At 42.3% G+C, this 106,030-nt stretch overlaps 2 protein-coding genes and 1 long non-coding RNA gene across 8 annotated transcripts in view; 1 reads left to right on the forward strand and 2 right to left on the reverse strand.

Moving 5' to 3' along the window:
* raly (RALY heterogeneous nuclear ribonucleoprotein) overlaps positions 1-24,229 on the forward strand; it is a 74,750-nt gene extending 50,521 nt beyond the window's left edge. For all 4 annotated transcript variants that reach the window (XM_069888176.1, XM_069888175.1, XM_069888177.1 and 1 more), the window contains exons 5-9: positions 292-452; positions 3,443-3,556; positions 7,530-7,693; positions 14,848-14,892; positions 23,815-24,229. In XM_069888176.1, the coding sequence (XP_069744277.1) occupies positions 292-452; positions 3,443-3,556; positions 7,530-7,693; positions 14,848-14,889 (481 nt within the window). In that variant the 3' untranslated portion in view covers positions 14,890-14,892; positions 23,815-24,229. The remainder of the gene's footprint in view (positions 1-291; positions 453-3,442; positions 3,557-7,529; positions 7,694-14,847; positions 14,893-23,814) is intronic.
* A 3,394-nt stretch (positions 24,230-27,623) lies between these two features.
* On the reverse strand, positions 27,624-89,294 carry eif2s2 (eukaryotic translation initiation factor 2, subunit 2 beta). Its single transcript, XM_069884409.1, has 9 exons — positions 89,160-89,294; positions 79,516-79,699; positions 74,221-74,315; positions 65,741-65,876; positions 56,610-56,710; positions 49,280-49,428; positions 38,940-38,996; positions 33,955-34,040; positions 27,624-30,210 (listed from the first exon to the last, which is right to left on the reverse strand). The coding sequence occupies exons 1-9, from the start codon at positions 89,172-89,174 to the stop codon at positions 30,035-30,037; spliced, it is 999 nt and encodes a 332-aa protein (XP_069740510.1). The 5' UTR covers positions 89,175-89,294; the 3' UTR covers positions 27,624-30,034.
* Positions 89,295-104,423: 15,129 nt separating this feature from the next.
* LOC138737466 (uncharacterized) overlaps positions 104,424-106,030 on the reverse strand; it is a 9,504-nt gene continuing 7,897 nt past the window's right edge. For all 3 annotated transcript variants that reach the window (XR_011340946.1, XR_011340945.1, XR_011340944.1), the window contains one exon: positions 104,424-106,030. This exon is cut by the window's right edge and continues 828 nt beyond it. This is a non-coding gene — a long non-coding RNA (uncharacterized lncRNA).

Below are 106,030 nucleotides of genomic sequence, written 5' to 3' on the forward strand. Positions count from 1 at the left end.
TGATTCATCTATGAGGAGGTGGCATAGATCTGATGAGCTGATTGGTGTCCTTGTGTGTAGTCAGTTGATGAGCTGGATGGACTTGCCCTGACTTGGTCTGTGCAGGTTGATGTCCTGCTCTCACTGGGACTATTTCTCCACTCTTTGATGTGGCTCCCTTCTCTGCCCATTTCAGCAGGCACACCCGTTTCCCCTCTACCTGTTTCCCTGGTCCTCTCTGCTGCCATCTCCACGTTGTGGATGTGTTTCAGGTCAGGAGCCATGTGTTAACTCTCCCTCTCTCCCTCGCAGGATGCACGAGTATTCGAGTCGGCCCTCGTTGATTCCCAGAGCCATCCCGGTGAAACGTCCTCGTGTGATTGTCCCTGTGCTCCGTCGGGGAAAGTCTGCAATCCCCCTGAAATTAATGTCACGCTCCACAACTGTGGCCAAAAACACCACAAAATTAAAGTGTGAGTTACTGGAATTACAGCACAGAGTAAGATCTGAACGGCTGGATGCCTTGGTTCAGCGAGAAGTGGGTCAGTGGAAGGATCTCCTGATCTGTATGATCCTGGGCCTGACCAAGGTAGCCATTCAGAGGTTCAGGCAACCTGATCAGCTTCCATCACTGTATTCCCAAGCCCCTGTAATGCCCAGCAGTCCCCTGCTATAGCTCACAGCACAGTGCAGAACCTCAACATTTTAGACCTTCTGGAACCATGAACAAGGTATCTGCTGCATTTGATAATCCCCACACCCAGAGTCTTGTCTGGGTTGGAACTTCTATCCTTGTGTTCAGTAGTGGGTTAAACATTGTTACATTCTTTACAGCATAGTGTAACTTTTTAATATTGAGATTTGTCAGTTCATTGATTACTGCAGCAGGGAATTATTGGATTTCTTTGTTTAGATGTTCTAACTTGCTGTAGTCACACAGGTGCACCCACTACAATAGTATACACTAAACTACACAATGTGCCAATATGGAGCAGGGGATAATGTTAAAGGATAGATAAATATTTGCAATTGCACTTCATGCAAAGAAAAGCAATGTTTCAGTTGTACAGACAGATCTTTCTGATGTATTTTATGGACGCTGAAAGACCGGCTGAGTTCCCCCAGCGTTTAGTGGATCTTTCAGTAGTCCTGGAGTAGTTTACGATCAGTGTATTTCAGGCAAGTTCGAGAGCCTGATAGCTGTTTGGGGGTGGGGAAAAGAAAACTGTTCTTGAACCTAGAGGGGCTGAACTTCAGGCTTCTGTCCCTTCTGCCAAAGGTGGCAGTGAGAAGAGGTGTGACCAGGGCAGTGGGGGTCCTTTATGATGTTGGCTGCCTTCTTGAGGCAGTGCTTGATGTTGATGTCTGCAGTGGATGGGAGATCAGGCCTCCAGATGGACTTGGCTATGTTTATAATTTTCTGCATTCCCATATACTCCAGTTTCCAAACTAGGCTGTGAGGCAGCCAGCCAGTAACTTCTACAGTATACAGTCAGTAGGCTGTGAAGGTTTGATAGAGTACTTGAAGATATCCCAAATCTCCTTAGACTTCTTCGAGAGTTGGTGTGCCTTCTTCCTGGGTCTGTGTCCGAAGGTATGCACCAGTGGTTTTCGACATTATTTCACCCACACTCCATCCATTACTCCCACTGTCCCAGGAAACCTGCCAACATATTAAAGGGCCCACCCCACCTATTTTCATTGGGCAGACATACATGAAGTTGAAAACATGAAACTTCAGACTCAAGAATAGTTTATTTTCTGCCATTATCAGATTTTTAAATGCCAGTGGAAAAGGCCTTACACCTCCAAATGGAGGACAAATTAAGTGGCAGGAAAAGTATTACCCATTAAAAGCAGTGTGTACGGCCATGTTTCTTCTCGTGTGGAGGCGCAATGAGGGGAAAGTGTAATGGTGGCGCACAAAGTGCCAACTAGCACATGCACAAATGAGGGAAATGTGACGGCAGCGCTCCCCCCACCCCTCTCAGAGAGTTTCTGACCCTGCATGTCCTCCATTTTGTTAAGTTTAAAATGGCCACCCTTACTCTGACTCATGAGCCCCTTTTCCACTGGCATCCCAGTTAATTGGCTGTGCAGTGTCCGGGGATAGGGAGCCGTTCGTGCTGTTTCCACTGAGCCACTTCTAACTGGGACAGTGACTGCTTTTCCACTGAACACAACTCATCCCTGGGGATTGGAGTGTTCTACCTTCAATTGAAAACAGGTTACTTTCTGCTCTCCTTTTTCCAGTGGATTAATCTGGGGATGTGAATAGGGGTAGAGGCCATCAATCCCTGGCGTGAAATTATATCATTTGATGCCAGCATATTGACTGTTTTCCACTGGTCCCTGTCCCAGTTAATTCCCTGTTAATTACTGGGACAATGTGCCAGTGAAAAAGGGGCTTGTAACTCACTGTAACACTGCACCCAGCACTCCTTGTCTCACTGTAACACCACACCCTACACTCTGTGACTCACTAGGCCTTTTCAAACTGCCATGTAAAATGGGGTTAACCTGGCAATTTGCACGATTAGTAACCCAGGTACATGGTGATTTGAAAGGGTCCAACCTCAGGTGGTCAGGGAACCAAGTAAAACTTACCCAGGCACCCTGCTCTGGCGATTTGAAAGGAGAAATGGCTGATCCAGTTTCTGTGGTGATATCATCATGTGTGTCACAGGGAAACTCCTGGCTGAAGTGTGGCTGGTGCACTCAGGGTGGGGAATGAGGTCGTTGGTGCGATCGGAAGAGGAGAGTGGTCGCTGCTGCAATCGGTGGGGGGGGGGGAGGGGTGGAGGAGTGGTTGCTGCCACAATTGGTGGGAGAATGGGGAGCAGCAACGTGTCACTGCTGCGAATGCCGCTCTAAATGCCGTTCCAGTTCATGGCAACGGCTCAATGCGGGAGTGCCACTGGAACCGTTCTGGTGGGAGGGAAGAAGTGGGCAAGCAAACGAGTGATGGATGGGGGAGTGGGTTAACTTACTCCTGTGAGTGCATAGTACGTCATCGGTTGGGGGCAGGACCCCCCCCTAAATTGCCGGGGATGGCAAATTCCTGGGAATTTGGACCACAGTGTGAAAGGCCTGGCAAGTCCTGCATTCCCAGGAATTTCACCGGGTTCAAGTAGGGTCACTGCTCGACTAGCAGTGTGAAAAGGCCTACTGTAACACCGCTCCCTGCACTTCTATTTTTATAATTGCACTACTTGCTGAACTTGTTTATGAAACACAAAACAAAGCTTTGCACTACCACAACAATAAACAATTTAATTCAATACTTACTACAGCCTTCTATGACCAAGTGCACTTTCCACCAGTAGTTGAGAAATTCTGGTCTACAATGTCAAAGCTTTGAGAATCATTTGGGAGAAAAGGTTCTTTTGGTGGGGAGGGGAGTTTTCTGCGGGCTGTTGCTTCCTCTTGAGATGTCAATAACCCAATCCCCCTCTCTCTGTAGTAAAATCCAATGAACTGCAACGGATTAAACTTGAACTCACACAGATCAAATCCAACATTGATTCACTTCTCGGGAGGCTGGAGGAGATTGCAAAGGACAAAATTGGTCATCCAGGTGGGTGAATCCATGCACAGCTTCACTTATTACCCTTTGCCCATGAAGTAGACTTGACATCAATGCACCTGCCACAACTAAAACTGCCCAGAAAAAGGACCGTTGGTGGATTGTATTCTATCCGTAAGCCTTTAACTCAAAAGGATTTCCACTTTTTTAGAGATATTCACCTTCAAAGAGATTTCTAAAGCCAAAGACGTGAATGTTCCCAATATTTCCATAAATCACAGAAGTGGGCCATTCAGCCCATCAAATCTCTGCTAAATGTCAGAATATTGTAATTTTCCCACATGATTTCTGCTGCAATTTCTCCCCACAATGGACCTCTGACTGATGCATCACTCTTAACTTTGTCTTGGTAACACTCTACTGTGCACTCTTTGACTTGCATTAACATCATACCCTGCATTTTTAGTTTTATTGTTGCACTATCTGCTGTACTTAAGCATGAGTTGATCTGTCTGGATAACACACAAAATATAGCCATACCTTGACTTTTGCCCAATGGAGTAATGTCTGATTGCTGATACATCCGAGATCATCATAAGGGTTTAATACTATTATTACCTCTGTGTGTATATTTTTATAGGTACTGTACAATATATTTTATCCATGGTATTTAGACATGTTTATGTACAATATAGAGGTTTAGGTAAATATGTATGTATGTCATAGTATCTTGCGTTGTACAGTATATTTCACCTATAATGGTCGACTTGTACCCAAATTGATTTGGATCCCCACTTCCAGAACAACCCCGACGCAAGTCGGTGCATGGCTGTACTGTTTCTCATTGTATCTCAGCACACGTACCACCCAGACTGTACCACCCACCACCACACAGGTGGCAATTTTCAGTGTCCAATCAATTCACTAATCCTCTTGCCCAGAGGACTTGGGTTTAAGGTAATGGGAAATTTTTTTATTCACACAGCGAATGGACTGCTGGAGGAGCTGGTTGAAGCAGGATGATTGTAATGTTTAAGAAACATCTGGACAGGTACATGGACAGGATGGGTTTAGAATGATGCAGGAAGTTGGGACTAGTGTAGGTGGGGCATTTTTTGTCGACATGGGCAAGTTGGAGCGAAGGGCCTGTTTCCTTTTTGTGGGAGGAAACCCACGCGGTCACAGGGAGGACCTGTGGTGATGATTAAAACCAGATCATGGGTCTATGACTTGCAAGGTATATTAATTGCAGCCTCGTGGCTGAAGACTCTGTCAATAAGATTGCGGCTAAACTTTTCCCTCACTTTCTTGCGATTATTCCATATTCAGTGTCTCCCTTAATATCCAAAAGCCAAAGACCCATACGTGGGACTATGTGGGATCTTTTTGCCTGAGCCTTGCAATGGATCTTACAGAGGGGTTTTGATGTTGTTTAAAACTCCTTAGGTAATATTGAGTCTGGAGGATAGAAGTGCTCTCACTCCAAGCAAGTAGGGGCTTCTTGGATGAATTAAAATCAGAAGCTGCAGACACTGGAAGTGTGAAATAAACTCAGAAAAATGCTGGAAAATCTCGGCAGGACAGGGAGCATCTGTGGTGGGAGAAGCAATCAATGTTTTGGGGTTCCAACCCTTTGTCAGATCTGTGAAGGAGAGAGATACAAGTTGGTTTAAGTAGGAGTGAAGATGGGAGGGTGTATGGAACAAAAGGGAATGTCTGAGATAGGATGAGTCAGAATGGCTTAAGGCTGGCAGTTAGTGGCACTGAGGTGCTTGGAACCTGCGACTATTGATGCTGGTTCCTGAGGCAAAGGATAATCTGTTGGCAGCTAGGAGAAACTGGAAGGGACTCTGTGTCAGTTAGCATCCATGGAGAGAAATGGGCATTCATTGTGGGGAGGGGAGATTTTAAACTTAAAAAGGAAGGTGAGGAGAGGGCTGGGGAGGGATTGGGAGGCTATAGGATAATGGACGTGAAGGTAGGTAAAATGGAGAGACAGGTGGGGGAGCAAACCGAAGGGGTGGAGTGTTTGAGAGAAAAGGGAGTATGGAAGAGATGGAAACAGTGGCACAGGAAGAGAGAGGATCACCTGAAAGTGTTCATGCTTTTGGGGTTTTGGCTATCCAGGGAAACAAGACCATAAAACATAGGAGCAGAAATAGGCCATTTGGTCCATTGAGTCTTCCCCATCATTTAATCAGGAGCTGATCCATCTTCCTTTTTAGTCCCACAGCCCAGCCTTCTCCCTATAACCCTTGATGCCCTGGCCTGGCTAATCAAAAATTTATTGCCATCTTCCTTAAATGCACCCAATGACTTGGCCTCGACAACCACCCTCTGGTGAAATAAATTCCTTCACATCTCTGTTCTAAGCTGATGCCATTCAATCCTGAAGTTGTGCCCTCTTGTCCTAGACTCTCTTACCAGGGGAAACAACCTTTCTACATCTACTCTGTCCGTGCCTTTCAACATTCAAAATGTTTCAATGAACTCCCCCTCATTCTCCTAAATTCTAACAAGTAGAAGACAAGAGCCTTCAAATACTCCTCATATGATAACCCTTTCCTTCCTGGAATCATCTTTGTGAACCTCCTCTGATGTATCAGCACATCCTTTCTTAAATGAGGAGCCCAGAAATGCTCACAATATTCCAAGTGATGTGGTGTTCCACAAGTTCATATGTGGCTTCAGACAGACAGGTCAGTGTGGGAATGGCTGACGGGAGTAAAGGTTGGCAGTGGAAGGTCCTGCCATCTTGGTGGATGGTGGACAGACAGGCAATGGGGAGACGGTAACTGGGGGTGCGGGTGGGAATGCTCATTGGAATTAATAAACCTGGGTAAAGATAGCATGGCATGGGTGACCTGGAGTTGGAAATTCACTGTTCTTCCAATAGGGCTGATAGCCACCCACATGGAACATCTGTCTTGGTCCTCTGGTTTGTGTGGTAACTTTCCCAAGGCAGCGAAGACTGAGGAAGAATAGAGCGGTAGGGATAGGAGTAGGAGTCATCTGTCTGGCCTGTGAAGCCTACTCTGCCAGACAATAAGATAATGTTTGACCTGACTGTGGACTTAGCTTGATGTACCCACGCATTTCCCCATAACCTTTAATCCCTCTGCTGTTCAAAACTCTGTCCTAAGTATTTCCAGTCAGGCAGCCTCTACTGCTTCCTAGGGCAGAGAACAGGGAAGTGATTGGAATGCCTATTAAGGTTCTCTGTTAGTGTAACCATGCTTTTGTCATAGATTACAGTACAAATCCGATTATCCAAAATCCTCAGTTATCTGAAAATTTTTTTGAGCCGAACTGACTTCACGGGTTGAAGGAATTTTTGGAAAAATCTTTGAGTAGAATTTCAAGTTTTTGTTGTTGGATTTATCTCATTTTGTTCAGGTTGATTTTTTTTTGGTGAGATTTAAATGCTTTAAACGCCTTCCCTTATTGTTTGTTGTTATGTTACAAGTGATTTGCTGTTGCTACTGGGCTTTTTTTTAAAAAATGATCACTTATCGAAAAATATCATTTATCTGAAATAAGTCAGATCCCAACCATTTCGGATATTCGGAGTTGTACTGTATATTTTTATTTTTTTAATCATTGTTCCTCTGATAATTTCCAGCAAATCGTGCTGCTTAAACCCTGCCTATTTCTTACCCACCATCCCACATACAGACCTCCCTCTCTGCTCTCTCTGGACCTATTCATCTCATTTAGATTGCAAAATGTTTTATTTTTGTCTCCAGCATTCCAAGTTTTGGAGAAAGATTATTGACCTGAAACAGGAGCTCTGATCGTCTCTCCATAGATGCTGCCTGACCTACTGAATGTTTTCCATTGATACAATAATGATGGTTACGGACCAAAAGCAGGCAAATGGGACTAGCCTAGAATGCCAAATTGGTCAACAGGGATGTTGGACCGAAGGAGCTGTTCTCATCAGTTACATGGTGCCTTGAGGTGTGGGCATTGCTGTGCAGGAGACCCATTCCCTCTTTTTATCTGAGTTTGCATCTTTCTTCAGAAGCCAGGAAGAAGAACAATGAGGGAAGGACTGAGTTGTCTCATGGAGATTCTGCTTCAGAAACAGCTGAGACAGCGACAGAGGAGGCATTTGAGGTTTATGAGCCTGATGCCGCCCTAGAATCGGGTGAAGCAGTGGAAGACCATGACTGCGAGGATGAAACGGTAAGCACAGCAAGAGGGTCGACAACGAGAAACGTGCTGGCGGCAGTCGGGGTTGGAGCAGGAAACCTCACTGATGGCTTTGTCCATATTTCCTGTTGTCTTAGAGGGTTCACATTGGTACTTCGAGCCTGTACTGGCCCACAGAACAATCTCCTTCCCCATTCATTTTCCCAGCAACTGATTTTCCCCACATTCTCATTAACTCCCACGTTCATGCACTTCATCCACTAACCTGTGCCCCTCTGGGATATGGGAGGAAACCAATGGACCCAGGGGAAATCTACATGACCACAGGGAGAACTGAAATGAATTGTTTACAGTCATGTATACTGAGATAGAGGGGAAAACTTTCTTTTGCATGCTATCCAAGCAAGACTACCCATACTTAATTCCAGCAGGTACTTCTATTTTTTTAAATTTTAGACATACAGCATGGTAACAGGCCCTTCTGGCCCATGAGCCCATGCCACCCAAATGCACCCACATGACCAATTAACCTACTAACCCCATACATCTTTGAAAGGTGGGAGGGAACCGGAGAATCCAGAGGAAGCCCACGCAGATGCGGGGAGAACGTACATACTAATTACAGACAGTGCTGGATTTGAACACAGGTCACTGGTGCTGTAATATCATTGCACTAATTGCTGTGTTGACCGTGACACTCAACAATAAAATGAGTGCAGGATATAATGTTCCAGTGGGAGGTGCAGATAAAGAGTGCAGAGACATCATTTTTTACCAGTATGAGGAGCCTGTTAACAGCAGGAAAGAAACTGTCCTTGAATCTAAAGGGTCATGTTTTTAAGCCTGAAAAATCCACCCAGACAGTGCCGGATGCCAGGATCAAATCTGGGTCACTGGAGCTGTCAGGCTGATACTGTGCTGGCTGCGCTGGCAGCTGCTGTGCCGCTGCTCCTGGTCTGACTTTGTTTTCGGCACAACATTGGTCACTGTCGGGGGAGAGAGGATTTCAAAACCGAAGCCCTCGTCCCATCTCTGAGATCTGAGGCTCCTGTGCGAGTCAGCACCCCTCGATCGTGATTAGGGTTGGGCTGCTGTTGGGACCCCATGAAGACATGGAGAATCCTTCCCACCAATATTTAAGCTCGTCACCAAAATGAAAGGGCTGATAGAGAAGCACAGGAACCTTGGGCAAACAATGAGAAGCTGAAGGGACTCAGCAGATAATGCAGCACCCATGTAAAGAAATGGCCCCAATAAAGGGTCCCAACCTGCTAAGTCCCTCCAACTTTGGCTAAAGAGCAGATAAAATGGTCATTTGTCTCCGAGTTCTTTGGCAAGAAGGAGGGGTATGTTCCCTATAATACAGCAATGTTTGGAGGCACCTTGTGAAGACACTTGAAATACAAACTGTTTTCTCTTGTCTTTTAGATTATGTAGACCAGCCATTCTCAACGGAGGGAGGGGGGGGTGGGTGGCACAGCACATTTAAGTTTTCTTTACCCCTCTCATCACAATTTTTTTTGTATTTTATATAGTCTGTAGGAAAGAAGTATGGGAGAAACCAAACCTTGATAGTTTCACAGGGAAGGGGGCCCATAAAAGTTGAGCAGAGCCTGAAGGGGGCCATAGCCAAATTAATGTTGAGAATGGCTGTGACACCGATTGGTCGAACCTGATCCACAAAAGGACAGATGGTTGAACACACAAATTCATTGCTTGGTGAAATCCATAAAAAGCTGAGGATGGGGAAACCTTGTCATTTGTTCTCTTTAATGTTGGGGTACCTAACATCACCACCAGAGGGTGCGGAAGGGCTGTTCCACTGTGAAATAAACACTCACTGATATCCTTAACCAGACTAATTACTATTTTAAAACTTAGGCATGCAGCACAGTAACAGGCGCTTTTGGCCCATGAGCCCGTGCCACCCAATTCTCTTACAACCCAGATACTTTTTTTGAAGGGTGGGAGGAAACCAGAGCACCTGGAGGAAACCGATGTAGACACGGGGAGAGCTTACAAAGTCCTTACAGAAAGCTCCAGATTCAAACCCAAGTTGCTGGTGCCGTAACAGCATTGCACTAACCGTGTTTGTTGGAAGTGAGCCTATGGCGTAGGAAGGCTTTTGAAGATCAGTTGTAGAATTTTACTGGTGGACACTTGTCAGTTGCATGTTTAATTTCGTTCTGTTTTGACTAGAGAAACTTGTTATGTACAGCTCCCAATGTCCTCGTGGAACTGACCCTTTTCTGATTCTGAGCCATGTGGAACCCACTCTGGGGCACATTGAGTTCCTTACCCATCCACCAAGATGTCAAAATCAGGAACATGCTTTGGGAATCACCCAGGGGGCATTAACAAAGTGATTGAGACCAGCATCTAGACATCCAGAGAAGCAACTCCTCCTTGGATTCTTCTTCATGCCATTCCACCCTTCCTTCCTCCAGCTCTCCACCCCCTTTCCTTCCTTCCTCCAATCAGAGAGCACCTTTCTCTGCCCTCTCCACCTTCCCCATCACCTCTCCACTCCTTCCCCCTCTCATCTGCATCCACCTAGAGATCGGGTGAACGCAGAGTCAGAAAATCAAGAACAAGAAGGCACATGGTTCAGATGAGGGATGGGGGTGGGGGGGAAATGAGATTTAACAGTGACCTGAGGGGTAACCTTTTTGCACAGAGGATGGTGGGTGTAGGAAACAGGCTGCCGGAGGAAGAGGTTGAAGCGGGTACTATTGCAACACTTAAGAAACATTTGGTTACATGGATAGCTTGAGTTTAGAGGGATATGGGCCAAATGTAGGCAGGTGGGACTAGTGCAGGTGGGGCATTTTTGGTCAGCATGGACAGGGTGGGCCAAAGGACCTGTTTCTATGCCTTGTGATTCGATGACTCCATAATTACCTTTCCTGTCACCCATCCACTCCAGGGACAACTCACAGCAGCCAATTAACCTTGCTGGAATATTTTTATGGTGCAGAGGGAAACTGAAATCCAGTGGTTACAGGGAAAAACAGTATCGACCCAAGGTCAGGATTGAAACCACCCCCCCCCCCCACCTCCACCCAAGGTCAGGATTGAAACCCCCCCCTCCACCCAAGGTCAGGATTGAAATCCCCCCCCTCCACCCAAGGTCAGGATTGAAACCCCCCCCCTCCACCCAAGGTCAGGATTGAAACCCCCCCCCCTCCACCCAAGGTCAGGATTGAAACCCCCCCCCTCCACCCAAGGTCAGGATTGAAAACCCCTCCCCCTACTAAGGTCAGGATTGAAACCCAACCCCCCCGCCACCCCAGGGTCAGGATAGAAACCACAAGTTCCAGCAATCACGAGGCAGCAGCACTGTGCCAGGGATCCCACAGTCTCCTTATTCCCTTCAAGCACCCAGGTAGGACTTTCCTATGTTCAAAGACTTGGTGAGATGTAAGAAAGTATTTATCTGCTCCTGCCTCCACCAGCATTGTTTGATCTTGTACTCCCAGATATATTGTGGACATTGTTAATTACATTTTGCCTCAAGAAATTTTATCTGATGTGAAAATCTTTTCAACTGGGCTCTTTGCGTTCAAACTGTATTGATTCAGAACATTATAAAATGTGGAACTGTCAGTGTTTTGTGCGCATTAATAAGAAACAGACGCTGTAGGGGGATGGGGTGACGGTTGGTTGGTAGTTATAGATTTATCTCAGGTTATCAATCATTTGTTCCATTAAGGCTTCCAACATCTAGATTAAAAATGACTTGTTTGTTTCACTCAACACATTAGATTGAGGGCTGCCCCTGCTGAGAGGAATACTTGGAGTTTTTTTTACTCGAGTTAACATTTTCAAGTTTTCCTTAAAAGGTCAAGGTCGGTCTTTCACTTTTTTTTGCTGAAGGCTTATTTTTGAGAGGGCTGAGAATAGTTTTGTGGGTGTGATTTGATCAACAGAGTTCCCAGGTCTGGATGTGAACTCTCCACAGTACTTGTGCGGACAATGTCCCATCTTCTCACTGAGGACACACTCCTTATGATCTGTGGTTCGACATACATGTTAAAGGAAAGGTTAAGATAGGGTCTGAACTATCATAAGGAAATGGATCAATATAACCTTGCACTCAACATTAGCAAAACCAAGGAACTGATCATAGACTTCAGCAGGAAGTCAGGAGAACATGATCTAGTCCCCTCATTGAGGGGTCAACAGTGGAGAGGGTTAAGAACTTCAAATTCCTGGGTGTCAACATCTACAAGGATTTGTCCTGGAGTCTCCATGTCGATGCAATCACAAAGAAGGCTCACCAGTGGCTTTACTTTTAGGGAGTTTGAGGAGATTTTAATGTCACCAAATACTCTCAAAAACTTTTACAGGTGTACCATGGAGAGCATTCTGGCTGGTTGCACTAATGTCTGGTATGAATGTGCCAACGCTCAGGACAGAAAAAAAAACTCTAGGGGGTTGTTAACTCAGCCAGCGACATCACAGGCACCAGTCATCACTTCATCGAGGACATCTACAAGAGACAGTGCTTTGAGAAAGCAGCCTCTATCCTTAAAGACCCCCACCACTCAGGTAATGTCCTCTTCAATCTGCTACCATTAGTGGGGGGGGGATATACAGGAGCCTGAAGATGAGCACTCAGTGGCACAAGGACAGTTTCTTCCCCTCTGCCAACAGATTCCTGAATGCACAATGACCCACAGGCACTGCCTCACTTTGTCTATTTCTTTTTCTTCCACTATTTTATTGATTTTTGAAATGTGATTTTTAAATAAATGTTTGCACTGCAATACTGCCACAAAATAATAAATTTTATGACATGTTCATGACAATGAATTCTGATTCATCTCATCACCATAAGATATAGGAGTAGAAGTAGGTCATTCAATCCTTTGAGACTGTTCCATCATTAGCTGATCCATTCTCCCACTACAAGACCATAAAATATAGGAGCAGAAGTAGATAGTTATGGAATAACCTGTCTTATTTTTCCCTCTACTATTGGGTGAGGGGTCAGACTGGTTCAGTGAGGAATGCAGAAGGGCATGCACAGTCCTGGTGATGCCTACCTGGTGTAGGTGAGGCTGCACAGTTGTGCAATGGACAGAGCTAGTCACTCCAACAACCAATGGGACTGAACTCTGTAGCTTCACTGTACCCAGTCCTGAGTGGAGGAGGGTCTCCATTCAGTTTCCGGGAAGAGGATGTCCCAAGCACCTCCCCTCCCTCTCTAATGAAAGGATCCCAGCGCACGAGGGGATGCTGCGTCCTGGCTTCCTCCTGAGATCCCTGCCATCACAACTGGTGGATGGTTCTATTGCCACATCGCAGGAAGGAAGTAGTGGCAATAGAGGGAATGCAGAAGAGTTTCCCCAGGATGACATGTGGAGCAGAGAACAGTAGTTATAGAGAAACATCAGCCGAATTTGTATGCACTGGGATCAAGATTGTGAAAGGCTGACCTTAAAGGGATTTATAAGGTTAAAAAGGGCAATGATCGGGTTCAGTTTCAGAGGCTTTTCCCCATGATATGGAAAGTCTAAAACTTGAGGGCATCAAGTTGAAGGTGAGAAGGGATCTGACGGGTAGGATTTTCATACAAGGGTGAAGGGGATATGGAACAAGTGCTAGAGGAAGAGGGTAATGGAGGTGGCTGCAATGACAATGTTTAAAAGGCTTTTGGCCATATACCTGGCTATGAGAGGGGAAATGCAGGTCCAATGCAGGCAAATGGGAGATAGGGATTATGGTTAGCATGGATGAGTAGGGCATATCTGGCTCAGTGACTTGGCCTTCAATTCACAGAACATGATGTCGAGAAACAGCTGAGAGGAATATGGAATCAGTTCACCTCCCAAAGAAGGAAACAGCCACATCTCCAGCCAACTTGTCCAATATGGTTACAGTACTGGGAAATTATCCAAGGATGCCCTGCTGTCAGAGAGCAGGTGAAGTCCCATCTGGCCAGTATCTCCACAATCAATCTGCTCTCAATTGTCAGCGAGGTGTCAACCGTTCTCTCACCAAAAACCTGACCAATCATTCTCCCCATCTGGCCACGGGTTCCAGAATTCACCACAGCCTGGGTGCACATGAGGAACAGAGAGCTGGTTCCTCAGCTGGCCTTTGGAATCAAAGCAACAGGTGTTGCATAAACTGGGGCTGGTAAAGGTGAAGTTAATGGCAATCAAGATGATTTTAGAGTCCTTTAGAGTCGTGTAATAATGTACAAAACTTGTCAACTTTTGCCTACCGTAAAGCTACATGGAGTCAGAATTTATTGTCATGACCATGTCACAAAATTTGTTTTATAGCAGCATTACAGGTGCAAATATTGCTACATTTAAAAGATAAATAAATTAATGCAAAAGAAGAAAAAGTGAGGTAGTGTCTGATTCATTGTCCATTCAGAAATCTGATGGCTGAGGGGAAGAAGCTGTTTTTGTAATGTTGGGTGTTCACCTTCAGGCTCCTGTACCCCGATGGTGGCAGTGTTAAGAGGGGTCTGGGTGGTGGGGGTCCTTCAGGATAGGGACTACTTTCTTATGACACCGCCTCTTGTAGATGCCCTCAATGAAGTGAAGACTGGTGCCCGTGATGTCGCAGGCCAAGTTTTATGGAGTTTTTTTCTTGTCCTGAGCAGTGGGACCAGACAGTGATGCAACTGGACAGAATGCTCTCCATGGTACACCTGAGGAAATTTGCAAGAGATTTTGGTAACATACCAAATCTCTTCAAACTCCTTATGGAGTATAACCAGGGAGGTGACACTGGCATAGTCAAGTACCCCCACCATTAGGAGAACCAAAAGAGAATCCCTTTGGAGACCCGGGGGTTCGTGGGGAGTTTTACCTCGCACAAGTGTCCATTATCTTACACCCGTGAATTCCTCACTCATTAACCTCCTCTGTCTGCAGCAGACAGTTGACGCAGCATGGAGGAACCTGGGGGTGTGGGGGGAGACCAGGCCACAGGTGCACATTCCAGCAGAGAGCACCAAGGTTTGGTTCAAACCCTGGCACCTAGAGCTGTGAGGCCATAGCACAGGCAGAGGGCATCCGACAAAACACCAACTCTTGGTCATTCAGCCCCAAGGCACAACTGCAGGAGTCACTCCAGGCAGGATCTCGCACCCACCACCTCAGCTGCTTTATCAATGACCTAATGACCTTTCATCATCACTTTAATTTATTTCCCTCTCTCTACAGGAGGCCAATCACAGAGCTGAGGCAGAAGCAACGTTACAATAGAAGGTATCTATTCTTTATTTTGTGTAATTTTTTTTTTTCTCCTGTGAATCTCAATCCACCAATGTGGTGTGTGGGGTTGTGGGACCCATCAAGCAACCCTCCTCCCTCCTGATATGTGTAAATAGTACTCTGCATGGTCAGGGAGTTGTGGAGGCCAGCATGGGAACAGGCCCAGATTTCAGATTTATTGTCAGAGTAAATACATGATATCACATATAAACCTGAGATTCTTTTCCCTGCTGGCAAGGTAGAATTACCACTTATCGGTAGTGCATTAAAAAAACTGATTCAATGTACAGATGTAAACAAATAAAGAAATGTAAACAAACTGTGCAAAACAGAGAGGAAAAAAAAATCAAAGAAATGCAAAAGTAAGAATCCTTAAATGATTGAGTTTGTTGTTGAGGAGTCTGATGGTGGAGGGGTAGCAGCTGTTCCTGAATCTGATGGTGCGAGTCTTGTGGCATCTATACCTCTTTCCTGATGGCAGCAGCAAGAACAAGGCATGAGCTGGGTGATGTGGATCCTTGAATATTGCTGCTGCTCTCTGGCAGCAGTGTTCCCTGTAGATGTTCTCGATGGTGGGAAGGGTTTTACCTTTTACATGACTTTTCACTCAGTGGTATTAGTGCCCCATTCCAGACTGTGATGCCGGTCAGCACACTTTCCACCACACATCTGTAGAAATTTGCCAAGGTTTCTGATGTCATGCCAAACCTACACAAACTTCCGAAGAAGTAGGGGCGCTAACCTGCTTTCTTCACGATGCCTTTCTGTGTTGGGTCCAGGAATGATCCTCTAAGATATGATTCCCAAGAACTTAAATTTGCTTTAGTCCCACTTATCTGCATTAGCCCCCAACTTTCCAATCCCCCATCCACATAGGTGTCCAAGTGTTTTGTAAAGGAAAAATACCTTCCTCAACTTGGCAGCTTGCTCCACATCGATCTGATTTTTATTAACGTCTTGTCCGAGGAAAGGTAGGTCTGAAGTTTGCAGATGAGGTGAAGGTTTGAGATGTTATGGATTGTGTAGCAGGTTGTTGTAGGTGACAATGGGATACAGAAAATGCAGAGTTGGGCAGAGAAATGGTGGACAGAGTCTTGTCCACAGACGCTTTCTACAAACCTCCTACTTTCAGTTACCTCAACTTACCTTATAAATGACACTTACCTTATTCTAATATAAATTCTAATATTTCCTTATTCTAATATATCCTAATTTCAAAGTTTCATCTTCCAAAGAGTGAGCTGCAATATCCCAAATTTTGATTTCTTTAATCCAACAAATCAAACTCTGTGGCTGTTACTTTATGTAGTTTTAATTCATTGATAAAATGGATAAACATTTTGCATAGGTTCGCCACAAGACTTTCATAATGGTGAATAACAAGGCATTTATTATATAATGATATAAAAGATGTATAGAGATATAAAATATAAATAAAGATACAAAAGCTTTTAAAGAGATACAAAAATTCAAAGAAAAATTTCTTATACTTATGCTTCCTTCACCTCTTGTAGAATGAAAGAGCAAGCATATTATGGGTGGATATTATGACATATTACATCATAGTCACTATGGTAACACTACAAACAATAGATCTCTTAAGGAGACAGGCACAAAATAAACTAAGAATCAAAAACACAGGATTTTAACCTTTACGCACCTCTTCACACCTTGTTCCCTGAAGGATTCTATTCCTTTCACTCAATTCCTCCACCTCTGTCACAGTTGCTCCCAGGATGAGGTCTTCCATTCCAGATCATCAAGCACCATCCTTCTTCAAAAAATGTGGCTTTCCCTCCAGTACTATCAACTCAGCCCTTGCCTGTATCTTTATTTCTTGCACATCTGCCCTGGCCCCCCTGCTCCAAGATGCAACAAAGACAGGATTCCCCTTATCCTCACCTTCCACCCCACCAACCTCTATATCCAATATGTCATTCTCTGCCATTTTCATCACTTTCTATGTGATCCCATGGCCAGGTATCTTCTGCACCCCTCCTACCAACTGCACCCTTGCCTCCAAAACCTATGTCCACAGAAAATACCTCACTTGCACCCACACCTCCTTACTCACCACCATTTGTGGCCCCAAATGATCCTTGCATGTGAAGCAAAGCTTCACTTGTGAATCTGCAGGGGTCACCTACATGGGAGAGGCTGGGCACAGACTAAGAGATTGCTTTGTTTGAGTACCTTGGCTCAGTCTGTTGAAAAAGTGGGGACCTCCCAGTGACCACCCATTTCAATTCTGCATCACATTCCCACACCAACATGTCTATTCGTAGTCTCATGCACTGCCAAACTAAGGCCACCCTCAAATTGGATGAACATATCTGGACATTCTCCAACCAGATGCCATTAACATTGACTCCTCTGGTTTCAGTTAGGCCCCTCCCTTGTCTCTCTGTCTGCCTCCTTTCCTCCATCTCCTCACTCCCTTCCCTCTCCCTTCAGAAAGTTATCCCCTCTCCTATCACTCCCCAGCTTTTATTTTCTGCCCCTCAGTTTCCATATGACATTGGAGTAAAATAGGTCATTCAGCCCTTTGAGTCCACTCCGCCATTCCATCATGAGCTGATTCATTCTCTCTCTCCGACCCGCTCCCAGCCTTCTCTCCGACCCGCTCCCAGCCTTCTCTCCGACCCGCTCCCAGCCTTCTCTCCGACCCGCTCCCAGCCTTCTCTCCGACCCGCTCCCAGCCTTCTCTCCGACCCGCTCCCAGCCTTCTCTCCGACCCGCTCCCAGCCTTCTCTCCGACCCGCTCCCAGCCTTCTCTCCGACCCGCTCCCAGCCTTCTCTCCGACCCGCTCCCAGCCTTCTCTCCGACCCGCTCCCAGCCTTCTCTCCGACCCGCTCCCAGCCTTCTCTCCGACCCGCTCCCAGCCTTCTCTCCGACCCGCTCCCAGCCTTCTCTCCGACCCGCTCCCAGCCTTCTCTCCGACCCGCTCCCAGCCTTCTCTCCGACCCGCTCCCAGCCTTCTCTCCGACCCGCTCCCAGCCTTCTCTCCGACCCGCTCCCAGCCTTCTCTCCGACCCGCTCCCAGCCTTCTCTCCGACCCGCTCCCAGCCTTCTCTCCGACCCGCTCCCAGCCTTCTCTCCGACCCGCTCCCAGCCTTCTCTCCGACCCGCTCCCAGCCTTCTCTCCGACCCGCTCCCAGCCTTCTCTCCGACCCGCTCCCAGCCTTCTCTCCGACCCGCTCCCAGCCTTCTCTCCGACCCGCTCCCAGCCTTCTCTCCGACCCGCTCCCAGCCTTCTCTCCGACCCGCTCCCAGCCTTCTCTCCGACCCGCTCCCAGCCTTCTCTCCGACCCGCTCCCAGCCTTCTCTCCGACCCGCTCCCAGCCTTCTCTCCGACCCGCTCCCAGCCTTCTCTCCGACCCGCTCCCAGCCTTCTCTCCGACCCGCTCCCAGCCTTCTCTCCGACCCGCTCCCAGCCTTCTCTCCGACCCGCTCCCAGCCTTCTCTCCATTACCTTTGATACCTTTTTTGAATATTTTATTTTTCATTTTCCATAAATAAAAAAAGAAACATCACACATTTCTTCAATATATACAAATATCCACCAAATTATTACAAACATGCGATGTTTCCCTCTCCCTCTCCCTCTCCCATCTCCCCCATAAAGAAAAACACCAGAAAGGAAAAATTGAAACCAACCACTGTTCCAGCATTTTATGATCGGACTGGCCACAACATCAAAAAAACCTAAATGTGTTGTTGGTACTTTCAGTGGACATCTGGAGAAGCAGTGGAGCCACTCATTTATATAATTTCTTTATCAATCCACCTGCTGATATTTTCGTCAGGGTGCGGCTACAATTGTGCACCCATGAGTGTCATATATGGTTGCCATAGTCTGACAAAGGACAGCTGTGCAACTCTATAGTCCACCTACTGATAAGGAGAGGGGAGTCAGACTTCCACGTCATTGCTATACATTTTTTTTACTATGGAAAAATCAACTAATAAGAATTGAATTTTGGAATTTAGATACTTTATAGCTTATGTCCATAAGGTTCCCCAAAATATAAAAAGTTGGGTCTGGTGGGAAGGTTACTCTCATTATCTTGGTTACTATATTAACTAAATCCTGACAAAATGAGCCCAATTTTACACAGGACCAAGTTGCGTGAACAAATGTTCTCACCTCCACCCCACACCTAAAGCACATCTCCGACACCTCTGGTTTCACCTTATGGATCTTTTGTGGTGTGAGGTAGAGCTGATGCAAGAAGTTGTATTATATCTATATCTAGAATTAATCACTGCTGTCACACTGTTTTGACACCAGTCCAACCAGCATCTCTCACTAATTGTAATGCTCAAATCCAACTCCCATGATCTGTGTAACCCATCCCTGGGGCTCTCACGTTGGAACTACAGAGTACATTCTCAAAATAAATTTAGGTGCATGTTGCAGCATTCCCTCTACCTTGTTAGGTGTAGGCGGGATCATGATGGGACCTCACCGATCCCTTAGGAATAATCGTAACTGGAGTTGACGCTCAAAGGTCCCATAAGACAAATTGGTATTTACCTTTTAGCTGCTTGAAGGATATAAGCTGCCTTTCTTTCTTTTTAAAATATTTTTATTGAGTTATAAATGTAAGCATACATAATAAAAAAACAATTACATAATGAATCAATTGTATAAAAGTAAATACATGAGAGTAAAAAGGGTAAATAAGTAAATATGCATAATTACTTATAATTGCTCCATCTAGTAATAAGCATAATGTATGCAATCATGTCAGACCCATATATTAAAATAATAAAGATTTAAGAAAAAAAGAAAAAAAACTAAAAACTAATGGACTAACACTAAACGAATTGAAGAGAAAAAATCAATAATGATGTGGAGTCACTGGTGACCCCCAGAGGACAGACAAAGAATTACCAGAACATATAATAATTATTGATTCTTCCAATTATAAAAAAAATTCTAAGAATGGGCCCCATAATTTCATAAATTGAAACTTCCCATCTTGAATATTAGATCTGATTTTCTCTAAACTTAAATAGGACATTACTTCATTTTACCACTGTGAATGAGTAGGGGGTGAATCTCCTTTCCATTTCAATAAAATAGTTCGTCTGGCTATCAATGTAGTAAAAGCCAAAACTTTTTCCTGAGATGCCAATAAAGGTGATAAAAACCAAGCAGAGCAATTAATGGGCAGGGTTCCAAGTTAATCATGAAAATTGTGGATAGAGTTTGAAAAATCTCTTTCCCAAATCTCTCTAAATTTGGGAATTCCCAGACATAAGAATCAAAGAGGCTTCAAAAATGTTGTATTTCTCACACAAAGCATGAATTTCAACATAAAAACAGTTTTAGGCATGCAAGTTCTGTGCACCACCTTAATGTAATAAGCATTGTCTTGCACAAAATGAGAGTAGGGAACCAATCTTTATCTGAAAATGTTGTATTCAAGTCTTTCCCAATCTCTTTTGATCCTAGCCATTGGGCCTGAATTTAAGTCCAGTAAATTATTGTAAATGCATGCAATTAATCCACTATGAAAATAAAATTGTATATTAAAAAACAGATCAAGAGTTTTAGAATTAGAAATTTGCAGAAAATCAAAAAGCTTGGACTGAACAAAATGCCTAATTTGTAAATATCTTTTTTTAAAAATGCCTATTGAACCTAAGAAATAGGAGCAGGAGTTGGCCAACCGGCCTGTTGAACCTGCTCTACCATCCAATAAAATCATGGCTGATCTGATCTTTGATTCAACTCCACCTACCTGTCCACCTCTACCCCATATCCCTTAATTTCTTTTTTTTATGTAAAAATATATCTAACTGAACCTTAAATATGTTTAATGAAGTAGCCTCAACTGCTTCCCTGGGCAGAGAATTCCATAGATTCACTACTCTCTGGGAAAACAGTTTTTCCTCATCTCCTTTTTAAATCTACTCCCCTGAATCTTGAGGTTTTCTCCCCAAGTTCTGGTCTTACCTACCAGGAAAAACCATTTTCCTGCCTCTATATATTATATATCACTTTCATAATTTTATGTTTCTATAAGATCTCCTCTCATTCTTCTGAATTTGAGTGAGTATAATCCCAGGCAATTTAGTCTCTCTTCGTAGATCAACCTCCTCTTCTCCGGGATCAACCTGGTGAACCTCCTTTGGACTGCCTCCAAGGCCAGTATATCCTTCCTCTAGTATGGAGGCCAGAACTGTACACAGTACTCCTGGTGCAGCCTCACCAGTACCTTGCACAGTTGCAGCATGACCTTTTGCTCTTGAATTCAATTCCTCTAGAGATGGCCAACATTTCATTTGCCTTCTTAATAACCTGTTGTACCTACAACCCAACCTTTTGCAATTCACATAAATACTGTCAAGTCCTTCTACACTACAGCATACTGCAGTCTTTCATCATTTAAATAATAATCTGCTCTTCTATTTTTCCTACCAAAGTGGATGACCTCTCATTTACTAATATTTTACTCCATCTGCCAGACCTTTGCCCACTCACCTAATTTAACTATATCCTTCTGCAGCCTCTCCACGTCCTCTGTACAATTTGTTTTTCCACTCAATTTAGTATCATCCACAAACTTGGCTACACTACACTCTGTCCCCTCTTCCAAATCATCAATGTAAATGGTGAACAGGACCTACTCCTGCAGCCCCCCACTTATCACTGTCTGCCAATCTGAAAAATACCCATTTATCCCAATCCTCTGCCTTCTGAAAGTTAATCAATCCTCAATCCATGCCAATATACTTCCCTGACTCCATTCATGTGTATCTTATTGATAAATCTCTTGAGTGGCACCTTATCAAACACCTTCTGGAAATCCAAATATACAACATCAACCTGTTCCCCTCTATCTACCGCACCAATATCCTCAAAGAACTCCAGCAAATTTGTCAAACAAGACCTGCCCTTTCTGTATCTATGCTGTGTCTGCCTGATGGAACCCCTTCGCTCTAAATGTCTCGCTATTTCATCCTTATTGACAGCTTCAAGTATTTTCCCGAACACATACATTAAGCTAACTGGCTGATAGTTACCCATCTTCTGTCTACATCCCTTTTTAAAAAGTGGTGTTAGATTTGCTGTCTTTCAATCTGCCGGGACCTGCCCATAATTCAGAGAATTTTGGTAAATGACTACCAACTCATTGACTAACTCTCACTATTTCCTTCAGTACCCTGGGATCTATTAGGACCAGGGAATTTGTCCACCTTCAGTCCCATTATTTTGCTTATCATTATCTCTTTTGTAACAATTATTTTATCGAGGCCCTCACCTCCCTATCACCACTCTTTGGCATGCTGGATTTGTCTTCCACCATGAAGACTGACACAAAATATCTGTTCAATGCCTTGCCATTTCCTCATTACTCAATATCAATTTCCCTTTCTAATCTTCCAAGGGACCTATGTTGACTCTAGCCACCCTCTTCTGTTTTATATATTTATTAAAAAATTTTGCTGTTTTTCTACTTTGTGGTAATTTACCTTCATAATCCTTCTTCCCTTTCCTTATTTCTAATTTAGTTGCCCTGTGTTGGCTTTTAAAGTTCTCCCAATCTTTCAGTTTCCCACTACTCTTGGCTACTTTGTAAACAAGCTTTTCATTTTATTCTTTCCTTTATTTCTTTAGTTAACTGAGGCTGACTCTTCCTCTCTTACAGCCTTCATTTTTGACAGGAATATATTTTTGATGAGCACTGTGAAAAATCTCTGAAAGTCCTGGAAAGATTAAATTTGGCTGATAATTATCCAAAAGAGGCAAAATGATTTTGAATAAAAATATCCTTGGAAATTTGAAAACCTTTTCTATGCCATTCCTTGAAACCTGCATCCAACAGAGACAGTTGAAAAAAATGGTTATCTATAATTGGGCTAGCCATTGAAAAACCATTAATTCCAAAGAATTTCCTAAACTGAGCCCAAATTCTCAATATATTTTTCATCAACAGATCATTTGTTAATTTGGAAAAGGAAGATCATAAAAAGGATCCTAATATTCCCAACATAGAGGTTTTTTTTTTTTTTGGTGAACTATAATCAATCTCTGCCTTAAATGCACCCAACAGCTTGGCCTCCACAATGTGTTATGTATGTAAATAAGAACTACATTTCCCAGCATGCAATGCATGCAGTTGGGCAGAAACCAAAAGTGGTATATGATGGGAGTTGTGGATGTTGTTGCGGGAAGTCGGTTGAAGCAGTTCAAGGAAAATAAAGTTGGTTAAACTTTATTTCTTCTTGAAAGACCAAACAAAACACACAGCTGCCCATGGTAGTAAATTCCAGAGTTTCACGACTCTGCATCACTTTAAATGAGCGCTGTTCAATCATGAAGTTGTGGCCTCCAGAATGAGAGACTGAATTCCAGTGTACTCAAGAGCATCGGAGCAGGAGGAATCAATAGTCACGGTTGATCTCTTCTGGGCCAAGTAGGGGGGAGTTCAACTTGGGAAGACACAGTATGGCAGGTGATCTCGTTGGCTGTTTTAAATTTCTAGAGCAACAGAATGACTAATTCAAGCTTAGACCATTGTGGGTTTCTGGAATCGTTGAATCAGGACTAAAGGGAGTGGGTCACAATTGAATGAGGATTTTTAGCAGCAAGTTTCATTGGATAAGGGATTCTGAGAGAAAGTGATCATTGGATGACAAATTCTGGGAGAGTTATCTTTGGACAAGAATTTCTGACGCTAAGTTACCATTGGATGGGGAATTCTGGGAGCAAATTACCTATGGGTGAGAAATTCTGGGAGAGTGATCATTAGAAAGAAATCAGAGCAAGGAGTAATTATTTATGTAACTTGTTTTTTTAGCTGTTTATGTAGAGCTTTTCCCATTGAATCCACCCTTCACACTGTTTAGTGAATGTTTGGCAGATTGCTTCCTGCATCAATTAGCTTCCTTTTTTTTTACAGATTGCGAACCCATGGTTCCCAACAGACAAGTAAAAGAGAGACCACTTGAAACTGTCTGAGGACCGTGTAGTGAATTCAATGAGAAACCACCCAAGGCTATTGCTATTTCAGCTCTGCCAGACCAGGAGGAAGAGGAGACATCTGTAAAACATTTGGGCATTCCTGTGTCACTGCAGCGATGATGGAAACCTGTGTGTGCCTCAGGAACTGCTGCAGGGAACACCACACACGAGGAGCAAAATGTTGGCCAGTTGCCAGCGTGACTCTGGGACACAAGATAGATGTCAGATTGATCATTCATTACTTTTATTCCCTTGACATGTACAAGTGCTGTTGTCAATCTCCATCATACCTGAGAATATTACACATCTGTATTAAATATCTGATGATGGAAATAAAAACCCACTTTCAATGACCTCTTGGTGTCAGGCTGGTGTCACTGTACCAATCCCATGCCCAGGTTCCTGTTGGTATGTTATGGGAGAGCTGCACTCAGCCCTGCATCCTGTTCCTTGCCAATAACCTCCTTGGATGCCACTCAATATTCAGCAACAGGCTGGAAATTTGAGGCCTGGATCCTTCAACTAACATGGAATTTAATGGGGACATGTGAGGTGTTGCACTTTGAGAGGACTAACCAAGGTAGGACATAAACGATAGGGCACTGAGGAGTGCGGTAGTACAGAGGGATCTGGGAGAACAGATACATAAAGTGTTGTGACAGGTGGATAGGGTGGTAAAGAGAGCTTTTGCACTTACCCTTCATAAAGCAGCCTATAGGTGGCGCGATTTATGGTGAAGATGGATAAGGTATTGGTGAGGCCAAAATTATGTGCTGTTTTGGTCTCCTAAGTATAGGAAAGAGATCATTTAAGATAGAAAGAGTGCAGAGATTTACAAGGATGCTGCTGCGACTTGAGGAATAGTTAAACAGGTTAGGACTTTATTCCCTGGAATGTCAAAGAATGAGGGGAGATTTGATAGAGGTATTTAAAATGAGGGTATAGAAGGATGGCATCCGCACGGATGGCAGTCTCTTCAATCTGAGGCGCCTGCAAGCTCACACCAAGACACAAGAGAAACTTGTCCGTGAACTACTCTTTGCAGACGATGCCGCTTTAGTTGCCCATTCAGAGCCAGCTCTTCAGCGCTTGACGTCCTGTTTTGCGGAAACTGCCAAAATGTTTGGCCTGGAAGTCAGCCTGAAGAAAACTGAGGTCCTCCATCAGCCAGCTCCCCACCATGATTACCAGCCCCCCCACATCTCCATCGGGCACACAAAACTCAAAACGGTCAACCAGTTTACCTATCTCGGCTGCACCATTTCATCAGATGCAAGGATCGACAATGAGATAGACAACAGACTCGCCAAGGCAAATAGCGCCTTTGGAAGACTACACAAAAGAGTCTGGAAAAACAACCAACTGAAAAACCTCACAAAGATAAGCGTATACAGAGCCGTTGTCATACCCACACTCCTGTTCGGCTCCGAATCATGGGTCCTCTACCGGCACCACCTACGGCTCCTAGAACGCTTCCACCAGCGTTGTCTCCGCTCCATCCTCAACATCCATTGGAGCGCTTACATCCCTAACGTCGAAGTACTCGAGATGGCAGAGGTCGACAGCATCGAGTCCACGCTGCTGAAGATCCAGCTGCGCTGGATGGGTCACGTCTCCAGAATGGAGGACCATCGCCTTCCCAAGATCGTGTTATATGGCGAGCTCTCCACTGGCCACCGTGACAGAGGTGCACCAAAGAAAAGGTACAAGGATTGCCTAAAGAAATCTCTTGGTGCCTGCCACATTGACCACCGCCAGTGGGCTGATAACGCCTCAAACCGTGCATCTTGGCGCCTCACAGTTTGGCGGGCAGCAACCTCCTTTGAAGAAGACCGCAGAGCCCACCTCACTGACAAAAGGCAAAGGAGGAAAAACCCAACACCCAACCCCAACAAACCAATTTTCCCCTGCAACCGCTGCAATCATGTCTGCCTGTCCCGCATCGGACTTGTCAGCCACAAACGAGCCTGCAGCTGACGTGGACTTTTTACCCCCTCCATAAATCTTCGTCCGCGAAGCCAAGCCAAAGAAGATAGAAGGATGTTGGATGAGATGAATTAGAAGACACTGGTTAAGGGTGAACATTAGGGATAACTCCACACAGAGTGGATCGAACTGCCAGCTGAAGTGGGGAATGTGGTCTTGATGTTGACATTCAAGAAAAATTTGGATAGGTACATGGATTGGAGGGGTACAGCACAGTACAAGTCAATGGGACTAAGCAGGTAAGTTTGGTATGGACTAGAAGGGCTTGATTCTGTGTCGTGTTCTGTGGTACTATCTGTTCAAGCACCACAATGAGCAGAGGTATTAAGAACTGAGATGCAGTGAGTTTGTTCGCCAACAGTCCAGTGACTCATCTCATACATCATACAGCAAGTGAAGCACAGTGAGTGCAGTTAGTACAGATCACAGGCAACATTATTTTAGTAGTGTGGAGTTCATTCTGGTGTCTGATAACAGCAGGAAAGAAACTGCCCTTGAATCTGATAAACATGGATATGTTAAAAGTGGTGTCAGTAATGGTGACAGTCATACTGTAAAAATCCATCTGACCCACTGATATCCTCTCCTGGTTTGGTTTAGATCCGACTACAGACTCCGCAACATGGAAAGATTCAGTGAAACACTCAGTTGCAGGGCAATTAGTGAGGAACAACAAAGGCTGGGAGGGCTCTTCAGAGATTCCTCAACTGTGGAAAAGAACGTCTTGAAGAACAAGGCTGTTTTCTCATTGATGGAGAATCCTCCCCTTTTATATCTGATGGATTAAAAAACACTAAAAATGAGCGATTCCAATTTATTTTCTACTCATTTTAATTTCGTCAGCAAACTTGGATAAATAGCACTTAGTCCCCTTTCAAATAATTTCTGTACATCATGAACCATTGTGGGCAGCGCACTGATTCCTGTGGCTCTCTGTTCACCACTGATTGCCAGAAACACCCAAAACTCTCTGCCTTTAACTTCTGATTAACCAATTCCTTGTGGATGTGTTTTATACAGCAGCTTTTTCAATACCTTCTGGAAATTCAACTAGGCCAGTAGTTTGCATAACGGTCAGCGCAATGCTGCTACAGCTCCGACAAACAGGATTCAAAACCTGCACCATCTGTAAGGAGTTTGTACGTTCCCCTTATGTCTGCGTGAGCTTTCTCCAAGGGTTCCAATATCCTCCCACCCTTCAAAGTGTACCAGAGGGGATGGGGAGTTGGGTTGTAATTAGGCTCGGGGGCCTGTTATCGTGCTGCATGTACCACATTCACCTGGTCCTGACTATACCCTTAAGTACAAGGGTATAATTTCTATCCAGATGTCTCACTTTTGACAGAATCAAGCATTTCCCAGCTGCAAATGTTACGCTAATTGGGCTTTAGTTACCTGCCTTTTGCCTCAATCCTTTTTTAAACAGTGGTGTGACATTTGCAGTTTTCCAACAGGCATGGAAGAGAGGGATTCAGACCACATGCAGGCAGATTGGTATCATGTGCAGTGTGCAAAGGCTCTGTTCTGGTGTTGTACCACTTTATGTTCTGAGACCATAATAAATAACTTGAGGCAAATTAATTCTTTCATGGGTCTCTTGAAGCTACCATTTACAATGGTTGGAGATGTTCCATTCCAAGTTCTACCCACAGATAAACTGTGAAGGTATCAGGGTTAAGGCTAGCTAAATTTCATCGTCCAATTCGTGTTCCCCAGCACGTCAAGGTTTTGCAATTCGAAAGAATGCACGGCACACCAGTCTGTGTGAGAAGTCCATCCATTTATTTTCAAATGTCTTGCACCATTCTCCAAGGAAGCTCCTCTTAACTTGCATTACATAACCTTTGGGAATAAGGCAACAGTTTGTTCACAATTGCACTTGCAGTCTGTTGACCTGACAAAGAAAAATAGTTGCACAGCACCTACAAAGTACTTCTGGAAGGAAAAAGTAATAACTCTTTCTGCTTACATTACAGTAAATGGAGACAATTCTCTGATATCAACTCTCTCAAGACCTTGGCATTCTCAGTTCCAAAGAGGCGTTTGCTGAATAGGGAAGGTGCCTCATACATCATCAAAACATTGCTTAGCCAATTCCAGGCTCAGAGTCCATGCCAATGGCATGCAATAGGGAAATACAGACAACAGGTAATAGTTTGTGCACATCCTTTAGTTTCACATTACTCAGCATTATCTTAATTGCCCCAAACTTTTATTGAGGAAGATGCCCCACTCAACCAAATGGTTCCATAACCTGTATTATTTTCTTTCTTCATCCTTCAACATCCAGAAAATAAACATTTCTTTCCACAAGTCATTCCAAAGAACTTGGCATTTCATTTTCAGCTGCTTGATTGAAATACTGGCTTAATTGGGAAGGGGACAGGTAACAAATTTGAAAATTATGTTGTTTGTGGTCAATGCAATTCACATTTGAAGGAGCATTATTGGATCCTCCATTCCCCTCAATCAGCTTTATCACTTGGATTTTTTTTTAAAGTTTATTCTGACAGCAATTACAGAGTATTAAGCAAATTCACAATTTTCATTCAGCAGACAGGAAAACTACCGAATTCACCCAGCTTTGCCCCAGATAAACCTGCTCCGGCAAAAAGATTAAGAGCTTGCTTGGTGGGCAAGTCTGTGGTTTCTGAACTTGCAAGATATTTAACATTGCCCACATTTCTTTTCATACTTGGCATTTCCAAGGGATCCTTCACAAACCCCAATATCACTTCCAGCTGCAAAGTACAGCCAAGCTCCATCCAACAATCAAATAAGAACACTGGGGGGTGGGGGTGAAGATGCAGTGACCAAGAACAAATTTCTCACAATGAAGACAGATCAAGTTTCACGAAGATCGATTTTGTTCAAATGATTTTTTTAGACCATCCCACCAATCTTACCATATATCCCTTCCAACTTTATTTTAAAAAAAGGCTTCAAACACAAATCCAGAGGATTCATTAAAAAGGGTGATGGAAGATGTGTTCTGAAACAGGGAGCCATTCAGCCTCATTGAAAAGGAAGATGCAAGCAGATTAACACAGCAAGAGCTTTTTCAGAGTTGTACTGGTTCCCAAGACCCACTCACCTATCCTCAGTGAAGTGTGAAATAGCAGTGTTGAAAATACTTTGCAGGTCCTCCAGTGACTTTGAGTAGAATTATTAGCTGTTTCAGACTCCAATGACTTTTTGTCCTGACTGACGCAATCTCATCTGGGTTTTTCTCTCCACGCAAGCTACCTGACCCCACTTTTTCCAGCATTGTTTTATTTTAAATGTTCCAGATGTGTAGTTTTTATTTTTCACTGAAACACATTGAGTGTTGAAGATCATACAGGCACAGTTTATCATGAGTTTGCTGTTAATGAAACAGCAAAATTGTCAGGATATTTAGAAGTACAGTGCCAGAAGCAGAGGAGCTTGACTGTTAACAACTTTTATTTTTTTTACTTGTGCACACTCTCACATAGTCCTGAGGTTGCAATCAGCTCACATACCTTGTATTTTTTTTTAAAAACCCTTCCCCAACTAATCATTAGCTAAATATGGATAAACCTTCAGAAACGCTGCAAAATCAGCAATAATTTGGTTCCAAAACACATACCTCACCCTGGTATTCAAAAGGTATGATTTAGGAAGGGGCCATTATAAAAAAAAATGCAAGTTTTAAATAATTTGCAGGGAATTTGTTTAATAAATTTCCAACTCATTTAGCACAATTTGGGCAACACCTCCCATCGCCCCAGTCCTGTTTGAAAAGCACAGCAGCCAGACTGTGGGATGGCCAATACCAAGGAGAGGTAAATTCAAAAGGAAGAAATGTGTACTCTAAGAATCAACATTCAGTGGATCATTTCCAAACCTCAAGATATTATGCTGTACCTCCAGTAGCTTGGTGAACGTGTGTGGTGTAAAAGGCAACCACCTTTGCTGTTTATACTGGTGACTGGACAGGTTATCAACAGAGCAGTGTAACAGGAATGTCACAATGATCTCTGGGGCTTGGCAAGCCTTCATGGACTATTGCTCGTCATTTCTTGCTCGCCTCTGCAGAGCTGTCAGCAATTCTTAAATTTTTGATGCATTTAAAACCCACCCCTTGCTTGGTAAACAGTTCCATTACATCAATCCTCAGTTCCTGCTCTCTCCAGTGGTTAGGGTTTCGGCTAATGTGCTTTGGCACGGAGCTGAGCACGCTTTCCGGTGACAGCCTGGAAGCCGGTTTTGATGCTGGCCACAGAACAGCGTGAATGACAGGTCTCGCACTGCAAGAAATACAGACGGGTGTCCTTCTGCAGGATGGTGTCTGGTGACCGGCAGGTATGACAGGTAACGTACTCCTCTGTGAAATCAGGGAATGGAGAAATTAAAAAAAAAACACATCAGTTATGTCAAGAGGTTCCATAGAACACCCAATTCAATTTTAATCCTTTGTACAAGTTTTTAAAATACTTCTAATGTTCAGGTATGAAAGCACAAGAATTTATTAGGGGCAATTAAGGTCAACAACAAACCTGGGTTAGAAATAAACAGTATGTATAAACTCCATTATCTTGAATTCAACCAGAAACCCAAACAATCGGCAAAAAAAAACACCGGATGAAATAAATAAATAAATAAATTTTAAATAAGAAAGAATAAATAAAATTTTAAAATTGTAAATATTTTCCAAAGCAACACACAACCCCTTGGTGAAGACCCAGTCAGTAATGCACCAACCCTCCAGCATCTGTTTAAAATAAAAGTGTGTCTGAATAAAAGGGCGGTGCTCGCCACTGGGGTGACTCTTCCAAAGTGTCTCCCAATCCCTGCCTCATATGAATCTTTATTCGCATTAGGTGCATTAGTTAAAGCTTTATCTGCAAACTCGAGATAGGGGGTTAAGTATAAGGGCGGCATAGTTAGCGCAATGCTGCTGCACCGCCAGCATCCGGGATTAGAATTTAAATTTTCTGAAGTTACGCGAATGACCTGATTAAGGGAACTTTGCATAATTAAGTGCCACAATAATTTTTTTTTCAAATTACTTCACATTTTGCACTGTCTTTTGTATTTTAAAATGCGTATTCTTAATGTAGGTGTATTAGTTAGACATTGTAATGGTGTGTCTCAGCTAACAAGAAATTTTGCATCTTCATTCCCATAGGTGCCGGATAAGGGGGATTCTACTGCACTATATTAACAAATTTTGTATCAACGAAATCCAACTTCCAGCTCTGAGCCTGGCAATATCAGTTCAACAGGAGGAGCAATGAACAAAACTTAGACCAGTCATTGGGGGGGAATAAAAAAGGAATATGGAGAATAATTAAAACTATAAAAGTATAGTTCAATTCAAACAGTGGAAAAGATGGCAGTACTATCGGAGCTGCTGTAACAGCACTCCTGCCGCTAGTACAGACCCAGAAGAGAAGAGACCAAACATCATTGGCTCCATACAGGCTTTAAATTGAGCTGACGGCGTGTGTAAGTAAAATCCTGCAACTGTGAATGTCTTTGCCAAAGGTAGCAGCTCCTGTGCTTACCAATGGCCACAAGGGGTTGTAAACTCCTGGGAGTAGCAGTCCAGAGCAGGGAACCAGAAACAGGGAGAACACCCCTTGTTGAGAAGGAGAAGCAGAGATCTACAGGATGGTGACCATGGTAAAGGCTCAGCAGCTGGGAGTCCCACACAGGCCACGGATGAATTGAGGTCGGTGGGGAAGGGGGAGAGAAACACCTACGCAGGCTGTGGGCTACTAGTTCATGGGAACCAGGTGTCGGAGCTGGGATTTGAGAGGGCACGGAAGGCAAGAAGGGTTCCTGAAGGGCCTCAGGTGCTGACAGCTTCCATATCATATTGGAGTTTTTATCTGTAGCTCTAGTTGCTGATGGATCAAACAGACGTCTGAATACGTGGCTGCAGAGGCTGTGGGAGCACTAGAGTCAAATCCACAGACACTCAGTGTCTCTGAATGGACTCTACTTTGCTTCTTTCTCTTGTACTGTAAAGGGTGCTGGTGACACTAATGGCGACTCTTAGAGGTAGACAGAAGACAATTTTGTGTAATATTACATGTTCTGAACTAGGACATGACAATAATCTTGAATCATCTCGAAATTTTGAGCACTTTTAGAAGCAGTGTGTGCTGAAATAAGAGAATGGAAACTCCAGTCATAGCTACTGAATCAAACATATACAATATGATCTATAGCTTTGTTGGGTTCAGTAAACTCCCCACCAAAGGTCCTTGACCTGAAATGTCAAATCTACTTTTCTTTCTACGTGAGCTGCTGAGCATTTTCCGCTTATAATTTATTTGCGCTTGTCAGATGAACTAATCTACTCAAGTTCTTGGAGAAATTAACTAGTAGAATGGATAAGAGGGAAATCAGTGGATGTGGTGTATTTGGATTTTCCAAAGGCTTTCTATAAAGATCCTAAATGAGACATTCAATAAAGCTTCAGCACATGAAAGTGAGAGTAATATACTGGGAACTGGCTATCAGAAGGCAAGCAAAGAGTGGAAATAAACAAATCATTCCCAGGTCAGCAAACTATCACTGGTGGGGTACTTCAGGAATCAGTGCTTTAGCCACAGCTTTTTACCTCCATATCAACGTCACAGACTATTCTAAGTTTTCTAATAATATTACTCTATGTTACTGTATGGAGGTTGTAAAGCTGAACGAGTGGGAAAGAACAATGTGAAAAAACACAAAGCCATCCAGTTTTGTTCCCATCAAAGAAAAGCTGTGTATTTGTTATATGGTAAGAGATTGACTAGTGCTGATGGTCCATCCACCCTTCAAAACATACAGGGTTTGTAGGTTAATTGGTGATTTTGGTGGCATGGGGTTATGGGCTGGAAGGACCTGTTACTATGCTTTATGACAAAAGAAAGTTATGTTTGTACACAGGTCACTGAAGGTCAACATGCAGATGAACTAACCAATTAAGTTACAAGTTTGTAAGAGTAAAAAAGCCTTACTTCAATTGCATTGGGTCAGTCACATTACACTGAGTATTGTGTACAGATTTCATCTGTGTGTTTAAAAAAAGGCTGCCACTAGCTATGGAAAGATTGCAGTGAAAATTCACTAGATTGGTCCCAGAGATCGCATGCTTGTCATCTGAGGAATGAGTAGAATGTCTAGAGCAGGGTGGGCAACCTTCATTTAAAACTGACATTCCACCTTAAGAATTTCCTATACCATGTGGTCTGAGATTAGTAAGGGATTACTTAAAGTGATATGTGAGTGAAGAGAAAAAATTTGAAAACCACTACTTTAATCGTACCTAATTGACTTATGTGTAGTTTCATAACACCAAAGGAAATGGGCCAATGACAATTTTTCTCAAGCAAAATATTTCAGAAAGAATTACATCTAGAGCAGTGGTTCTCAACCTTCCCTTCCCATTCGCATATCACCTTAAGTAATCCCATATCAATTACAGAGCACTGACGGCACATGGAATACTCAAGGTGGAATGTGATTTTTAAATAAAAGGTTGCCCATCCCTGGTCTAGAATTTAGCAATTCAAGAGATCTCACTGAAATTCTTAAAGGGCTTTACATGAAGATCCAGGAAGAACATTTCCCCTGGCTGAAGAGTCCTGGACCAGTGGTATAGTATTAGATTAAGGGATAGGCAGTTTAGGACTGAGGATGAAGATAAATTTCTTCACTCAGAGTGTGCTGATGCTTATTCAAAATAAAATCAATAGATTTATTTTAAATTTAGAGACACAGTAGGGTAACAAGGGTCTTTTGACCCACGAGCCTGCACCTCCCAAATACACCTGTGTGACCAACTCCGGTTGATTTCAGGAATGCAAGAGCATCAGGGGATATAGGGAGATATCCCTACATTAGAATCTAGAGTGAAAAACAAACTGCTGGAGGAACTCAGCAGGTCAAACAGCATCTGTAGAGGCAGAATGATGGTCAAGATTGCTGGAAAATTGAGTTGAGGTACAAGAGAGCAATATTGTTAATGGATGGCAGCACAGGTTTGAAGAACCAGATTGCCAACCCTTTTCTTATGTTCTATATTAGCACACGGAAACAATGATTGCCACAGCTACTTGTAATCCATACTCACTGATGTATCTCCTTAACACATTTTCTATTTGTTTTTGCTGAAACCTTCCTTTGATTACGAGCTGGTTATTGCCATCAATGGATCCACTATTCAAAGAAAAGGAGTCCTGTGTTAAAATCAATAACATACCCACATTCAAATTCATCACAGTAAATGTCTCAAGAAATACGATGCCTGTAATATTGGCAAAAACAGCAGCTACTGCAGATCAACAGTGAGGTGAAAGAGCAGATGTCTTTTTCTGGTACTCCTGTTTGGCAGCACATGGAGCCAAACTATTTTATGGGACAACCGAATTAGCTGCTAGTTAAGAGGAATTGTCACAGATTGCCAGATAAGAGATGCCTCCCCTGGAATCAACAGGAGAGCCTAATAATTTGTCTCCAATCTGTATATAACAGGCACAGGTTGGAGACAAAAGAGACAGCAAATGCTGGAAAAACTCTGTGGGCAAAACTGAGAGGGGAGGAAATATCATCAGGCATTGGAGATGGGACCAAAAACTAATAGGTGATACAAGAAAACAAGTTTTTTTTTGGTGGGGGGAGGAGGGGAGGTGGAAGAATGAAGGACAGGTGGAACTAAGTGGGGTGAAGGGGTTGATTGCTAAATGGAACCAGGTTTGAGAGCGAGGGCAAGAATGGGTAAGGTGAACAAAGGGGAGCAGAAAACAGGTGAGTATGTGTGGCAGGAGAGCACAAGGGGTACAAGTAAACTGAAATCAGAAACTTCACTGCTCACACCACTAGGTTGTATGCTACTCAAGAAGAATACAAGATATTGTTCTTCCAATTTGCATGTGGCCTCTGTATAGCAGTGGAGAAGGCGAAGAATAGACAAGTTGGTGTGGGAATGCGAAGAAGAGCTCAAGATGGCTACTGTGGACAGTGCAGAGGTGCTCTACAAAACAGTTGCCTTGTCTACACTTGGTTTAACCAATGCAGTGGAGGATGTATCATGAGCACTGAATGCATTAGGGCTAGGTGGGGAGAGATGCAGATGGAACAGATAAGAAGCATCATCAATGTTTCAGGCCTGAGCCCCTCTTTCCGTCTATGAATAAAAAGCAGGCAAGGCATCTGAATTAATGGCTGGGGAAAAGAGAAGAATGGGAGGATGAGGAGTGCAGACCAACAGACAGAAGATGTTAACTGGATAGAGGGGAGGAAAGGTGAGAGTTGATTGGGGGAGGCAGGATTGTTTCTGTCTCTGTTAAAGGAAATGGAGGAAAAGGAAGAGAGAGACAGAGCTGGAGGAAACACAGGAAAAGATGGTAGGGGTGAGGAACTGCAGAGCAGTAGCTAAAGGAAACCAGAGAAGTTGATATGGAAAAGGATTAGGGCCAGGTAACTAACACCTCAAGCCCTCTCATTCAACTTGCACCATCATTATTTGGATCATTCACTCTTTGTCAGTCTCCATCCTATCAAAGACATTTCACCAGCAAGCTCCTATGTCTTTACAACTTTAAAATATGCGCATTGTTTTAAACTTTACCCAATTCTAATGAAAGGTCACTGACCAGACAGGTCAACTTTGTTCCTCTCCAGACTCCAAATCTCAAGCTATTTACAAGATGCACTAGTGCTACAGAAATTGTGCAGCAAAAGGAACCTGCATTTAGCATCCTTGCATAAGAATCCAAGCAATTACACATCAGGTTATAAGGTGTAAACTGGATATCAAATTCCTTGCTGTTCATACCCACTTCCTTAATATGTGTGCTTTCTATGGTGTTATAAGTGTTTAAAAGGTGGTGATTAATTGAATTAATATTAAAAAAACCTCAGAATTCAAGATCCTATTCCATCCCTTGCTTTGCAACTAAATGCCTGTTACATTTTAAAAACTTAGCTAAAAGCCAGGTGAAGGAAGCAGAACCCCTCTCCCTAAGCATTCCTGCCCTATTCAAGCAAGCTGAGAAATATCAGTGCTTAAAGAGAAACAAGATTCACAATGAAAATGAAAGATAATTTATTTTAATTGAAGTAAATACAGTGGCATCTAAAGCAAAACCCTTGTGCCTAGTCATCTCTGAATGATTCCTTCATTTGTATCAGCCTTGGAACTAGCGAAACACCTCATGTTCCTCTTCTAGTTACAGCTGTATCCACTTCCACTATCCTTGCAGAAGCTCATTAGAATCTACTGTACAAAACAAACACTGCTCATTGCCTTTCTACTTTTTCGCCAATGGCCTGTATTTTAAATAATTCTACACAAACCAAATTATGACATCAAAGGGATAATATTAATTGTGCCAATATTATTTGGCCAACAGAAACCATGATTAACGTTTGATGAATGAAAGTTACTTTAAAGATAATAGGACAATTCATGACAAAGGATGTGCCCATGATTCCATCCATAAATTATCTGCAAATTCATCAGAAGGATACACTGCCCCTGGCACGATACCAGTTTCTGATTAATTTTTTTTTAAATGAATCAATCACACTATTTATCTAAATACACAAAAGTGCTGGAGAATCATAGCAGGTCCCACATGGGAAAAGATATATTGAGATATGGGCAGCACAGTTAGCATAACGCTGTCACAGCACCAGCGATCGGGACCAACATTCGAATCCCACGCTGTCTGTAAGGAGTTTGTATGTTCTCCCCATGTCTGCATGAGTTTTCCCTGGGGGCTCTGGTTTCCTCCCAACGTTCAAAACGCACCAGGCCAGAGAGACATGTATACATTTTTTAAAAATAGGAATGAAGGCTCCTGCTTTCAGTATTTTGTAAACCAGCTTCCATCTGCATGCATTTTAGAGAATTACAAAATTCAGCAATTTCTCATAGGTAATGGTCAATAAATACCTGGACAATTTATTAACGCATCAAATTAATTTCTTTCATATGCTCCAAACCAGGATAGACATTCCAACTCAGTTTTCTGGTCATGCTGATGAAATTTAAAACCAGCTTTTTGGCAAGATTTGCAAGCCTTTTTGATTTGTTTATGGTGCCGTCGCACTGAAATGCAAATGGTTTCTATCAAGGGGTTGGAATGGGCAATAAGCAGATGTTTATTAGTAGTCTGTAAGCTTGAGACAGTATGAGCTCAGCTTCTTTAGTGGTGCCGAAGACGAAGTTAGAACACAATGGCCAGTCCAAAGGCTAGATCATATGGTATCCAGGGCACGTTAACTAAATGGGTACAAAATTAGCTTGGTTGAAGGAGTAAGGTTCAAGTCACATCAAGTTTATTGTCATCTGATTGTACAAGTACAACCTGATGAAACAGCATTTTCCGGTCCTCAGTGCAAAACATGCAGACTTACAGTCAGACAAACAATATGCACGCAGGAAAAGTATTTCATCCATACAAATAAATAAATAAACAAATAAATATTGTTTCATGAATATGAGAGTCTCAGATGGTCAGTGTGAGCAGTTCCTTTGGTCATTCAGCATTCTCACTACTGAGACCTCTTTCTGTGTAAGGGGACTGAAGTGGAGGGCTGTTTATCAGATTTCAGGCTTGTGACCAGTGGTGTACCACAGGGATCAGTGCTGGATCCCCTGTTCTTTGTTATATTTATGAATGATTTGGAAAAGACTAAAGGCGGTATAGTTAGTAAATTTAGAGTTGACGCCAAAATAGGTGCAGTAGTGGATTGTGAAGAAGGTTGTGCAAGGTTACAGGATTTTTACCAACTGGGAAAGTGGGCCATGAAATGGCAAATGGAATCTAACTCCGATGGAAGTGACGTGATCCGCAAACGAGAGCTAGTGCAAGATAGACATGGGGCATTGTGGAGTGATGGAGAACAGCAAGTACACAGGGATTTAGATAAATTCTCAAATTGGAAATGTCCAGGGCTTCAGGAACTGGACATGGGACAAAGATAAGATTTCTTTCTAAAAGCCTAACCAAGCACTCAGGGTAGAATAGAGTTAAACAAAGGGGACACAGCGCTCCCCTGCAGGTTCCAACCCAGTCCGACTGCCATTGACTGCGTACAGGCTTTGTATGGCCCATTAAAAGAGCCAATGGTGGTTTATTATAAAATCCAGCAGCCTCAGGGTCTGAGCCAAACATGGCAGTGCCCATGTAAGGCAGAGGCCACATGTAGTTGCAAACTCCAGGGAAGCAGAGGATTGACACAGGCCACCAGAAAATGGGGCGACCACGCACCTATTTTAGGAGAAACAAAAGAGACGACCCACACGATGGTGACCATGACAGTGGACCCGTGAAGAACACTGAAACTTAAATCTGTGCAGGTGGGAAGCTGTTGCTGACACTTGGGCAGAGGAACTCATGCAAACTTCAGGATGCTGGAGACTGGCTGAAGGGATACCAGGTATTTGAGCAGGGATGCAAGAGCTGCTGGAGGCTTCCTGATCATGTCAGACATTTGCATCTGGAGCTCAGGTTGCTGACAGTTTGAAATGAAGGCTGTGGAGGCTGCAAAAGGCAAATCCAATAACTTGTGGTGGGGGGGGGGCTCTCGTTTGCTTCTCTTTCTTTGATTGTAAGAGGCACTGGGCAATTTCAGCTGATAACAAATCTTTGTCTGCTTTATGGTAGACTAAAGGAAATTTTGTGGAATATCACATTTTCTGTTTTTTTTTAAAAACAATTTAAAAAATCTTGATCTTGAAATAAAAGTGTACAAACACAGTGACTGCACTTTAACAGACAAAAGCACTGGAGAAACCCAGCAGGTCACACATAGGAAACAAAGATATATAGCCAACATTTTGTGCTTGAGCCCTTCATCAAGGTATGAGCATAAAGGAGGCTCAAAGTGAAGAATATCATTGGGATCTGTGATTAGCTTCATTCATTCCTTCAGGCTAAGATTTCTCATCAGTCACATTCTTACTAAAAAAAGTGCACAAGCAAACAACAGATGAAAAGGGTTAGAGCTTAGATATGGATCCCTATTTATCAAGTTTCAGTTAGTGAGAGGCTTCATTATTTTTCCTACGATTAATTCATTACAGATTTTTCTAAGCTTGCATCTTACCTTGTACCTAACTCAGCCAATAAAAATGCCAAAAGATGTTTAGGTTGACGATGTAACCTGGAACCAAAAGAGAAAAGAGTGCTGTTAGTTGTAAATTTTATTCATAGACTAAAACAAGTTAATGAAAGAAACCAAAATATGAAAATTTCCAAGACAAATGTTTTATTAAAAGGATATCAGGTTTCGCTGATCTATATAGTAAACCAGGATCATAATCTATAGCGATTTTCGTTGGACAATTCACAAACATTTCTGATGTGATGAAGTGACAAAATATTAACTCCAATAAAATACACTCCAATAAATTTTAAAATCAGGAATACACAGCAAAGCATTTAAGACATGGAAAAGGATGCTGTATCCAACATCAGAATCATTCAATTGCTCTTTTCTGAAAAGTGAATGGATTTCCCAGGTAAGCAGGTAACTGGGATTGATCAGGACAATTCACTAAATGGTGACAATATATTCTAAACATTCAAAATGGATGCTTTGTGGCACTCACTAGAAAATCAATACAAATATTGCAAGAAACTATTGAGGGGAAGGCTTCACTGAAATTAAAAAAGTGTTAACATAACGTTTTCAGTGTCATGTTTAAACAAGAGCAGCCGATGATATCTTAAGAGTCAGATAGCTTTTTTTTCAAGACTCCAAATTAAATGACCTCTGTAGTTAAATGCATTAATAATTGCTTTTATTTTGCATTAATAATAGCTCCTAAAAGGCTTAAGCTTTGGTCCCACATCCAATGATAACAGGTGAATAATTATTTTCTATCATAGTATCATGACAGGGGTTAAACAGGAAAGTTTGCAGATGCTGGGATTGTAGTACAGTACACAAAGGTATTGGAAAAATTTGGCAGGCCACACATGGGAAGTAAAGGATAACCAATGTTTCGAGCCTGAACTTTTCATCAAGGTACCAGCAAACAGGAGGAAAATGCCTGAATAAAAAGATGGGGGCGGAGGAGATAGAAAGGGGCAGGGGAAGAAGCACAGGCTAACAGTTAAGACATCTTAGGTGGATATAGGTTGGAGAATATAAATTTTAAAAAAAGCTAAGATGATGGAGAAGGGGTAGCTCTCTGATTGGAAGGAAGAGGGTGGGGAGCCGGAGGAAAGGAGACAGAGGGATAGGGAGGGGTTTATGATTGGAAGGAAGAGGGTGGGGAGCCGGAGGAAAGGAGACAGAGGGATAGGGAGGGGTTTATGGAAACTGGAGAAGTCTGGATGCAGTTTGGATGGAGAGTGAGAAGACGGAACATTAGGTGTTGTTTCAATGAGTTGTGGGTAGCCTTGGTTTGGCAGTACATGAGGTAATGGGCAGACATGTCCATGTGGGAATGGTGTGTGGAATTAAAATGTTTGGCCTCTGCAAGGTCCAGTATTTTAGCAGACAGCACGAAGTGCTCAACAAAACGAGCACCCAGTCTTTATGATGTAAAGGAAACCACAATGGGAGCATAAAATATATATATGACCCCTGCAGATTCACATCACCGCTTCATTTAGGACTTTTTGGGGCCCTGAATGGTGGTGAAGGAGGTGGTATGGGTACAAGCACAGCATTTTTAAAATGTAAATACCGAGGGAGTGTTTGGTGAGAAGGGATGAATGAACAAGGGAGTCTCAAAGGGAATGGTCCCTGCAGAAATTGGGGAGGGGAAGACATGTCCGGTGGTGGAATCACATTGAAGGTGACAAAAATGCAGAACGATATGTTGGATGCAGAGGCTGTTGAGATGGTAGGAGAACCCTGTCTTTGATGCATCACAAGGCAGAGGGGGCCAAGGCAGTTGCGTAGAAAATAGAAGTGAGGGTAAAGGCTGAGTTGATGACAGTTGAGGAGAAGCATCAACTCTGGAAACTCTTCCCCTTTCTCGATCTCTGTCTCCATCTTGGAAGACAAACTCTTTAAAGACATTTTCTATAAAACTACCAACTCCCAGTTACCTCAACTATACCTCTCCACACCATCTCCTTTAGGAATTTTATTCCTTTCTCCGCACCGTTGCATCTGCTCCCAGGATGAGATCTTCCAGAACATCAGATATGTCCTCCTTCCCCTCTACCCCCACTAATATTCACCTATAACCTCTTACCTATTAGCCTGTGCTTCACCCCCTGCCCTTTCTTCCCTCCTTTTCCCCCTTCCCTCACCTCAATATTCAGAAGCCTGCTCTTTTTTTTTAACTTATATCTTGACAAAGGGTCTAGGTCCGAAACATTGGTTACCCTTTTCTTCTAGATGCTATGTTACCTGCTGTGCTTCTCTAGCACTCTTGTGTATTGCAGCACAGAAACAGGTCCTTCAGCCCATCCAACCTGCGCCAAACTATTATTCTGCCTTGTCCCATTAATATCCATCCCTTTTATTTTACTTGATCAAAAGCAAATCCTGACAACAAGACAGGTCTTTGACCAAGTATTGTAAAAAGCAGGGGTGGGCAACCTACGGGCCATAGGCTGGATCCGGCCCACAGGCCAATTCAAAAGTACCACGTGCACCCAGCCTGCCGATAAAAGTAGTGCAATAAAGTCAAATTCACATCGCATTAATTCAATTTTGTGTTGGCATCTGAGTCACATCGGCATTACGTTGCATTGGCATCCATGTCGCATCAGAGTCCAAATCATGCCAAATTCATGGGACATCAAGTCACTGTTTGGCAGTACATGCTGTACATGTGTAAGCAACTGTTCTCAAAAATGAAGTTCACCAAGAACCACTTGAGAACAATTATGATTAATGCCCATTTAATGATATCTTGCTATTGGCAGCATCAACTATGTCACGGAATATCAAAATGCTTTCAAACAACAAAATCAAGTTTCCCAATGCTACAATGTAGACCAGCAGCAATAGAAATTCACCAAGACAATTGTATTTTCAAAACAATAATTTTTATTAACATAACACTTTTTCAAACTCTAAACTTAACTCATTCGCACGTGTGTGTGTGTGTGTGTGTGTGTGTGTGTCTGTGTGTGTGTCTGTGGTGTCCAGGTCCTAAAACCATTACAGTTTAGGCACGATTGTAACAATTATCTGTTTTTTAAAGTTTAGTCACTTTTGTTTTGAAACAGATTCTTTAAATTGTTGCTCAAAAAATTAACTATGCAGAAGGTGTGAGGTATCAGACTTCTCAAACTTCATGAGATTCTTCTAGAGCTGTTTTCAGAGAATTGTTTCTTCATTCGAATGATTTCCCTCTCTTGCATGGAGGTTTCAGAACTTGTGTTTTCTTCCACAATGATTTCACAAACACTGGCAAGGGTTACGTGAAGTGGCCATTTAAAAAGGGCAGGTTGATACCGTCCTCTTTTCAAAGAGATAGTTTTTTTAAAATTTTTCATACTGTGAACCATATCAACTAAAATATATATATATATAAACGTTTCTCATTAAATATACACAGTGGCATTTTCTCCCTTTTTTTTGCCTCCCTACCCACCCCCTCCAAAACCAATAAATATTCAACATATACAATAAAATAAAACCATTAAAAAATGTCATCAAAAAATGAAAAATAAACAAGAAAAATGTGTCATCTACTTTTACACACTGGAACAAGTCGTTTTGTCTTCTAATCATTTTAGGGGGTGGAGGTCCGAGGCAAGCCCTCTCTGTTATGTTCCATGTATGGTTCGCAAATTTGTTCAAATAATGTGACTTTATTTTTTAAATTATGTAATTTTTTTTCCCAATGGAATATATTTATTCATTTCCATGTACCATTGCTGTATTCTCAGGCTCTCTTCCATTTTCCAAGTTGACATTATACATTTTTTTTGCTAATGCTAAGGCTATCATAATAAATCTTTTTTTGTGCTTTATCCAATTTGAGGCCTAATTTCTTACTTCTTATATTACTTAGAAGAAAGATCTCAGGATTTTTTGTGATTTTATTTAATATCTGATTTAGATCTTCCCAAAACATTTTCACTTACTCACATGCCCAAATTGCATGTACTGTTGTTCCCATTTTATTCTTACAGTGAAAACATGTATCTGATAATGTTGGATCCCATTTTTTTAAACTTTTGGGGCATGATATATAACCTGTGTAACCAATTATACTGTATCATGTGTAACCTTGTGTTTATTATATTCTTCATAGATCCAGAACAAAACTTTTCCCATGTTTCATTTTTTATCTTTATGTTTAAATCCTTTTCCCACTTTTGTTTAGGTTTATAGCTTATTTCATCATTTTCCTTATCTTGCAGCTTAATGTACATGTTCGTTATAAATCTTTTAATTATCATTGTGTCTGTAATCACATATTCAAAGCTGCTTCCTTCTGTTAATCTCAGTCTGTTTTCCAATTTATCCTTTAAATAAGCTTTCAGTTGATGATATGCAAACATTGTACCATGAGTTATTCCATACTTGTACTTCAACTGTTCAAATGTTAATAAACTATTTCCCAAAAAACAATTTTCTATTCTTTTAATTCTTTTTCTCTCCCATTCTCTAAAGGAAAGGTTATCTATTGTGAAAGTGATTAGTGGATTTTGCGTCAAGAGTAATTTTGGTATTTGGTAATTCATTTTTTTCCTTTCTTAGTGAATCTTCCATATATTGAGTAAATGATGCAGTACTGGTGAGCTTTTATATTGTACCAGCTTTTCATCCCACTTATAAAGTATATGTTCCGGTACCTTCTCCCATATTTTATCTAGTTCTACCTTAGTCCAGTCTGGTTTTTCCCTTGTCTGGTAAAAATCTTAATTGTGCTGCTCTATAATTCTTAATTGTGCTGCTGTATAATTTTTAAAGTTTGGTAACTGCAAACCACTTTGGTTGTACCTCTCTATTAATTTATCTAACGCTATCCTCGGTTTCCCCCCTTTCCACAAGAATTTCCTTATTATTCTCTTTAGTTCATTAAAGAATTTCCCTGTTAAGGGAATTGGTAACAATTGAAATAAGTATTGAATCCTTGGGAAGACATTCATTTTAATGCAATTTACCCTCCCTATAAACATTAGCGGTAATTCTTTACAATGTTCTAAGTCTTCCTGCAATTTCTTTATTAGTGGCTGAAAATTTAATTTGTACAGGTGGCTTAAGTTATTATCTAACCTCATACCTAAGCATCGGATTGCTTGTGTTTCTTTTTTAAATTCTGTATAATCCACATTACTCATTGGCATCACTTCACTTTTATTTGCATTGATCTTGTACCCCGATATTTTTCCTTCAATTTCTTATGTAATTCTTTTATTGATATTTCTGGTTCTGTTAAGTACGTCATCTGTATGTTATACTCCTTCTCCTTTATTTTTATCCCTTTTATTTTATTTTCTGTTCTTATCAGTTCTGCCAGTGGTTCTATTGCTAAAGCGAACAGTGAGGGGAATAATGGACATCCCTGCCTAGTTGACCTACTTAATTTAAATTGGTTCGATACATATCCATTTACTGTTACCTTCGCCAATGGTCCATTATATAATGCTTTAATCCAATTAATATATTTTTCTGGTAGATTGAACCTCTGTAATACTTTGAATAAATAATTCCATTCTACTCTGTCAAAAGCTTTTTCTGCGTCTAAAGCAATAGCCACTGTTGGCTTCTTATTTCCTTGAACTGCATGAATTAGATTAATAAATTTACAGACATTACCCGCTGTTCGCCTTTTCTTAATAAATCCAGTTTGATCTTGTTTTACTATGGCCAATCTGTTTGCTAATAATTTTGCTATTATCTTATAATCTGAATTAAGAAGAGATATTGGTCTATATGATGCTGGTGTTAATGGATCCTTCCCCGTCTTTGGTATTACTGTATTATTGCTGTCTTACATGAATCTGGCAAGTTTTGTGTTTCTTCTATCTGGTCATTACTTTCAGGAGAGGAGGAATTAATAACCAAATGTTTTATAGAATTCTATTGGGAATCCATTCTCTCCAGCTTTTTTAATATATTCTGTACTTCCTCTATTTCAAATGATTTTATCAGTTTGTTTTGTTCCTCTTCTTGCAATTTCAGAAGTTCAATTTTAGCTAAAAACTCTTCTATTTTATCATCTTTCCCCTCATTCTCAGTTTGGTATAATTGTTCATAAAATTCCTTAAAGTTTTCATTAATCTCTACTGGGTTATATGTAATTTGTTTGTCCTTTTTCCTTGATGCCAATACAGTTCTTTTAGCTTGTTCTTTTTTAAGTTGCCAGGCTAATATTTTATGTTTTTTCTCCTAGTTCGTAATACTTTTGCTTTATTTTCATTATGTTCTTCTCCACCTTATACGTTTGTAATGTTTTGCATTTTATTTTTTTTGTCTGCCAATTCTCTCCTTTTTGTTATATCATCCCTTTTTACTAGTTCCTTTTCTGTACTTACAATCTCCCTTTCCAACTGCTCTATTTCTCGATTGTAGTCTTTTTTCACCTTAGTTACATAACTTATTATCTGCCATCTAATGAAGGCTTTCATTGCATCCCATAATATAAATTTGTCTTTCACTGATTCCGTATTTATTTCAATATATGTTTTAATTTGGCATTCAATAAACTCTCTAAATTCCTGCCTTTTAAGTCTTTTCTTTGGCTTGGCTTCGCGGATGAAGATTTATGGAGGGGTAATGTCCACGTCAGCTGCAGGCTCGTTTGTGGCTGACAAGTCCGATGCAGGACAGGCAGACACGGTTGCAGCGGTTGCCTCCGCTCCATCCTCCAATGTTATACTGACTCATATATTCCTTAAATTTCTTATGTAATTCTTTTATTGATATTTCTGGTTCTGTTAAGTATATTCCTTAAAAAAAACAAAACCCTCCCTATCCCATAACTATCTGTTTTTCTTCTATCCATGTGCCTAAGAGTCTTTTAAATGCCCCCAATATTTCAGCCTCCACCACCATTCCTGGCAAGGCATTCCAGGCACTCACAACTCTGCGTAAGAAACTTACCCCTGATAACTCACCTAAATTTTCCTCCCTTCATTTTGTACAGATGTCCATTGGTGCTTGCTATTTCCGCCCTGGGGAAAAGATGCTGGCTGTCCACCCTATCTATGGGTCTTAGAATCTTGTAGGCAGGATTAAGGACAGCTTGCCTGCCCTCCAGATCCACAAGTCCGAGGTCCTTTTATTGTTTAATTCCCAGATGTTAGCTCCAGCTACTTTCTTGAAGTCTGAGGCAGAAATTCATTGCAGATTCCAGCTGTGTTAGCTACAGCTCCAGCTGCATGGCAGCAGTTTGAGAAATACTTTGCTGAATTACTACCATATAAATTTATGCAAGTTTACACTTTCCATATAAGCAGCTTAAGAGTATTTCTGTACAAAGCTGTCCTCAATCATCTTTTATTAGCATCAAAATCAAAGCAGTGCCAACTGAAAAAGTCAGGAACCCTTGCAGCCTCAGGTGAAAGGCAAGGGTACATGGAGACAACTTTGCATTACAGTAGGGAGGAAGGCACAAAGATAGCCGCGGCTATTTGGTTGGAGCCATTGACCTACTTGGTGACTTTAACATTCAAATTTCATATCCTCGTCCTCTGCTGATATGGTCTATCAGGGCAGGATGTATTAAAGCAACGATAGCATTTTGTACCACCAGTTTCAGATTGGGAAAGATGTTGGCATTTTCTTTACTGTTACACCTTTCAAATTTTGACAGCTTCCCACAAAGCACCACTGATCATACATTTCAGCTATAATCTTTCTCTCTTTAAGAAGAGGCCTCCACAAACCTTCTGAAAAGCCCTGTAGTCCAGCCATTCTCAACCATTATTTAACTATGCCCACCCCCCCCCCCCCACACGAGGACACTGCTCAAAGCTTATGGACCCCCCTCCCCTGTGAAGCAGTCAAGTTTTCGTATCTCTCTCCTACCAACTACATACAAAATGTTACGCGAGGTGAAAAAGGCTTTTCTTTAAATGTACTCTAGCGCCCAGGGGAGGGGGGGGGGGTGCCATAGAGCCCCATTGAGAATGGCTACTGAAGAATGTTGTAGAACAGAGAGACAACTACATTGTTCCTCAAATTAAACAAGCTGGTAAGGCTGCATTGAGCGCACGTGCCTTCATTGGTCAGGGCACTGAGTAGTGGATTTGGAATGACATTACAGCTGCACCAGATATTCCTGTGGTGCCTAGCTCTAGGAATGATTGCATGAAGCAGGAATGGGTACAGATACCTTATCAAGGTATGTAAAGTAATGGTGGCATTGATAAAGTGAAAGAAGGGTTGCAGCTTCACCCCCACCCCCACCCCGCAGAGTAAGGAAGTTTAAAAGAAGAGGATGTAGGTTAAAGGTGGAATGGGAAGGTTTAAAAGGTGACTAGAGGGACATTTTCTCCCCATACAGAGGTATTTAGAGTGAGCTGCCAGAAAAAGTGGTACAGTTGGGTAGAACTACAATGTTTAAAAGACATTTAGACAGGTATGATGATAAGAAAGGTTTAGAGGGTATGGGCAAAACAGACAAATGGGACTAGCTAGCTCTCATAGGCAACACCCAAAATGTGGGAAGAACTCAGCGGTCAGGCAACATCCATGGAATCCAATGAAGAGTCAATGTTGTAGGCCAAAACCCTTCACCAGGAACAGCAAGATTCCTGATGATATCCAAAAAAAAGTGGAGGGGTTTAGAAGAGGACCACAGGCTGGCAGGTGACAAGTGAATACAAGTGGGAGGGGGAAGAATTAGGAATAAAAAGTTGGAAGCTAGATGACAGGAAGAAGAGGCTGAGGAAGATGCACTCTGATAGGTGTGGGTGACAAGCAACAGGTAGCGAGGGGAAGAGGAAGAGAAGAGGAGGAATGGGGCAAGAGAAATGAGGACAGCAAAGAAGGGGGAGTTGTGAAAAAAAGAGAGAATACCAGAAATTGAAGAAAATGACATTGATATCATCTAGTTGGAGACTGTGAATACAGAATGCATGGTGCTGTTCATCCTCTTTGCATGTTTCCTCAACCTGGCAGTATGTCCATATGGGAACGGGAAATAAAATAAAAGTAGCTGGCCACTGGGAGATCCTTGCTGCGGTGGCAGATAGAATGAAGCGATTCTCCAATTGGCGTTTGACCTCCCTGATCAGGTTTGGCATAGATGAGTTTGTCTGAATTTTCCATTTTCAGGACGTACGAATTTACAATTTGGCAGTGATGCTCAAACCGTAAATGCCTATACTCCTTACACCAGAAGTCCCAAATACAGTTTAATGATCATAGTGAACGAATTCTGATGTCAAATTCAGACGTCGACTTGCAAAAATCACAAATAGGAAATTTCATAACAGTGAGAGCAATCAAAGTTCAGGAATGGGATAGAGAGAAGGAATGGGATAGAGAGAAGGAATGATGAGATAGAGAGAAGGAATGATGGGATAGAGAGAAGGAACGATGGGATAGAGAGAAGGAACGATGGGGTAAAGAGAAGGAACGATGGGGTAGAGAGAAGGAACGATGGGATAGAGAGAAGGATGATGGGATAGAGAGAAGGAACGATGGGATAGAGAGAAGGAATGATGAATAAAAGAAAACTTATATGCAGCATCAAAATAGACAGCACAAATATTTATAAACATTCACACGCGAGGAGAGAGATGTAAGACAGAATGTGACACTTTACACTGAGTTCAGGATCCTATCTCTCCCCACCTAACTCATTAACAGAAACTTCTATCTCCTTCTCTTGCACATTTCCTTGAAAGCACCCATGTGATCATCCAAACCATTTCGCTTTGGCTCCATAATTTCATCACTTTCAAACTAAAGCAGCTTCTTTTAAATTCTTTTACGATTCTAGGTAACAAATTTATACTAGAAAAGGACAAGGTGGAAGTGAAAATCCTTTTCAATTAATAGACCTTTGTCTATTTTCATTGCAGATAATACCATTAAAATACTAGCAGCCTGATGGTGTGAAAACATAATTGAAGGGCAAAGACTTGGAATTAATTGAAGATAATTGTCATGGAAAAGACAACAGGACCAGCTTACCTCATTCCTTTGGTGGAGGAGTTGTGGCTGAATCAAATTTTTAATAATTTTTTAATTTATTTTTAAAAATTTAGACATACAGCATGGTACCAGGCCTTTTCAGCCCATAAGAGCGTGCCGCCTTATTACACTAAATTGACCTACAATTCCCATGCGTTTTGAAGGGTGGAGAAAACTAGAGCAAGCCCATGCAAACACCGGAAAGACAGTGCCAGGTCGCTGGCGCTATAAACTATGCTAACCGTGCCATCCTTCCCAAAACTTCAGTTCTTCGCAACACATTCACCATTTCCTTCAAATTAAAATTAACATACTGATTAAAACCAATCTTTCAAATGAAAATCTATGGCAAGTAGGTAGTGCCAAGAACTTACAGTTTGCAGATATCTGTGAAATTCACAAATGACGTCTTCTTGGTTCCCACTCTGACCACCTGAGGTGGTTTCATAACAAATTTTCTCTTTTCTCCAGCCACCATATCAGGATTTTTTTCTCGCATTATATTAAATACACGATTCAGCAGCTAAAAAGGAAAAGGCATATTTCATATGAACACTTGTGCTCTGCACAGAATTTGAAAATGCAAGATGTACATGCAACTGGACAGAAATAAAACTTGAGATTCACAAAATGTGCACTGGAGTAGAACAATTAAGATCTCTGGAATTTCCTTTCTCTCAGTTTAATTTTGCAGCAGTGAAACCATAACTTTAATGGATCCAACAGTAATGGTACCACATAGGCTGTAGGCAAGAACAAATCAGATAGAATGCCATTTTAGGCACCGTTTAATTAACCAAACCACCTTCTACCCAACTGATTTTCACCAAAACAAAAGCATGTCCATAGAAAAAAACTAATCCACATGATCTTTCTGTTAGGTTTGTTTCAATCTCTGGTGTAATGGAATATTTGGAGATGGTTTTTTGGGAGATAAATTGATAAAATTAGAGTAGGTCACATGCATACACACACTAAAACAGATCTTATTTGAAATACTGAAGAACTTCATATTCCGTGACTTTACCTATGGAGAATGCTAGGCACCTTTCAGAAGTAGGTGCTAATTAAAATGATGTCATGAAATGAATAAGCTATTGTCTTGGAAGAGTCAGGTTGTCTGTGTTGGACCTTTTTGCAAGTCTTTTGACCTCTCTGCACAGTACTCACTCAGAGGTCATTGAGAGGTTTGTTTACCTAAAACAACAGATGGACTAGAAGACTGACTCCTATTGTTCTCTGGAGAAGGAGGGGATTTTCCAAGTGAGAGAGAAGGACATGTGGCTGGCAGTTGGAATCTCAGAAAGAGGGAGAGACTGAACAGGGTCAGCCAGGAGAAGCTTCGTGGAACTGAAACAGAAGCTCCAGAGTGGCGGATGGCTGGAAGTGCTATCTGTCTGATGTTTCTCTTGGAACAAGGGAAACAAAAATGAACTCTGTGGTAGCTTGAAAGAAAGTGGTTATCATCTGGAGAACCCTGAGGGGGCAAGTTTCATCAGCAAGACATTGAGGTGGCTAATGGTGGTACCTCAGTTGTGGAAATCCTGGAACAACACATCTCTGTCTGTAAACCTACAAGAACCTTCCTGAGAGGTAAATGTTTACCTTTCAAGCACCAAGGCCTGGTGAACTTTATACATTTTAAATTCTGTGCACAGTATAAGAATTGCCTGCAACCAGAGAACTTGGAAGAATGAGAAGTGAGATTGAATTGTCAACCAAAGAACTTAAATTTACAGACATTATATACACATGTGCTTAGAATTAGAAGGAGGTTAAGTTGGGTTAGTTAAGTTAATAGTGATAAGTTAAAGTTTGATTCTGTTTTCATGTATAAAGATAATTAAAAACACTTATTTTAAGTGACCATTTGTTGTGGTGAATATCTATTGCTGCTGGGTTTTTGGGTCCTTTGGACTCGTAACACTGGAAATTTCAAGGCAACCCTAGAGAGGTGACAAGTCTAGGTGAGGGTACAAGGGAGGGGAATAGTTGGACCACAAAGCACAGATAATTCTGAATAATTTATATTCACCACTCAGTGATTTATGATCAAAATAGAAAAATTCCAGTAGTCACATATATTCCAGCTCCTCAGACTAATTATAGAAAAAAAGTTCCTTCAATGGCAAGAAATTAGAGTACCAAACCATATTATAATAGAAATTCCCTTTACATTAGACTAATGAATTCCTGAAAATGACAATGTGTACACAAATGTGTTGTTTCATGTAGAAATACATTTTGCAACACATTAGGGTAAACCAAGAGAAAATCTACTAAAATACAAACAAAACTGTCCACATGAAGGTTACATTTCAATCAATTCAATCATTTCACCAAACAGTGTAAACTACTTCAAATATTGTGCACTCCTGCTGTGAGGACACAGATACATGACAAATTCTTCAATAAAACAGTCAATGTGGCTTGAGTTACATTATTTATGATACAGGGCAGAATGATGAAATTGAGTGCACATGGTAAACATTTCTGCTGAAATAACATCCAGATTTTCTTTTGACTAAACTTTTAGGCCACGTTATATGATATACTGCCAGCTATGTCAAACCTGGCCAACTAAAGGCGAAAAGCAAGATTTTAAAAACAACAAACATTGGTTATGCATCTTTATCTTTGTTATATAAAAGTTTAACCTGCTGAGTTTCTCCAGTATTGTGCTTTTGCTGAAAGCAAATTGATTGAAAATGTTTTCAGAGATTAATACTTTTAAGCAACTATAAGTTTTAAAATGAAATAGCAAGTACAGGTACGTACAACAGGTGAAAACCAAGGGAGCAAGTATTCAGGAGTGCACTGGCAAGTGGAGAATCATTGAATTTGCAGGTGTTAATAACAAAATTCTAACTTCTTCTGCAGCAATGACTGGAGAAATTTTTTCATTTAAGGGGAAAATAGCAAAAGATTGACCAAAACTTCACCTCAGAATCAAACTATCCTGAATGAGAGAGATAGAATGAATATGGATATCATCTGAGTGGATATTAGAAAGCCATTTGATAAGGTCTCCCATGTGAGTCATGTTCAGAAAGTCATGAGGCATGAGATCCATGGAACATTGCTTGTGTGGATTAAAAATTGGTTTGCATGTAGAAAGAAGAGTAGTATAGTAGTGGACAGAAAGTATTCTGCCTGGAGGTTAGTGACTAGTGGAGTTCTGCAGGGATCTGTTCTGGGACCCTTGCTCTTTGCAATTTTTATAAATAACCATAAGAAGAAGTGGAAGGATGGGTCAATAAGTTTGCAGAGGATTCGAAGGTTGGAGGAGTTGTGGATAGTGTGCTTGTCATAGCTTACAAAAAGATACAGACAGAAAAGTAGCAAATAGAGTTCAATCTGGATAAGTACAAGGTGATGCAATTTGGAAGGCTGAGTACAGGTACTTAACAGTGTGGAGGAACAGTGAGATCTCTCAAAGTTGTCGCGCAGGTTGATAGGATAGTTAAGAAGAGCTTCATTAACAGGGGAATTGAGTTCAAAAGTTAAGAGGTCATGTTGCAACTCTACAAATCTCTGCGAGACCACACTTCAAGTACTATGTTCAGTTCTGGTCACCTCATTATATGAAGATGCGTAAGCCATGAAGAGGGTACAGAGGAGATTTACCAAGCAGTTGCCTGGATTGGAAAATTAAGTCTCATGAGGCAAGCTTTGCAGAGCTGGACTTTTCTCTTTGGAGCGAAGAAGGATGAGAGGAGACTTAATAGAGGACGACAAGATTCTGAGATGCATAGATAAGGTGGTCAGCAAGGCAGGAATAGCAAACACCAGGAAACCTCTCTACAAAGTGAAGGAAAAAAGTTTAGGGGAGACATCAGGGTTAAGTTTTTTTTATACACAGAGAATTATCAGTGTCTTGTCAGAGGTGTTAATGGGAGCTGAAACATTAGGGGCATTTAAGAGACACTTAGTTTAAAGAAAAAGAGGGTTATGAGGTAGGGAGGGTTTAGTACTTTTTTTGATAGGAATATATGTCAGCACAATATTGAGGGCAGTAGGACCTGTACTGTGCTGTAATGTTCCTTGTTCTATGAATCATGTATTGTAGCCTGTAAACATCTTGAAATTCCCCAATTCTCCTGAACACAACTCCCTAACAGTCTAAGAAGACAGCTCACCACCACTTTCAAAGCCAACATGAAAGGGCAAGATTTGCTACACTTGCTTCTGAAGACCAATCAATCCCACAAAGTATCCATTTATACATATGGATAAACAGGAAGTCATATAAAAGGGCACAATCTGCACTCGTTGACAAAAAAAAACAGGAGGGAATACTTTATTTCTGCCTGAAACACAATAGTCAAAACAAATTATATTTTTCATAATGAACAGCAAAGTTGCCAGAAGATTGTATATTGCAGTATTTTTAATATTTAAACTCCTGCAACACTATTTTAAACTCATCCCACACCAAGGAATTTAAATTCATCCCACACTCGAACCATAGAACATTACAGCACAAAAACAGGCCCCTTCAGCCCCTCTAATCATTGCTGAACCATTTCTTTTGGCCTGGTCTCACTGATAAAGCCCTCCATACCTCTCCCATCCATGTACCTGTCCAAATTCTTATTAAATGTTAAAATTGAGCCTGCATTCACCACTTCAGCCAGCAGTTTGTTCCACATTAAATCGGGTTATTTTGGAGGTCAGCACATTGTGGACCTGCACACTGCTGAAATTCTCGATGTTCTCCATTAACGGAAAAACACAACAACATTGCAGGAATGTGACAGAAACCAGATTTATAATAACAAAGAATGGAGCTAGTGTCCAGTTACAGAAAAGGCCACAAAACCAAAGCAACTAAAACACATCATAACTGCAACTGACATCTACCTGCTGCTTCAGTCATGTGGAACATGGAGCAGAATTCCCAAGTGGAGCACTGAATATAACACTAGACTCCTCATTCATTGATAGACATTAATGCAACTGAAGCAATGCCACATGTAAACTGGCCTTTTGGTCCAACTTGTCATGGTTTTGGTCCATATCCCTGTAAACATTTCCTTCCATGTCTAAATGCTTTTTAAAGATTGTAATTGTACTTGGCTCTACAGCTTCCTTTGGCAGCTTGATCCATACACCCACCAGCCTGCATGTGGGAAAAGTTGACCCACTTTTTAAAAAAAATTCTCCTTATCTTAAATTCATGCCTTATGTTTTTAGGCTCCCTAACCCTCGAAAAAGACAGTAACCATTCCTCTTATCTCTGCCCCTCACGATTTTGTATACTCTACAAAATCACTTATCAGCCTCCTACGCACAAGAGGAAGGGTTTCAGCCTGCCCAGCTTTCTTTAAAATTCAAGCACTCCAGTTGCAGTAACATCCTTACGCTTCTTTTCTGCACTCATTCCAGCTTGATCACATTGTTCCCTTAGCTGGGTGGCCAGAGTGCAGATACTTCCCTGTGCATCAGCAATTTACATGTCCCAAATGGTCGACGCCATGCACTCTCGGAAGGCAAGCATGCCAAACATGCTTTTCACCACAGTTGATTTGTCACCACGTCCAGGAACCTATTCACCTGTACCCTGAGAGAGTGAAACATGAAAGTCTGCAGACACTGTGATGGTACTAAAAACACAAAAATAGTGGGGGAACTCAGCAGGTCTCACTGAATCAGAATTTACTGTCACGAACAAGTCACAAAATTCAGTGTTTTGCGGCATCATATAGTGCAAACATTCATATTATGAATGGTCTTACAATAATATAATACAAAAATAACTGCATGAAAAGTACGGCAGTGCCTTTTGTTCATTGATTATTCAGGAATCTGATGACAGCAGCAAGAAGCTGGCCGCTCGATTTTAGGCTCCTGTACCTTTTTCCCGATGGTAGTAGAGTGGAGGGCATGGCCTGGGTGGTGGGGGTCTTTGAGGATAGAGGCTGCTTTTTTAAGACTCAAAAGGTGGCCTCATGGGGATGTCCTCGATGGAATGGAATCTGGTGCCTATGATGTAGCAGATGTAATTAACAACCCTCAGGAGGTTTTCCTTGTCCTGAGATTTGACACCTCCATACCAGGCAATGATGTGTTTATTCATTGTTCATTAGAGGCAAAGATATGTAACCAATGTTTCAGGGCTAAGCCCTTCATCAAGATATGAGAAAAAAGCATGCTGGTGTCTCAATAAAAAGGTGGGGGAGGGAGGAAGGAAGAAAGGGCAGGGGAAGGAGTACAGGCCAACAAGCAAAAGAACATAATTGGAAATGAATAGGAGGATAGATAGAGCAACAGAGCTGGAGGAAAAACATAGGGCTGGGGAAAGAGAGAGCTCAGGGGGGAGGGGTGGAAAGGAGTGCTAACGGAAACCGAAGTCCATTATAATGCCATCAGTTTGGACAGTGCTGAGACAGGTGTTGTTCCTCCAATTTGCAGGTGGTCTCAGTCTGGCAGTGGATGAGACCATGGGAATTGGGCAAGGAATTGAAACAGACTACAACTGGGAGATCCTCCCTAAGGTGGCAGACAGAATGGAGGTGCTCAACAAAGCAATCTCCCAGTCTCTCCCAATGTAGAGGAGGCCACAACGGGAGCAATAGATGCCAGTCCACCAAGATCTCCTGTTTTATAACAAGCTTCAGGGCTCTATCGTTTGTTTTGCAAGTCCTGCCCTGATTTAACTTCTCAAAATGCAACACCTTACAAATGCTAAAGTTAAATTCAAAAGATTTACTACAGTAATACCTGAAACAGGAAAGTTACCCTAAGAAGAAATGTTGGACAAGGGCAACATCTCCACTGGAATTTATAAGAGCAAGAGGACATTTGATTGAAACGTAAAAGATCTTGAGGAATCATAAGGTGGATACAGATATGTTTTCTATTATGGAAAAATCTGAACACTCAGTGTAATTATTTAAAAATAAGAAGCTCCCATTTAAGATAGATAATGTGAAATTTTCTCCAAGGATCTTGAATCTTTAGAACTCCCTGCCTCAGAGAATATTTGAGGCAAATCTCAAATATTTCAGACAAAAGTGGGTATCTTTTTTAAGCAATGTGTCAAGTTATTAAATGGGAATGCCAAGTTGAGGTTATATTCAGATCAGCTATTAACTTATTACATGAACATATCCAAAGGTCTCTGTTTTTTATAACAGCAAGCTCAAGGGGCTGTGTGGCCTATTGACACTCCCAGTTTACATGATCAAATCCTGTTTTATGCAAGAGGTGTCACTATTACATCAGGTGGAGTACCATGTTGATGCAATATGGTATAATGGAATGTGAGGCAATGACTCAGTAATAATACAGGCAAGTGTAGCACAAGTGAAAAGCTATTGACAGGTGAGGGCACAGGGACAGTGGTGGTGTGAACAAAACCAGTCTCAATGCAGTCTATGGTCACGCAAATGTGAGCAAAATCTACAAAGACTGAGAAGTAGGGGCCAATAGTTGTTACCTTAACAAAATAAGCATCATTATTTGATTTCCGCATTAATGAAGGGTTCAACAAATGAGGAAATGTGTAGAGCAGCCTCTCAGAACAGGTGAATAGCCTGGAATTAAATCCTAAAGCAAGGACAACTACTATAAGAAATAACCCAAAATAAAAAGCTCTCCACCCTGTCAACAAATTCTGAAGAAATATTACTTCCTAATCTTCATTTCACTGGTTGTGAAAGGAAAAAACCCAACATGAATTAACACACACGTAACCAGTACCTCATCATAAGTGTAGTCTCGTTCTGATCCGGCCCAAGCTGGGCCACTCGGAGAGGAGAAGGTGATACCATCATCTCTTTTGTTTTCGTCATCATCAGTTACTGAAAAATAAATGATCTTTTGTGAAAAAAAACGAGAAGGTGGGAGAAGAATGTTCTGTTTCATACAGACTTTACTCAAATATAAGTAAAACTGAAAACACAGTTCTATATTTTGCTTTCCAAATTTATTTACCCAGGGAATCTGCATCATTATGTTTGTATATCAATAATATTTACTTTTCCACAGGATTTCATGTTAGAAAGAAACTGTATCTAATGAACTTGGGGAAATTTCATACAAATCTCGATTCAATCATAGTTCAAATGCTTGGTAATAGTTTATTAGCCTAAACATCACCAGCTTGAAAAATTGAGAGAAAAAAAAATCATTCACCCGATTGCCAGATGACGCTGGAGTCTCTCTGGCAAAAATTACATTTGGGAAGGATCTCAATCCAAACTGATTCTCAGTACATCACTCAATTATTCTTTTCTGCTTATTATAAGTGGCAGTACTCTTAAAACCACAAGCAACCTTTAGCTTCAAACAAATTTTTAGATGAAAAATATGTTTTCATTCAGCAGATTAAATTAACAAGCAGCATTACTCTTCCACATCTCAAAACGAGTACAATACGTTTCTGATCATCTGAAATACTTGGGACCAGACCGATCTCGGTTAAGTGGATTTTTCAGATATTTGGGAATTTTCTCTAAAGCAGCCCAGTAGCAACAGAATACTGTATCGGCTGTCTCTGATCCCCGACACTTCCCCATCATCAATCCTGCCCGGGAGTCCGAGGTCTCACATCACCTGTAAGTGGTAGATGCACAGGGATCGTCCTCCAACAGAATTTCAGCAAACCCAATGATAAAGACATGGATCGGGTGAGCGGGAAGAGGGTGGCAGCAGGCTCGTTTGTGGCTGACAAGTCCGATGCGGGACAGGCAGACACGATTGCAGCGGTTGCAAGGGAAAATTGGTTGGTTGGGGTTGGGTGTTGGGTTTTTCCTCCTTTGCCTTTTGTCATGAGGTGGGCTCTGCGGTCTTCTTCAAAGGAGGTTGCTGCCCGCCAAACTGTGAGGCGCCAAGATGCACGGTTTGAGGCGTTATCAGCCCACTGGCGGTGGTCAATGTGGCAGGCACCAAGAGATTTCTTTAGGCAGTCCTTGTACCTTTTCTTTGGTGCACCTCTGTCACGGTGGCCAGTGGAGAGCTCGCCATATAACACGATCTTGGGAAGGCGATGGTCCTCCATTCTGGAGACGTGACCCATCCAGCGCAGCTGGATCTTCAGCAGCGTGGACTCGATGCTGTCGACCTCTGCCATCTCGAGTACTTCGACGTTAGGGGTGTAAGCGCTCCAATGGATGTTGAGGATGGAGCGGAGACAACGCTGGTGGAAGCGTTCTAGGAGCCGTAGGTGGTGCCGGTAGAGGACCCATGATTCGGAGCCGAACAGGAGTGTGGGTATGACAACGGCTCTGTATACGCTTATCTTTGTGAGGTTTTTCAGTTGGTTGTTTTTCCAGACTCTTTTGTGTAGTCTTCCAAAGGCGCTATTTGCCTTGGCGAGTCTGTTGTCTATCTCATTGTCGATCCTTGCATCTGATGAAATGGTGCAGCCGAGATAGGTAAACTGGTTGACCATTTTGAGTTTTGTGTGCCCGATGGAGATGTGGGGGGGCTGGTAGTCATGGTGGGGAGCTGGCTGATGGAGGACCTCAGTTTTCTTCAGGCTGACTTCCAGGCCAAACATTTGGCAGTTTCCGCAAAGCAGGACATCAAGCGCTGAAGAGCTGGCTCTGAATGGGCAACTAAAGCGGCATCATCTGCAAAGAGTAGTTCACGGACAAGTTTCTCTTGTGTCTTGGTGTGAGCTTGCAGGCGCCTCAGATTGAAGAGACTGCCATCCGTGCGGTACCGGATGTAAACAGCGTCTTCATTGTTGGGGTCTTTCATGGCTTGGTTCAGCATCATGCTGAAGAAGATTGAAAAGAGGGTTGGTGCGAGAACACAGCCTTGCTTCACGCCATTGTTAATGGAGAAGGGTTCAGAGAGCTCATTGCTGTATCTGACCCGACCTTGTTGGTTTTCGTGCAGTTGGATAATCATGTTGAGGAACTTTGGGGGACATCCGATGCGCTCTAGTATTTGCCAAAGCCCTTTCCTGCTCACGGTGTCGAAGGCTTTGGTGAGGTCAACAAAGGTGATGTAGAGTCCTGTTTTGTTCTCTGCACTTTTCTTGGAGCTGTCTGAGGGCAAAGACCATGTCAGTGGTTCCTCTGTTTGCGCGAAAGCCGCACTGTGATTCTGGGAGAATATTCTCGGCGACACTAGGTATTATTCTATTTAGTAGAATCCTAGCGAAGATTTTGCCTGCAATGGAGAGCAACGTGATTCCCCTGTAGTTTGAGCAGTCTGATTTCTCGCCTTTGTTTTTGTACGGGACCTTTATTGGGACCAAGGTAAACTGCCTCAGGATCTTCGTGATGCCACCATCATCACCCTTCAATGTGTAACCTGTGGACAAATGTCTCCTTTGTATAAACTGATTCCCTGTAACCCCACTTGAGCACGGTCGGTAAATTTATTTTCAAATTGTGACATTATGTCTCACCCAAAAATACTTGAGGATATTCTGAATTTTGGTTGATCGGGAATGTATACATTTTCCAGTTCTACACTTCTATTTTGCTGAAAGCATCAATAGGTTTGTCTGTTCTTTGAAATCTCGCTGGGTAAGCTTGCAGGTTTTAATCTTGAAAATGGAATTGGGATGGACTTTGATCTTCAAAATCAGGTGAAATAAAAAGAGGAATTACTCATAATCAGATTAATCTTCCTTTATTATCATGTACATAATGCACAAAAATCCTTACTTTTGCTAGTCAAGGAACACAAAGAGGCACCAGTAGGCCAGCATCCTTATCAAGAAGCAAAAGAGCAACTGTGGATCCCATCAGCTCCTCCAATAACACAGTTTCTAGTAGTCCTATAACCTTCCTTAATTGCTCAGCCTCCTGACTTTACAGAGAACCCAACGTCCAGCATCCAAGTCACCAGTTCTCAGCCCCAGTTCCAAATCAAAACTGTTTCCACCAGAAGCCATTTGGGAGCCCTGCTTGCCATCAGCAACATCACTAGTCTTGGTCCCCATGACTCAGTCTCCAGCTGCCTGGAGCGAGATCTTTGGCCCCCAAGTTCTTCACTGGAACACTGCTCTGTCCTCCCACACTGTAGGGGCTTCTACTTCTCAACAGGATGGTATTTACCTGTTCTGGGGTCCTGTCCCAGATTATCATTCCCAAGAGCTCAAAACGCTGTGGTCTGGGCCACAAAGCAAGAACACTGCCATCTTGGATGCAGCCAATTCATTGCTATTAAAAAGTTGTTTGCCAAGCTTGCATTTAATGGTCAGGGAATTCTGGTACAGGAATTGGGATCACCACATCACAACTGTACAAGGCCAAATGTGGAATACTGTGTGGAGTTCTGGTCATCCATTAATAGGAAGGATGTCATTAAACAGTCTTTTGTTTTTATTTGTATCCCCAATGAAAGGTTTCAGCTCGAACGTTGACTATCCATTACCTTCCATGATCGACCCATTGAGTTCTCCGGTATTTTGCATTTATCCTCTCTTTTTCAATTATGCATACTTGTTTTAAATAAAGTACATGTCCAGCGACAGCAATCAAGATCATTGGTGCACATGTGCATTGCATATGAAAGCAAACAAACTCATACCCGTAAAATTAGAGGGCATAGGATTAAGATAGGGGGATGGAAATTTAAGGGGAACATGAGGGGAAACTTTATCCACAGAGGAATGAGTTAACAAAGGTGGTGGTATAAGCAGATGCAATTATGACAGTGAAAAGACATTTGGACAGGTACATGTATAGGAAAGGCTGGTAAGGATATGGGCTAAACACATGCAAATGGGACTAGCTTTGATGAGCAACTTGGCACCATGTTGAGCCAAAGGGCCTACTTCGGCTTTACGACTTGAAGACAAAAACTCAAGTTCTCCTGTCACCAAGAACAACCTAAAAGTAAACTAGATCAAATTGGATTTATTAAGAAAAGACGAACAACGGACAATATCTGCAAGTTCATTAACTTAATCCATGCAGTACAAGGAAATAAAACACCAACAGTGGTGGATGCTTTAGACGCAGTAAAAGCCTTTGACAGGGTAAAATGGAATTATTTATTCAAGGTACTACAGAGGTTCAACCTACCAGAGAAATATATTAATTGGATTAAAGCATTATATAAGGGACCACTGGCAAAGGTGACAGTAAATGGATATATAATCAAACCAATTTAAATTAAGCAGGTCAACTAGGCAGGGATGTCCACTATCTCCCTCACTGTTCGCTTTAGCTATAGAACCCTTGGCAGAACTGATAAGAACAGAAAATAAAATAAAAAGGATAAAAATAAAAGAGAAGGAATATAAAATCAGTCTATTTGCAGATGACATCATAGTATACTTAACAGAACCAGAATTATCAATAAAAGAATTACATAAGAAATTGAAGGAATATGGAGAAATATTGGGGTACAAGATCAACACAAATAAAAGTGGAGCGATGCCAATGAATAATGCGGATTTCACAAAGTTTAAGAATCACCATTTAAATGGCAAACACAAGCAATCCGATACCTAGGTATTAGACTAGATAATAATCTAGGCCAGCTATACAAATTAAATTATCAGCCATTAATGAAGAAATTACAAGATGACTTAGAATATTGGAAAGATTTACCACTAAAACTGATAGGGAGGGTAAAATGCATTAAAATGAATATCTTCCCAAGGATACAATATCTATTTCAATCGTTACCAATTCCCTTAACAGAGAAGTTCTTCAATGAGCTAAAAAAAAGGAAATTCTTATGGAAAGGGGGGAAACCGAGGATAGCACTAGATAAATTAACAGAATGGTACAAACAAGGGGGCCTACAGCTACCAAACTTTAAGAATTATTATAGAGCAGCACAAGTAAGATATCTATCAGATTTTTATCAAACAAGGGAAAAACCAGATTGGATCAGGTTAGAGCTAGATAAAATAGGGGAGAAGGTACCAGAACATATACTTTATAAGTGGGATGAAAAACTGATGCAACATAGAAGTTCACCAGTACTGCACCATCTGCTCAACATTTGGAAGAAGATTCACGTAGAAAGGAAAAAAACAAATTACCAACTACCAAAATTATTATTGATGCAAAATCAACTAATCCCTTTCACAATAGATAACCTTTCCTTTAGAGAATGGGAGAGAAAAGGGATCAAAAGAATAGAAAATTGTTTTTTAGGAAATAATTTATTATCTTTTGAACAAATGAAGTACAGATATGGTATAACTCATGGTACAATGTTTGCATACCACCAACTGAAAACCTACTTAAAGGACAAATTGGGAAGCAGACTGAGGTTACCAGAAGGAAGCAGCTTTGAATATGTGATTACAAACACAATGATAATTAAAAGATTTATAACAAACATGTACATCAAGCTGCATGAGAAAGAGAACGATGAAATAAGCTGTAAACCCAAACAAAAGTGGGAACAAGATCTAAACAAAGATAAAAAATGAAAAATGGGAAAAGCTATGCTCCGGAACTATGAGAAATACAATAAACACGAGGTTACACATGATACAATATAATTGGTTACACAGGCTATATACCATGCCCCAAAAGTTAAATAAATGGTATCAGATAGATGTTTTCGCTGTAAGAAGGAAACAGGAACAACAGTACATGCAATTTGGGCATGTGAGAAAGTGGAAAAGTTTTGGGAAGATCTAAATCAGGTATTAAATAAAATCACAAAAAGCAACATACCAAAAAATCCAGAGATCTTTCTTCTAAGTAATATAAGTAAAGAATTAGGCCTCAAATTGGATGAAGCACAAAAAAGATTTATTATGATAGCCTTAGCTGTAGCAAAAAAATGTATGTTAACCTGGAAATCAGAAGAGAGCCTGAGAGTTCAGCAATGGTACATAGAAATGAATAAATGTATTCCATTGAAAAAAAAACATATAATTTAAAAAATAAAGTCACAGTATTCGAACAAATTTGGGAACCGTACATGGAACACAACAGAGAGGGCCTACCGCGGACCTCCACCCCCTAAAATAATAGAACGAGAAGACGAAAAGTAGATGACACAATTTTCTTGTTTATTTTCATTGTGTGATGACATTGTTTAATGGGTTTATTGTATTGTATATATTGAACTTTTAGTGGGTAGAGAGGGGGGTGGGAAGGAGGGAGGGAAGGGAGGGAGGGGGAAAAGGGGAGAAAATGACACTGTGTATATTCAAGAGGGAAATGTTTGTGTGTAATTTGGTTAATATGGTTCAGAGTGAAAAATAAAAAAAATTTAAAAAAGAAAAAAGAACCTAAAAGTTACACTTGATCAGTTTATAATGCCAAATGTTTCAAGTTATCAACAGCTTAAAACTCTCTGGTCCACCTTTCTGTGATCCATCAACTCCTGTGGTCTGCCAGGTTTTGAATCTGTACTAATGATTAGTTTATTGTCATGTACGTTGCATATGTATACAAGTGAACTCCTGCAAACACTGAGTCAGTGCTTGACAGTGGCCACAAAGGGTTGCAGACTCCAGGGGAGCAGAGAACTAGTGCAGAGCACCAGAAACATGGAGAACACCTCTTTGTTGAGAAGGACAGTGACCATAGCGGCGAGGGGATCAGCGACCCACACAGGCTGCATGCAACTTGTGGTTGGGGGGGGGGGGAAGGGGATCTACACAGGCTGCTGAAGACTGGCTCATAGGAATCATGTATCAGAGCTGGAATTCGAGAGGGTGCTGAGGGCAAGAAGGGCTCCAGAAGGGCCTCAGGCACTGAAGGCTTCCTAATTGTGTCAGAGATTTGGATCAGATGTTTGGGTTGCCAATAAATCAAACAGGAGTCTGTCAGCTGCAGGACTGCTAGAGGAGAATTCAGACACTAGGTGACTCTGAAGGGATGTTTCTCTTTGCTTTATTATTAGGGGCACCAGCCAATACTTATGGACTATTTGCCTTATAGCAGCCAAGTTAAAGTACATCATGCACGTTACATTTTTAATATGTATTCTTTGCTGCAACTAAATGGGTAATTTGTAAAAAAAATCTACAAAAACTATAAAATATAGTATACTTAATTAAAGAGACAGTTCATACAAAAAAGATTGCTATAAATGGTAGTTATCATAGTACATAGACTTAGCAATAGTGCACGGTCATTTCTGTGGTGACGGAGAAGTCCATGATTAAATTAGTGTGACAAGGGAAGGTTCAAGAGGTCTGGAGAGAAAAACTATTCTTGAACCTAGAGGTGCAGGTCTTCAGGCCTTTGTACCTTTTACCTGGGGTAGCAACGAGAAAAATTTGTGACCAGATTGATAGGGGTCTTTTATGATGTTGACTGCCTTCTTGACACAGCATTTCACAAAGATGCTTTCAATGAATTGGAGGTCAGAGCCAGTGATGGACCTGGCTATTTTGTTACCTTCTGCATTCCCAAACTAGGCTATATACAGTACAACTGCGATTATCCAAAATTGGATTTTCCAATATCTTCAGTTATCTGAAATTTTAAAAAACGAGGATAACCGAAACAAATCATAAATCCTCATTTACCCAAAATCCCAAACTAAACGGGGACCTCGGGCTTCCGATATCAACAGCAACGGATCTCGGGCTCCCAGTCAGAAGCAAGATCCTCAGGCTCCTAGCACAAGTGGGGCCTTGGTGGGGAAGTGTCAGTGATTGGGTGGCCAGCATTAAACATTATTTTAATGCTTAAAAATCCTCTTACAAGTGATTTGCTGTTGCTTCTGGGCCGTTTTTTTTTTAACGACCAGTTCTCTGGAAAAAACATTTATCCAAAATAGGCCCGGTCCCAACCATTTTGGATAATCAGAGTTGTACTGTACTTTCCACAGTGCACCTTTAGAAGTTTGATAAAGTATTCAATAACATGCTAAATATCTTCAGTCTCCTTAGAAATTAATGCCGTTGATGTGCCTTCTTCACAGTTGCCTCAATACGCTGGTTCCAGGAGAGGTCTTCTGAAATACAACTCCGAGGAACTTGAGGTTCTGACCCTCTTCACCTCTATCCCACCAATATGCACAAATGCATGGTTCCTTGGCCTCTCCCTTCAAAAATCAACAATAACCTCTTGATCTTGGTGACGTTAAGAGCAAGATTGAGAATCTGGTTGGGTGATGCCAGAGCAGCAATCTCCATTCTATATTTTGACTCATTATTTCCAGTTATTTGTCCAACAACTGTGGTGTCGTCAGCAAATTTGTAAGTTGAGTTGGAGCCAAATGGCTAAGAAGTTATGAGTGCCCGTGTTGGTCAGTATGATGTTGCCCATTCACAGTAATTGATGTCTGCCAGTGAGAAAGTCAAGGATCCTGTGGCAGAGGAATGAACAGAGTACCAGATCTTTTAGCTGGGTCATAAGATTTGTTGGTGTTAAATGTCAAGCTGTAGTCAATGAACAACAGCTTGACTTAAGTATTCCTCTGGTCTATGTAATCAATGACAGGGGGCCAGCAAGATGGCATCTGATGATGACACGATAATTGAAATGGGTTTAGGTTAGCATAACAGTCAGTGCAACACTGACCGGGGTTTGAATACCACGTGTCTGTAGGAAGTTTGTATGTTCTTCCCATGTCGGCGTGGGTTTTCCCCGGGGGCTCTGGGTTCCCCCCCACCCTTCAAAATGTATCAGGGCTATAGGTTAATTGGATGGCATGGGCTTGTGGGCCAAAAGGGCCTGTGGCTGTGCTGTATGTCTCAATTTATATTATACTTAAATAGTTTTCCTGCTCAGACAAAAATGATCAGGGGTCATCTTCTGTGCTTCGGCTCTGGTCAATTCTAAGGGTGTTGGGCTAAAGTTTCAAACGTTATTATATTCCACACCTTCCCCACCCCATCCACCCTTTCAACAGGCCTCTGTTTATCCACTGCAATCCAATCCAACACAAAGGTGTGAAAGACCATTGATGGTCAGTTTCTAATCATGAATACTCACTGCCATCTGTCCTTTCATTTATTTCCTCGTCCTCAAAGATTGCAGGTTTTGGTTTCTTCTTTTTCATCATGCTTATGTCAAAAGTGTCATCATCACCTTCCCCCTGCTCAGGCGTCTCATTTTCAATCTTCAAATCCTAAAAAAAATCTTCCATAAATTAAACACCTCACACCACTACATAGGAAACCATCAGAGCTTTTGTTTGGTAACAACCACTTTTAATAGCCACTCTCTCAAATGAGAGAGAAACTTGGAGCAATTTACATCTTTGTTCATCAGTAATTGGCATGCTATTAAACCATATTCAAAAAGCAGATTGTTTGAGATCACAGTGTGTACCTTGATCCAATCAATGTGAGCCACTAGACACAAGGCACTTTTACACAGCCGCTGAGAAGCAGAAAAACTGCGCTTTTTTTTTGCTCCACTGGCAATGTAAAAATGTCCCGATGGAATTTATTTGCTAAATTCCATCCTGTCATTTTTCCACCAAAACCCCTACACATTTTTACAAGGTGGCTGCACTGTAAATTGACCACAGGTATTCCGTAAGAAACTGGGCTAATCAATATGATGTTCACCTTCCGACAAACACAGGAAGGCAATGGAAAAGTGCTGTATAAATGACCAGTCCCGAGATAAGTATGCAAATTTTATTTTTACATTATTTTTCCTTTATTTCCATGTAAAAATCATAATAGAGTAAAAGTCAAAGTTGCACAACACATAAAAAGGCTCTTCAGTCCACCACCTCCACAATGATCTTTTGTCAACCTATACTAATCCTGTTTGCCTGGACTAGTCTGTATCCTGTTATACTGAGACTTTTTAAGTCTCTAAATGCCTCTTAAGCCTAGTGTTACGAGCCCAGAGGACCTCAAAATCTAGCAACAATAGAAATTCATAAATGGTAACTTAAACAAGTTAATTTTAATTTTATTTAAACATAAAAAACAGGATTGAACTTTAACTTATTATTAACTTAATCCCCTTCTAATTCTAAGCGCACATGTATGTAATGTGTATACGTTCAGGAAAGTTCTTTGATTCACAGTCCAATCTTACTTCTCACTCGTCCACCTTATGCTGTGCACAGAATTTAACATTTATGAATTTTCACCAAGCTCTGGTGATAAAAATTAATTGGTTACTGCTCAGGAAGGTTCTTGTTGGTTTCAGAGAGATATGTTGGACACACACAAACTGATTCCCTCCAGTCTGCCGAAGAAACTTGCCCCATCATGGGTTTTCCAAATAATAACCTCTTCCAGATCACCACACAGTTCCTCTTGTTTCCCTTGTTTCAGGAGAAACACTCTAGCCAGCCATTTCCCCTTGTAAGGACTACAAGGGTTTTCAACAGGCTGAACCCAGAATTCACAACCTGTCTTCAAAATGGGGTCTTCCACAAGCTGCTAGCTTGCCATGTTGCAGCCTCAAAAAGTCACTGCAGAACTCAAACTGAACTAACTCACTCTCTCTCTCAAAGAGAAATCCTGTTTGTTTTTTTTCTCTCTCTGCTTGCAAAACTAGAACTCCTCGCAGGGGTCCAAACCCAATCTTTGAAATATCTTATCAACTTCTGAGCGTGGACTGTTTCATTTGCACCTGCTTCTGTTCCTTCCAAAGTTTTCATCATCTTTGCAAAAGCACTGGTGCCTCAATGTCTCACTTTCAGCAAAGCTCTTACATTTTTTAAATGAGATGTCTTTTGTGAAATAATAATGACTGTTCATGATGCAGCCATTAAACTATTATCTATTTCTATTAACGACTTAGATGTGGGAATAGATACCAATATCCAAAATATGCAGATGGCACGAAGTTAGGAAGTGAGGTAGGCTAAGTTGAGGAGGCTAGGAGCATGTAGGGGAGCATTTGGGGTTAAGGTAATATTGGGTATGGGAATTGTTGGGAGTATTTTATATTTTAAATGTGTTGTCATACATTGAGTTTAAAAAGGGAAAACAGCTGAAAATGGGAAAAAGGGGGATGGAGGTGGTGAGGAAGCGGAAAAGAGGTGAACATATAATTTAGAAAGTAAAGTCACATCATTTGAACAAATTTGGGAACCATACATGGAACATAACAGAGAGAGCTTGCCTCAGACACTTCCACCCTTTAAAATGATAAGAAGACAAAACGATTTGATTCAGTGTGTAAAAACAGATGATGCATTTTTCTTGTTTATTTTTCATTGTGTGAAGACATTGTTTTATGGTTTTATTGTATATGTTGAATATTTATTGGTTTTGGACGGGGGGTGGGAAGGGGGGGAAAAAAGGAGAAAATGCTACTGTTTCTTTAATGAGAAACATTTGTATATATTTTGGTTGATATGGTTAAGTCTGAAAAATAAAAAAATATAATAAAAAACCCTGTCAACAACTAACACCTCTGATACAGACTTCTTCTCCACTACCTTTATCCTGATAATAAGGTACTGGGCTTCTCCTCCAGGAAAAACAAGGACTGGTTTGACGAAAACAGCCAGGAAATCCAGGAGCTGCTGGCAAAGAAGCGAGCTGCCCACCAGGTTCACCTTACAAAGCCGTCCTGTCCAGAGAAGAAACAAGCCTTCCGTCGCACATGCAGCCATCTTCAGCGCAAACTCCGGGAGATCCAAAATGAGTGGTGGACTAGCCTCGCCAAACGAACCCAGCTCAGCGCGGACATTGGCGACTTCAGGGGTTTCTACGAGGCTCTAAAGGCTGTGTACGGCCCCTCACCCCAAGTCCAAAGCCCGCTGCGCAGCTCAGACGGCAAAGTCCTCCTCAGTGACAAGATCTCCGTCCTCAACCGATGGTCAGAACACTTCCAATCTCTTTTCAGTGCCAACCGCTCAGTCCAAGATTCCGCCCTGCTCCAGCTCCCTCAACAGCCCCTAAGGCTAGAGCTGGATGAGGTTCTCACCCTGGATGAGACATATAAGGCAATCGAACAACTGAAAAGTGGCAAAGCAGCAGGTATGGATGGAATCCCCCCAGAGGTCTGGAAGGCTGGCGGCAAAACTCTGCATGCCAAACTGCATGAGTTTTTCAAGCTTTGTTGGGACCAAGGAAAACTGCCTCAGGATCTTCGTGATGCCACCATCATCACCCTGTACAAAAACAAAGGCGAGAAATCAGACTGCTCAAACTACAGGGGAATCACGTTGCTCTCCATTGCAGGCAAAATCTTTGCTAGGATTCTACTAAATAGAATAATACCTAGTGTCGCCGAGAATATTCTCCCAGAATCACAGTGCGGCTTTCGCGCAAACAGAGGAACCACTGACATGGTCTTTGCCCTCAGACAGCTCCAAGAAAAGTGCAGAGAACAAAACAAAGGACTCTACATCACCTTTGTTGACCTCACCAAAGCCTTCGACACCGTGAGCAGGAAAGGGCTTTGGCAAATACTAGAGCGCATCGGATGTCCCCCAAAGTTCCTCAACATGATTATCCAACTGCACGAAAACCAACAAGGTCGGGTCAGATACAGCAATGAGCTCTCTGAACCCTTCTCCATTAACAATGGCGTGAAGCAAGGCTGTGTTCTCGCACCAACCCTCTTTTCAATCTTCTTCAGCATGATGCTGAACCAAGCCATGAAAGACCCCAACAATGAAGACGCTGTTTACATCCGGTACCGCACGGATGGCAGTCTCTTCAATCTGAGGCGCCTGCAAGCTCACACCAAGACACAAGAGAAACTTGTCCGTGAACTACTCTTTGCAGACGATGCCGCTTTAGTTGCCCATTCAGAGCCAGCTCTTCAGCGCTTGACGTCCTGCTTTGCGGAAACTGCCAAAATGTTTGGCCTGGAAGTCAGCCTGAAGAAAACTGAGGTCCTCCATCAGCCAGCTCCCCACCATGACTACCAGCCCCCCCACATCTCCATCGGGCACACAAAACTCAAAACGGTCAACCAGTTTACCTATCTCGGCTGCACCATTTCATCAGATGCAAGGATCGACAATGAGATAGACAACAGACTCGCCAAGGCAAATAGCGCCTTTGGAAGACTACACAAAAGAGTCTGGAAAAACAACCAACTGAAAAACCTCACAAAGATAAGTGTATACAGAGCCGTTGTCATACCCACACTCCTGTTCGGCTCCGAATCATGGGTCCTCTACCGGCACCACCTACGGCTCCTAGAACGCTTCCACCAGCGTTGTCTCCGCTCCATCCTCAACATCCATTGGAGCGCTTTCATCCCTAACGTCGAAGTACTCGAGATGGCAGAGGTCGACAGCATCGAGTCCACGCTGCTGAAGATCCAGCTGCGCTGGATGGGTCACGTCTCCAGAATGGAGGACCATCGCCTTCCCAAGATCGTGTTATATGGCGAGCTCTCCACTGGCCACCGTGACAGAGGTGCACCAAAGAAAAGGTACAAGGACTGCCTAAAGAAATCTCTTGGTGCCTGCCACATTGACCACCGCCAGTGGACTGATAACGCCTCAAACCGTGCATCTTGGCGCCTCACAGTTTGGCGGGCAGCAACCTCCTTTAAAGAAGACCGCAGAGCCCACCTCACTGACAAAAGGCAAAGGAGGAAAAACCCAACACCCAACCCCAACCAACCAATTTTCCCCTGCAACCGCTGCAACCGTGTCTGCCTGTCCCGCATCGGACTTGTCAGCCACAAACGAGCCTGCAGCTGACGTGGACTTTTTACCCCCTCCATAAATCTTCGTCCGCGAAGCCAAGCCAAAGAGAAGAGAAGGTTTCAACATATTTATGTGACAAACCTGAGTTTTATTCCTATGATCTGGAGTGTTTATCACATAGTTAACATCATTCAGTTTTGATTTTACTTTGTATGGTCCAGAAAATTTCACTCTCAGTGGACTGTCATGTGTTGGGATCAAAATTAACAGTTTACTTCCTGTCTTAAAATTCCTCATTTGAGCTTTCCTGTCAAATAAATGCTTCATTTTACCTTGGGCCATTTCTAAATTCTCTTGAGCCAATGTCCACACGTTTTGTAACTGATCTTTAAATTTATACACACAATCCAGCAAGTCCAACTGCACATCCTCATTAACCAACTGTTCTTTTAACAAATTGATGTCCAAACACAATTTCAAAAGGGCCAAAACCTATTGAATCCTGCACAGACTTGCTGCAAATAACAGTAAATGAATACCTTTGTCCCAATCTTTCCCATTCCCCAGACAATATTTTTAAAAAAAATCTTTCCAAAGCTCCCCTAGTTTCAGGATGATACGCAGATGAGGTTTCTCCATAACCTGACAAAGGTGACATGTCCGGCACCATGTATCACATCCTTCCTTAAACCAGGCCAGTAAAATTGTTTCAAATTTTTATTCATGGTTTTCTTTACATCAAGATGACCACCAAAAGGTGTACTATGGACCAAATTTAAAATTTAATTCTGGTAAATTCTAAGAATAACCACCAGATGAATCACTGCCCACTCTTCATTTGCAGGAACATCGAGGTATCCATTTCCTTATTAACAATTCACCCTTCAAGTAATATCCACAGGCCATTTCTTTAATCGTTTCCTCATTTACAGCTTTGTCCCTTAAGTCAACAAGATCAAAATCTGTCTTTTGCTGCGGCTCAATTAACTCTTTCCTTAACTCTCATATTTAACCTCCTCCTTCTGGACTATTTCAGAAGTATGGGCAAGTCTTTATCAACTAGATCTTCCTCTGCTCTCATCATTTTCTTAGACAAAGACCTTGTTACAGCACATGCAGGATATATCTCACAATCTTCATCACTCTTATCCTTACTAGGCTTATCTGTTAATCTCAAAACTGGCCCAACTTTATCCTCCGTCAAATTATTCCCTAATGAGACTCCTTGCATGGAAACATGGAAACTTTGAAACAACTCCTACAACTGGTCCTTTAATTCTGAATTCAATACTATTGTGTTTAGAGATATTGACTCTACCTCACCTCCAACACCTCTAATCAAAGTCATCTCTCCTGTGTCTGTCTTTTGATCAAGAGTTAAAACATTCTCCAACAGTGACTGGGCAGCCAGTATCTCTAAGCATCTAACTGAAGCCTGTGATTTTCCATCCTCTACTGAAACTAAGCCCTCTGACACAAAAGATTTGAATACAGCCAATACATCCTTACCAGATATGGAACCTATGTTCTCATTAAATTCAACTCTCTGAATACACGTTTCTGGTAATATCTCCTTTTCTCGTCTCTTTTTCAACACTAAGCAATTCACAAGAACATGACCAGGTTTCTTACAAAAATGGTATACAAATCCAGAAGTTCTGTCCTTTCCCACCTTACCTTCATCTTTTTTGCTAATATTCTCTCTAGACAATTTCAGGCTTACTAATCTGCTCCACATTAACCCTTTGAAAATGCTTACAATACTGAAATTTGCTTCTGTAAATCAGGGCATATTCACCTGCTAACCTAGCCATTTGTTGCCACGTCCCCACGTCTTTCTCTTCCAGGTACAATTTAATCTCATTGGGAACACGCCTTTTAATTTCTTCAATTAATATCAATTCTCTTGATCTGTGAAAATCATTATTTATTCCTTTTGAGGTACACCAACGGTCAAAGCATTCAGATTTTCCTAGAACAAAATCCATATAAGATTGGTTTCATGTTTTCACCAAATTCCTGAATTTTTGTCTATATTCTTCCGAAACCAACTCATAAGCTTTCAATACTGCTTGTTTAACAGTATCATAATTTGCCTTTTGCTCTGTAGTCAAACTAGAGGATGCAATTTGTGCTTTTCCCTTCAATGCACTTTGGAGCATAAGAAGCCATTTTCTTTTTGCTATTTTAAGATCTCAGGAACCTTTTCAAAAAGTTGAAAATATGTATCTATATCTCCCTCATCAAAAGGAGGAACTAGATTTACCTCTCTACTCGCCAAAAACCTCTCCCCAGGAGTTATAGCTTCAATTCTCACTCTCCCTCCATCTCAGTTTTAAACTTGTTTCTTTCAATTTTTTCCATCTTATTTTCTTTGTGTTTCATCATCCTCCGTTTTTCCGCTACTTCTTGACTTCAGCCAGCTTTAATTCCTTAGCAATGACCATCAGTTCCTCTTTTTCTCTGCAGTTCCACAGGTGATGGGTGTAACAAAAATGTACCAACATCCTTTGCTGCTGTTTGTCCACCCACACAAGCTTTAAATTAACTTAGAAAAAAACAATTAACTAATAAATCACAAAAACTTCAAATGTTTTAATCCAAAAAGGACAAGTCCCCAATTTGCATTTGTCTGTTTATAAAGTGACCAACACTAAACCCTCACAATCCATGTCTTTTAAAGACAATTTATATAATATAAAATACAATATAACCAGTAAAACTAGTGACTGCCGTTTCCTTTGGCAATATATTACAGACATTAACAATTCTAACTATTTTATTCTCTCTCAGATCCCCTTTAAATCTCCTTAAACCCTTGCTTTTGTTTTTGATACTCTTTTCGAGTGAAAATTAGATTCTGACCATCGATCCTATTTATACCTCTATTTATTTTATATACATCCATCAGTTAATCCCTCGGCCTCTTTGGCTTGAAGGAAAACAAGCCCAGCCCATTTCATCTCTCCCCATTAATAATGTTCTCCAATCTTGGTCGATCTCATATGAACTCTTCCCAGTTCAATTGCATTGTTGCTGCAGTATGACCAGAACTGCACAGAAGACAATGTAGAAAATACTAAAATGCAGTCTGACCAACATAATCTCCCAACTCTTATATTGTACGTCCCAACTAATGGATCAGGCATGCTGTACAATGTCTATGAGTCTAAGCTTGAACTTCCAGTAGCCAACCATTTCAATTCCCGCCACCATTCCCACACAAATGTATCCATCTTCAGCCTCCATTACAAGGATAGGGCAGCATGGTTAGCGATTGATGTAACACCTTTACAGCACCAGCAGTCGGGACCAGGAATTGAATCCCATGATGTCTGTAAGGAGTTTGTATGTTCTCCCTGTGTCTGCATGGGTTTTCCCTAGGGTTTCTCCCGCCGTTTGAAATGCACCGAAGGTGTAGGTTAATTGGGTGGCATGGATTTGTGGGCCGAAATGGCCTGTTACCTTGCTGTATGTCTAAATCATTTATGGGGGGCGGGGGGAGAGGGAACGCAACTGAGTCTGAGGACCCGCTCCTGCCTGGGAGGCTGCTCTCCTTCATAATGCCGGGACAAGGGATTCTTTCAACTGCTTGCGGCTGTGAGACAGTGGCACATAGTTTGAGAGAGAGTTGGAGAGTAAAGTCAATAGAGGATGATAAAGAAGAAATGGAAAGGTGAAATGAGGCAATCGTCATTCTAATTTCATGCTGAGTGTATTTTTTTTCAACTGGTGAGGTCAGTTCAGCTCTGAAAAAAATGTGGATAATTGAGTATTTTGAAGAATCTGATTTCAGATAATTGGAGTTGTACTGTATTAAGCAAGTTAGGGGAGTGTTTCTCAAATCACATCGGCTAACTAATCATGAACTGGGAGTACTAACCTTTATACCATCATCAATATCAAAAGCTTTCTTAGTTTTCTTCTTTTTCTTTTTTTGATTAAAGAAATCCAAGTCATCTAAATCATCTGTTGCATCTGCAATCAAGAAAAATATCCTTAGTTACTTGTAAACATCAGAGAGAAAGTGGAAAGTTGAACCTCACCCGAGAAAGCATAAATCCATCTGATAAGTTTGTACACCAAAAATCTGTTGAGGTTGAATGTATAAAGTTACAGTGTATAGAAAGAGTACTGACCCAAGTACTTGCCAACCATTCAATAACCAATTAAACCCTTAATTCCCCTGCAATATAAAAATCCTTCTATTTCTGTCTTAAAATATATTTAATAAGTCAACCTCTACTGCTTTCCCTGGACAGAGAATTTCACAGATTCACTGCTTTCTGGGAGAAGCAGTTCCTCCTCAACTCTGTCCTAAATCTTGAAGCTATGTCTCCCAGTTGTAAATTCAAACACCAGTGGACACAACTTTCCTTCATAACTATGTTTCTACAAGATCTCCTCTCATTCTTCTGAATTCTAGGTAGTCACAGGTGTCGCAATGGCTCCTCATGGGCTAAACCCCTCATCTCTGGAATCCATCTGGTAAACCTCTTCTGTACCACCTCCAAACTCAGTATTCCTTTCTCAAGCAAGACCAGAACTGTAAATCCCTTTTGAATGAAGGACAACATCCCACTGCCTTCTTGATTCCCTTTTACACCTACAAATCAACCTTTTGTGATTCGCACATAAATACACGTCCCTCTGCACGACAGTCTGCTGCACTCTTTCACCATGTAGATCATTAGCTGATTTACTATTTTTCCTTTTAAAGTGGATGATCTAACATAGATCATCGAACTTTATACACAGTACTGGTCCTTCAGCTCATGATGTTGTGCCAACCAATGTGAACCTTTTCCATAACCTCACACCCATAACCCTCTATTTTTGTTACACACGTCCATATCTATTTTTTTAATGTTTCTTTTGTACCAGGCTCCACAACCACCCCAGCAATGCATTCCAGGTACCAACACTATGTGTATAAAAACTTACCTTTAACATCTCCACTAAACTTTCCTCCACTCACCTTAAACAAATATCCTCTAGGACATTGCAACAGAAAAAAGGTGCTGGCTGTCCCCTCCATTTCCCCCCTCAATCTTGTACATCTCTGTTAAGCCACAACTCATCCAAAGAAATACGCTCTATTGTTGTACTCTCTTATAGGTTAATGAGTGGCCAAGGTTCTACCTATCTATTTTTCTCTGTACACTCTCCACATCCTCTGTACTATTTGCTTTACCACTCCATCCAGTGTCATCAGCAAACTTTGATACAGGACATTGGTCCCTCTTCCAAATAGTTAATGTACACTGTGAACAGTTGTGGGCCAAACCCCTACTCCTCACAGCACTCTGCTCACACTGATTACCAATGAGAAAAATACCATTTATTCTACCTCTCTGCCTTCTATTGGTATCTTCTACCTATGCCAATACTTTACCCCCAGGTCTAGGCATCCTTATCTTATGGCTAAATTTTTTAGACGACACCTAATTGAACACCTTCTGAAAATCCAAGTACAAACATCTGTTCCCCGCTATACACTGCGCTTGTATTATCCTCAATGAACTCCATTAAATTTGTCAAACACAGGTTCTCTTCTTGATTCCATATTGTGCATGCTTGATTAAACAATTTCTAACCCGCCATCTTGCTCTTTCTTCCTTAATGATAACTTCACTTTCCCAACTAGACGATAATACACTACTTGATCAAAAGTTACCTGCGTTTTGTATATATCCTTTTTAAAACAGTGGCGTGACATTTGCTGTCTTCCAGTCCACCAGGACTTGCCCAGACTCCTTTATTATAACTTCCGCCAATTCATTCATTACCTTGGGATGTATTCCACCTGGACCAGCAGATTTATTCTCATTTTAAGCCAGATAAATACCAATTGCAATCCCAGAATCAGTTTATAATTTTCAATTTATCATAAATTACTCAGAAATTGGAAGTGTAGGAATCAGTTCAATTGATTGCCATGGCCCATCATCAAATCCAATTAAAGTATTCATTTTGAATCTTACAGTTTTCACAAACATGTCAATCACTGTGCCTTGCGCCACAATCCAGTAATAAAGTTGTCATTTAGGCACAAATTCTAATTCCCACTTAAAACACTGACCACAGCAGGGATGCAAATTCAAATACTAACTAGGATTTGAAGTGAGGAAAGGTTCTCCAGAAGCTCACTAAAAAGTCTCTAATAATACTCAGTGCAAAGGGGAACTGAAGTGTGCAGCTCTGTAACAAGGTGAAAAATTAGATTTATTTATTTATTTATTTTTACACACTGAGGTCCCCAATATGTATTCCTCAGAAACTCAAGTTTTCTGTGAATGATCTTAGAACACATTACAAAGGATCAGGACTGCAACAAGGCAATATTTTCCTTACACCCATGTCCAGATGTCATGCTGGTTGAGCATTCATTCTATCCAACTAACTACATATTGTGGTTATAAGCCTTTGTGTATCAACCAAATCAGCAAAGATCAGCATTCCTTCTGTTATTAAAATGAGTGAATATCAATTACAACTCTCTATTGTAACTCAAAAGAATGAGAGAATTCGGCTGCAGGACTTGCACATGGTAAATAGGGTCAGCTGAAGCTGCACAAAAACTTCACTTGCTCTGTCCCATTGTGTCATGAAATATTCTAACAGAACCACACAACAAAAATCAATGCTTGTCATCTACAATATCTATCAGAAATCAAGTTGCACACTTAGTCCAGTAATAAACTACTGTAGTCTTTTCTTGTCTTGTGCATTGGCATCTCCATATCAGGAATTGACGCAAGGAGTCAGAATGGTCTGTACAGTACACCAGTAGAAATCTGCAAGAATCTTTGGTGACATACCAAATCTCCTCAAACTCCTAAAGTATAGCTGCTGGTGAGCCTTCTTCATGATTGCCTCAACATGAAGGCCCCAAAAGAGTCTTCAGAGATCAGTGGAGGGAATGAATAGGCACTAAATCAAGTGGTTTGCTGTGTCCTGGAGAGTGACAATCTATGATATTGAGTGACACTCTATGATGGTGAGTGAAACATAAAAGTCTGCAGACACTCTGAATGTAGTAAAAACACAGAAATGCTGGAAGAATTCAGCTGGTCTTTTCAGCGTCCAAAAAAGCAAAGAAATATTACCGACGTTTCAGGCTTGAGCCCTTCTTCAAGGAAGAAGAATGAACCAGAACCAGGAAGTATCAGAATTCTGACAATGCTTGCTTGGGGAGGAATCCAGACAACAAAAGGTGTTAATTCGATATGATGGGTAAGAATATTTCATGTCTGTACTAAGGGAGACAGGGAAAAGTGTGGAGGGGGGGATGGGAAGAGAGGGAGTGAGAAAAAGAGCTGGAGGAAGGTGACAGGGAATGTCGGGGGAAATGGTTTTAACAAAAGCCAGAGAAGTCAATATTAATGCCATCCGATTGGAGGGTGCTCAGTCAGAAGATGAGGTCATGTTCCTCCAATATGCAGGTGGTCTCAGTCTGGCAGTGCATGAGACCATGGATAGTCATATCAGCATGGGAAATGGGATGGGGAATTGAAAAGGGTGGCCACTGGGAGATCCACTCTATTGCAACGGACAGAACCGAGGGGCTCATCAAAGCAATCTCCCAGTCTTTCCAATGTAGAGGAGACCACACAAGAGCACAGGATGAAGTAAATGATCCCTGCAGATCTCCACAGAAGATGCTCCTCTTGTGCCCACACTGCCTTCCTTACCACCATTCAGGGCCCCAAATAGTCCTTCAAAGTGAAGCAACATTTCACTTGTGAATCATCGGCTGCATCTGGTATTCCCACTGCGGTCTCCACTACATCGAAGAGACTGGACGCAGACTGAGAGATCGCTTTGATGGGCACCTCTGCGGGACCAGACACCTGCCATTGTTCGGAATCTTCCAGATTTTGTAATCATTTTACCATTTTCTCCATTGAAGAAAAAGAACCTATTTTAGTTAAAATAGGTTAGCAAGTGATTCACTGGTCTTATTGCCTTTTGGAAGGCGTTGCTGTGAGTAAAATTGTTTACTACATTTCTAAAGTATATAATTGGGTGTAAAGTACTTTATCCTCTGGTTGTCAATAGCACCCTTTAAGCAAATGTGATGTTTCAAGATCATGCAAAATCGTACAAAACAGGGGCAGTGGGGTGTTAAATTAATTTAGATAAATAAAGACCATAAAAGACCATAGCATGTTTTTGTATTTTAAAGTAAAACTGGCTCAGACATTGCATCGGGTCATGTTTGGTGCCAAACTCCATCTTTTATGCCTTTTACACATAAGTAATGTTAATTTCTCATAATAAATTAACATATTTACCTCCCAGAATGGCTATTCACACAGGCAGGACATTTACACCAAGGTTGAGTTGCGGTGATTTCGGAAGCTGGATGAAAGTTGCCTCCAAATATGTGTGCTTTAAAACTGCAAATATTCTCTAATTTCAGAGGGAGACCCCACCGCCAGTCCCTCATCCCTGCCCTTGCGAGCGCCCTCTTACCTTCAGTGGAAAGGTGATTCTTGGCCCCAAGCCCCAGTGTGAGAGAAGCAGGTGGTGGAGAGATCAATGGTCATCTTCCTTACCCAAAATCCCTCATGGAACTGGAACTGCTCTGAGTATCGCTGGCAGAGCGGTTCCAGTTGTGTGAGGGGAATAATGAAGACGGCCATTGCTCCCACATGAAGCTGCTGCCACACCGGGAGTTAGATATGGGGAGGGGTCAATGGACGGCCAAGGGTGGGAGTCGACGGAGGGCTTGGGGTTGACAGATGGCCAGGAGCAGGGGGGTGCGACAGATAGCCGGGCTAGGAGTGAGGTGGTCGGGCTTATTCATTAGCATGTTGTTGCGTACAGCCTGCAGTTCAGTTTAGACTGCAGGCTGGTCGCAATAATGCCTAAGGCTGCCGCAGGAAAAACTTTGGACAGGAATTAGTTTCTAATTGCTGCCTGAAACTTTTTATATAGCCTGAGTTGCGGGAATTTTCCGAGAAATTCCCGTTATGCAACAGCAGTGCAAAGAGCATATTTGATGAGCAAATATCATACACCGAACAAAGTGCCGGTGTTCAGAATCCCAAATGAAAAGTTAAGGCACCTGCAGTCAAAATTAATATCAATAAGCCACAATACCCAATTCTTGTTTTAACATCCCTTAACCAAACAATAATAAATTTGAATTCCATTAAAATAATTAAATTACCTTTCTTTTTACTGTCTTCCTCATCTGCTTCTGGAATTTTCTCCTCCAAGTTCTCAGATATTATGGCCTCCTTAGATTCGGTGACTGGCATCTCCTCTGTTTGCTGTTCTGTGCCATCTTCTTCCAGCATGAAAGGCTTCTTCTTTTTCTTCTTCTTTTTGGTCATAGTAGGATCAAAAATCATCTGTTCAAGAGAAAACACCCATTTGATCAATCAGGATTTCAATATGATAACATATTTAAAAATATTCTCTCTACTATTCATCTTAGAAATAATTAAGCTGGTTATAAATCAAATGCTTTATTAAGCTTGCCAAAGTTAGCATTTCCTCACAAATTTAAAACTCAGCAAAAGAAAGTTGTAGTTATCATATATTAAAAAAAACAAGTGCATCAGTGCAGGAGATTATTGCCAACATGAAGTTTAAAGGCTTTTATAATCATGGAAGAATAATTTTATTTTGCACTTGTCCAAAAATAAGTACGATCTCTGAATCACTGCAACAGTGGTTGAAACTTTATTACAGTTAACAGTAAGGAAAAATTGGACTAAAAATTGATTAAGACTACTAACAACAATGGTTTTTGCAGGCTGTTATGAACCGTACGTAACAAGCAGCAATAGACAATGAACTAGTGTTTAATTTTAAACCATTAATTTTATTTCTTACTCTTTAAGCTATAGACTTAACTCTTAAATTATCCTAAAAACTAAATCTATCCCTAACTATGCACATGTGTGTGAGCTTATGCATGCGTTACACTCAAACCATTAAAGTCCAGGCCAAAATCTAGAAAGTTACTTCAAAGTTCAGTCTTTCAAGTTGAAGTGCAGGCCTTTGAAATTTGGTGCCCAGCATTAATGTGGAACTGATGGAAAGACTGGAGTTGCGGCTGCGACAGACTCACTAATTTTCCTTGGTTGCTTTTGAAGAAATGTCCATCCACACAAGCTGTGGTCATAACACTCCTGGTCCTTTTGTAGGCAAAGCTCGAACTGGGCGGCCTCCACAAAGCTTCCAAGACCCTGGAACCAGTCTCTCCAAGTAACTTCACTGCTAGTCACACTTAAAATGAACCAGTCTCTCCAGGTGACCTCCACTGTTAGTCACAATCAAAATGAAGCACTTTGCTTCCCAAAAAGACCCTCCTGGCATAGTCAATCCATCAAAAAGTCACAGTTTTTCCACAGAGCATGCTTTGCTCTGAATTCCATAAAAATGGCTGGCCACAAGAGCTTCAAAAAGCTGCTTTCTCTTCAGCAGTCAGAATGGTTCTCCCTTTGCAAAATCAGAATGTCTTTGCAAATGTATCGAAATCTGGAACAGTGATAAACCTTCCCTCAGTTTTTCCAATATATCAAATTGTCACTGGGCTGAGACTTGTGATGGGGCTCATGTGAAGTGTTAACTGTGACCATTCAGTTCCTCCTGTCTACAGTGATAAGGCCATTTTACTAAAACAGGAGCTCGTAATAAGACACTGTGCTTATATAGTGGCAAGTTAACTTGCACATTTTACAACATCTGAGTTGATAAAGGAATCTCATAAACAGTAGTTTATATATTGTAGATGGAGGAAGCAACTTGAGGGGGTCTTAGTTTGTTAACTGCAAATGATTTCATGCTTGAAGAATTAAGATTCCAGAAATTACCAGGCATTTATCTTCATTGCAGCAGGAAACAGGTAACACACAGGAAATCCTGAACAATGATTCTAGATCCCATCAAACCTCCCAATTCCTACCCACCTCCCCACTTTGGATAGGTGAATTAGTGCTTCTATACAATGAGCAACACATTGAAATATTCCTAAAGTAACAAGGGCTTAGAATATATTCCTTACCAAGCCCATCACCAAGTGTGGCTGGTAGCACCACCACAGATCAAGCTGGCAAAGTCCTGAAGATCAATATCAGAAATCCAGCATTAAAACGAGACACCTTCATTAGTGGTGATATCTCCACAACGGCACTGCAAATGAATACCCCACATTTCAGGTTGGATAGCCCAACCAACATGCTAAATGGGACATATCAAAATTGAATGCCCACGAGGTACTGTGGATAATTACCAAAAGCCAACCAAAGTAATAAGTAACTACAATTAAACTATGAATCAACATTAGTTCATTAAATGCAGAATAGCATGCAGAAAGCAGCATCAAGTACACTTCAAAGTGGCCTGTGACCACAAGCAAAACTGCATTTGATACCAAGGTGTGTCACCAAGCAGTCTATTTCATTGGGCATGAAAGGAATAAACTTCCCAATGACTTCGAGTCAACCCCTTCATAGATTATGGTTGTATTTGTTAGAGATCAATCATCTACATCTAAGCCGCAGGATATCCCTACTCGAGGAGGTGTCTTTTATTCAATCACTTTCAACTGTTTCATCTACAACCCTCCTCCCTTTGGAAAAAGCAGGAGGCCATTGAGTTAAGTCTTCTAAAAAATGATGTCAGAAGTTCCACATCAATACCATGTTCCTCTCATTCCCTTGTATCTTTTAACCCTTTCATATGCTAAAACATTATGACCTACTTTGAATAGAACATGGAAAATAGGAGGCAATTTAGCCCTTTGAAACTACTCTGTATGTATCATACAGTATGATCACATATGATCTATTTCAATACCACATTCCCAGTCTCTCAATCATCCTTGATGTCTATAAAAAGAGAAAATGGTGAAGGTGAATTCAATAATTGAGCTCTCACAGCCCTTCAGAAAAGTAGATTCTGAAAATTCACCACCGCCTAAGAGAATAAACTTCTCAAATCAATCAAGGGCCAACATACTATTTTGAGACCGACACTTAGTGCAGCCAGGGATAACTTCCTCCTCAAATAGAGAAACACATATAGAGCTGGTATTCTGGCCTGTATCCCTCCAAGCCCCTCTTCTGTCCTAATGTCTTCGGGATGTTTTTGTTGTGTCTGGTTCAGCATTTTCCTTTGGCAGCTATTCCAGATGTGAACCACCCTCTGAATGAAAAAATAATTGCCTCTTAGATCCCTCCTAAATCTTTCCTCTCACTCTAAACCTATGTTCTCTAATTCTGGAATCATCTACTCAGGAAAAAAGACTGGGTATTCACTTTATCCACACCCTTCATGTTTTGTAAATGCAAAGATCACTTCTCACAGGGCAATAGTTCTCAACCAGTGGGCCACAGCACGTTTTAATCTGGGTCTTTAAAATGTTAAATAAAATCATTTAGATGAAGATGTATTTCTTACAGAACTGTCTATAACTTGAAAATGTTGCTCAGTCATTGCCACTAGTGGGCCATGGCATGTTAGGCCAGAAGCCAGGTGGGCCTTAGTCCAAAAAAAAGGTTGAGAACCACTAGGGAATAAAGGCCCAGCATCTCCAAGCTCTCCTTATAACTCAACTCCTCCAGCTGCAACGATCTCCACTGCACCCCTTCCAAGTTATTGATGTCCTTCCGATATCTGAGTAATTAGAACTGTACAGTACTCAGTATAGTCTCACCAAAGCATATTATGCACGAGTACTCAACAATGGTCAAAAAATATCTAGTATAATGAGAAGGGTTATTCCGCAGATTAAACATTTCATGCAGCTGTTTCATAGAAGAGGACAATAAAAGGAATGTCAATTAGCACCAGGGGTTGGTGGGGGGGGGGGGTGTTGGAGGGGTATTGTGCTCTCATGAGCCTGTTGGGTGCAGGGAAGAAACCATCTTTAAGCCTGTTGGTATATGATTTCACTCTTTTCCCTCACAGGAGGGAGAAGTGAGTGCATTTGTGGCATAATGGGGCTTTCAGAGTGTTGACTGCCTTTCTGAGGATGTAGATAAGAGTCTATGGAGGGGAAGGAAGCTTGCTTTATATTCTGAGCTTCATTCAGCATCTTCTGTAGCTTCTTCTCATGATCTTGACCAAATCTGCTCCCATAGCACAGTGTGATATATTCAGCATGTTTTCAGTGGTGCACCTGTTGTTGCTGAGAGACAAAGGGAACATGCCAAAATTTCTTAGCTCTAAGAAAATAGAAACATGGCGTACTTTCTTGACTGTTGTGTCAATGTGCTTGACCCAGATCAGGTCATTGGAGATATTTATTGACAAAAACTTGACTACAGCATAATTAAAGTTGGCAAAGGTATGAACTCTTCCCCCTCTCCTGGTCAATTATCATTTCCTTTGTCTGACATTGAGAGAAGTTATCCTGGCACCACTAGACTTTCCATCTCTTTCCTGTAATCCATCTCATTGTTATTTGATACTGTGATAAATATGAAGATGGAAGCTGGAATGGTATTTTGCTGTACATGTGTGGGCATTGAGAATATACCAGTGGGCTGAGTACACATCTTTGAGAAGTGCCCATGTTGAATGTGATCATGGAGGAACTGTTGTTACCCATCTTCACTGATTGCAGTCCATTGGACAGGAAGTCAAGGATGAACTGACACCAAGACCCTGAAGTTTAGGAACAAGTTTGCTGGGGACTATGGTATTGAAGCCAAAACTGTAGTCTATGAACAGTACTCTAACAAAGGTGTTCAACCAAGTGGGGCACTGGTGAAATGATACTGCTGTGGACCTGATTGGCCTCCAGACAAATTGAATTGGGTGAAGACCAACTGGTAGGATGAATTAACATAAGCTATGATTTCATGTCACCAGTCAGTAGTCATTTAGGACAGTCAATGTGCTTTTCTTCAGTACTGGTAGTAGGGTGTTTCTGTAATGTATGACAATACAAATCAAGTGAGCACAACAGAAGTGCTGAGGAAGCAAGGAGGATTCAAGAGCATATGCACATTCTCAGCAAGCAACATTCTAGAGGAATTACTATATGTAAGAAATGTGAAAATATTGCCTTTGGTAGAAAAATCAGTTTTCAGCCACATAGACCTCAAGAAGTATTACTTCATGCACTGGACCTTGGTTCTCTTATTACTGAGTTGGTTTCTGTCTTCTCAGAATTTCTCATTCAAAGTTTCCCCCAAATGTCACATTTGACTTTGCAAATCTTTTCCCAGTTACATAGCTGGAGAAACTTTTAGACTGTTTTATGTTTTGTCTCTCTTTCAATTAAGAAAAGTCTGCTATCTCCAAAATGCTTTAATGACATAGGCAACTCCAAAAGCACGCCGAAAAAAAACAGCAAGACTGCCATTGCTGCTATAATGGCAGCAATGTCGCTGGTGTGGACCTGAGGAAAGTGGGGAAACGGAGACATAGCACTCTTCTTCTCCCCCCCCCACTTACAGGAACCCAATGCTGTCCCTCTGCCAACTGCTCCATACAAGCCTGTTAAAGCAGCTAACGCCACTTTATTTTTAAATCCAGCGACCGCGGGAAATGGGCCCAAGATGGCAGCATCAATGTTCAGCAGCGGCCACGAGGTGTTGCAAACTCTGGGGGGAGCAGCGGACTGGTACATGGCACCAGTAAAGGGAGAATATCCCCCATTGAGAAGCAGAGGGCACGTCCCCAAGGACAGCAACCATGGTGGTGGATTAGCAAGGCACTCTGCAGCTGAAAGACACATGTAGGTGGTGAGCTGTTGGTGTCCTGCGGGTGAGGAACTCACATATGCAGCAAACAGCTTGAGGTCAAGGGACTTCTACTAAGCTGTAGGCTTATGTGAACCAGGTATCGAAACCAGGATTCGAGGGGATGCTGAGGGCAAGGAGAGCTCCTGAAGGCATCCTTATTGTGTCAGAGGTTTGGATTTGTTGAAAAGTTGTCTGTGCAGATGCAGAAGCTGCAGGAGTCAAATTCACAGACACTTGGTGACGGAGAGGACTCCCTATTGCTTCTCAAATTGTAAAGGATGCTGGGCAAAGCTCATGATGAATCTTTGCTGCATTATGGCAATTTCATGCAAGATTCAATTTCTGTTTTATTATATGACAAATAGTATCTGAGCTGATCAAGTTCACAGTGGTGGCTCACCCCTCAAAAATAAACAAAAGTTGGTAAAATATGCTGGCTTTATCAGTAAAACCCACTCCTACCAAACACTCAATGAAAAAATATATGGGAAGAGGGTAAAAGACTCAAAAATTGCAGATGCTAGAATCCTGACTACACAAGGCAATGCTGGAGGGATCAAAAGATAGAAATGGCCAGTCAATGTTACCTCTTTCGAGGTAAGACGTTGACTTTTCACAGATGTAGAGTGAAACACAAAAGTTTGTAGAGATTGTGAATGTAGTAACAACACAGAAATGCTGGCAGAACTGAGCTGTGGAGGACAGACAGGGCTGAGCCACGTAGATGGCTGGGGAAAGGGAGAGGCCGCGTGGGCGGCTGGGGAAAGAGGGGGGAGGGGATGGAGGGCTGGTGGGGGGGGGAGGGGATGGGGGGAGCTGGTGGGGGGGGGAGGGGATGGGGGGCTGGTGGGGATGGGGGGCTGGTGGGGATGGGGGGCTGGTGGGGATGGGGGGCTGGTGGGGATGGGGGGCTGGTGGGGATGGGGGGCTGGTGGGGATGGGGGGCTGGTGGGGATGGGGGGCTGGTGGGGATGGGGGGCTGGTGGGGATGGGGGGCTGGTGGGGATGGGGGGCTGGTGGGGATGGGGGGCTGGTGGGGATGGGGGGCTGGTGGGGATGGGGGGCTGGTGGGGATGGGGGGCTGGTGGGGATGGGGGGCTGGTGGGGATGGGGGGCTGGTGGGGATGGGGGGCTGGTGGGGATGGGGGGCTGGTGGGGATGGGGGGCTGGTGGGGATGGGGGGCTGGTGGGGATGGGGGGCTGGTGGGGATGGGGGGCTGGTGGGGATGGGGGGCTGGTGGGGATGGGGGGCTGGTGGGGATGGGGGGCTGGTGGGGATGGGGGGCTGGTGGGGATGGGGGGCTGGTGGGGATGGGGGGCTGGTGGGGATGGGGGGCTGGTGGGGATGGGGGGCTGGTGGGGATGGGGGGCTGGTGGGGATGGGGGGCTGGTGGGGATGGGCTGGTGGGGATGGGGGGCTGGTGGGGATGGGGGGGAAGGGATGGGGGGCTGGTGGGGATGGGGGGGAAGGGATGGGGGGCTGGTGGGGATGGGGGGGAAGGGATGGGGGGCTGGTGGGGGTGGGGGGGAAGGGATGGGGGGCTGGTGGGGGTGGGGGGGAAGGGATGGGGGGCTGGTGGGGGTGGGGGGGAAGGGATGGGGGGCTGGTGGGGGGGAAGGGATGGGGGGCTGGTGGGGGGGAAGGGATGGGGGGCTGGTGGGGGGGAAGGGATGGGGGGCTGGTGGGGGGGAAGGGATGGGGGGCTGGTGGGGGGGAAGGGATGGGGGGCTGGTGGGGGGGAAGGGATGGGGGGCTGGTGGGGGGGAAGGGATGGGGGGCTGGTGGGGGGGGAAGGGATGGGGGGCTGGTGGGGGGGAAGGGATGGGGGGCTGGTGGGGGGGAAGGGATGGGGGGCTGGTGGGGGGGAAGGGATGGGGGGCTGGTGGGGGGGAAGGGATGGGGGGCTGGTGGGGGGGAAGGGATGGGGGGCTGGTGGGGGGGAAGGGATGGGGGGCTGGTGGGGGGGAAGGGATGGGGGGCTGGTGGGGGGGAAGGGATGGGGGGCTGGTGGGGGGGAAGGGATGGGGGGCTGGTGGGGGGGAAGGGATGGGGGGCTGGTGGGGGGGAAGGGATGGGGGGCTGGTGGGGGGGAAGGGATGGGGGGCTGGTGGGGGGGAAGGGATGGGGGGCTGGTGGGGGGGAAGGGATGGGGGGCTGGTGGGGGGGAAGGGATGGGGGGCTGGTGGGGGGGAAGGGATGGGGGGCTGGTGGGGGGGAAGGGATGGGGGGCTGGTGGGGGGGAAGGGATGGGGGGCTGGTGGGGGGGAAGGGATGGGGGGCTGGTGGGGGGGAAGGGATGGGGGGCTGGTGGGGGGGAAGGGATGGGGGGTTGGTGGGGGGGAAGGGATGGGGGGCTGGTGGGGGGGAAGGGATGGGGGGCTGGTGGGGGGGAAGGGATGGGGGGCTGGTGGGGGGGAAGGGATGGGGGGCTGGTGGGGGGGAGGGGATGGGGGGCTGGTGGGGGGGAGGGGGTGGGGGGGCTGGTGGGGGGGAGGGGGTGGGGGGCTGGTGGGGGGGAGGGGATGGGGGGGGAGAGGGGATGGAGGGCCGGTGGGGGGAGAGGGGATGGAGGGCCGGTGGGGGGAGAGGGGATGGAGGGCCGGTGGGGGGAGAGGGGATGGAGGGCCGGTGGGGGGAGAGGGGATGGAGGGCCGGTGGGGGGAGAGGGGATGGAGGGCCGGTGGGGGGAGAGGGGATGGAGGGCCGGTGGGGGGAGAGGGGATGGAGGGCCGGTGGGGGGAGAGGGGATGGAGGGCCGGTGGGGGGAGAGGGGATGGAGGGCCGGTGGGGGGAGAGGGGATGGAGGGCCGGTGGGGGGAGAGGGGATGGAGGGCCGGTGGGGGGAGAGGGGATGGAGGGCCGGTGGGGGGAGAGGGGATGGAGGGCCGGTGGGGGGAGAGGGGATGGAGGGCCGGTGGGGGGAGAGGGGATGGAGGGCCGGTGGGGGGAGAGGGGATGGAGGGCCGGTGGGGGGAGAGGGGATGGAGGGCCGGTGGGGGGAGAGGGGATGGAGGGCCGGTGGGGGGAGAGGGGATGGAGGGCCGGTGGGGGGAGAGGGGATGGAGGGCCGGTGGGGGGAGAGGGGATGGAGGGCCGGTGGGGGGAGAGGGGATGGAGGGCCGGTGGGGGGAGAGGGGATGGAGGGCCGGTGGGGGGAGAGGGGATGGAGGGCCGGTGGGGGGAGAGGGGATGGAGGGCCGGTGGGGGGAGAGGGGATGGAGGGCCGGTGGGGGGAGAGGGGATGGAGGGCCGGTGGGGGGAGAGGGGATGGAGGGCCGGTGGGGGGAGAGGGGATGGAGGGCCGGTGGGGGGAGAGGGGATGGAGGGCCGGTGGGGGGAGAGGGGATGGAGGGCCGGTGGGGGGAGAGGGGATGGAGGGCCGGTGGGGGGAGAGGGGATGGAGGGCCGGTGGGGGGAGAGGGGATGGAGGGCCGGTGGGGGGAGAGGGGATGGAGGGCCGGTGGGGGGAGAGGGGATGGAGGGCCGGTGGGGGGGGTGGGGATGGGGGGCTGGGTGGGGGGGAGGGGATTGGAGGGCCGGTGGGGGGAGGGGATGGAGGGCCGGTGGGGTGAGGGGATGGAGGGCCGGTGGGGGGAGGGGATGGAGGGCCGGTGGGGGGAGGGGATGGAGGGCCGGTGGGGGGAGGGGATGGAGGGCCGGTGCGGGGAGGGGATGGAGGGCCGGTGGGGGGAGGGGATGGAGAGCCGGTGGGGGGAGGGGATGGAGAGCCGGTGGGGGGGAGGGGATGGAGGGCCGGTGGGGGGAGGGGATGGAGAGCCGGTGGGGGGAGGGGATGGAGAGCCGGTGGGGGGGGAGGGGATGGAGGGCCGGTGGGGGGGAGGGGATGGAGAGCGGGGGGGGAGGGGGAGGGGATGGACAGCCGGGGTGAGTAGTGGCAGAGAAATTGTAGTTATGGGGGGAGTGGGGTTGGGGACGCTGGGGAGCGTAGGCCGCTTCCCGGGCCGCGGATGAGACGCGGCTCCACGAGGCCCGGCAAGGCCCAAGGCTCCAACTCCACGCCCGTGCCGGGGCAGCCGGCCGCCCACGAGGAGTTTCGGGCCCGACTCCACTCACACCTCCTCCCGGCAGCGCGCGACCCAGACCGACCTCGTCTCCCGACATGGCGGCACTTCCACTGACGGACTCCCGCCGGCCCCGATTCTCTTTGCGGTGAGAGAACGAAAGCGGCACCCGCACCGCGACCTGACAACTCCAACGTCCGCCCTCTCCAGCACATCCCAGTTGCGATTGGTCAGTTTTCGCATATACCCCATTGTTATTGGTTCGCTTTCTGTGTCTATCAAATTACGTCATGGAGGCGACAGCCATCAAGCGGGATCTTCTAACATTGCATCATTTGTCCTCTGCAGTCCGGATCAGCAGTGCGCATGCCCCAGCCCAATGTTTCATCCCGCATGCGCACCTAAAACAACCTTTGCATGGTTGCACAAGAGCTGGGTGGTTTTGCTCCATGGCCAATGTACCTTTTTTTTAAATAAATGAATTCATTAAACAAGAATGACTGCTATTCTCTTAAGTTTTCCCATCTGTGCCGACACGGGGATATGAAACTTGTTGGTAGAAACAGAGAATTATATTTCACTTGATCCCTCCTTCAATGGAAAATATTTATCTCTCACTGCTTTCTTTGTACCTTCTTAAAAAGTTTTTTTTTACTCTTTGGACTTGGGGCTTTTTTAACTGTTCATAATATGACTTAGTTCTTATTGCTCTCTGGGTTAAGTCCCCCTACATTCTCTGAACCTTCTTTTCCCCACATATATATCCTCTTGCTTTGTTTACATTTGTTCAGGGAAAAAGACTCCTGCGATCTCACCATATGCACATACTTTCAATCATGGTCCCTCTTTACCTCCTCAAGAGTTTTTGAACTTGAAACTGCTCCCTTGATCACAGGCCAGAGCAGTGGGGTCTCCAAAGCTGTCGATATTGACCCCTGGAGGTCGATGGTACAATCGAAGGGGTTAATAAATGCCAGAATGTCAAAAGGGGGTCAATAATGCCGTGGGGGTGGGGGGGGCGGTCGAATGAAATTTTGCGGTGGGAGCTTATTGTTGATTTTAGGAAGGAGTGGCTGAGGGAGCAGAGGTGGAGACGATCAGAATCTACGCATTCCTGGGAGTCCATATCTCAGAAGACCTTTACAATTACGCCCAATTACCCTACAACCCTTGGTATGTTTTGAAAAGTGGGATGAAACTGGAGCCCCTGGGGAAAAACCATGCAGAAGGTACAAAATCCTTACAGACAGCACGGGATTCAACCCAAGTCCTGATTGCTGACCGTGTAAAAGTTTTGCATTAACCGTGGTGCCCCTACCCCAGTGGTTTTCTATTTTTAATATTTTATTTCAAGTTTTCAACCATGTAATTATACCATTTATATAAACAGTACTTTAAAAAACTTAAAATGTAGTAATTACACTGTGTTTACGTCCATCCCCAATCCCCCCTTCCCACTATATAGAATATATAACATGGTAAATATATAATATAATTAACTGAGAAAATACAAAGGAAAGCCAAAAATAGAAAAGATAAAGTGTTGTTCTGGATTGCACAGAGGGTTGGCTCGCACGCTGGAATCTTACAGTGTTTATATGACTTTTAGCGAAGAAAATGTATACAGGATTTCGGAGGGCAGAAATACATATTTATTCATAACCTTTGCATATACAGGCTTCAAATTTGCACAAAAAGTGCATATTTATTTCTTAATTTATCTTAATTTTCTCTAAGGGTATAAAACTTTGTAGCATCAAATGCCATCTTTCCATACCTAAGTACACATCTGATTTCCAGGTCACTCCGATACACTTTCTTGCCACCGCTAAAGCAATCTTAAGAAGTTTAACTTTATGAATGAATAAATTTAGTTTAGGTCTTGTTCCTTCAATGTTCCCCAACAAAAATAAATCTGAATTTTATGGAAAAGCAATACAGTAATTTGTCCCAAAAAACTTTCCCAGATCCTCCCAAAAAATTCTAACCTTACAACTTGACCTATTTCATCACCACATCTAAAACATTGATCTGATAGATCCAATTTCATTTTATGCATTTTTGAGGTGTTAAATATATTTGATGTAAATAATTGAACTAAGTTATATCTAACATTTATAATATTGATCATGACAAAGTTCTGCCCATCTTTTCTCAGCTATCACAATATTGAAATTAACCTCCCTTTTCTGTCTTGATTTATGAACTCCCTTTATAATGGTGCCTGCTTGTAGAAAGAGGTACATTACAGATATAAATTTCTTAGTATTACCTTTCCTAATAAGAGCCTGCAACTCTCTTCAAGCCAGTAAAAGCATAGTTGGGCCTAACTTTTCCTGCAAATATCCTCTCAGCTGCAAATAGCAGAAAAGTGTATTTCGTGAAATTCCATACTTGTTTCTTAATTGTTGAAATGACATCAGCTGACCTTGTTCAAACAATCCTCTACAGTTTTAATTCCATTATGAAACCAAATATTCATAAATTGTCTTTCGTAAAAGGTTTAAGATTATTTTGAAAACTTCCCCTCTAAACTCACATTTCCCCTTAAGCAACCCCTTATGCCATAAGTGCTCTGTGATGAGTAAGGGATTTCTTAAGATTGTATGTGAGTGGGAAGGGAAGGTTGAGAACTACTGCTCTAGACACAATTGTTACTGAAATATTTGCTTGAGAATAATTGTCATTGGTCCATTTACATAGGAACATAAGAAGTAGGAATAGGAGTAGGCCAAAAATGGCCCATCGAGCCTGCTCCGCCATTCAATACGATCATGGCTGATCTAATTTATGACCTAACTCCACCTACCTGCCTTCTCCCTATATCTCCTAATTCCTCTATCATGTAAAAATTTATCTAACCGAATTTTAAATATGTTTAATGAGGCAGCCTCAACCACTTCCCTGGTTAGAGAATTCCACTACTCTCTGGGAAAAACTATTTTTCCTCATCTCTGGCCTAAATCTACTCCCTCGAACCTTGAGACTGTGTCCTCTCATTTTAGTTTCCCCAGCCAGCTCAAAAAACCTTCCTACATCTATCCTATCCATACCCTTCATAATCCTATATGTTTCTATAAGATCTCCTCTCATTCTTCTGAACTCGAGCAAATACATTTTTCATTTGGAGTTATGAAACTGTGTACATAGCAAGTCAATTAGGTGCAATTAAAACAGTTGCTTTCAAATTTTTTCTTTCCATTCACATACCACCTTAAACAATCCCTTACTAATCACTTACTAATCAATTATGGCATAGGGATTCCTTAAGGTGGAATATGAGTTTAGTGGGGAAGTTTTAAAATCACTGTCTTACACTAACCATGCCACCCCCTGCGCTAACTGAGCTGCCCCTTTCCTGGAGTCAGCACATTGAGGCAACCATGAACAAGGGCACACTAACACCTCCACTTCCTAAGCAGTCTGAGGAGATCAAACTTCCAGAGGTGCACTGTGGAAATTATACTGATTGGCTGCATCAAAACTGGTTTGGGAATTTGACTGTTCAGGAAGCAGAAGGCTCCAGAAGGTAGCAAACATAGCCAGGCCCTTCATAGGCTCTGAAGACATCTATGTGAGGCACTGCCTCAAGAAGGCAGCCAACATCATGAAGTAGTAAACTGGAATTGACAATGGCTTGAGGTAGTGAACTAGATTCGACAATGGCTGGATGGGAAAAGCCAAAGAGTAACGGTGGATGATTGCTTCTTAGAGTGAAGGCCTGTGACTAGTGGTGTGCCTCAGAGATCAGTGTTGGGACCATTGTTGTTTGTATCTGGATGATAATGTGCTAAATTGAATCAGCAAGTTTGCAGATGACAATAAGATTGGAGGCATCGAGGACAGTGAATAAAGTTTTCAAAGCTTGCACTGGGATCTGGGCCAGCTGGAAAAGTGGGATAAAAAAGGGCAGATGGAATTCAATGAGTGAGGTGTTGCATTTTGGAAGGTAAAACCAAGAAAGGACAAACATGGTAAATGATAGGGCACTGAGGAGTGCGGTAGAGCTGAGGGATCTGGAAATACAGATACATAATTCCTTGAAAGTGGTGTCAAAGGTGGAGAGGTTTGTAAAGAGAGCTTTTGGCATATTGGCCTTCATAAATCAAAGTATTGAATATAGATGTTATGGTAAAGTTGTATAAGATACTGGTGAGACCAATTTGGAGTATTGTGTGCAGTTTTGGTCACCTAACTACAGGAAAGATATCAATAAGATTGAAAGAGAGCAAAGAAGATTTACTAGGGAAAGGTTAAACAGGTTAGGACTTTATTCCCTGGAGCATAGAAGAATGAATGGTATAATTGATAAAGGTATTTAAAATTATGAGGGGGATAGACAGAGTAAATGAAGATAGGCTTTTTTCCACTGAAGGTAGGTGAGATACAAGCCAGAGGACATGTTAAGAGTGAAAAGGGAAAAGTTTAGGGGGAACATGAGGGGTAATGTCTTCACACTGAGTGTTGTGAACAAGTGTGGAACAAGCTTCCTTCAATTTTAACATTTAAAAAGAATTTGGACAGGTGCATGGATGGGAGTGGTATGGAGGTTTATGTAATGGGAACAGGTCAGTGGGGCTAGGCAAAAAAAAATGGTTTGGCTCAGACTAGAAGGGCCAAAGGGGCCTGCTTCTGTGCTGTAATATTCTATGGTTCTAAAGGACCTCCATTACCCTGGTCACAACCTCTTCTCACTGCTCCCTTCAGACAGAAGGTACTGAAGCCTGAAAACCAGCTTCTCTAGGTTCAAGAACTATTTGTTTCCGACAACTGTCAGGGTCTTGAATCTCCCCATAGTCCAATAGTCACTATTTGTGCTGTTGTGTCACTTTTTCTGCACTAGGATTACTGTGAATATTTATTATCTATCTTAATCTATCTAGATTTATTATCTATCTTATGTATTTATTGTCTATTTTTAATTTAATTCAATTAGTTTACTATTAAAATTTTTCTTTATTAGTATCTATTTGGCTGCAGCAAGCAAGAATTTTAGGCATAAATACTTTGTACAGTGCTTTCAACACATTATCATATGCACCAAAATTCTTACTTGCTGCAGTCAAACGAGTATTTGTAAAATAAAAAGACAATAAATGCATACTAGATAGATAATATATTCACAGTAAAACCAGTGCAAAAAAATCATGTGTTCAGTCCTATAATGCTATTGGAGCACTCCATGATTAGCGTAAACGTCTGGCGCTCACGATGCAGCCTCTTCTATATTGGGGAAACTGGACACAGACTGTGAGATCATTTGGTTGAGCATCTTTGCTCTGTCCATTGCAACAGCAAAGACCTCCCAGTGATAAATCTTTTTAATTCCACACACCATTACCACACTGACATGTCTGTCCATGGCTTCAAATCAAGGCGACCCACAAATTGGAGGAACAGCATTTTATATTCTGTCTTGGCAGTCACTAACCACACAACTTTAATATTGACCTCCAGTTTCCATTAATCGCCTCGACCATGTCTTTTTCTATCCCTAACTCTGTCTCCTTTCCTCCAGCTCCCCACTCCCGACCCTTCCTTCTCCTATCAGAGAGCTACCTTAGCCCTCTGCCTTCTCCCCCATTACCTCAGCTTCTTTCTCTTCTACTCTCCCCACCCATATCCACCTTTTACCTGTTGCCCTGTACTCCTCTACTTCTCCTTCCTCCCTTCTCTGGTCTCCTCCTCTCCCTTCCTCCCTCCCCCCCCCATCTTTTTATTTAGGCCTCTATCTGTTTTTCATGATTCTTGTCAAAGTTCTCACCCAAAATGTTGGTTACTTTTTCCTACCCATGGATGTTGCACGGCCTGCTGAGCTTTCCAGCTCTTGTGTGTATTGTACTAGACCCCAACATCCACAGACTTTCTTGTAAGCCTCATTTGCTACTCTTTCACAGCATCCATTTTCATGGCTTTAAATAATATTGTAATGGGGTTATTTTTTCAATAATTCTGTTATATTTCCCACTATTAGCCACTTTCTTATCCACTCCCAACTTGGAAATGTGAAATAAAACTAATGGCCTCCAATCATGTTCTTCTTTTGCTTCAAACCGCTTTATTTTGCAATCTCAAAATTGTTGCTTTATGCTTGGAAAGGTATTCCAAGGAACTACAACCCTCTGAGTAAAGAAGTTATAGTTTAAGACTCTCCAATTAGTGGGAATAAATCTCAGCACTTATCCTGTCTAGAATCTCCAGAATCTCAAGTGCAATGATGAGGTTGTCAATTGTTCTCAGCTCCCAGAGCATAAACAAAAGTTCCTCTCAACATCTCACGTAATTGCATCAAGATTTCTTGCAAGAGAAATTCTATTTAGTCACCAAGTCCCTAATTCGATGGAATTCAAAGTGCAGGAAGTGAGAAAAGCAAACATCTCATAATAAGCACCTGTCAACAACCATCTTCTCCCTGGGGAAAGTTTACTGCATCTTGTAATCGAGCTTGAATCCCACTCAGGTTATAATTAGATGCTTGTTCACTTTGCTTCGAAGATTAGTTGGGATCCTGTGTTTCCAAATTAGTACCAATCTTCATAGGTGTGATCTAAATTAAAGTGCCACTCCATTAATGTTCCCATCCTTCACAACACTGATTATAGTACAATAATAATTTAATCTAATCTAATGAATTGCATTGGGATAATTTCAAATTAGAATCAGAATTTATTGTCATGAACGTGTCACGAAATTTTTTTGGCAGCATTATTGTGCATTACAGGTGCAAATATTGCTATAAATTACATTTTTAAAATATATAAATTCAAGTCAAATCTATTGTCATCTGTTTGTACAAGTACACCCGAAAAAACAGCATTCTCCCATTCTCTAAAGCTAAAGCATGCAGACACACAACCAGACATAACACACATAAAGACAAATAATACATATGCAGGATATCTTTAAAAATAAATAAATAAAGGTTGTTTTGTACAAATGAGAGTCTAGGATGATCAGTGTGAGCAGTTTCATTAGTTGTTCAGCATTCTCACTGCCCATGGGAAGAAGTTGTTCCTCAGGCCTAGTGGTGCTGGCTCTGATACTCCTGTATCTCTTCCCAAATGGGAGGAGCTAAAAGATGATGTGTGTGGGGTGGAAGGGGTCCTCAATGATTTTGTGCACCTTCTTCAGACAATGATCCCAATAGATCACATCCATGGGGCGAGGGAGACTCCGGTGATCCTCTCTGCCACTTTTATGGTCCTGTGGATTGATCTCCGATCCATTTCACTGCAGCAACTGTAAACACTGTGATGCGGCCGGCCAGGATGCTCTTGATAGAGGTCCAGTAGAAGGTGAATGGTGGCTAGTTGCCTTACCCGCTTCAGTCTTAACAGGAAGTGCAGTCGTTGTTGTGCTTTCCTGACAAGTGAGGAGATGTTGAGGGCAAAGAAGAGAAAAAAGTGAAGTAGTTTCTGTAGTTCATTGTCCATTCAGAAATCATATAGGCACTATATTAAGCATGAGTAATTGTTTGGATTGTATTATCATTAATGAGCTTTGTCCCAAAAGTATGCATTTTGTTGCTTGGTGGGGCAAATGGTCGTGAACCTGGCAGTAGTTCCAGGGAGGAGTCACGTGATGGAGTAATGGCTGGTAGGAGAATATCAGCCCTCTCCAGAAAAGAAGGAAAAAAGTAAAGAAAAAGCAAAGCCACAGACACACAAACCACAACAAATAAAAAATAAAGGTGTGGAGAAAATGGCTCCAAAGAAAGAAAAGCCAAAAACAACGGGAAGAAAAGAAGAAGGAAAGACGTCAGAAGAGAAAGGTGAAGGCCTTACCTGTACGAAGAAGCAGGGACCCGCCGTGGAAAGAGGAGCCCACTCCCTGAGGTCAGTGGAAACCCCGAAGGGTCACGACCCACCGAACGTAGGACTACAAGGATGGCTCATGGAGCCAAACAGAGGTGTGAAACCGCGCATGACAAAGACAACACCGACGGGAGGGGGGACCAGCTGTGGAGTGGAACTCCACAGCTTGAACAGCTGAGTAAGACCCGACAGCAGGGCTCCCAGCGGGAAGATACAGAAAATAACGGGAACGAGAGGGAGGAGAGTGAAAAAAAGGAAATCAGATACTCAGCAGATGACCAGCCCAGAGGAAGAGGACCAACATCAAGACACCATTAATAAAAAAAAATACCCAGCAAACTGAGTTAAACAGCCCAACAAGAAAGTCAGAAGAGCCACAGATACAGGGAAGAGAGGTAGAGGACACAGGTCCTGGAGTGGACACAGGGGAAGAGGAGGGAGAACATCAAACTCTGCACAGAGAAATGGAAGATGAAGGGAATGGACAGTACATGGATAAAAAAAAATTTCAAGAATATATGGAAGCATTAAAAGAATGGCTGACATGAGAATTTAATGAAATAAAAAGAAGAATAAAAGGTACAGAAGAAAAAGTGAGTAGATTAGAGCTGGTCATGACAGAAATAGGGAAAAGAGTAGACAAGGTGGAAGAACGAGAAACAGCCGTAGAAATGGAAGTGGACGACTTAAAAAGAAAACTGGAAGAATCTGATAAAAAAGTTAAAGAAACACAGGAGTTGTTAGCTCAGAAGATGGATATAATGGAAACCTATAATAGGAGAAACAATATAAAGATAGTGGGCCTTAAGGAAGATGAAGAAGGCAAAGATATAAAAGAATTTATAAAAGAATGGATCCCCAGGGTCCTAGGAATGCCAGAATTACAGGAAGGAATGGAAATAGAAAGGGCACACAGAACATTAGCCCCTAAACCACAGCCACAACAAAAACCAAGATCCATTCTAGTAAAATTCCTGAGATATACGACAAGAGAAAATATATTGGAGAAGGCAATGAAAAAATTGAGAGAAGACCTTTGTATTCACTGGAATACAAAGGTCAAAAAAATGTTTTCTACCCAGACATAAGTTTTGAGGTCCTGAAGAAGAGGAAGGAGTTTAACGCAGCAAAATCGATCCTATAGCTATAAATTTATGTTAAGATATCTAGCTGTGCTTAAAATAGTTATCCCGGGGCAGCAAAGCAGACTGTTCTCGGATCGAGAGAAAGCACAAGAATTTGCAGAACGCCTGCAAAACAGACAGAGAGATGAAGAGATGTAACAAGAACAAGAATGACGACAAACTTCATATAAAGAAGAAAAATAATGTGTAAGAACTAAGAAGGGGAAGAAAAGGAAGAAAGGAAGTAAGGGGGGAATTAAGAGGGTGAGCTTTGTTATATGTGAAGATAAAAGTCTTTTCTGGAGGGGGCTGGGTGGGAGAGAATAACAGTCACTGCAAAATCAGTTGACGCTTGCGAGTGGGTTCGCAATCCAAATGGAGAGGGGAGATGTGGTTGCCCGGCAAGGGACAAGGGGCAACTCAGAGAGGGGGGAACATATGGGGTTAAGGGAATTTTAGATATGGGAATAGTGGAAATATTTTATGTTTTAGAAGTGTTGTCTTACAGTGTGTTCAAAAAAAGAAAACAGAAACGGATATGGGGGAAAGGTGGTGATGAGGAAGCGGAAATGAAAGGCAAACAAAGTATGAAATGGCCAAGTTGAACTATATGACTATAAATATTAACAGAATACATAACCAAATCAAAAGGAAGAAGCTGTTAAACTTACTGAAGAAAGAAAAAAATTGATATAGCATTCGTGCAGGAAACACATCTAACTGAAGTGGAACACAAGAAATTAAGGAGAGACTGGGTAGGGCACGTAACGGCAGCATCATATAATTCAAAAGCCAGAGGAGTAGCTATATTAATCAATAAAAATGTACCAATCAAAATAGAGGAGGAAATAATAGATCCAGCAGGGAGGTATGTAATGATAAAGTGTCAGATATATTCAGAATTTTGGAATTTGCTCAATGTATATGCACCTAATGAAGAGGATCAAAAGTTTATGCAAGATATCTTTTTGAAGATTGCAGATACGCAGGGGAATATATTTATAGGAGGGGACTTTAACCTTAATTTGGACTCAAAGATGGATAAAATTGGAAAAAAGACTAGCAGAAAGAACAAAGTAACCAAATTTATGGTTAAATCGATGCAGGAAATGCAACTTTTGGATATATGGAGGAGACAACACCCAAAGGAGAAGGAATACTCATATTATTCGGGTAGACATAAAACATACTGAAGGATAGCCATGTTCCTGTTATCAGCCCACATCCAAGGGAGAGTTAGGAAAACGGAATATAAAGCTAGATTGTTATTGGATCACTCACCCCTGTTATTAGCAATAGAGCTGGAGGACATCCCACCGAGACTGTATAAATGGAGATTAAACTCCATGCTACTTAAAAGACAAGATTTTAGAGAATTCATTGAGCGACAAATTAAAATGTACTTTGAAATAATTATGGAATCAGTGAAAGATAAGTTTATACTATGGGATGCAATGAAAGTGTTGATCAGAGGGCAGATAATAAGTTATGTAACTAAGATGAAGAAGGACTACAATCGGGAAATAGAACAGCTAGAAAGGGAAATAGCAAGTACAGCAATAAGGGAAGATACAACAAAAAGAAGAGAATTGGCGGACAAAAAAAATAAAATATGAAACACTACAAACATACAAGGTGGAGAAGAACATAATGAAGACAAAACAGAAGTATTATGAACTAGGAGAAAAAATGCACAAAATACTAGCTTGGCAGCTTAGGACAGAACAAACTAAAAGAACGGTATTGGCATCAAGGAAAAAGGATAAACAAATTACATATAACCCAACGGAAATCAATGAAAACGTCAAGGAATTCTACGAGCAACTATATCGAACTGAGAATGAAGGGAAAGAAGACAAAATAGATGAGTTTCTAGCTAAAATTGAACTACCAAAATTGTAAGAAGAGGAGCAAAACAAATTAATAAAATCATTTGAAATAGAGGAAATACAGGACATATTAAAAAAACTACCGAACAATAAAACATCGGGAGAGGATGGACTCCCAATAGAATTCTATAAAACATTTAAAGACTTATTAATTCCTCTTCTCCTGGAAGTAATGAACCAGAATGAAGAAACACAAAACATGGCAGATTCATGCAAAACAGCAATAATTACAGTAATACCAAAGACGGGGAAAGATCCACTAACACCAGCATCGTATAGACCAATATCTCTACTTAACACAGATTATAAGATAATAGCTAAACTATTAGCAAACAGATTGGCCGACTGTACTGCACCATTTGCTCAACATTTGGAAGAAGATTCATGTAGAAAGGAATAAAGCAAATTATCAATTACCAAAACTAATATTGATGCAAAATCAACTAATCCCTTTCACAATAAATAACCTTTCCTTTAGAAAATGGGAGAGAAAAGGGACCAAAAGAATAGAAAATTGTTTTTCGGGAAATAAATTATTATCTTTTGAACAAATGAAGGGCAAATATGGTATAACTCATGGTACAATGTTTGCATACCACCAACTGAAAACCTACTTGAAGGACAAATTGGGAAGCAGACTGAGGTTACCAGAAGGAAGCAATTTTGAATATGTGATTACAGACACAATGATAATTAAAAGATTTATAACAAACATGTACATCAAACTGTAAGAGAAAGAGAACGAGGAAACAAGCTGTAAACCCAAACAAAATTGGGAACAAGATCTAAACATAAAGATAAAGAATGAAACATGGAAAAAGCTATGCTCTGGAACTATGAGAAATACAATAAACATGAGGTTACGCATGATACAATATAATTGGTTACACAGGCTATATACCACACCCCAAAAGTTAAATAATTGGGACCCAACAGTATCAGACAGATGTTTTTGCTGTAAGAAGGAAACAGAAACAACAGTACATGCAATTTGGGCATGTGAGAAAGCGGAAAAGTTTTGGGAAGATCTAAATCAGGTATTAAATAAAATCACAAAAAGCAACATACCAAAAAATCCAGAGATCTTTCTTCTAAGTAATATAAGAAGTAAAGAACTTGGACTTGATTTGGATGGAGCACAAAAAAGATTTATTATGATAGCCTTAGCTGTAGCAAAAAAATGTATTATGTCAACCTGGAAATTAGAAGATAGCCTGAGAATAGAGCAATGGTACATAGAAATGAATAAATGTATTCCATTGGAAAAAATAACATATAATTTAAGAAATAACATCACAGTATTCAAACAAATTTGGGAACCGTACATGGAACACAACAGAGAAGTCCTACCGAGGACCTCCACCACCTAAAATGACAGAAGGAGAAGAAGACGAAATTAACTGACCCAGTATGTAAAAGTAGAAGACACAAACTTCTTGTTTATTTTCATTGTGTGATGACATTGTTTAATGGGTTTAATGTATCATATATGTTGATCGTTGAATGAGTGGGGTGGGGGGGTGAAGGAGGGAGGGCAGGGAGGGGGGATTAAGGGGAGAAAATGACACTGTGTATATTCAAGAGGGAAATGTTTGTGTATATTTTGGTCAGTATGGTTCATAATGTGAAAAATTTTTAAAAATTTTTTTTAAATCTGGCAGTGGTTCCATCGCACGTCTTTATGTGTCCACCTCCATGGTAAGTATCAACGAACAGCTGGGTTGTGAAGAGTATTATTCTTTACCTTATTGCCAACTACACAAGTACATTTATTGCAGGCCATCTGTCAGAGAGTTGTGTAAATGGGGCTAGTTAGTGCAAGCCTGGTATCAAAGTTGACCATGGTCCTTCTTGGTCAGCTACACAAGGCCAAAACCTGCTGAAGTCTCAGCACAGCGTTACGCGGGCAGGGGGGGGGAGGAAATGTTTAGAAGTTAATTGAATGACTGCCATGCAGATGTTGGTTTTCGGTTGCTGGAAGTTCATCCAGAACGGAAGTTCTACGTTATTACCCTCAGTAAAATTGCACCGCTGATAGCGAGGGCCATTTCCTCCAGCCCACCAAAGAGCAAAAGCTGCATAATCTGTCACCTACAACATGCCCCTACCAGGTTCAGGTGGCTCACCAGGGTTTCACAAACATACAACTGCATTCTCCTGCACAAAGCCAACGACTAGTGACTCTTCACCATTTTAAATAGTGTTTCGTACTAGTTACACTGGGCACCAAATTTTTTCAAAAGCTTTGCTTCCTGAAAATAAATTGGGGATTATGACAGACAACTTCAAGCAGAACACTAAGATAATTTCGAATTTGCTGTATCGCATAGGAAATTGGAGGAACTTAAATGAACTTTTATTGATTTTAGTATGCTTAATTGCCTAACGATGTAGACACGTTGCATTAGTTCAACTAACCTAAAAATGTTTTGCCACTGATTTTCGTTTGTTCTCAGCATCTGATGCCTCTCATGTCAGTGTCCAACAATAGTCAGCCAGCTTTGATGGGTTCCACTTTTCCTTTGTCGCAATGTCCTAGGGAAACCTTTCACCATGTTCGTCACTGACTTCACCAAGGTCAGCAAGGAAGAAGTCCCAGTGCGAATGCAATAAATGCTATTGTTACTCCACACACTATGCTGTTGCCTGAACATGTGCATCAACATGTGTTCAATCTATCTTAATGTAATGTATAGCATCTGTTTATGTGAGCTGCTTTTATAGCGTGTCTGCATCTATCTCAACTAAGCATGCCCAGCCCTAAGACAACATGTGCATAGCACATGGGCTGAGTGCATACCCAGGCATGTTTGGACTGACCAAAACAGCTTGCTTTGTGGGCAATATACTAGTAGACTTAAAATATGAGAGGAAATCACAATAATAGGTTATATTGAACAAAACAATGTGATAGGAAAAAATTAAGGTGATTTTTGTGATCAGCATCCCAAAATCCACAAAGTAAAATCAAAAGTGTTTAGGAAGCAAATCTTCATTGTCCAGTGTAACTTTTCTCCAAGCCACACTCCATCTTTCTAGGATCCTGGGAGCATCTTCAGTAGAAATACGGCAATGTTTCAGGAAGTTGACTGCCACCACATTTCTCATGGGTTTGAAATAAATATCTGTGACAAATTTCAATGTGTCAGTGAATTAAAGGGACTTTATACAGGTAAATAGCTGCAGAGTTAAGTCTGAAATGGATAATTAAGCAATTCTGGTGTCCCACAGTAAACATTTTAGGGCGATTTAAAGCAAAGCCACACACACATCATGTCTGAATGCCAAATTTGAAATGAGTGAAAATATGAACAATTTCTTTTAAGATTAGAAAATAAATCTTAAACAAAAATGCCCATTTTTAATAGACAAGTTAAAAAAAAACTCCAGTTTAATCTCAATGAGGATTGGCATGAAAATAAACTGTTCCCAAAAATAGTCCCATCATTCAGCTGTAGTCAATTAAACTCCATCTTTGCCCAATATACAGAGTGTCATTTGAACTGCTGACAGAAGCCAGAAGGATATATTTGTTTACTCACATCACGCAAAGTCCCTCCTACTCTTTTGTTCAGACTTTGATGAAGGGCTCAATCCCAAAACATTGGTGATGTATCTTCGCCTTTGCTACATAAAGGACACTGCTGAGCTTCTCCAGACAACCATGGTGTCTACAGAATTTTGTGATTTACTTCACACAGTCTTGTTTACTTTTCTTGGAAGTGGCTAAGTAAGGAATATTTGTTTTGGAAGGGAAAACAGCATATTAAAATTTCTGATAGACTCACTTTTGCTTCTCTTTCTCTTGTACTGTAAGGGGCAGGCAGAAGGCAGTTTTGTGCAATAATGTGCAATGATGCATGACAATAAAGGAATCTTGAATAAATCACTTGGTGTTTAAATTATTGGTCTTCCTGAAGTAAAACTTTATGACACTTAATGACAAACTTGGTGAACTCTCTATGAAAAAGATTAGAAAAATTTATCATTACCAAAAGTGTGCTGTTTTCATTGCATATGATCCAAAGGGCAAATTACCACCTAATTAACAAGCCCAGATACATGAAGTTCATTTAAAGGCAAAAAGAAAGATCAATGTATTTTCATTTCCTGTATGTTACTAAACCATATTTCTCATAATACGCTCACCGTGATATATGAAGTCATGTATATCTGCAGTCATTTAAACAAACAAATAGTCCCCCAAGTGTTTATAATGAACTGGCTTTTATTTAGGCTTTCTCTCAAAAAAAGGTTTTAATAGAGTCCATAAATAGTTATACAAATCCCCAGTGCCACATTTTGTTGTTGTAGAAGATTTGATGGATACTTTTGCCCAGTACCAAGTAGTGGCAATGCTGTGTGAGATCATAAGTTGCATATGGAACCAAAGAGAAAAAAAAATATTGTTTTGCTTTAAGTGAGTGCCTTTAAAGTGAACTTTATGAGTGCAGTGCCAGTTGATGAAGTAGACAAAGACGAGGTGGTCAAACAATAATCATGGCTTTTATTAGCAGAAACTCATGGTACAATAATGAAAGACAATAGGTGCATATACAGTTATACCCAAGGGGAGTGTCCTTAACAGTAGAGATAATGCACAGCCAATGTTAGTACAGCAAGGCTCGCCAGAGGGGAGACAGGTAGCTTGGCAGACATTCACCACAATGAGCTACATATTTAAAATTGCCCCCAAGAGCCTCCCAAGAGATTTGAAAATTCCACAGTATTTGGGCAGCACGGTTAGTGTAGCGGTTAGTGCAATGCTGTTACAGTACCAGCGACTTGGGTTTGAATCCCATGCTGTCTGTAAAAAGTTTATATGTTTTCCCCGTGTCTGCATGGGTTTCCTCTGGGTGCTCTGATTTCCTCCCACCCTTCAAAAACTTATGGGTTAATTGGTATATTTGAGGGGGTATAGGCAAGTGGACCAGAAGAGCTATAGGTCTAAATTTCTTAAATACAAATTTTTATCAGTTAACATGACCACTGAGTTTCAGCCATCTTTCCATTTAAAAGAAAACCCTCAGCTGAAAGATTTCTTTCTCTCCTGACTGATTCTTAAATAAAGCTTATGATAAAATTCTCAGGAGCCTTCGTGCTGAATCCTGATTACCTTTCCAATTTAAATCAAGCCAGTCAGGGTTGGGAACACACAGCAGGCCAGGGAGAATAGATGGTGAAAGGAGCAGTTAACTTTTCAGGCGGAAGGCCTGCTATCCTTCTACATCTATTGTGTGTGTGTGTGTGTGTGTGTGTGTGTGTGTGTGTGTGTGTGTGTGTGTGTGTGTGTGTGTGTGTGTGTGTGTGTGTGTGTGTGTGTGTGTGTGTGTGTGTTATGCATGTGTGTTCATGTGTGTGCACATGTAGTTTGCAAACAGATTTAATCAATAGGCTATATGCAAAATTGCAAAATGCAGAAATTCTGGAGGAACTCAGGAGGTCTTGCAGCATCTATTTCAGGCCTAAGCTCTTCTTCAAGGAATGTTGTTTCAGTATTTGCAAAATATACAACCAAACTAAGGCTGCCATTCTCTGGTGGTGCCCCAAAACTCAGCTCCAGCCTTTCCCCATTTCCACAGCTTCAGATTTTTAACAGGAATTGCATTAAGAATATCATTATCTAACTGTGAATGTCAAGGTGGGGCCAAAGATGCTGGAAAATGATCCCCAACCTAAAATAAATCCTTTAATTTCTCCAGGGAGCTGAAAAGAAAGTTCAGCAACTTGAAACCAGCAGTATTTGTGTAATGCATTCTATCATTTTTCATAGTCTTGCAGATTTCACAGGACAACAAGTAAGCTGCATTTTCATAGGATTCCGACTTCTTTAACAGTGGCAAGAATTAGAAATGTGGCTTTTTAGTAAGAAAATAATATCTTTCAATCTCAAGCAATTAATTGGACTATCGGATGTGTCAGTAAGTGACATCAATTCCCAATCAAAGTGAGATCTCTCCATTTGATAATCTCTCTCTGTTTAACCATACATCAAACTTATTGACTGCACCCTATCTAACTCCCCACCCCCTAATATTTGGTTCTTCTATACTTCACTACTACACAGAATAATCATTAACACCTCGCCACATTTCAGAATGTCAGGTACTATTCTCTCTGAAACTCTTA

Source organism: Narcine bancroftii, chromosome 6 (genome assembly GCF_036971445.1).
Source record: "Narcine bancroftii isolate sNarBan1 chromosome 6, sNarBan1.hap1, whole genome shotgun sequence".
NCBI lineage: Eukaryota > Metazoa > Chordata > Chondrichthyes > Torpediniformes > Narcinidae > Narcine > Narcine bancroftii.

What these genes read in the sequence shown, in the direction of transcription:
- eif2s2 (XM_069884409.1), bottom strand. An exon ending in TTCACAGATATCTGCAAACT is followed by an intron (nt 38,997 to 49,279) that starts GTAAGTTCTTGG and finishes TTTTGGTTCCAG; the next exon opens with GTTACATCGTCAACCTAAAC. An exon ending in TTGGCTGAGTTAGGTACAAG is followed by an intron (nt 34,041 to 38,939) that starts GTAAGATGCAAG and finishes TTCTTTGAATAG; the next exon opens with TGGATCCATTGATGGCAATA.